Here is a 144,179-nt window from a genome sequence, read left to right as displayed (position 1 = left end):
CCAACACCGTTTTTTAGCTCACTGCACCATCCCAGTTTCAGAACCCGGCTGTATGCAAATTAGTCTGTTCCTGTCCCAGTGCATGATGGGAACAGGACAAACCAAACTACAGAAGCCAATTCTTACACTGGGAAGGAAACAAGCTCCCGGGGACCGGTTTCTGGCATTACAGCCGTCTTCGGCCCGGTTTGCTTGAATCCTGATGGTGCAATGAGCAAGGGTCTCACATCTGAGAATACCCTTCCACGCTTAGGGTGGACAAAAATATTTACAAAAAGGGGTGGTGAGGGACAGAGTCTCTGAATTAAGCAGAAAGCTCTCACCCAGTCAAAAGATCAGGGCTAGATCCAACACCGTTTTTTAGCTCACTGCACCATCCCAGTTTCAGAACCCGGCTGTATGCAAATTAGTCTGTTCCTGTCCCAGTGCATGATGGGAACAGGACAAACCAAACTACAGAAGCCAATTCTTACACTGGGAAGGAAACAAGCTCCCGGGGACCGGTTTCTGGCATTACAGCCGTCTTCGGCCCGGTTTGCTTGAATCCTGATGGTGCAATGAGCAAGGGTCTCACATCTGAGAATACCCTTCCACGCTTAGGGTGGACAAAAATATTTACAAAAAGGGGTGGTGAGGGACAGAGTCTCTGAATTAAGCAGAAAGCTCTCACCCAGTCAAAAGATCAGGGCTAGATCCAACACCGTTTTTTAGCTCACTGCACCATCCCAGTTTCAGAACCCGGCTGTATGCAAATTAGTCTGTTCCTGTCCCAGTGCATGATGGGAACAGGACAAACCAAACTACAGAAGCCAATTCTTACACTGGGAAGGAAACAAGCTCCCGGGGACCGGTTTCTGGCATTACAGCCGTCTTCGGCCCGGTTTGCTTGAATCCTGATGGTGCAATGAGCAAGGGTCTCACATCTGAGAATACCCTTCCACGCTTAGGGTGGACAAAAATATTTACAAAAAGGGGTGGTGAGGGACAGAGTCTCTGAATTAAGCAGAAAGCTCTCACCCAGTCAAAAGATCAGGGCTAGATCCAACACCGTTTTTTAGCTCACTGCACCATCCCAGTTTCAGAACCCGGCTGTATGCAAATTAGTCTGTTCCTGTCCCAGTGCATGATGGGAACAGGACAAACCAAACTACAGAAGCCAATTCTTACACTGGGAAGGAAACAAGCTCCCGGGGACCGGTTTCTGGCACAGTACTATCACACTGTTCTAACTTCTAATGCTCCTGTCAGGCCACTCAATGCCTCAATTCCTTTTTTTTCATATGCTGCTACTGCCAGTGTGTACCACTACTACGACCACCACAACAATGCCATTTCATCTGTCCAGGATTCCATAGCCAACCTTAATCACCATTTTCCATGCAGACAGTCCTGTGCCTAGCCCTATTCAAACACAAATCACAGGTAAGATAAGCAGTTTGGGGGAGGAAGAATAATGGAGTACGAGGAGAGGAGAGACTGACGGTAGTACTAGTAAAGTAGTAGGACAATTGAATTCACTAACTCTGTCAGTGTCAGTTTTGGACAAATTTGGGCGATTACTTGGACAATTTGAATCAAGCAGCCAGTTAAGTTTCAGGAAAACAAACGTACAGTTAACACCCCCTGCCTCCCCCACAAAACAGTAAAAATGCATATGCTATGTTTAAGTAGAAAATAAAAATTATTTCGACCCTATCAAAAATAAACTATCCCGCAAGACCCGACCCACCCCCCTCCCTAACCCTAACCAATGTCCATGAAATGTCCCCAAAAGTCCCAAAACCCCAACGCCCAATTCCCACCCCCCCAAAAGTCTTTAAAAAAGGGGCAACGGACAGTCTCTCTCTCTCTTCTTTCGCCGGTGGTGTCCTGTGGCCAGGTGGTCACGCAGCTCTCTCCGGAGATCCTTGAGCAGGGCTTTTTGCCTCGCCACCTCCTGCTCAAGGTAGGCCACTCGCAGGGTCAATCGGTGCACACAAGCCTTGCAGGTACTGTGGGGGGCAGCTGTTGTTTTTGCTGCTCGGCGGCGCGGGTAACTGCCGGATCACAGCACCGTACCGCTGGAGAATTGCGCTAGCTGTATGGCCCAGGGGCAGCCGAGGAGGATGCAGCTGTTGTGGATGTTGACTGCGAGTCATCCTCCTCCTCCTGAGCCACCAGCCGCCGATATTCGGTGACAATTGCCTCCAGCTTCCGTTGCCTGGCCCGAATAGCCAACTCCTTCCTTGATAGTTTAGAAGGAGTATCTATATGAATAAAGAAAAAAATACTGTAACCAATACTCTTTAATATTAACACAAAATAATTCAACAGAAAGTTGTGTCACAGTAGCACTAGCAACTTGCAAGTACAGTACATAACATTTGTGGCATGTATCTATCTAACCTCCCACTTCGTCTGCCTCTGCTCTAAAATTAGTGGGAGTTTCAGGAATTCTACTAGCACTATATGGACTCACTACATTAGACTCAGACAGTACACCAGTCTTCTTCTTTTCTCTTATTTAGCGAAAGTAGTATGTAAACTTGTGGAAGCCGGCATAATGCCAGCGCAGTCAGCTTGCACCCAAGAAAAACAGTCGAAAGCCATGATGTCGGGGACTTGCGTTACTGTTACCAGTCCAGTACATGCAGGTGGTGAAGCTCTTACTTTTATATTACGGGTGGCACTGGCTATACTCTGTTACAAGGGCTACTGCTCAATTAATTTAACTTTCACCCTGCCCTGCCCCTGACCACTACAAAAGGAAAATAAAGAAGATATATGATCATCTATACCTTCACAGGATATTTGCTTATATAAGGGATGACTTTAGGTGCTTTGTTTTTATTGATTGAGTGAACACCGATAGGCCACACATGAATGACAGAGTTGAAAAAAAAGTATTAACAGAGGTAGTGAGTGGTCCCTGTAATAGCCGGAGGAAGGCACTTGTGAGTTGTGACTTTACTTGATAATGTGAACCATACAATATAGATTCACAATATATGCTGTGCTTGCAAACTACTGTTAGTCAAGGGAATATTCTGAAAAATTACAACTTCTACTTTCCTCGGCTTTGCTACCTTGGCACGGACACGTGGTGCTACATGTTCTTCAAAGTAACACTCTTCATCCAGTGACCGTCTACTCTGTCTACATACACCTATGCTATCTATGAGGAAGATACCGTCCAGGCATCCATTCATTCAAAGTAAATGTCAATCCTTCTTCTTAATGTCTCAACTGGACATTAACCGCCAGCCATGCATCTGTGCTTGACTTGCATTTGAATTAGAACCAAAGTATATACTGCGCACACATACAGTTTCTGTTTCAACCACCCAGGCAGTCCTCTTTTCTTTCTCCTTCCACCCATCCTTGCTTCAGCCTTCAACCGGCCATGCATCAGATTCCCAGCCACCTGTGCCTGCATTCAAAAACACGTATCATTCTTTGCCAGTCATTAATTTTACTCGCTTGTCCTTCCTTACCCCCTTCTTTCCCTTTTCTTTCATCCCATCCATCAAGTTCATCTCTGATCTGACTTGGCTTCTCAATAAAACTTTCACCGCTGAGTTGAAGTCAAATTTAGAGTAGGCCATTGGTTACTCATCAACTCCCGCCGCTAATGCTATTGTGAAGTCAAAGGTGACTGTCTTCTACCTGGTTGACAAAAACTTAGTTCTAAATTTGTAAGTCTTCTTAACAGTAAAGTGTACTTGTACTGTACAACATATACACCCCTGCAGCGAGCCTACTCTGCAATCTCAATAAGTAAGGAATATAATAGCTTACCACTGCCCGCCACTACCGTGACATCCCCCACTGCAGTTCCTGCTGGCACCGCATCCACCCCTGGAGTGACCACCTCCGCGCTGGCCCCGGCACTGGTGGTGGGCTGTGCCGATGGTGGTACGCCTAGAAAATACATTTAATATTTTTACATGCCATATACACCCCTCCCTATTTTGTCGAGAAATGAAAAAATATGTTACTACATAAACAAATTGAATTATTTGTGAATCTCTAGTCTAAACTAAAAATTCCCCGTTCGTAAGGGGAGGGTGTTTTTTATTTATGCTTAGCGATAACATGCTACACTTTTTGGCACAACTGATGAATGCTTTCTTTTTAACACGCATCATTTTTCTCATAACAGACAGAAGCTTCCCTTCTACGAACAAGAGCAATATGTTACTCGGAGTCGTCATCATTACCACCAAGACTTTAACCCCTTCAATGCTCATGACGTAACGGTTCCGTCATGAGCATCGGTTGAGCTGTGCTCATGACGGAACCGTTCCGTCATGACCACACCCATTTCCATTAGGGGTCAGCACCGGGCGGGAAATCGTACCGCACCGATGTGGTTAAGTTCCAACTAGGTGAGGGCTCTCCCACAATTAATGTGTAAAAGCAGCCACTGTTAAGTTTCCAAGAGTTCACCATTTATCTTATATGAAGGTGGTTTTAATAAATGTTTTTATATAATGCACAATTGAAATTTAATATACCGAGTACACACAGAGCTAGTTGTTTTACTTTCTATAAAGCTTTAAAACTTACATAGACTCTGTGGTTTTTGGTCATGAGTGAGTGAGCGAAAGGGTTTGCAATTTGAAAGCATGAGTCCGTGACTCTGAGAGGTTGGGACTTTGACTCCGTAGTCTTATGTTTTGGGTTGTATAATCATTGGGGATCATCACTGCATTCGGGAGCTAGATAATGACTCTGACACACTATCTAGTCAGTAAGGAGATTGGGGGTTCAACTTCTGTTATGACTGAGGTAACTAACTGCGCCTATTATCACCAATGCCCTATTTCTTGTCCATAGTTCTGTATGTGCAGAATAGTCCCTGCAACAGTAGTAGTATGTCCTCCTATCCAATCAAAAAGTAAACTAGAATCTTATTCTTGGTGGCCATTGACATTTTATTGTTGGGAATTGTCAAAGCATAAACATTAAGAAAACTTCAATAGACATTATGGACAACCCAGAGGACTGCACTCAGTGCCTAGAGCTATTGCTGAAAAAGAGATTTGTTTAACACCTTTTGCCAACTGTGCAAGCTTAGCTAGCAACACAGGCAGACTAATAAAATAGTAGTAGCACAGAGAGTCATAGTAGAGGCAGGATAAGAATTTCGAAACAGTCTAACAGAAGATCAAAGAAGATTTAGGAAAAAATAGAATTATGATGAACGTTTGGATTAAATAGGTGCTGTAAAAGTTAGGGAAGTATAATTAATTATATTAACAGGAAAACTTACCGGGGCCAGCAGAAGAGCCCTCGGGGGACTAATCCTGGCCTTCCTGCTCCGCCGGAGCCGCCACTGCCACCTCTTTTCTCTGACCCCTGGGAGGAGCTGATGTACATGAAAGAAAGACACAAACATGGATGATTGTTGTCAATGAAATCAAACATTTAAAAAAAAACAATAGCAAATTATTTCGGAGAAATAAACAATTGCACTAAATTTATTGACCTACCTGATGTGGTCTACTAGGATGTTAGTATTGCTGGATTCGCAGGCCGTCTACTTGGAAAGTTATGTAACTCACTAAACCAACTACAAAAAGGTTCTACTAGGACTGGCAGCACTCAGCAGCACGCGAAGTGACAGACACAGTCTGTCATGATTACAGACAACTAAAAAATTTCCTACTAAATAACAAGTCATAATATACTCACTCTATCAATCCACCACCACTATCTCTTCTTAGAGGCAGAAGTACAAAGGAATGACTGGACTTTTGTCTCATGTCTCTCTAGCATTACGCAGTTCTGTAAAGTAAACTCATACATAATCACTCAAGCCAAATGAGCACACATTTGAAAACAAGTAAGCATAGTAGCACCGCCACTGACTGAGCAGGCGAGCACCTGCAATCGCGGAAGCTTTTGTAAACATAATTTACCTGCAATGTAATCGGCAGCATTCTTGCTCTTCGGCAAAAACTTATATTTGCAAAATAACACAGAGCAGAAGAAAACAAAGTAGTTATTTAGCTACTAGTACTCACCAAGCCCAGGTCTTGTTCCGGTCCAGGATGTCGGACCTCAGTCTCCCGATACATGGATCGGCACACCTTACCCCATAGCTGGCGACGCTCCCAGGGGCCATACCCGGTACCGGGCCTGCCGCCTGTCGCAAAGGTCTTGGGGAGGTGGTGCTGTACAAACAAGACCAGTGCGACCACCTCCACCACGCTAAAAATCTCCCTAGGACTTACTGACTCCCCCCTTAATCACCCGCAACGGAGCCGGTTACGGGGTGCGGGACTCTTCCCCTTCGACTTGCCGGCTCCCTTTGCCATGGTCCTGGGTCAAAGAAAGGAAAAAATAGGAAAGAATAAGAAAGACAAAAAGTAAATAATTGAAAAGAGAGAGCTAAAAAAAGTAGTTATTAAAGTAACAAAAAGTTGAAAAAAACACAAAATATAGATGTAGAAAAATAGAGATAGATAATGAGTAAAAAAGATTTTAAAAAAAGTTCAAACAAACATAGGATTACAAAGATTAAAGCTGGACAGAAAAAGCATGCCCAGAACCATAGCAATGAATGAAAAACAAGATGGCCGCGTCCATTGCAACCACGTGGGTAAGTTTGCGCGATATTTTCCCGCGAGCACGCAAAAATGGACGCGAACACCCAATCGCTCCCCGCAAGTAGGAAATGCACAACGCGAGCATGCAACTAGCGCCCTGAAACGGAAATACGCAACGCGAACACTGAAAACAAGATGGCCGCGCCCATGTACGACCACATGGGTAACTTCGCGGTAGCCGCGCCACGCAAAAATTAAAAAATCCGCAATCCGGCAAAAGTTTGCGGATTTTGTGGACCGCGAGTACGCTTTCTCACGAATTTGCGTACCACAAATTCGCAAAATTCGCCCATACTTACTTATAACCTAGCCTAACAAACCCCTTGACTTTTTCAGCTAATACGAGTCTTGACCACTTCAAAATAGCAATGTCAAGATTTTCACCACAATCCGTGTGACCTGCCTTTTGTATTTAGGGCATGCAATAACTTTGCTGTTCCAGAGTAGGTTCATTAAGAATTGATAATTCTAGTATGGAAATCACCAACAATTAAAAAGGGTTATACGACCAAGTTCAGATACTCCTTCTTTCGCTTGATGCAGAAAGATTTTACACAGTTAGATATAAATATCCAACAAAAATCCACACAAAGACTAATATTGAACTGTGTTTGAGAAATGTCATGTTGGCAACTTTGTCAACTGATCCCCTAGATCCAAAATTGAGAGGCCTCTTGCCCGACCTGATATCTCCGACAAGGGGGACACAATAGGTTTGCTTTAAGCATGGAACCTATTCTACAGAACGTTTCGACAAACACTTACATCTAAGTTATACCTATGGGAGACATACTACATAAGGAGGGATTCTGTGCTGGTGACACAATTTACTTTGTAGCTGATCCCTCTGACTTCAAAGTTGCCCTGAAGGAAGAGCTCAACACTTTACAGTTTGTTTAGGGATTACATTTTATTCTTAAAAATCAAAAGGTAGCTGGGTAGGACGAGCAAAAGATGAGACCTGTAACACAGTCATAAAAAGGGATTTCAACTGGGCCCCAGACAATATAGGCTAATTGGGAGTTGTTTTCTAATCTAACATCCAACATTGGTATGAGTTTAATATACAATGCTCTCTTAACATCCTCTATAAAGTCTTTGGGTAATTTATAGAGATTTTGTGAATGTGACATATTTATTTTGTAAAGATGAACGTTATGCTGTGTCTTCTTCTGAACATACCAACTCAGTACATTTCTGAAGCTGTGGATACTCTGCCAGGAAGAAAGACTGCTGTGCTGCTGAAGGACTACTACTGTGCTGGATTGCCTCTCTGGAAGAACTGCCTTTCTGCTGTGCAGACCTGCCTTCTGCTCTCTCTGTATGGGTGAGAAGGACTGGACCTGCACCACTTGAACCCAGAGTGACTCCAAGGGCTTGTCTGCTTTCCTCCTCTTCTGAAGTCTTAGGGACACCAAAGACTTCCTGCTACCCTGAAACAGCCCTGGACTCTGCCATCTGTGAGTCCTACCCTGGCAAGTGGTGTCACTCCAATCATGGGTCCTCAGAAGTGGGTTTTTGTTGCTGCATCTTCAAAATCCATGCATTGCCAACAATACGCAGGTCAGAACCAATGTATCTCCTTTGGCACCAATGCACACTTCATAGACATCGCATCACCAGCTGCTTGCTCAACAACGACCCATTACTTACATCCAGTACTGCTTGTCGATGACGCATCTCAGAATGTGTGGCTCGCCAATGATGCATCGCTTATGAATCCTAGCGATCAGAACTGATGCATTATCTCCCAGCTCCATTCTCCAACCAAGGTATTTTTTCAGCAGGACAAGGTTGGTCCCTGTATCTGACCCATGCTCTATCATGGTCGACCTGAACTTATGGACTTATCCCTGTCAAATGCAATCAGATAGCCCCGGTTGGTGCTTTATATTTGTAAGCACTATATTTGCAGATATGCTTAAAAAATGCATAACTCCAGTTTCACTTATTGGAATTTTGTCATTTTGGTCATGTTTTATTCATTAAATTAATACCTATTTCTCTAACCTGCTTTGGTTTATTTTGTGTGGTGTCTTAAGCCTGCCTGCTCTGTGCCGAGCTACCAGATGGTGAGCATAGGTTATTTTAGGGTGTGTAGCTGACTTACCCAGACTAGAGTTGTGGTCCCTTCTTGGACAGGGTGTATACCTCTGACAACTAGAGTACCCATTTATAACTGAACTGTTGATTACATCCTCTTGTGAAATCATTAAACACATACAGAATAAGCTTAGGGCATACATTTGGAACAGTAAGACATGATGACTCAAGATCACCGGTATAAAGATCTCTGTTCAATGACGGACTGAAAGCGAGTGATGTTAACAGATACATTATTGCAGCTTAAACTGCCCCAGCTGTGTCTTTGGTATCACTCACTGCTAAGCCCTGGGTGTTATAACACGTAAAGTCCAATTGGAATACCTCTTGTGGCTCCCACCCCTGTTCGATAGCCAACTAGTCTCTACATACCAGTCCTCCAAAACCATCTTACACCACTGTAAAAGAGCAGTCATAACAAAGACACTTACAGCATATCCGTCTTAATTTTACTTCCGGTTTTGGGAATCCAGATTTTCTACTGGACATGTTGAACAACAGATTCTCCAATGGAAGGATGCTCCTGACCTTACTCCTATTTGATCCAAGGCATGGTCAAATTGTGAGATCAATGTGCAAATGGCCTTCCGCTTGGCAGACATTATCTTTAGAATACCTCAACAGTTATATTGGCTTCTGCAGTTTGCGATGAATTTTAAAGTTTATAGAGGGGTTGAGGTTCTTTAATTTTGACTTCATCTTACATTTGTCATCAATTTGTGTTGCCTTAACACAGACTGCCCTATTCATGAAGTATTTCTGCCCTTTGGACTGCAACGTGTGGAAAACCCCCCTCTGTCCTTGCTTTGAAAGCAATCTTAGACACTAGCTGGCCTAACAGCATACAGACATGTTCTGCCATTACTGATTGACTTATAAGTGCTGTAATTGATTGATTTATGGGTTGGACAGAAACACGACGTAGGGGGACATTTTGGTTACATGATGTTTTTCTATTGGCTACTATTTTGCAGATCTTGTATGTCCATATTAGGTATTTTGTATGCTTGCAGAAGCTAGGACTGCCCCTTTCTTTAATGCTGAGCTTGTAACTCTAAAACATATAAAAGACCTCTGTGTTCTGTATTCTTTAGACTGCCTCATTCAATTGCTAAGGCAGTTGGGTGACGTGGCCTCACTTATTAAGTTTAATAAAGATGCCTTTTGATATTTCAGCTTCTGTGCCAAGTTCTTTTGTATTAGTGAGACCCCTGAAAATGAAGATTTCAGTTCTTCAGGATGACTACGATCAAAGACATAATTGGTGTCCCTACCACTACAGAACATGCACAACATATTGAAATGGAGCACACACTTAGGCTTAGGTATATTTGAAGGTCAATGCATCACAATTTCGCAAAGAGAAGCCGAGAAATCTATCTGCATGCAGTTGAAATAAAGTGCTTGTGAAGTGCTATTAAGTTGATACCTCACCCCAGATTGACTAGCCCATATCCATGTGGCATACTGGAGAGGCTGCAATGCTTGGGTTCTTACATACAGTTGTGGCAGAACTGCCAGAAATACGTCACTTCAGGGAAGCAGTGTTGGCACTAATTCAAGCTGTAAGAGGTTTCAGATTATGTCTGGAGCAGCTGATTGTATTGCTTGGCACGGCAGATGATGACGTCCTCTACTCCCTTAGGTCTATTATTGTTAATCCTATGTTCCAGCCGCTGCTTTCTTTAAAACTGACAACTGCCCAAAAGTGAAAAGGTCCAGAGCTGGCCCCATTGATTACCTGGTGTTAGATGGTGTGATTTGAAGAAACATGGAACATTTCTTAATGTTCATTAAATGACAATGGGGCATATGTAGGTAAATCCATTTTTGCGATTCGGAAAATGTGATTTTCGGCGAATTGTACATTCGGAATCTCAAAATCGGATGTAGGTAAAATATCGCTATTTTTTAGCGATTCTCAAAAAATCGCAGAATAATAGTGCGATTACCCAATTAGCGATTTCTTATTAGCGAATTTGCCAATAAGGAATCGCAAAAACGGGAAAGAGCAATTCAGGTGCAGAATGATGACATCACAACCAGGACGTGTGAGTCTCCATGCTGCACCTGATTGCCTGCACCTGTCCCAGAGTTAGTTGCTGGCTGAGAGACAGAGAGGAGGGAGTGTGGAATTGGCACTGACTTCAAACTGAGCAAAATGGAATCAAAGTGTGCTGAAAAGCAAGGTGGTGAGAAGCAGGCAGATGAACATAGCAGGAAAAGGAAGCAGAAATTTTCTGAGAGAGAGTTTGAGGTATTGACAGAGGAGGTGGTGAGGCAACATGACCTCCTGTTTGGAAAAGCCTCACTTCGTGTGCCTGAAGCCAGAAAAAGGAAAATATAGTCAGACATACAGGAAAAGGTAAACGCCATTGGCGTAACCCATCGTACCACCAAGGACCTAAGGAAGGGTTGGTACGATATGAGGCAAAGGTCAAAGGAGAGGGTGGCCACGAGATTGGCAGAAGCTAAAGCAACTGGAGGTGGTAGCTCCACTACACCTAAACCGACGCCCCAGGAGGAGTTGGCCGAGACAACCTTCATGCCTGAGGCAGTGACGGACGTGGCCGACCTGGACAGCTCTGAAACCAGAGACACCACAGAAGGTAAGAATCATGCCAAAATCACCGAATGCACTCCCATCCCACCCAGACCCCAAAAACCCCATGCATAAATAGGAATCCGGTCCATGTTTTGAGGATTACCCAGTGAGGCATAAGGGGAAATGTAGTCCTATGTAATGTTAATAGGGGCAGATACACATACAAAGGGTACATAGGGAATAGTTCCAATAGCAATGTGCAAAGTACACAAAATAGACAAGCAGGCATGTAAATAGTATTGTCAAAAACTTTATTTAAAAAAAATGATTAATTGACATACAACTCATGTGTGCTATTTTTTGGCAGATGGACCAACAACACAGGACACTGTTTCAGAAGTGGGGGAGACAGCTCCAGCAGAGGACCAGGCAGGGCAGGAGAGCCAGGGTGCCACACGTGACACACCTTCTGTGCAAAGCAAACAGCGCAAAATAGAACCTGCATTGATACAAATGCCATCCGGGTCCACAGATGCAGAAGATGAAACATAGGCTGATGCATTTCCAAGCACAGCTCAGGGCAGATCCCAAACACCCACATCCAACACAACTGGCAGTGGAGCCAGACAGAGGGCACGGGCAAACAGCTGCAGTGCCTCAACAGGTACTGATTCTGTATTTGCTGGGCTGGAGGGCCAAATGTTACGTGTGCAGCGCCTGCAAAGCAAAGGCATATCGTCAATACAGCGTCAGCTGGTTCAACACAATCGGCAGATGTCAGAGGTGATACTTGGGATCACAGCAATAGCAACAGCAACAGAAGCAAATCTAAATGAAGCAAGGATTGCTAGGCAGGCCCAGGGCAGGGACCAACGACGCTTAAACACATGGCTGGACCAATTTGAAAGGGCTGTGAGCCGCCAATCAACAGCCATATCTATGCTTGCTAGAAGAACTGTGAGCATGCAACATGAAATGGCACACTGCTGTCAAGACGTTGCCAAGAGTCTGGTGCAGGTAACCCATGCACTTGATCAACTGCAGGCTGCTGTTACTGGGGCGATTTTACGCCAGGTAGCATAGACACTGATAGGCAATCCAGCCGAAGCACACCTACTCCACCTATACCAGCAGAAAGGCGTAGGAGTGGCCGTCAGGGCAGAGGTGTGGACAACAACACTGAAACAATTGAACAGGCTGAAGGTGGTGCATCAGGGCGTTCATGCCATAGGTGAAGGGGCGGAATGGACAATGGTATGCTGTGAAGCAACACATGCCATGAGGAGTAAGCATGGGCGAGTTTTGCGAATATGGCGTTTGCGAATTTTGCGAATTTGCGAACTCGCAATCCGCAAAATCCGCGAATTCTCGCGAATTTGTGGATTTTTTTTTTGTGTTCGCAAGGGTTTCTGCCAGTTCGCGAGGGTTTGGTACTAGTTCGCAATTGCGAACTTACTTGTCGGCTCGCAACGGTCGCGACTATGTTGTTTCTACATCTGGTTCATCATCACAGCCTCCCAGCACCCTCTGTTTCACCACTGCCACCCTCTCTTTCACCCATGCCACCCTCTGTTACATCAATGCCACCCTCTGGTTCATCATCACTGTAGATGATGGGGGGGAAAAGCAAGCACACCTGCCCTGCTTCAACTGACATGAATTAATTTGGGGTTAGTTTATTAATGTGTCACTGTTTTAAAATTCCAGGTCTGGCACCTGCTTCCTTATCAGTAATTTGCTTTCTGTTGCAGTGCAATTTTTTTTTCCAGGACCTTTGTGGCCTACTTCTAGCTATTCTATGAGCCTGCTGTGAGGGTCAGAGCAGGGTCATAGAATTTTTGCAACTAGCAACTGAACTCTGGAGGGGCCCCAGTCAGGAAGCACTACAGTGAATTGTTACTAATGATGAGTTTGAACTCTTGCACCTGCCGATTGCTTTCGGTTTTGCAAAACTCGTTTTTCTGCAATTTCGCGGGATTCGCGGGGCGCGAACACGTGCGAGATCGGATTCGGAAGCCGCAAATTCGTGCGAATATGCAATTTCTTTTTTTGCGGCGTGTTAGTTCGCAAGGTTTTGTGCGTTTTCGCGAGCCGCTTGTAGCGCAAGGCGCGAAGATACCCTCGCGGTCGTTCAAGGGCACGGCCATCTTGTTTGCATGACGTATTTCCGTTTCCGGGCGCAAAGTGTAATCTCGCAAAGTGTGCGGCTCGCAAGTACAATTTCGCGAGTGTTCGCGAGGAACATCTCGCGCGAACTTACCCGCGCGGTCGTGAACGGGCGCGGCCTTCTTGTTTCTCATTCATTGCTATGGTTCTGGGCATGCTTCTTGTATCCTCTCTAAATCTGTGCCATCCTTTGCTTGTTTGAAGTTTATTTTGATCTATTTTACTTATTATCTACCCCTCTATTTTTCTAGCCCTATATTTTTGTGTTTACTGCTACGTTTTGTTAATTTTAAACTACTTTTTTAAACTCTTTTCTTTTCTTTTCTTCCCTATTCTATTTTCTTTATTCCTTTCCGCCCAGACCATGGTGAAGGGAGCCGGGAAGCATCCCGAGAAGGGGAAGGGTCCCGCACCCCGTGCCCGGCTCCCGTGCGGGCTTTTGAGGGGGGAGACAGTCGCACCCCGGGAGATTTTCAGCCCGGAGGAGGTGGGCGCACTACTGTTCTATGTACAGCGCCACCTCCCCAGGACCATAATGGCAGGCGGCAAGATCGAAGGCGGGTACGGGATGCGGGAGCGCCGGAAGCGGTGGGATAAGGTGTGCCGGGCCATGTACCACCACTCTCGGGTCTGGCGCACCTACAACCAGACCACCCACCGCTGGACGGATGTCCTGACCCGTGAATGAGATCTGCTCGACCTGCTTGGCCTCGAGATGCCCGGGCTTGGTGAGTAGTAGTAGTAGCTATTTCTTTACTACTCTGTTTTCTCCTGCTGTGTTATTATATTGCAATTTTTTTTTTTTACCAAGAGCAATAATGCTGCTCATTACATTGTAGGTATATTATATTTCAAAATCTTCTGTGCATTTCAGGTGCACTGCTCTCCTTCTCAGTAGTGTTGCTACTATGCTTATTTGTTTCCGATTTTGTGTTCATTTCATTGGCCTGTGAAATTATGTATGAGTGTAGTTTAAAGAACTGCGTAATGCTACAAACTAAGGTTCAGATGTTTAATTACCGGCGCATCCCTGGAAAGTAGCAGGGATGCGCCAGTAATTGTGCGCCACGCCACTATCACCCATGGTGCGCCGTATTTACAATGCGGCGCACCATGGGCCCAAAACGTCACCAAAGCGTTACGCATCTGTGCCGTAAGGGCGGCACATTGCTGGAGTTGCGTCGCAACGATGGCGCAGCTCCATCAATGCTCTGGGGTGCCCTATCTCCCCAAAGCTGCATCAAGCCGTACGTCTGCTTCAAGCAGGCGCAGGGTTTGAGTCACGCATCATTGTCGTTAAAGTGAGTGATTGAAATCTTGTAGATTTCCCTCAGCCACTTTTAGGATGCGTTCCTGCACAGGAACGCCCTCCCTTGCGCCGGAAGGCCCCCTGATGGCGCAGGGCTTTACAACGTGATGCATCTCCCATATGCGTCACGTTGTTAATATACGCCGCACCATTGCGCCTCTTTTGTGCTGCCGCTGCGTCACAAAAGTCACGCAACAATGCAACAAAAGAGCCGCAAGGGGCTTCTAAATCAGCCCCTACAGACTCAAGTCCAGTCCTTCCTTTGTACACATGGCGATAAGAAGAAATAGTGGTGGTGGATTGATAGTTTGAGTATTTTAATGACTGGTTAATGTAGTAGGAAACTTTAGTGTTGTCGCTGATCTGCAATCACGGTGGACTTTGGCTGTCACTTCGCGTGCTGCGGACTGCTGCCTGCCAATCCTAGGCAAACCTTTTTAGTACTTTGTGTAGTGAGTTACATAAGAAGTTTACAATTCGACGGTCCGCAAATCAAGCAATACTAATAACGTAGTAGACCACATGAGATTGGTCAATAATATATCCCGTTGAATAGTTGTCTATTTGCTATTTCGCCAAAATATTTTGTTAGTTCTTTTGAAATGTTTGATTTGGTTGACAAATATCATCCATGTTTTCTGTTTTTCTTTCTTTCATGTTGTACATCAGCTTCCCCCAGGGGCAAGAGGAGGACTCAGGAGGAGGAGGAGGAGGAGGAGGGTGCTGTTGAGGATGCAGGCCAGGATCGGGCAGGTGAGGGCTCCTTTGCTGGCCCCAGTAAGTTTTAATTTTAATATAGAGTACTTATTTTTTCCCAGCGTTCCTCATTCGATTTTTTCTAAATCGTCTTTGATATTCTTGTAGACTGGATCTAAATTCTTATCCTGCCTCGACTATGACTCTGTGTGGTATTACTAGATTATTCTTATTAGTCTGTCTGTGTAGCTAACTAAGATTGCACATTTGGCAATTCCATTGGACTCCCATTCTAGTCAGCAATAGCTCTATGCACAGAGTGCAGTCCTCTGGGATTGTCCATAATGTCTTTTCAAGTCTTCTAAATGTTTATGCTTTGACAATTGCCAACAATAAAAAGGTGAATGACCACCAAGAAAGAATAAGATACTACTTTACTTTTGGTTTGGATAGGAGGACAATCCATTCTACTACTGTTGCAGGGACAAATCTGCACAAACAGAACTAAGGACACTAAATAATGCATTGCTTAGCTTATCAATTATAATAGGTGCTGTTAGACTTTCCACATACCTCAGTGATAACAGACTTTGTAGTTGAACCCCCAATCTCCTTACTGACTTGATAGTGTGGCAGAGTCATTTAGCTCCCAAAGTCACCGATGATTATGATTATTCCCCAATGATGTCAGAGGCACGGACTCATGCTTGCAAAAATTGCAAAACCTTTAGCTCATCCACTCTAGTCTGGAGGACCAAAAATCACAGAGTCTATTTAAGTTTAAAAGCTTTATTAAAAGTAAACACATTTATTAAAATCAAGTTTGTCATAAAAGTAAACGTTTAACTGAAAATGGAAAAGTGCTTAGTGCTGACGATTAATTGGACACATTTCTTATGGTCGAGAAGAGCTCTCACCTGGTTTGAACTTGATCCTGCTCGCGTTCTTAGAAGTCAAGCTTCTGTCTGTTAGGAGAAAAAGTGATGCGTGTTAAAAATAAAAAGCAAGCATTCATCAGTTGTGCCAAAAAGTGCAGCAAGACAACAGCCTTCCCTGGAAAAAGGGAAATTTTTACTTTAGAGTAGACAGTCACAAATTATTACATTGTATACTGTTTTTTCACATTTCTTTCTTCCTCCTAGACCAAATATTATATAGTAGTGAGTGGTGTATTCTAACATTATTAAATGTACTTTGTAGGTGGAACATCTGGAGGCGGGGCCAGCGCGGAGGTGGTGGTGGCATTGGACGAGGACAACTCTGGGGAGGAGGCGGTGGAAGTGCCGGACCATTCTGTGGGGGATGACACGGTGGTGGCGGGCAGAGGTAAGCTATATATTCCTTACTTATTTAGATTGAAGACTGCAGAGTGTGCTTTTTGCACCGGATGTATTATAATTAAACCAGGTAGTAGCCTCCTCTAAATATACTTCGACTTAGCTGTGAAGTTTTTGGCAAGAAGAATCCCAATCAGATCTGAGATGAACTTGATGGATGGGTTGAACGAAAAGCGAAAGAAGGGTGTAAGTAAGTGTGGAAGGACGAGAAATGTAATGATGACTGGCAAAGAAGAATGATATGTGTTTGCTTGGTCCCCGAGGTGGCTGGGAAGGAAAGAATATGGTATGGTGCATGGCTGGGTGAATGATGAAGCAAGGATGGGTGGAAGGAGAACAGCCTGGGTGGGGGAAACAGAAACTGTATGTGTGCATATACTTTGAATGGATGGATGCCTGGATCATTCATGGTACTATCTGACTCTTAGATAGCATATGTGTATCTAGAGAGAGTAGACGGTCACTGGATGAACTAAGTGTTACTTTGAAGAGCATGTAACACCGCACCCGCACGTCCGTTCCAGTGTAGGAAAGGCAAGGAAAAGAAGTTGTAATTTTGTCCAAATACTACCATGAATAGTAGCAGTAGTTTGTATTGCAACTGCAAGCACAGCATATATCCCGTTATTACGGTGGACACTCCCTACCTCTCTTAATAACTTTAGTTTAGTAGTAGTACGTCATTCATGTGTGGGTGTATCACTGTTCACTGAATAATAAGCAAAGCACCTAAAGTCATCCCATATGTCATCAAATACATCCCATGTGAAGTGATAGATAATCAGATTATTTAGCTTCTTCATTTTCCTTTTCTAATACTCATTTGCACTGTAGGGTGAAAGCTAAATTAATTTACGCAGTAGCCCTTTTAACCGAGTATTCTCAGTGCCACCCGTAATAGAAAAGTAAGAGCTTCACCACCTGCATGTACTGGACCGGTACAGTAACGCAAGTCTGTCTCACTCACCATGGTGTGCGTTTTTCTCGGGTGCAAGTTCACTGCGCTGGCATTATGCCGGCTTGCATAAGATAACGTACCAATTTTCCTAAACAAGAGAGAAGAATAAGAATAAGATTGGTGTACTGTCATAGTCGACTGTAATGGAAGTCCATAGTGCTCGTAGAATTTGTTCCTTAAACTCCCACTAATGTTAGAGCAAGGATGAAGAAGTCGGAGGTTACATAGATACTGTCCTCAATAGTTATGTACTGTGCTTTCAATTTGCTACTTGTACTGTGACAACTTTCTGCTCAATCATTTTGTGTTAATCTTAAGGAGCATTGGTTACAGACTATGTTTTTCTTTCTTCATGTAGTTGCTCCTTCCAAATCCAAGAGACCATCAAGGAGGAAGGAGCTGGCTCGAATGGCCCGGCAACGGAGGCTGGATGCCACTGTCGCTGAATATCGGCAGCTGGTGGCCCTGGAGGAGGAGGAGACGCAGTCTGGTAATACAACAACGTCCACTGGGACAGCTGCATCCTCCTCTGTGCGGGCTGCCAGCCAGCGCAGTGCTCCAGCGGTACGGAGCCGGGCTACAGAAGCCAAACGCCACCGCCGAGCAGCAAAGACAGCAGCTGCCCCCCACAGGATTTGCAAGGCACGCCGGTGCCGCTTATCCCTCAGACTGTCCTACCTGGAGCAGGAGGTCCTGAACTATAAGTACTTGGTGAAGGGCCTCCGCTTCGAACATGCCACCCTCCGCAAGGAGCATGATGCCCTGGCTGCTAAAGTCAACAGCACCCTGCCATAGTGTCCCTTGCCCCTTTTTTAGAGACTTTTGGGGGGTGGGAATTGGGAGTTGGGTTTTTTGGGGACTTTTGAAGGACAATCGTTGGGGTTAGGGAGGGTCTTGTGGGAGATTATTTTGTTAGGGCTATAAAAATATACTTTTTGAAACTTTATCTGACCATACCTGTTTTTTACTGCTTTTGAGTCTGGTGGGTGGGGGTTTAACAGTAAGTTTGTTTTCCTGAATAGTCCTAGGACTTTAGTAGTACTACCGTCAATCTCTCGTCTCTCCTAATACTCCATTATACTACCTCCAACCAAACGCTTATCTTACCTGTAATTTCTGTTTGCAAGTAGGGCTAGGCACAGGGCTGGCTCCACGGGAAATGGCGATTAAGGTTGCAATCCAGGGCGGCTGAAATTTCCTCCTCATTGTGGTGGTACTAGTCGTGTGACACAGTGGCAGTTGCATGGCTATGGAAAAAAAGAAAATGAAACCTGGTTTGTCCTTAGTACTGTAGCATTACAACGGTACGATAGAGAATATAGCAGGTGACAGTACACTAGACTACAACAGTGCCACAATGTAGCCTAACAAATGGTAAAGTATTTATAGTATAACTTGTACTTGTTTCTTTGACATTGGCTAATACTACAAGAAATAGTACTGAAGCTGAGTAAGTCTAGAATATATCCTCGGATTCCTTCCCCAGCCTGTTGCTATGACCTTATCCTCCCCAGCAAGTGTGTGGAATTATTGATGTCATTTAGTCACACATCAAGCAAACCCACACAACCCGGGGGAAGAGGGTTAGGGTTTGTAAAATGGATAGGAATGGGGGTTTCTTTTTGGGTAGGTTTTGTTGAGAGAATAAAAAAAAGCACGCACAGCATGGACAAACAATAATTGAACATAAAGAAATTTTTGGGTACAAAGCTAACCATAAATCATGCACTACTGAATGCATTGTTACAGAAAAGTAAGTAGTACTTTCGACAACCGTGAATGACAGAATGCGACATTACAGGGCTACATCAAATTAGGTTTAAAAAATAGCCGAAGTAAAACCTATAGAATGGCTGTAGGGATCAATTTAGAAGCAGAGAGAGATCCAAGAAATGCAGTCACACACACTCATTGAATAAAATAATGGATACTGTATCTGTATTGTTGTAGTTGTCCTGTTGAATTTGGTAAGTAAGTTGCATGCAGCAAACAATTCCTCTTATTAGCGGCACTCCTCCATTCCAGCTGACGCTTCGTCCATCAATGTTGGTGACCAGAAGACACCCTTTCCACTGCCTGCCTGGCGGATGCTGAATTGCGGCTCGCTATTGTGAAGCCTGACTCCATCCTTTTTTCCCCATTGCAGACTGAAACCCGGCCTGTAATTATTGACTGAAAAACAGCACTGATAAATAAATATAAGGTATGTACGCTGTGTAGTGCAAAAAGTCACACTTTGATTTTCCTAATAGACAGTACAACATTTTTGAAAGTGCGTACCCTGTCTGAGTCACCTTTTCAAGGATAAATAAGTATGGGCAAATTAATTTAGCGGATCTTTCCCCTCAAGCTCGGTGTCCTGTAAACTGTGTTTTAGAACAAAATTAGACTTTCCCAGCAGTGCTTCCACCCAGACCCTTACTAAAGCCAGTTGCATAAATGTAGAAGACCCCCAATCAGATCTCAAAAAACGAGGCCTATCAGAAAACTGGTGACAAAACGTACTTCGAAAGTAAAAGTAGGCCCAAATACCCCCTTACCCACCGTGGATTGTATTCAAACCACTTGCAAGCAAGCAAAAGTATCCATAGCCAGCAACGCTCCAAGACTCAAAAACCCCCCCACCCAAACACATGCAATAGAAATACTGCTAACCCTAACGAGCCCTAAGTTAGGAATAGTGGCAGAGGCTTTCTTTAACTATGCCAAATCCCCCCTTTCCTACCATGGATTTTCTTCAAATGACTTGCAACCAAAATTACACATTCTCACGAGTGCTCTAAGACCCCAGAACTCAGTTGCAAAAATGTAGAACACCCCAAAACACATGCAATCCTGCTGCTAGGGCTAACCCTAACGAACCCTAAGTTACAAAAAGTGCCAAAAGGCTTTTCCTTATGGATTTTGTCCCAACCACTTCTATCCGGTATTAGACCTTCCCAGGAATGCCCCAAGACCCGCCAACCCACCTGCCAAAAAGCACATGACAACACCCCCAAACAGCCCAAAAGAAAAATCTCATACTTACAATATTTCTCGGCCTTCGGTCCAAACGCGCTGTGTAGCTAGGCCATAACTCCAGTTTACCACCACGGATTTCCTGAAAAGCAAATTCAATCAAGATTAGAGTGTCCCAGCAGTGCTCCCAGACCCCGAAACTCACCCCCAAACAGCCGGAACCCCCCCAAAGAGCTCCTCAAAGGCAAGCAAGTCATAAAAAACACAAAAAGAATTCCGCCTCCGATTTGCTCCAAACCACTTTTATCCGGTATTAGAGCTTCCCAGCAATGGCCCAAGAGCCATCAACCCAGGAGAAAACAAGTAGAAGACCCCCAAACAGCCAAAGAGCAAAAGTACAAAAATGGGGACTCAGTCATTTTTTTGCCAATTTCCCAAATCACTCCGCGCGCGCTCTGCAGCTAGGCCCTAACTCCCCTCTGCCACCATGGATTTGCTTCAAACCTCTTGCAAAGTGAAGTATCCATAGCCAGCAGTGCTCCCAGACCCAGAAACCCACCCACAATCACCAGGAAGCCCCCCAAACAGGCCCCCGAAAATGCTAGATTGAGCAAAATGTCAGAAATAGCACAAAAAAATCAGCGTGGATTTTGTCCCAACCACTTCTATCTGGTATTAGACCTTTCCAGGAATGCCCCAAGACCCGCCAACCCACCCGCCAAAAAGCACAACACCCCCAAACAGCCCAAAAGCAAAATCTCATACTTACAATATTTCTCGGCCTTCGGTCCAAACGTGCTGTGTAGCTAGGCCATAACTCCAGTTTACCACCACGGATTTCCTGAAAAGCAAATGCAATCAAGATTAGAGTGTCCCAGCAGTTCTCCCAGACCCTGAAACCCACCCACAAACACCCGGAAGCCCCCAAACATGCCCCCGAAAACGCTACATTGAGCAAAATGTCAGAAATAGCAACAACAAAAAATCAGCGTGGATTTTGTCACAACCACTTCTATCCGGTATTTGACCTTCCCAGGAATGCCCCAAGACCCGCCAACCCACCCGCCAAAAAGCACAACACCCCCAAACAGCCCAAAAGCAAAATCTCATACTTACAATATTTCTCGGCCTTCGGTCCAAACGCGCTGTGTAGCTAGGCCATAACTCCGGTTTACCACCACGGATTTCCTGAAAAGCAAATGCAATCAAGATTAGAGTGTCCCAGCAGTGCTCCCAGACCCCGCAACTCACCCACAAACAGCCGTAACCCCCCCAAAGAGCTCCTCAAAGGCAAGCAAGTCAGCAAAAACACAAAAAAAATTCCACCCCCGATTTGGTCCAAACCACTTTTATCCGGTATTAGAGCTTCCCAGTAATGGCCCCAGAGCCGTCAACCCAGGAGAAAACGAGTAGAAGACCAGCAAACAGCCAAAGAGCAAAAGTACAAAAATGGGGACTTAGTCATTTTTTTGCCAATTTCCCAAATCACTCCGCGCGCGCTCTGCAGCTAGGCCCTAACTCCCCTCTGCCACCATGGATTTGCTTCAAACCTCTTGCAAAGTGAAGTATCCATAGCCAGCAGTGCTCCCAGACCCAGAAACCCACCCACAAACACCAGGAAGCCCCCCAAACAGGCCCCCGAAAACGCTACATTGAGCAAAATGTCAGAAATAGCAACAACAAAAAATCAGCGTGGATTTTGTCCCAACCCCTTCTATCCGGTATTAGACCTTCCCAGGAATGCCCCAAGACCCGCCAACCCACCCGCCAAAAAGCACAACACCCCCAAACAGCCCAAAAGCAAAATCTCATACTTACAATATTTCTCGGCCTTCGGTCCAAACGAGCTGTGTAGCTAGGCCATAACTCCCGTTTACCACCACGGATTTCCTGAAAAGCAAATGCAATCAAGATTAGAGCTGTTTGTGCAGAGACCGTGTGTACTTTGTGGATTCCAGAAGCACTCTTCATGTCTTGGTGAACCTGTGTGCTGATACCTGCACGGTGTGACCGGGAGACATTGCAGAAGCAGAGCGCCCTGATTGCGAGTGGCGCTTTATTCCGGTTGAACTTTCTTTGTGGCCTGCCTATCTGTGGGGGACTACAAGTCCCAAGACTCCCTACGCCCAGGCACACCTAGCCCGGTCCATCACCACGCCTACAGCTCGAAGCGCATTCATAACGGCTTGCCGCACCTGCTATCGCTGGTGCCGCTGCTCTGAGCTGTTTGTGCAGAGACCGTGTGTACTTTGTGGATTCCAGAAGCACTCTTCATTTCTTGGTGAACCTGTGTGCTGATACCTGCACGGAGTGACCGGGAGACATTGCAGAAGCAGAGCGCCCTGATTGCGAGTGGCGCTTTATTCCGGTTGAACTTTCTTTGTGGCCTGCCTATCTGTGGGGGACTACAAGTCCCAAGACTCCCTACGCCCAGGCACACCTGGCCCGGTCCATCACCACGCCAACAGCTCGAAGCGCATTCTTAACGGCTTGCCGCACCCGCTATCGCGGGTGCCGCTGCGCTGAGCTGTTTGTGCAGACCCCGTGTGTACTTTGTGGATTCCAGAAGCACTCTTCATTTCTTGGTGAACCTGTGTGCTGATACCTGCACGGAGTGACCGGGAGACATTGCAGAAGCAGAGCGCCCTGATTGCGAGTGGCGCTTTATTACGGTTGAACTTTCTTTGTGGCCTGCCTATCTGTGGGGGACTACAAGTCCCAAGACTCCCTACGCCCAGGCACACCTGGCCCGGTCCATCACCACGCCGACAGTTTGAAGCGCATTCATAACGGCTTGCCGCACTCGCTATCGCGGGTGCCGCTGCGCTGAGCTGTTTGTGCAGAGACCGTGTGTACTTTGTGGATTCCAGAAGCACTCTTCATTTCTTGGTGAACCTGTGTGCTGATACCTGCACGGAGTGACCGGGAGACATTGCAGAAGCAGAGCGCCCTGATTGCGAGTGGCGCTTTATTCCGGTTGAACTTTCTTTGTGGCCTGCCTATCTGTGGGGGACTACAAGTCCCAAGACTCCCTACGCCCAGGCACACCTGGCCCGGACCATCACCACACCTACAACCCTAAGCGAGACTTAACTGACAACCATTTCCGCTTCGCGGGAGCGCCGGGCTAAGCCCGGGCAAAGGGCGGGCCCTCTGTGGCCCTCAGTGGCCGAGGTAGGCTGGGGTGGGCTCCGTTATTTTCATTTATTTTCATTTGTTCCTCAGTATACGCCTGGTGCTCAGATGAAGTAATTCCACGAGGAGTGATAAGTTGTTACGCCCCATTGACAGTGACTGAAAGCTGGTTTCAGTCGTACAACCAATAACTAGTTCATTTTATGGTGTTTATATAACTTTTACTTCACTCTCATCTGGAAATTATTATTTTATAAACGACGTAGTGTGGGAAGCTTTAGCAGAAGATGACCAAAAAACTCCGCTCTGGGAGATTAGTGGGGGGAAGAACTTGTGCCAAAACCAAATCTAATCCCCTGCGAAATAAATCAGTGAATAATCATCTATTAAAGGGACAATGTCAGCTTTTTGAGTTATGGGAAAAACCTGTGGATAAAATTTCAATTGCTGCTGGAAAGGATGTTTTAGCTTCTGTTATTCAGGAGGGTCATATTCAAGTTGTTGATACTACCACTCTCTCCTTGATGATAGAGCCACCCCAAGCGAAAATCATTGATAGTTCCTGCCTTGTGCATTCTGAGGAGGATGGGGCTATTAATCTTCTCGCACTTTCCATGGAAGGTCAACAAGCGAACAATCCTGGTCCCCCCCAATCTTCCTCCCCGAATGTTATGGAAGGTGAAGCCTTCTCACTGCTCTCCATTGACCTTGAACTTTGTGGCCGTTATGTGAAGGCAGTTAGCTCGGAGGCTCCAGAAATTAGTAAACCTCCTGGGGGTGCGACTCCATCAGGGCTATTGCTATATAGCAGTACTCCATCATTAAATAGGCAGGATATGTCCGACTTATTAAATACTTCCAGGAGTCCGGTTCTCAACCTTTCCGGCAGTTGTCCTCCTGTTGGGGCAGGCGACAAACCTTTATCGGAATCTTTGATTGCACTGGAACATTTGCTAGCCTCCATATTATTTCTTTTGGGGAAATTTGTAGGTAGTTCGGATTGTATCTTGGACTCTGTTACTCAAATCTTGAAAACTCTGTTACAAAAAGCACCTGAAACGAGGAATGCTCCCCTCCCCACGGACGTTACTAACTTGATAAAGGGGGAAACAGAGGTGCGCATAGAGAATTCCGATATAAAGGCACCAGTACCAGTACATGAAAACAACGTCATGGGTTTCCTGTAACAGCTGCGTCCAATTGCGTAATGAATTCTGATCTGGAGATAGAGGAAGAAATTATATCTAGCTCTGGCTGTAAAGTACCACAAGAACTATTTCCCATTTTCTGTTCAGAAAACAAAAAAGAGTACTCTGAGGACAAGCAAGAAGTAAAGGAAAAAAATGGAAAACATAAAAATAATAAAGGAAACAAAAGGAAACCGGTCCTTAAGTACAGGAAGAAAAGACAGAGGCGGATAATCTTCCAAAACTCTATAGTCCTTAATGATAAGGAAGATAAAGCCACTGAGCCAATCCCGATAACCGCAAAGGTGGCTAGTGAATCCAGCCCTCCTTGTAGTGCCTCAGAGATTACCTGTAATATTCTGCCCACGACTATGGAAGATCCACCACAAAAGGATGGTCTTGGTTTAAATACTTCCCCAGTGTTGGAAATAAGGAGCTCTAATCAAGATAAACTTGGGTCTCTTAACCCTTTGGCCCCTTCCTTTTCTCTTACAGCTGGGGCTCAACCATTTCCCTTACCGGAGCCAAAAGATTTAACGTCTTATGTGGACACTTGTCTTTTGGACTTTCTTCCTCTATTCAATGTGGATTTACCATTAAACAGAGCATGGTTACTTAAACGCTTTAGTGAGGTGGACAGTCTCCACCTTATCCAATCAAGTGACATTGAGTTAGTCTCTTTGTTAGGGGGAGATAGTGTCTCACGTATAAGGGTAAAATTTTATTCTAAAATTATTGTAAATCTGATTTTACAGCAAGCGGAGAATTTCCAATGTACAGGTATTGATGTCCTGCCGATATTTAGCTTTGGTTACATCCACTCTCCCCATAGGATGTCTCAAAAGGGTGATAGACAAAATGGGGTATCTTCACCATTCAAAGATCTAAAGATTTGGGTCTCAAAAGGGAAACGTTTGGTTTCCCAGGTAAAACCACTTCCACTGACTCAGAACTCTTCTCTAATAGAGGACACTAATCGGTGGAACTGGCTGCATAATGCCTTATCGTCTAAGACCTCAGATAACCCCAAACTGTTTCATCATCTTTAACAACCAATTGAAAATTATTTCTTGGAACGCAGCTGGGATACATAGTAGTCCAGAGAAACTTGAGTTTCTATTTACGCTGGGAGCAAACATGATTTGCATACAAGAAACTTGGTGTACCGCTAATATTGATGTTAGAAAGGACTACTATGTGTTGGAAGTGCCGGCCGGCCCATCCAAGAAAGGTCACGCTAAAGGGGGAATCGCTTGTTTATTATCTAATAAATTGCACTGGAAATTCTCCCACTATATTGACCCAAGTAACCTCTTTCAAGCTATAACAATAGCAAATCTCCCTACATATTTAAAGAAGCCCTCGGTCGTAATCATTAATGTGTATATTCCTCCAGAAGAGAGTTTTAACAGGTTATTGAAGCATGTCATCCAATATATTGGCCAGATCAAAAATACTTCACCTTCACCAGAAGTTATCCTAGTAGGAGATTTAAACTGTAAAATATCTAATACTAGTTTGAACCTCTTTAGAAATAAAGCCAAAGAAGAGGCGCATTTTATACCACAACCCCTCTTTCCAGATAAAATAGTAACTAATAAAAGAGGGAAGATCCTGCTAGAAGAATTATCGGCAGTTGAGGGGCTTATTTTAAATGGGAGATTCCCCTCAGACGTGCCTGCGGAATGCACTCATAAGTCCCATTTTAGGCCCTCTATTCTTGATTACGCGATCTCGGACTATGACATTTTCCCATGCATCCAGGATCTCGTGATAGTCCCCACAACGTTGAGTGATCATAATATAATACTTCTAACTATTTCTCTAAAACCTCCGATTACAGCATCATGGTCCCTTAATAGTAATGATGCTACTTTTCACGCATCCTCCGGAAGATGCTTTTGGAACCCATCCGCCATTTCTGGGGTGCATACCATTCTATGTAAAACCATACTAGAACTAAATGCTTGGCACGGTTTGGAAATTGTTAGTTTTGAAAGATTCATGCGGAACATTATCCTGGATGTGAAAAAGGTTAGCTGTCCCATGAAAAGGGTAGTTCTGCCTAGTGCCTTGTGCACCCTGAATAAAGAAATAAATAAACTAGTCCGAGAGCAATTCCTAGGTAGATCTGGTGAACAGGAAAAAGAAATATCTAGGTTAAAAAGAAAGAGACTTAGACTAAAAGCGAAAATAAAAAAGGAGAAGGAAGATACAGTTTGGATTAACCTGAGGGAAGCAGTAGCGCATGGCAAGATTCGTGAATTTTGGTCCATAATTGGGAAGGGATGTGGCAGTAGATTAAATCCTTGCCCAATTCCTATAGCTGAAGATGTATGGTCCTCCTATATTCGGGAGCTTTATGGAGGGAATGGCATTTCAGTGATGTTAGTGCCCCTGATTTAACATCTGAAGGAGTAATTAAGTATCCATCGGAGGAAACAATAGAAATGGCCATAAAGAATATGTGCTCCTCCGGCGCAATGGGTCCTGACGAACTCCCCATGACGGTTTTGAAGCAGGATCCCTCTCTCTGGAGTAAAATCCTTCACCCATTGTTTAAATCCTGTTTTGATTCGAAAATGGTTCCAGCATCCTGGAGGGGAAGTATCCTGGTCCCCATTTTTAAGAAGGGAGCGAGGGATAGCCCCAGTAATTACCGTTTGATTGCTCTCCTCGACTCAATCGGTAAGGTTTTTGCGAAATGTCTTCTAAATCTACTTTCCAACTGGGTTGAGGAGAACAATATTTTGCCTCTCGAACAAACTGGATTTCGTAGGGACCACGGCACCCTAGATAATTTAACCGCCCTACATGTGATATCGGAAAAATATACGCAAGTGAGAGGGGGGTGGTCTATGCTGCTTTTATCGATTTCTCCACGGCGTTCGATAAAGTGGATCGTAGATCGCTGTGGAGAAAATTAGCAGCCCTTGGGGTACCATCTTACATATTAGATCTTGTTCGTACACTTCATACGGAAACTTGGTGTAGGGTGCTTCAAGGGGGTGAAAGGGGTCTCTCCGACCGAATTCCCTCTTTAAACGGCCTTAAAAAAGGCTGTCTTTTGGCGCCTCTTTTGTTCTCCCTATACACGCAGGACCTGCCTGCCGCCTTGTCTGTCTGTGAGGGTATTGCTCCAGTGATAGGGGGGGCTCCTATCTCTTGTCTGATGTATGCCGATGACATTCTTGTTTTAGATTTAACGCCAAAAGGTCTTGCAAATAGGTTGCAAGCTCTTTATGCTTTTGCTGTTTCCCACTCTATGAAGATTAACATATCTAAAAGTAAAATTATGTGCATAGTTGAAAAAAAGAAGTGCCGCTCTGAAAACTTTGGATGGTATATTGGCGGCCAAAAGCTAGATGTTGTTCAATCTTACACTTTTTTGGGGAAAATCATCGCGGCTAATCTGAGTGAGAGGCCTCATATTGAACAAAGCTCTCGGAAAGCCCTCGCCCATGGTAAAGGTTTAAATTCCCTTTACCTAGCGACCGGAAAAAGGCATTTTGCCTGCATGCTAGAGGTCTATAGGGCTAAGATCCCCGCTACGCTACTTTATGGTATCGAACTTGTAGAGTTGAAACATTGGGATTTCTGTCATAAAATTGAAGGGAAACTCCTAAGATCCTTATCTTCCCTAAACACTACTTGCTCTCTGGCTGCTTGTAGACTCGATTTTGGTCTTAGGAGCAGCTGGGTGCAGGGATTATGTGCCTTAGTAAGATGGATGGTTTCCCTAGCTAGAGCGGAACCGGGGACGATGAGAGCCCTACTCAAAAATGAATTACTGGGCAACTTTAAAGAGTTCTCACAACTTGTAAGGAACTTTAGAAGAGCCGTGACTCTTTTAAAGTTAGATGAAAGTGTTTTTTTCCTGCACTCACCATCTCAACTAAAATTCCTGTTAAAACAGGCATCGTGGGAACTATGCTTTCTGACAGATAAGAATACAATACAAGGAAAAGGGGGTTGTGATCTTCTCCTTAACTCATATGTCGTCAAGAGGGCCCAACCCTATGCTATATGGAATTTGCCCCATGGCATTAGAAGATTATGGTTCCTTTTACGCTATGACTTACTACCCTTAAACGTACTTCTATCCAAATGGTATGGATCGTCTCAAATGTGTAATCTCTGTAATCTGAGTATACAGGATCGTATGCATGTCTTGCTGATTTGCCCTGCACTCCGTACATTGCGCCTCAAATGGTTAAAACCTATATGCCTCCGTTTAGGTATTTCTAATGTGAATATTTTTGTTCAATCCTTATATTGGCCTCCGAATGAAATGTTCTGCTTCTACAATTTTTAATTTTTTTAAAGGTTTTTTAGCTATTTATTAATATGTTATTGGAGTGGTCTGACCCGGCTTTTTGTTGTATTTCTGTCAATGGATGGTATTTGATTTAAATATGTTTATTGAATATTATGCTTTTACTTGTATTTGTTTTTGAATCCGTAGTATGTATTTTATGTGGCCCTCGTTGAGAGCCAAAACATAATAAAATAAAATTGAAAAATTGAGTGTCCCGGCAGTGCTCCCTGACCCCGAAACTCACCCACAAACAGCCGTAACCCCCCCAAAGAGCTACTCAAAGGCAAGCAAGTCAGCAAAAACACACAAAAAATTCCGCCTCCGATTTGGTCCAAACCACTTTTATCCGGTATTGGAGCTTCCCAGCAATGGCCCCAGAGCCGTCAACTCACCTGCAAAGAAGTAGAACACCCCCACAAGTGCTGAGTCTTTCTTCATTGGGCGTATTCCAGCCCTCTGCTTTGATGGAAATAGGAGTCTGGAGGAGGAGGATAGAGGAGCATGTTCTTCTGAACTTGTGAACCTGAGGAATGCAGACTGCGGCACCTTCAAATCAATAAGCAAACAAGTGAAGACAGTTCTGCTGATGGGCTTGTTTTTGTGATTAGGTGATTAGGTGATTAAAGTTTGAATTATATTAACTGTGCACAACAAAGAAAGACAGACACACAGGAATGAAAGTGAATAGGGACGAAAAAGAAAGTTGATTCATTGTCTCATTTTCAGGGCTCGGTGTTAAGGTCCAGGAATAAGAATAAGGCTTCGTCTTCATACTCTGCGAATTCAGGCAGGGTGAGCTCAGTGTCACCTGACAGAGTAGAAATTCCCTCATCTACGTTGCTGTCCACCTCGTCTTCATCCGGCGCGCTTTCTCGTACTCTGTAATCTGGTGGTATGAGGTGCTGATTCATCTTGATCATTGTTAACCTCTCCACATTTTTGGGCGAGAGGCGGCTCCGTTTGGGAGTTACAATGGCACCAGCAGCACTGAAAACACGTTCAGAAGACACACTTGCGAGTGGGCAAGACAAGTAGTTTAAAGCCAGGTTGGAGAGCTGTGGCCACAATTCTTTTTTCCCATGCCAATATGCCAATGGGTCAGCATTAACATAGACCTCTGTTGAGTCATTCAGATAGTCCTTCACCATAGACTCAAGGTCCTCCTCCACTTTGCTTAGCTGTTGCTGTGCCTGTGACCTTTTGAGAACCAAACCCAAGCCGAGCTAGCCAATCCTCTTCAGCCTCCAATGTTTTTGTTGTGTCTGGTGCAGATGATCCGGTTGCCGGTGTCTTTAACGGCTGAGAGGTCACTTGTGCCACAGCCACAGGTGCAGAAGTGGATTGTTTTGACTGGGGATGGCCTGCTGATGCTGATGTACTGCCTTTTCCTTCAAATTTCTGCCGTTCTCTTTCAAACCTCTTAGCTGACAAGGCTAGCCAACGTTTGTACTTTGGAACATGTTCATCATCAAAAGGAAAGAATGCTTGGCCTGCCAGGGCATTTTTGTAGCGTGGATCCAGAATAGTAGCACAAATGTAATGCTGGTTTGAGTGGATCATTTTAAGACATTCATCACCTTGTAGGCGCTCTAATAATTTCTCCGCCAAAACAAAAGGGTCTTTGTTTTTTTCATCTTTTTGAAACACAGAACACACCTCCTTCAGTTGGTGCTCCAGCATGTACAACAATAGCTTTTCCCAAATTACAGTCCTCCTTGCTGACTGCACGCGTGAAGACCTCAAAAGGACGAAGCATGCGTGTCAGGCTTTTAACTATGTGCCATTGCTCCGCACCCATCCTCAGGTCCTTCTGAGCTGTACCCTGTGTTAAGAAATATTGATTGAGTACCGTATACTGCTCATACAGACGCTCAAGCATGTAGAAGGTTGAGTTCCAACGTGTTGCTACCTCCTGGATGAGTGCTTTCACTGGCACTCGACGTTCATGTAGCAGGCTCCTCAGATGCTTCCGGGCCTTAAAAGAATGGCTGAAATGGTTGCACATTTTTCGGCAGGTCTCCACTACCTCGTACGCTGGACTCTCTTTATCACTCAAGAATTTTTTGACAACCAGGTTTATACAGTGCGCCAAACACGGCACTCTGAAATACTGACCCAGCTCCATGGCCTTAACTACATTGGCACCATTATCCGTGGAAACATAACCAATCTCGTGTTTTTTTGGGGACAGCCAGTCAAGGACCTTTATGTTAAACTCATCCAAAATGTTTTGTGCTGTGTGACGTTTCTCCAAACCAAACATGGCTAGTGTTGCATGTTTCCGAGCAGCTTTAAAAACTTGGTCCGGGTCAACACCTGCGTTTAGCTTTGCTTTAACCCCTGAAAAAGAGACCCAGTGTGCAGTGATGCACATGTAATCAGCGCCTGCGCCACTGGTCCAGATGTCTGTTGTCAGATGTATAGTGTGAACAGCACTCTTCTGCAAAGCTGCCCCAATCACCTCCAGAACATCTTCATGTAGTGCTGGAACCGCAACTCGGGCAAAATAGAACCGGCTTGGAACCTTCCATTTAGGGCAGAGCGCTGCCACTAATTCTAGAAAACCAACCCCTTCTACAAAAGAAAAAGGGGGAAGGTCCAGAGCTAGCATTTTAGCCAGCTTAGTGTTATACAGATGCGTCAGTGGGTGGTTGCGTTCATATTGCGCTTCTGTAAACAACATCTTTTTAATGTTGCCCTGGACCAAGCATTTACGGGATAATGATGATGATGATATCTTCGACCCAGTTACGCTCGCGGATGAACTTTTTCGCATTGGTGTCTCACTCTCTCCCACACTCTTAGTGTGGCTCACATGGGGTGTGCTGCTGACAGGGGTACTGGGTGTAAGTGAAGTGTATGACACGTCTTCTTCCTCCTCGTCATCATCAGATAAAAAATCAACGTTTTCATTACGTACAATTAGGGCTTCCTTGATCCCCTGTAGGTGCGCAAACCATTGGACAGGGTGCTGTCTCTTAAGATGACCTCTCTGGCCTCCGGTACCATAGTTGGTACCAAACTTACCACGACTAACTGCAACCTTACAAATGCTACAAATGGCGAAGTTTTCCCTTTTTGGGCAAACACTAAAGAAGTCCCAAGCTGGGGACTTGAATTGTCTGTGGGGGCCGGAGGAGGAGGCGATACTGGTGGTGGTGGTCTTGCTGCTAATGCCAGATGAAATGGAGGATGTAGATTGCCGAACTTTAGTACGTTGTGCACTTTCACCACCACTAATTGAGGTCGAGGTGGATGGAGGTCCCTTCTTGCGAGGAAGAAATATGGAAGCGGTAGGTGTTGGTGTACTAGTTAACTCAAATGATTGTTGTGTTTCCATTGCCTCCTCGTCGACATCATCATCACGCTCAGCAGCTTCTCGGGCTAGGGTCAAAATGTCTCTTTGCTGCATGCCCGCTGGGGCTGCAGTGACCTTTATGATGACTGGTTCGTCGTCTTGAGAGGCTTCATCAGCAGCAGTATCCGCCACTTCTTGTTGAGCCTCATCACACTCCATAACTATGAGTTTTTCGACGACCTTCCTTTTACGCTTAAGTACCTTTGTCAGATCATGGTGTGCCTCACTCTCAGACGGCCGTGATGGTTCCCAATCTTCATCCAGATCATCAGAAGGAGGTGGGCTTGAAGAACATGTAGAAACCCCCCTTGATCTTTTCCTTGCTAGGGATGTGGAAGACAATGAATGATCATCAGGAGGAGTGGCTTCCTCAAATGATACCTCAGCTTGATTGTCGATTTCCTGATGTGCCCCTACTTTGGGAGGAACAACTATTGTGGGCACTTGTGACCCTCCATGCACCTCTGCTTGCGCATCTCCTTGCGCTGCCTCTCCTTCCACATGTACTTGGGCTTGTACTTGCACATGTGGTTGTTGTTGCGGCTGTGGTTGTTCAACACTTGTCAGATGAGTTACAACAACCTGTGTTGATTCAGGGACATTGCTGCTACTTTCTTGCGATGAGCCAACATCACTGGTCGATGGTGATTGAAGAAGTACACTGACTGCCTCTGCAGCACTCAAGGGCTTGGACTTAAGTTGGCGTGGTGGTGGTGGTGGAGGCACTGAGCCCAATGGAGCGGGGGTGCTGCTCCCAGCTTGGTCCCCAGCAGATCCCGCTGCTGCAGGCGTACTTTTTTTTTTACTCCCAAAAAACGCGGCGGCCGGCACACCAGCCTCCTTGGTAACTTGTTTCTTCTGCTCCTTACTGGCAACTTTCTTGCTAGAGGAGCTACGGAGAACTTTTTTTGGGGCCATCTTCTTCAGAGCAGGTCAGAACAGCAGGCCGCAGTTGCACGAGTTGCAGAGTTGTCTGTGGCCAGACGTGACGTCGCGTGACGTTATGCTGCACACACACACCGCTGCAGGACTTCTTCCTGGCACTGGTGGTTCTATTGAGTCTTGTGCACCTAAAAGCAATGGAAGACAGAGGAACATCAGTTCAGTTATACACCCCAAAAAAATTGAAAAAGAAACTGAAAAATCAGCACAATCCCATGCCCTCCATGATGTTTAAATTCAAGACACCCCACAGAAAGACTAGGCCCATGCACCACTCACTACCCCTGGGCATAATGGATGAAAGCTAGGCAAAATGGGTGCAGGCCTGAGAACAATGCCTGCATTCAAAATTGCCCCTCCCTCCGAGCACATGGCCAGGGCCTGTAGCAGCATTCAAAATGGCCCCCACCCACATGGCCTGTCCCCATGAACACCCCAAAAAATCAAAAAACACAGAAAAATCAGCATAATCCCAAGCCATCCAGCCCCTCCATGATGTTTAAATTCAAGACAACCCACAGAAAGACTAGGCCCATGCACCACTCACTACCCCTGGTGAAAAGGCCACAACAAGCCAAAAAAACAAAAATTACAGAAACATCAGCACAATCCCAAGCCATCCAGCCCCTCCATGATGTTTAAATTCAAGACAACCCACAGAAAGACTAGGCCCATGCACCACTCACTACCCCTGGGCATAATGGATGAAAGCTAGGCAAAATGGGTGCAGGCCTGAGAACACTGCCTGCATTCAAAATGGCCCCCTCCCTCCCAGCACATGGCCAGGGCCTGTAGCAGCACTCAAAAAGGCCCCCCACCCACATGGCCTGTCCCCATGAACACCCCAAAAAATCGAGAAAAACTGAAAAATCAGCAAAATCCCAAGCCATCCAGCACCTCCATGATGTTTAAATTCAAGACAACCCACAGAAAGACTAGGCCCATGCAACACTCACTACCCCTGGTGAAAAGGCCACAACAGGCCAAAAAAACGAAAATCACAGAAAAATCAGCACAATCCAAAGACATCCAGCCCCTCCATGATGTTTAAATTCAAGACAACCCACAAAAAGACTAGGCCCATGCACCAATCACTACACCTGGTGAAAAGGCCACAACAGGCCAAAAAAACGAAAATCACAGAAAAATCAGCACAATCCCAAGCCATCCAGCCCCTCCATGATGTTTAAATTCAAGACAACCCACAGAAAGACTAGGCCCATGCACCACTCACTACCCCTGGTGAAAAGGCCACAACAGGCCAAAAAACAAAAATCACAGAAAAATCAGCACAATCCCAAGCCATCCAGCCCCCCTCCATGATGTATAAATTCAAGACAACCCACAGAAAGACTAGGCCCATGCACCACTCACTACCCCTGGGCATAATGGATGAAAGCTAGGCAAAATGGGTGCAGGCCTGAGAACACTGCCTGCATTCAAAATTGCCCCTCCCTCCCAGCACATGGCCAGGGCCTGTAGCAGCATTCAAAATGGCCCCCACCCACATGGCCTGTCCCCATGAACACCCCAAAAAATCAAAAAACACAGAAAAATCAGCATAATCCCAAGCCATCCAGCCCCTCCATGATGTTTAAATTCAAGACAACCCACAGAAAGACTAGGCCCATGCACCACTCACTACCCCTGGTGAAAAGGCCACAACAAGCCAAAAAAACAAAAATTACAGAAAAATCAGCACAATCCCAAGCCATCCAGCCCCTCCATGATGTTTAAATTCAAGACAACCCACAGAAAGACTAGGCCCATGCACCACTCACTACCCCTGGGCATAATGGATGAAAGCTAGGCAAAATGGGTGCAGGCCTGAGAACACTGCCTGCATTCAAAATGGCCCCCTCCCTCCCAGCACATGGCCAGGGCCTGTAGCAGCACTCAAAAAGGCCCCCCACCCACATGGCCTGTCCCCATGAACACCCCAAAAAATCGAGAAAAACTGAAAAATCAGCACAATCCCAAGCCATCAAGCACCTCCATGATGTTTAAATTCAAGACAACCCACAGAAAGACTAGGCCCATGCAACACTCACTACCCCTGGTGAAAAGGCCACAACAGGCCAAAAAAACGAAAATCACAGAAAAATCAGCACAATCCAAAGCCATCCAGCCCCTCCATGATGTTTAAATTCAAGACAACCCACAAAAAGACTAGGCCCATGCACCAATCACTACCCCTGGTGAAAAGGCCACAACAGGCCAAAAAAACGAAAATCACAGAAAAATCAGCACAATCCCAAGCCATCCAGCCCCTCCATGATGTTTAAATTCAAGACAACCCACAGAAAGACTAGGCCCATGCACCACTCACTACCCCTGGTGAAAAGGCCACAACAGGCCAAAAAACAAAAATCACAGAAAAATCAGCACAATCCCAAGCCATCCAGCCCCTCCATGATGTATAAATTCAAGACAACTCACAGAAAGACTAGGCCCATGCACCACTCACTACCCCTGGGCATAATGGATGAAAGCTAGGCAAAATGGGTGCAGGCCTGAGAACACTGCCTGCATTCAAAATGGCCCCTCCCTCCCAGCACATGGCCAGGGCCTGTAGCCGCATTCAAAATGGCCCCCACCCACATGGCCTGTCCCCATGAACACTCCAAAAAATCGAAAAACACAGAAAAATCAGCACAATCCCAAGCCATCCAGCCCCTCCATGATGTTTAAATTCAAGACAACCCACAGAAAGACTAGGCCCATGCACCACTCACTACCCCTGGTGAAAAGGCCACAACAGGCCAAAAAAACGAAAATCACAGAAAAATCAGCACAATCCCAAGCCATCCAGCCCCTCTATGATGTTTAAATTCAAGACAACCCACAGAAAGACTAGGCCCATGCACCACTCACTACCCCTGGGCATAATGGATGAAAGCTAGGCAAAATGGGTGCAGGCCTGAGAACACTGCCTGCATTCAAAATGGCCCCCTCCCTCCCAGCACATGGCCAGGGCCTGTAGCAGCACTCAAAATGGCCCCCACCCACATGGCCTGTCCGCATGAACACCCCAACAAATCGAAAAACACAGACAAATCAGCACAATCCCAAGCCATCCAGCCCCTCCATGATGTTTAAATTCAAGACAACCCACAGAAAGACTAGGCCCATGCACCACTCACTACCCCTGGGCATAATGGATGAAAGCTAGGCAAAATGGGTGCAGGCCTGAGAACACTGCCTGCATTCAAAATTGCCCCTCCCTCCCAGCACATGGCCAGGGCCTGTAGCAGCATTCAAAATGGCCACCACCCACATGGCCTGTCCCCATGAACACCCCAAAAAATCGAAAAACACAGAAAAATCAGCACAATCCCAAGCCATCCAGCCCCTCCATGATGTTTAAATTCAAGACAACCCACAGAAAGACTAGGCCCATGCACCACTCACTACCCCTGGTGAAAAGGCCACAACAGGCCAAAAAAACAAAAATTACAGAAAAATCAGCACAATCCCAAGCCATCCAGCCCCTCCATGATCTTTAAATTCAAGACAACCCACAGAAAGACTAGGCCCATGCACCACTCACTACCCCTGGGCATAATGGATGAAAGCTAGGCAAAATGGGTGCAGGCCTGAGAACACTGCCTGCATTCAAAATGCCCCCCTCCCTCCCAGCACATGGCCAGGGCCTGTAGCAGCACTCAAAAAGGCCCCCCACCCACATGGCCTGTCCCCATGAACACTCCAAAAAATCGAGAAAAACTGAAAAATCAGCACAATCCCAAGCCATCCAGCACCTCCATGATGTTTAAATTCAAGACAACCCACAGAAAGACTAGGCCCATGCGCCACTCACTACCCCTGGTGAAAAGGCCACAACAGGCCAAAAAAACGAAAATCACAGAAAAATCAGCACAATCCAAAGCCATCCAGCCCCTCCATGATGTTTAAATTCAAGACAACCCACAAAAAGACTAGGCCCATGCACCAATCACTACCCCTGGTGAAAAGGCCACAACAGGCCAAAAAAACGAAAATCACAGAAAAATCAGCACAATCCCAAGCCATCCAGCCCCTCCATGATGTTTAAATTCAAGACAACCCACAGAAAGACTAGGCCCATGCACCACTCACTACCCCTGGTGAAAAGGCCACAACAGGCCAAAAAACAAAAATCACAGAAAAATCAGCACAATCCCAAGCCATCCAGCCCCTCCATGATGTATAAATTCAAGACAACCCACAGAAAGACTAGGCCCATGCACCACTCACTACCCCTGGGCATAATGGATGAAAGCTAGGCAAAATGGGTGCAGGCCTGAGAACACTGCCTGCATTCAAAATGGCCCCTCCCTCCCAGCACATGGCCAGGGCCTGTAGCCGCATTCAAAATGGCCCCCACCCACATGGCCTGTCCCCATGAACACTCCAAAAAATCGAAAAACACAGAAAAATCAGCACAATCCCAAGCCATCCAGCCCCTCCATGATGTTTAAATTCAAGACAACCCACAGAAAGACTAGGCCCATGCACCACTCACTACCCCTGGTGAAAAGGCCACAACAGGCCAAAAAAACGAAAATCACAGAAAAATCAGCACAATCCCAAGCCATCCAGCCCCTCTATGATGTTTAAATTCAAGACAACCCACAGAAAGACTAGGCCCATGCACCACTCACTACCCCTGGGCATAATGGATGAAAGCTAGGCAAAATGGGTGCAGGCCTGAGAACACTGCCTGCATTCAAAATGGCCCCTCCCTCCCAGCACATGGCCAGGGCCTGTAGCAGCATTCAAAATGGCCCCCACCCACATGGCCTGTCCCCATGAACACCCCAAAAAATCGAAAAACACAGAAAAATCAGCACAATCCCAAGCCATCCAGCCCCTCCATGATGTTTAAATTCAAGAAAACCCACAGAAAGACTAGGCCCGTGCAACACTCCCTACCCCTGGTGAAAAGGCCACAACAGGCCAAAAAAACGAAAATCACAGAAAAATCAGCACAATCCCAAGCCATCCAGCCCCTCCATGATGTTTAAATTCAAGAAAGCCCACAGAAAGACTCAGTGCACCCACCACTGAGTACCCCTGGGCAAAAGGCCCCAAAACAGCCCAAAAATCGAAAATTCCAAAATTGTAGTTGCCCCAAACAAACTTATTTGTGAAATTTCTAATCCAAAAGTGATCCAAAGAAAGTCAAAAAGGCCTCAAATCCAAATATCCTGCAGCATCCACAAAAAGTAATCCTTCCAGCTCCAGATCCAAATGAAAAGTGACCAGGAGATGGACAAAGCACTGGGAGGAGCCTGCTGGACAGGAACAGGAAGTTGAAAACTGTGGGGCACTTCCTTCCTCCCACCCCCCCTCCCCAAAATGGACTCCTCGCAAAAAAAGTGCAGGCAAATGTCAACCTGAGGAGTTATTCAGATAAAAATCATCATTTCCAGAAGGTTTATGCTGCTTGCTGGTGGATTTCTTGTGCAGAATTGCAAATTTTGTATTTTCGGGAGTGCGAGATTGTTGCTGCTCGCCGCATCTACAAGCTCGCAATTGCGAAGTACCGCGATACGTGATCACGGCGTACTCGCGTTGACAAAGTCTCGCTGTGCAAGTTGGCAAGCCGCGATTACGTAATCGCGCTCACCAAATTCCCGCGGGATCCCGAAGCAAGATCCAAATGGCACAGCACTCGCAAAATATCAAGAAAAACAACTCGGCAAACGCTGAATGACGGTAAGTAAACGCCGCGCGCCGCAAAATTGTATCACCAAGAAAAAAAAATCTGCTGCGTGCGAATTTGTGGATTTTTGGTAAATTCGCGAGCGTTCGCGGATTGCGAATTTACGGAAAATCCGCAAAATCCGCGAGCATAACGGATTTTCCGCCCATTCTTAATGAGGACTACGTACGTTAATGATATTTGGGCGCTGTGAGGATATTAACATGTGCACATTTCAGACTTAGAGTCGCGCTGTGTGACTTTGCATATCCTGCATTTAAGGAAGTAAACTTTTTTTTTGAACAACAACATTGGTCATTGTGGTTTTTTGTCTTACCTGGACGTAGTTCTGTGTAATGTCATCACGTCTCATGCGCCCAGCAGCTGCCCCAGCTCCTCCTGCATGTCTTTGTTGGGGGGCTGGTTCCTCCTCATCGGATGTGTCGGAGTCAGTCAGATCCACTGGGGTGCCCTTCTTGATAACAATATTATGTAGCATAGCGCAATCCACCACTATCTTGCAACACGTCTCAGGGCTGTACTGTAGAGTACCTCCACACTTGTGGAGGCAGCGGAAATGGCTTTTGAGGATTCCAAAGCTTCTCTCGATGGTGGCTCTTGTGGCTCTGTGTGCAGTGTTGCATCTACGCTCAGCAGCTGTGGTTGGATTTAGGTAGGGTGTGAGGATGTAGTCACCAACAGCATATGCACAGGCTCCTGCATGGAAGACGAATGTTGATGTTTAGTGAGATGCTGCAAGTTGAAACATGTCATACTACTGTTTGTGTGTGCCATGAAGTTACCTAGCAGGTATCCCTCTCCAAAATCGCCATTTGTAAGTCTGCGATGTAAAGCACAGTGTCTAAAAATGAAGGAATCATGAGTGCTTCCTGGAAATTTTGATACGAAATCGGTGATGAGATTTTTGGCATTGCAGACTACCTGGATGTTTATTGAATGGTATGATTTTCTGTTTCTAAAAACATACTCATTGTGTGATGGGGGGACAGTGCGACATGTGTACCGTCTACACAGCCAATCACGTGGGGCCATTGGGCAATTTGATAAAAATCCTGTTTGGTTTGGTGCAGTTCCTGCTGGTGTCTGAAAATTTGATGTTGTTATGCATCCTCTGCATTATAGCATTGAGGAAAGCATGGAAGAAACGCGAAAGTGCGCTCTGGGACACCCTTCCCACTGTGGCAATTACCCCCTGAAAACTCCCTGACGATAGGAGGTGCAGTGAGCACAACACCTGAATATGTGTGGGAATTGTGTGGGCCCTGTATGTTGGGTGCTCAAGCATGGGTGTCAGCTCCTCTGTCAGCTCCAGAATACTATCTGGATGCAGCCTCTAGTGCACATGGATGTCCTCCTCAGTGCTTTGGAAGAGGGTGATGCGTGTCCTGTAAATCCTCTCCTGGCATCTCCTTCTCTCTTCAGCCTCTCGGATACGCAGCCTCCTGGCTATAACATAGAGCCCAGCCATTGTGAGAAGCCACTGATGCATCATGGGCCACTTTAAATAGGTTGCACCTGGTTACCACCAATTTTGTGATTACCAATTTTGCATAGAACATTACTTACCTACATAGAATCACACACGCTTGAGTTCGCAAACACCAGTAATTCTGCGAATTACGGCGTTTGCAAATCGCAAAAGCCTACCTACATATGCCCCAATATTCTTTGCATTGAAGGGATCAGGACCCGGCGCTTTTATTGTTGGACCATCTGTCCATCTCCCCCAACTAGATACCGAATAATCCACAGTTGAAATATATTATATTGAGGGATGTTGGGAAATGTGGGTATTCAGCTCTTTTTTTTCAATCGGATGTTTGAATGGACTCTCAGCTGTCTTGACGAGGGGAGATCAAGCGAGGTGTGATGAACCGAAATATGGAGTGACAAATGTTAAAAGTAACATGCTTGCATTTATTTTGTCTTTCTTACTCCGATGCTAATGTGTATTATAGCCATAGAAAGTGGGGGAACAACTGTAGGAAGTCAAGTAAAAAATGAGGAACAATCAATTAACAAAATGTATTAATACTTTACTGCAGCCATAGCCACCATAAATTTACCGCCCTATTCACAAGCTGGTGATAACAGCCGATATCACCAGTTTCCCGGCAAAAGCAGCCTCAAAAAACATTGCCAAAGGTGACCTGGGCAACTATCACTAATGAGATGCAGAGTAGGCGTTCCTGTGCAAAAATCAGTGTCAACACCACACCTCAACAGTCACAACCACCAGCCTGATCTGCGATAAGATCACAAAACATGCAATAAGGTGCATTAGCACCAGGAAACTAACACCTGCTCCAACCTGGTGCAAAGTCGGACTACAACCAGCACCACAAAAGGCACCCCAGCCCAGAGCAACACCTGAAGAATAACTGATGCCATGGAGCCACTGAATATGCGTGCCGGACACTCAAGAGGGCCACAACACTAACCGCCACCACCCCCAGGACCACACTTCCCCGGGCCCCACCACCGGGCACCCCTTCACCTCCCCCGGACCAAGACACTGCACATCAATTGCATGAAAATATGAACAAAAGAACCTGCCTAATATTGCACAATTGCAACAATCAACATACATGTGAGGACTGAAATCCTGATTCATACATTCACCATTGAAAGACCAAACAAAATTTCACATCCTAATTTGTCACCAAACAATTATTTGGAAGAGTCATGGTGGGACATCCCTCGACAATCTGTGATTCAAAGCCTGCAAGACAATATCCAAGATAAGAAGGTGTGTCAGTCACTCATCAAAGGACAGGGAGAGAGAGAAAGAGAGAGAGAGAAAGAGAAAGTGTTGCAGGGATCCTGCTCCTACACAGAACTGTGCATCCAGGACCTCAATGAATGGTGGTGTACCAAAAAACTCACCTTAGTGCCTAGACACCTAACCAGCTAGCATCATTGTCTCAGTAGCTCTTCATCCTACAGCAAAGGAACCAATGATTAGACTTAGGTTATACTCAGGAATGGTGGGAAGCAAGAACACTCTTTCGTTATACTCTCATACCAGTCCTCAACAGGAGTAGAAAAGAGACACAGAAAGGTTTAAGGCGCATCTCTGCATATCAGCAGAGATGCGCCAGAACAAATGCGTCACGCAAAACTACCCTTGCGTCACAGCAGATGCACTTCATTTACAACGTAGCGTGCCGTGGTGCAAGGGTAGGCAGATGCGTGAGGCATCTCGTGACGTAAGGGTGGCGCATCGCTTGAGTCGCGTCGCAAGCGTGACGCAACTCCAGCAATGCTTAGGGCCGCCCAATACTTAACATGCTGCATCAGTCCTTACGCCTGCTTCAAGCAGGCATAAGGAATTGACGTAGCATCGTCGCGGAAGTGCCTGTGTGAAATCTTGTAGATTTCACGCAGGCACTTTTGCGAGGCGCACAGGTGTCGGAACGCCCACCCTGCTTGGGAACGCCCCCATTGTGGCACTGGGCTTTATAACGTGACGCATCTCCCTAGATGCGTCACATTGTAAATGCCTCGCAGGGATGCACCACGTTTACGCCACTGTTGCATCACGCAAGGAAGCGTAAACGTAGCACAAGGGGCTTGTAAATCTGCCCCTAAATATTTATTTTAACAACGCGCTCTATTATGCAGTATTTTTGCTAACATAAGCCGACATGTGATTAGAAATAATATGATCAGCATTGTTACAATTCCATAAAACACAAAAGGAGAAATCATATTACAGTGATGGTGAAAATAGGTACTATAGCCCCTAGTAACTCATCCTCCCTAGTTAGGAACTAGGGGGTATATTATCAAGACAGGCGAAAAAATTATTGACGCTTTAGCGGCAGAAAACTGCCGCTAAAACGGCAATAATGGGCTTGATAATATGCTCTATGGAATTTCAATTGAAGCCTATGTTTGATATGAAGGACATCTAACATGGGCTTCAATTGGAATTCCATAGAGCATATCATCAAGCTCATTATCGCTGTTTTAGCTGCAGTTTTCTGCCGCTAAAGCGACGATAATTTTAACGCCTGTCTTGATAATATGCTCCTATTTTTTATAAAATATAGAAGGTCTCTGAGGCTTATTTGGGGGACCCCATACCTCCAAGATCAGCAGATGTTAATCACAGCAGGATCTGCAAAATCTCTCTGTCTGTCTGGAAAAACAGACTTCTCCAAGTGCCTGAAATCATGTTTACAGTGAGATAATAAAGGCGCCAGAATCATGTTGGCTTGCAGCTGCATATATGTTATGGTTAGAATGTGAGCGATCAGCTCGAACAACAGCTACCTTGTTATGATAACCTTGGAGGCTTTAGCACTCCGTGTACAGACTAGAGTCACAATGTCAGTCTAGGGATGCTGAAAACAAGCCAGTCTCATGTGAAGCATTTCACACAGCCTAACTTACAACAACAGTTATATGCAGTGTCATGTGCAGAAGCAGCAAAGAGGAAAAATGTTGTTTAAACTTCTAAGAAGCCCACTCTAACGTAGCAGTGTGAATAACAAGGCCCAGCCCACACTACAAAAGAGAGAGACTGAACAAGGAGCGCAAGGCCAATCGGGCCTTTGGCCCATGCACACAGCCCAACAGCTGCGTGTGTCTCGAAATCTGTGCCCCCAAAATCACAGGACTGGCATCAAACTCAGCGCGAAGTCCACATCACATTCAAGAAATGCAAGCAGTAGTCAGACTGATATCAGGAATGACAGCCCCTTTGTCTCAACACACAAGTCTGAAGGCCAACCGAACCCCCGTTCTTGGTCCTGAATGCAGCTGGCACACCCTGTGTGAGATACCATACCAGCCTCCGATGACTCCCACACCGCGAACTGCGCTAATGAAACACCAACTTGCCCACACCCCACACACACTTACCCATGCACGACCGACCCCTGTTAGGGGTGCCCTTGACATATAAGTTAAAAACTACCCATATGTCCAAATGTCGCACACTCATATGAGTCATGTCATTCATTGTCCAGAACTGTGGCTTATTATCCACAGAACTACTGCCGGTCTGAGGATTACCGGTGCCACAAGCCAAACAAAATGCAGTGACAGGCATTCCTGGGCACATTCACAACCCCTGTCATGTGGAACTGTACCTTGCATGAATGCTGCATCTGTTGAGATCCCTGCTAATGGCAGTGTTGTGCATCAGTTACCACCTGAGTTTTCATCTTGCCTCGTCACCCGCGTCCAGCCCTGGTTCCACTGTCGATCATGCATATTCGAGTTTCCCATGGAGTACTGCCTATCCAAAGTGGCGGTAGCTGAATTGGATTATGACCTGACAGTGAACCTCCTATGGGCCCACGAACAGGAGTGTCACGGGATACCCATTCATGGGATGCACTGATCTTTGGCGTATATGCTGACAGTTGCGCATGGGAGATTGCACAACTCCTCGTTTGCATTGACCACATCGAGGCACTCCCCTATTGGGCTATGCTGTGGATTGGGGAAACGGCATGGCCTGAGCATATCTGCCCAGACCAGTTAATGGATTGGCTCACCCTTGTGTTCCTTGAACTCGAGGCTGTTCCTTGAACTCGACAATGATGTACTATTGGAAGTCTTCCTTGAACTCGACAATGAAGTACTATTGGAACACATTGCACATGAGGCTGCGCTGGCATTCATGGATGAATAACTATGTTCCTGCAGCCACATCGGATTGTCACCCAGAGCACAGGTCCCAACACCCTGTTGCATCATGGGGAATTCTCACATATTCCAGCACAACAGAGGACATGTCTGCCTTTGTCTGAAATTTGAATGTATGTGCGTGGAACTACGCGTGTGTACACACACCTGTGCAAGGTGATAACGTTCCATGTTCGGAGCAGCACAGCATGGTTTGGCAATGTTACCAATTTGGGCACACTGCTGGGGGGGAGCACACATGGCAATGTAGTACGACATGTGACTTTGTCGGACCCTTTCACCTGATCACTGTCAGCGGAGCAGACAGTCGGCGCAGTCGGGTGGCAGAGCACTATGCAGACCCCATGGGCTATAAGTTGTGTCCACTGACATGGGGCACTGAGCATAACCCAAACAGCACATGACTCATCCAGCAAGGCAAGGTGGGCTGAGACCATTGCCATCCATAATGATTGGTGTTCAGCTCTGCCTCCCCATTTCCTGCACCTCAAAAGGTTCCCATGCTGCGTGAAAGTGTCTAAAGCATATCCCTGCCTATTGTTGCCCTTGCCTTATCCGTACTGACATGCACATGCCAATAAAGTCTACGCCACTTCACTGGTGTCTAACTGTGATGAGTGTTTATTAGATTGACCTCTCGTGTGCCACAATGAGCATCCTCCCTACACAGGGAGGGTCTGACTGACCCATGTACAATGGGGGTGGGTCCCTTTAGACAGCTTTACCTCTATGAGCCAGACATTGTTTTGGGATAGTTGCTGGCAGACCAGTGCACTTACGTGTCTTCAGTAATGTGAGCATGGTGTCAAACCTCTGCCCCTGTGGAGCAATGTCATGAATCAGAACAGAATGTGTCCACACTGATGTGTGTGAGTAGGTATGTGACGTGAAGTTCTGTTGTCACATGTGATGTGGGTTACCACACCTGGCCTGCTACTTATTTGGTCATTCCTACACACAGCCCTATTCAATACATGGCCATGTGCCGATGTTGGGGGGTCGTGAGATTGCTGTTAATGTGCAATGGGTACACAGCTAAGACTCACCTTCACAGTCATCCAATTGGCCATGTGTCTCAGGGATAAACATGCACATTGATGTCATTCACCAGGGTGTACCTTCTTGTGCTATCATTGTCCCTACATCCAGCCATACTTTCATACATGAGTGAACATATTCATGACACATCAGTGTAATTTTGAATGTTTTATTCACATTCTGGTTAATGACGGAGCTGGAGCTGTACATGGTCATCCAAGCCCACATAACATGGAATCCCAGTGGTGGGCCAACCAGAGTCCTTTGGGGATTGAAAAGTGATTGGGAAGAGGGAGAGTGCAGTCTGCAGCAGGATTGCTGTATAATTGTCAAGCAGTGAAGATGTGGCAGTCCCTGTTGGGGTCCGGGTCAGGGACATGTTTCACAATCATTGTGGGTGTGCGGTGTGCTACACATAATTGTGCATGTATGCCATTGTGCCCATCTCCCCCCGTCCCCCAGTCCCTGGTGTTTACTCACCCCGTTGATGTTGTGTCAGGTCATTTTGAGCTGTGTCCAGGCCCCCAACTCCTGCCACCGTCTCCTCACTGATGACTGTGGCCACCATTTGCTCCAGCTCATCCAGCTCCTCCTGTGGCACAGGACTCCCACATCCTGTTGCAGCCTTCCTGTTAGCGGCGAGTTTCTGTCTGGCACTTCGTGCCAGCGCCTCTTGACCTCCTCTATTGACCTCCTGGACACTACGACTGCATTGACGTTAGTGACGATGGACTGCCATATTTCCGTTTGGGTTGCCAGTGCTGCAGTGGAAGTGATGAACAGTTGTTGATGGTGTTCTATCACCTCCATGACGATGATCCGGTCATCCTGCGGACTGAACCCCGTCTTCCTCTTCCTCTTCTCCTTACCCTTTCCAAAACACGGGGTAACTGACTGGTCCTGGAGTTGTGGAGTTCAAGTTTTCATCTGCACTCGGTCCTGGTGCATCCATGGTGCTATGCAGTTTGAATAGGTTTTTGTGTTTTTTTTTGCTTTTATAGTGCATTTCCCGCATGATGCGTGGGATTTGCAGGTCTTTCGTTGGTTTCCGCTGATTTTGGTAATGCGCTTGGTGGCATTGCAACTTTTGGGGGCGTTTGTGTTATGCATTTTTTGTTTGTCGCATTAGTTTTTACACAGTCATTTGGCGCGTTGTCATGGTGCTATCACATGGTGCAGCCGGGTTTGGAATTGGATGTTAAGACGGTGTTATTTTCTCGCATTGTACTGCGAAATGCAAAGTTGCGTTAAGCTAAATTTGCAATGGTTATCACACGATCTTGAGAATATGCCCCACAGTGTTCTGTGGTAAACCATCTTGCTATTTCTAAATGTATGGATGTGAACTGCCCACCGGTCACTGTTTAGGCTGTGATAATTTAAATAAAGTTAAAAAAACAAAAAATGACAACAAGACCTATTCCTCTCTGCAAAACATGACACACCATTGCCACTTACTAAGAGTCATGTCCCTTTTTTTTAATAAAAGGATATTGCTTAAAGTAGAAGAGGAAAATGGAAATCTGTACTACTGTAAATTATTTCTAAATAATATTTTAAATATAATCATTACTATTTTAAAACATGCCATGCAAATTAAGTTAACTATGTGAAATGATGCACATATGTATACCTTGTCTTTAGCTATAGCCTCTGTTCTTGCTATGGACTTGGCTGTGATTTCTGTTGTCCCTCTGACTTACCATCCTCAACAGTGAGGACACCTGATGCTTTGTAGTGGACAGTGGGAGACATTTGCTGGTCCAGCTTCCACATGTGCATGATGTCGCTGCTCTCTTTTTCAGACAAGGTTGCAGACTTCATTTGTCCTGCTGCAAGGGCAAGGCTTCACACATACACAAGGTTTTTTACAGTGCACCTCAGCATCACAAAGCAGTTCGAATACTTTTTATACAGATTCATAATCCCCCTTTTTTTATTATTGTCCCATCTCTTTTTTTCCTGGCATCAGCCTGGATTTTCGGATTCATTGCTTCTGGGGTATACCCCAGGAGCAATGAAGCATTTCCAATGGATTCTCATCTTTTCAAGTGTTTTTTATGCAGTAAGGCCTTTTCCTTCTATTGATTTGACTCTTCTCTGTGGACGCGTATTTCTAACACATGTGTTCTATAGTGTGAGTGTTATGTGGCTTCAGGAAGGCGTCACCCTATCCTCGTGCAAGCATGAAAGAGGCGTCAGAAGAGTTTGTTGTGCCCAGCCATTGACAATGTAATCTTTCACCAACTTATGGAAATAACCAATGTTTCAGTAGTGGAAGGATTAGCAAACTCAATGTGTCCCTATTAGAAACTGTTAGAAATAGGGGTCCCCAGTTGGCAATGGTTTGCACCTTTGTCTAAATAGGGACCCTTGCTTCTAGTGAGAGTAAGGGGCTACACTTCTAAAACAACCCCTGCTCACCCCCTTGGTAGCTTGGCACAAGCATGCAGGCTTATCTCAGAGGCAGTGCGTAAAGCACTTGTGAACACATACAGTAATACAGTAAAAACGCTACAAATGGACAGAACACCAGTTTAGAAAAATAAGTAATCTTTACTAGACTTACCACAAGACCAAACAACACAAATCCACAATACAGTAATGAAAAATAAGACTATAAAATGGTAGAAAATAGCTTAGCTCAATGTAGATGGTAAATGCAACACTTTACTCTAAAAGTACCTTGGATGCGTCACGCAAAACAAACAAAAGGTTGCAGGGAACGTGATGCGTTGGTTCTTTCCTTTGGGGGAGGTGATGTGTCGGTTTCTTACTGCATCGCATGGGAGGTAATGCGTCAGTTCCTTCCCGGAGAGGAGGTGATGCGTCGTTTTCTTACTGTATTGCAGTTACAAGATGGTACCTCGATGCGATGTGACGATCCGGTGCGATGCAACAAAATGGCGTCTTGGATGTGAATCTACAACGTGGACGCGATGCGCGCACGCCCAACGGCAAAATTGATTACAGGCACTGCAACATGATTCTCCGGTGATGCGACGCTGACCTCTGCGGCAGTGGCACACTTCTCCGGTGATGCGACACTCTTTGTCTGCGATGCAACAGTGAACAGCTGTGGCATGCTTCTTTTGCGATGCGACACGCAGTCTATCAGAAGGCCCAAACAACAGCAGGCACTTCACTGCAGGTAAAATTACCAGCAAGGGAATTCAGGGGGAGCTGGTGGTGAAATCTTTGTGTCCCTGAGACTTCAGAACCGGAGGCAAGCTCAGTCACAAGCCCTTGGAGATCTTTATCAAGATAGTAAAAGTTCACACAAAGTTCCTTTTCTCCTTTCCTTTGCAATAAAGTAACCACTGCAGGCCAACCCCAAACAGCAACAGCACAGGGGCAGTAATGTTCCTTCAGCATCTCCGGTTCTTCTCCTCTGCAAAGTTTTCGTCTTGATTCCCAGAAGTGATATAAGGTCTGGGGTCTGTGCTCTAATATTTATACTGCAAAGTCCTTTGTCCTCTGAAGGCAGAGGGTGCCTGTGCCCAGACAAAACCAGTTCTGTCCTCCTGGGGGCAGCATCCTGGCAGGAGGTGGAGACAGCATTGTTTGAGAGCAGACCTGGCCCAGGTAGCTAAAAGGAAATCTCCTCCCCCTACTCTCTAGTTTGGGGTGTGGCCCTGGTCAAGCAATATCCACAATCTGTGGCAGAGTTAACCCAAAAGAAATCCCTAAATTAACCTAAGCTTAACCCAGAGTAACTTAACACAAAAAGCAGTCAGGTTTAACTGAGAGACAACATGTGAAGAAACTATTAAAGCACACAAACAGTAATAGAATGAAAACTTTCAACACAAGGAAAATCCCACACCAATTTAATTTTAAAATTATTTGACACCCAGAGGACAAACATCCATTCAGGATAACCAGATTTATGAATTTTTAAATGTATTAGTAAAACCTATCACCTTAATGATTAAAGCAGCTCTTTTGGAATCTAAGTCATGTGAGACCTGGTCAAAACCGAAAAATATGGCCGACTGGAATGAAGTGTGGGTCGGACACAAGAAGTGGATTTGGCACTTACCTTTGGACTTAAATGAATTGTCAAGAAAAATTTTCTCAGAAGCTAAAGATAAATGGGATAAGGACTCAGGTGGTGTCCGAGGATTAGGTTTTGTTGTCAGGGAGCCTTGGGTCAAAGCTGCAGTGAAGATTTCTGCATGCAGACTTAGTCTCTTTTTGGAAGTCAAAAAATCTCTAGTGGGACAAGGCAGGAGGCTGTGTTCAAGGACAATTCCAGGGACTCAGATATCTATTTTGTGGAGGATTGGTGAACAGGATTGGATGCTTCAGAGAAAAATGCAGTAAAAGCAGCAGTAAGTCAGGCCGACTGCCAATGCATCTTGGGCAGATAGACAAGTAGGTTGGTTTGGGTCTTCCCCTTGGTTCTCAGAGCAGTTTTAGCCAAATATTTTCTAAATCCTTAGTGTAGGAACCTAGTTCCCTACATGGTATGTCAGAAAGAGGTATACTGTGCAAAGAGTCCAGGTATTCCCTTACTAGTGGACAGAAGCGTGCTCTAGGAATCCCAAGGTGATCTAGTAAGGGAATACCTGGACTCTTTGCATGGTATACCTCTTTTTGGCATACATTATAAAGATACAGCTTCCTACATTGGTGGCAGGAGTTGGATCTGGGGACCACAGTAGGACCATTGGCCCACTTCAGCTCAGGCTATGCGGCTTGGGTGCAGTGGACCTTTCTGGTGTTGAGTTTTTGTAGTCTTGAAGCCTCACAGCTCAGTCTTTAGTAACTGCAAGATGCAGAGGAACAGCTTTGATGTTCCATGGGACTTCTTGAGTCTTTGGAGGGTCAGAAGCTTGCAGTGTGAGACGACCTGGTGCAATTGTCGAGAATAAACAAATAGGCAGGCAGAGCTTGTGCTAAGTCAGTTGTTTCTCGTGCAGTTCTTGCTTTCCCAGCTCTCCCGCCCTTCTTCTTCTATTGGTCAGCAGGAGTTTGGGACCACGTGGGCACCCTTGGCCCACTTCAGCTCAGGCTAGGTGGGTTGGATGTAATTGTGCTTTCCTGCGTCAATTGTTCACGGTTTTGGAGCTTCACAGCTCAATCTTTGGTACCTACAAGAAGCTGAGTAACAGCAGCGCTGTTCTACAGGAGTTCCTGATACTTTGAAGAGGTGCTGGCAGTCCTCACAGGCTTTGGAGGATCAGCATACTGCAGGGCAAGATGGCTTTTTTGTGGTGTAATTGTCTAGAACAAGCAAACAGGCTGTCAAGGCTCGAGTCAAGTCAGCTGCTTCTCCTACAGTTCTTGCTATTGCATCTCTTTGGCCTTTCTTCTTCTGTTGGTTGGCAGGATTTTGGGACCACATTGGCACCCTTCAGCTCCCTTCAGCACAGGCTAGGTGGGTTGGGTGTAGTGGTGCTTTCCTGTGTCAGGATTTTACAGTTTTGGAGCCTTACATCTCAGTCTTTGGTACCTACAAGAAGCTGGAGAACAGCTCTGCAGTGCCACTGGAGTTTCTGGGACTTTGAATAAGTGCTGTCAGTCCTCACAGGCTTTTGAAGATCACCAGTTTGCAGGACAAGGTGGCTTTGGTACAATTGTCGAGAATAGGTAAACAGGCCGGCAGGGCTATTGCCAAGTTAGTTGTCTATACTGCTGTTCTTGCTTTCACAGCTCTTCTGCCCTTCATTTTCTTTTGTTTAGCAGATCTTATTTCCTGTTGCCAGGGCTCTCTCAAATACTGAATTTAGGAGCACTAAGGAAATGTTGAATAGGAGCCAATGGGCTACCTACCCCTGGAGTCACTTTGACTTCATATGACCACTTCCGGTGGTAGTGGACATAATCATGTCCCAGAGTTCCTAAATTTGTCATCACTAAGATGATCCATTCTGAAAAGTCGCATCCACTTCGGGTAGACCGGTTCAGGTGCGGAGCTTGCCTTAGGGTGGACATGCCTGACTTGCCTAGGTAGTTTTCCCTCCTGTCCAGGTGTCAAAGGCTCTGGACAAAAGGGGGTCTGTTTCCACTCCTGTGATAGGAGCCAGATTCACATACAAAAAGGCGGTGGGCCTCTTTGAAGCTCCCTGGACCTGAAATGTGAATCTGCAAGTCATCCTGTGGGGGGCGCAAAGCAACCTCTGCTTGAGCAGGCTTAGTTCATGGCCCCGGGAGAGGAAAGACTCTCACCCTTGGGGGTCAGATACCCATTTCTGGTGGAAGGCTGGCAATTACCAGTCAGTCAGCACACCAGTAACTGGTCAGTTTTCAGGGAGCACCTCTAAGGTGCCCTCCGGGTGTATGTGTTACTAAATATAATACAGGCATCAGTGTGGATTTAATAACACAAGATGTTTGATAGCAAACATCCCTATTTTCAATGAAACCATCATTTAGTGGAGAACTCCTTTTCGCCAATCTCCAACACATGATTTTATAATGGCTTCCCTGATCACATGTACTGGCAGTAATGGAAATGACCAGTACAGGGGCATATCTGCTCATGCAGTTATTTCCTCATATGTAGTATAGTGCACCCTGCCTTAGGGAAGTGTGACCTGCTGAAGGGGTGACTTACTTATACTGCTGGTGGTGTTGGCAGGCAGGGCAAACAGGCTGAGTGCAATGTTGTACTTTCACTTGTGTCTGTACCATGGCTCGCATCCTGCAGTGGCAGTTTGCATGGGCTTAGTGAGGGGTCCCTTAGGGTGACACACTTCATGCTGCAGCCCTTGGGGACCTTCTCTGGTACTTAAGGCCCAAGGCACTAGTGGCACCATTCAATTGGGTCTTACAAAAGTACTAATAGGTATCGCCAATTGGGAGAAACAGTTGAACAGTTCTGAGAATGAGATGTGACGCTGGGGACCTGGTTATCAAAAACCCAATGCATTTCTAGTCAAAATCACATCAAATGCTAGGCAAAAAGTGGGGGTGATCCTGTCAAACAAACTGCACTTTCTAACACTCAGTTTTGTATTTGTGTTTATCTGGGCACCACAACCACCACAACCAAGGGTCCAGGACAGGTGGGACAGACCTTAGGTATTTAGGACTGTTTCAGGTTGGATCCAAGTGCAGGTTCAATATGATAGGAGCCTTTTTTGTCCCGGTGGCTAAGAACAGGAAGCCAGCAAATTAGCCCTTGGAGCCAGTCTGGTAGTCCTGGGTTCAGGTGAAGTTGCAGGTTTCAAGCAGAAGGGCTGGCATCTGACGGTTCAAAAGAGTCCTTCCAGGTACAGCAAAACAGTGTTGTAGAGTGCGCAGCAGGTCACAGCATCAGGCAGTCCTCTGAGAGCCCTTACGCAGGTCCAGAAAGTGACCTGAGGAGTGGATCTGAGGGTCCTATCTTTTATAGCCAGTGCCTCCTTTGGAGTTGGGAGAAGTTTCTAGAGACTTCTTCTTTTAAGTGCTTGAAATTTCCTAACTTGCATATCCTGGCTCCAAGCTGGCTGCAGTGATAATGTGGAGATGTTGAGTCATTTGTGTGAAGGCAGAGCAACCATCTCCAATTGCCCCCCCCTCATCCTGCCCATTCAGGCACACCGAATCCCTCTATTGTGTGTCGGCTAGGCCAAATTCACAGAGTGGGTCAGTTTTCACTCACGTCATGTGACCCCTGAGAGGCTATAGGCACCACATGGCTAAGAGCAAGAAGACACCAATTATTTTAACGTTTTTCAAATTTGTAATTTAAAATCTGACTTTACCATTAGAGAAGTTTTTCCATTTCAATGATATAGATGCCAAACATGAAGTCCTTACCTGGTCCCAATTAAAAATTAGTACTTGTGTAATAAGGCAACTGTTGTTATCCAATGGGACAGGTAGACAGCACAGTAGTGAATAAAACAATGTATCTGTTTTTCACTACCTGGACATGTAAACCTAAAAAGTACATGTCAAATACTTTAATTACAGTGCACCCTGCCCTATGGGCTACCTAGTGCCTATCTTAGGGCTGATTTATATATGGGATAAAAGGAGAGTTTAAGGCTTGACAACAGGGTTATATTGGCAAGTCAAATTGGCACTTTAAAACTGTATTCAACCTGCAATAGCAGGCCTCGGACATAATTAAATTGCTACTTAAGTGGGTGGCAAATTAAATGCTGCAGGCACACAATTACCATTTGATTTACAGGTCTGGTGTATATGTATACCACTCTAGAAGGTACAAATAACTACATCAATTATGCCAATCAGGTGTAAACCAATTATACCAAGTTTAGGTGAGAGACCACAAGCACTTCAGCAATGGTTAACAGTGGTAAAATTTCCTAAGGCCAATAAAAACAAATTCTGCAAAAATGCAGGGTACAATGCAAAATGTTTGAGGGTCGCCCTGCACAGAGGGCCAGGTCCAACAGCTACACACATTCTTTATTCCACGTGTGCCTCTCACTGGTCCATTTCTGTAACTGGAAATAAAAATGATAACTTGGAGCAGCCACAATGAAACCAGTTCCATCATTTACCAAGCGGTCATATGAAAGAACCCACCTGTCCCAACTGCCAAGAAATACATGACACTGAAAGAACCACAACTATAGGGATCAAAAAACCTTACAGCCTGAGTAGTTAACCGACAATCTCAGTTACAAAAGTCAACCTCTGGTTGACATTAGTTCTCAGCACCCATACACCCATTAAGATCTCTATAAGATTGAGCATCTGTGCACTTGATCTCAGTCAAAAAACAGTACAGAGGACAGGAAAGATGCTGGAAGAATTGGTTCAAAGAGCCATAAACTATGCCTCTAGTATCCCTGAAAAATGTACAAAACGTCAATTCAAATACAAAGAGCTACTACTCCAACTTCCATATCAATTACATTTGTTTCCCCTTTAGAGAGAACATACCATAACCCAGGAAGCACTTTAAGTGAAGTGAGACACTCCTAAATTGTCTGTTACATATGGATGCATTCGGAGGCCTTGCTCTGAGTTAATGGCTCCTCACAATGACCCAGTCCTCCTCACCTTCAGTTTCTCTCACAACATTGAAAAAAAATACTCCCCAGTTCAACCATTTTTTTCATTTTGCCCCATGACATTATAAAACTTTCGCTTTTGTCATCTTCAAGGACATTCCTCTGGGTACATGGCAACCACCCAAAACAGGCCGATCTTGGATTATTTCTATTTTGCACCTCCTTCCCTAACTACTCCAAGACACCCTACATCAAACTAATGAGAAAGAAACTATTTTTTTTCTTAAAAAAGGAAGGGGCATATTCTCAAGGATTCATCGCCGAGTTAACGGCACCTTACCGCAGCCAAAGTGTCAATAAAACTATCGCCCCATCCACAAGCTGGTGCTAACAGCCGATATCACCAGTTTACCTGCGATAGCAGCCACAGATGACCATGGCTTCAATCAATAAGGCGCGTTAGTAGCAAGAAATTAACACCTGCTCTGACCTGGTGTAAATTCGGACGACAGCCTGCACCAGGAAAAAGAGCACAGCCCACAGCCACACCTGAAGACAAACAGAAGCCATGGATCTACTGATCATGCAGCTTGAAGCCCCAACAGGGCCACAACACCCTCCGCCACCAACAGGCCCACCATCCCCTGGACCCTTCCACCCTGGACCACCACATAGGCAGTGCAGGCACATACAGCGAACCTTCAGAAAACGCACCAACCTTACAAGAATTAACACCATAGTATGTCATTGCCCACTACAGGCTCAAAAGGACAACCATCCTCCGCATCCTGAACATCATTGCCCACACAGCGGACAACCAACATCCCTCTGCAGACAAAGCTGCTGGCTGTGCTGTACCAGTTGGCCTCCGGTACATTCCAACAAACCAACTACCGCCAGAGTCGGAGGAGTCTCACAGCCAGCCCTATCAAAGTTCCTCAAACCTTTCCTGGATGCCATCATCAGCTTGGTACCCCAGTACCTATACTTCTCCCACACTGCACACAAACAGCTTGAGACCAAGCTAGACTTCTACACCATAGCTGGCTTCCTGCATGTGTTGGGGGCTATTGACTGCACACATGTCCTATTTGTTCCCCCTGCCGACACTTCACACAATTACCGCAACATCACGCACACACATTCTATCAATGTGCAGGCAATAGTGGACCACCAGGTACTGTTCACCAACGTCGTTGCGTTGCCAACTACCCAGGCAGTGTGCATGATTATTACATCTTCCGACAGTTCATCATCAACCAGTGCTTCCAGGCTGGCACCTATGGAAATGCACTGCTCGTTGGTAACTACCAAATGAACACACCACACACCTCAACTCCACAATCATGCAACTCACAACTCTGGGAATGCACAAAGTCACATAAAACATGCCAAACAACATGCCCACCCACCAGACATGACAGCGCAACATACTGTGGTAACCTGGTCGAGCCAGGTACATATGCCAACAATGGCATAGCACCTCACCCACACATTGGCAGAATGTGGGGAGAGGTGGAAACCAAGCATGTGCGAAGGAGGCAAGTGACCCATGAATGAAAATATACACAATGCCAAGTGTGGCGTGAATGTGCTGGACAGACTGCAGTATGCCAACCACACACATATCCATGTCGACATACACTGCTGGTGTTTAGAGTGTAGTGTCCAGTGGACACAACCATGTCACCCCAGCCAGTGTGGGAGATCACGGAAATGTACCTTGTGACGTCCCCACCTGTAAGTGTCTGTGGAGTGGGTAGGCTGGTGTACATCAGGCCAGCATAGGGGTGTGAATAAAAAGCATGCAACTCTGGGCGTGGTTCTCTTCCGGAATGCCCATGTTTCTGCCAGGGTGGCGCTTCTCACCCCACCACTAAGGCCGACGCCGTTAGCAGTGGTGCCTGTGATCCTGTGTGCCTGCTGCACCCCAGGTCGTTGGTCCCCAGACCGCTTCTTGCCCGCCCCTGCGCACACAGGCCTCACTACTCACCTGCAGACACCGGCGTGTGTCAAAGAGCGTCCACCACGTGCCGGTGCAATCTCCAAGCCTGAGGCCCGCATCCCTGGCAGCCTGCTACGACCATCGAGGCCTCCGCAAGCAAGGACCGCAGTACTCCTTTCTCATTGAAGTACTCCACTGGCTGATACAGCGGATCTGTAGTTCACACATTTGGAACTGAGTCTTGATTACACTATGCCAGAGGACATTTTATTATGGCTGTGTTTAAATCACTATACTCCCTTTGATATGGTGCCACCAACGCCATGCATAGCATTCCAACCAAACGTGTCTGTGGATCCTTGCTGTCTTCGGCCTTCTGGCCTACACTGCGGTCCTGCAGGCCTCACACCAATCCAATGCAGTCCTTATCAGGCAGGACACAGCAACGTCACTGGCTAAATACTCACTCAGCTCTGGTGCCACTACCTCCGTCAGCCACAAATCTTCTCCACATGCTATTTCAACATTGTGTGTAAGAGATCCAGGAGGAGATGGCTGGACAGCGGTTGACCCACGCTGACCGCTGCCTCTGGCCTACACTGCAGTCTATTAGGTTGCCCATTTGGAACTGAGTCTTGATTTCTCTATGACAGGGTTCATGTCACAGTATGCAAGGAGAGGAGTAAGGGGAAGACACACTTCAGTCAGGAGGAGCAAAGGGTCTCTGTTACGGAGGTGATGGGACACTCCCAACAACTGCATTGGTGCCACTAACTCTGTGCAATGCAGGCCTACGACACATGGCTGTGGGCCACAGCTGACCACCGCCTCCGGCACACACTGCAGTGGAGTAGGTCATACAATTGGAACTGAGTCCTGCTCTCTTCATGGCAGAGCTCATGTCATTGTACAGACCTCATCGCAGAGTGCATACCCTTCCAGCTCAGGTGCCACTAAGTATATGTCCCGAAAATTCATGGTCACTCTCTGGTTGGACTTTGGTGGAGTCTGAGTCCATGGGCTGGGGATTGTCTTCATCATCATATAGCTGATACTGACATGGTGGTAAAAAGGAGTCTGTAGCATTCAACTCCCCCATTTGCCTGCTTCTGCTTGCTTCTGCCCTCTGCATTATGCCCTTCGAAGGACACCTTCCACTGTCCCCTGCAACTCTCTGCGACATCCAACTAGGACACTGACGAGGACCCGCTCAGCTTGCGTGGCCCCACTTCAGTGCAGTGCAAGTCAACATCCTGTGGCAGCTGCAGTGCATCCGGGGCCACTAACTTTGTGCAGCTCAAGTCATGGACCCTTGCTGTTTGAAGTTTGTACTGCTGATTGTCTGATCACTGTTGAGGTTGTTGCCAGCACCAACCTACCCCTGAGGGGTGGCTTCCACCACCCAACACCCATCCAGCACAGGCATCACTGGACAGGTAACCCTGGCAATAAAAGTGGCCGGGCGCACATGCCCGTAGTCAGTTCCAATAACTCACTCAATGTCTCAGTGTGGTCATTATGTATGCATGAGGGCCACGGGCCATACCACATTACATTGTGCTGTATACAGTGGGCGCAACCATGTCAACGCAGGCAGTGGCGTAGACCTGGGACATGTAGCCGTGTCGTACCTCCCTGTGAGCGTAAGTGGAGTGGAAAGGCATATGACAGTATACTGTAGGGGTGTGGCTCTTCCACATGTGGATCTGGGTGTGGTTAAGTTCAGGCCTTGCCAAGGAAGTGACTAATGCATGTGTCGCTGTTGTAGTGTCTTCGCCACCCATTCACAATGGACAATCTTGCTATGTTGCATGCCCCCGGAGTGTGGGCTCGGCCAAAGGGGTACATGAGGGAGGGCATGACCGCTCAGGGATGACCCATGCCAACTGTTGTGTGTGTCGCTGTTAGCACAGCATGCACCAAATGTCCACCCACAACCGCATGGCATCATCAGCAAGGCAGGTACTCTACATCTGTGTCATCCCTGTTCTTACATACACATGGCCGGCCACCTTCAGCGCACATCATCACTGCGTCGTAGTCTGGCTTGTAGACATGAGCAGACAGGCATGACAATGGTGTGCTCTAGGGGTGTAACTGATGCAACCGCGCTGTGCACACTAGTGATTTTGCTCGTGGGATGCGAGGAGCAGCAGTGAGGCTACGTAATACACATTGAAGGCGCTCATTTGCAACAGGCAGTTCTTGTCATACAGGAATCACTAAATCACACATATCACACACCAATGTACCAGTGAGTCGGCCATCACATCATGCAGTGCGTAGTCCTGATTCATGTCTCACAGTACTGTCACAGGTGACCAAGGATATGCACTCTTCGCTTGGATGATGACACCCCTCCAGGCCCCAAACACACAGGCCCAGAGGCAGTACAATTTGGCCCACAAACGCACCAGGGGCATCATGGAGGGCACATTTGGCGTGTTGATGTTATGCGTCAGGTGCCTGGATGTCACAGGTGGAAGGCTCCTGTACAGCCCAGACATCATGTGCAAGATGATCGTTACATGTTGTATGTCGCATAACATATGTGTATTCAGCAATGCCTCATGGATACGAGTGCCAGATGCACCGGACGATGATGATGAAGATGAGGCAGGTGTACCACACCCCACTGCAGCCGCAGCAGGAATTGCCTGTAGGAACACCATCATTGACAATTTCTTCTCATGTTGGCGTCACATTGTGACGGTCCTTGGCAATTAGGGGACGATACGATGAATGACCACAGGCACGGCGTGTGCAAATAAATGAATTCCCAAAAACATTCCCGGCGAGCATGTCACTCATCTGTACAAGCACATAACTCAGACAAGTGTGGATGCGACATGTAGTGCCAGCAATTTTGGAAATTGGTAATGGATGGTGGGTGGATCACCTCAGTGCAGTTAGGCTGCTTAGGGTGTCACGTATTCGAACTGCCAGTTCTGTGTGTCACAGTTGGAACGGTATACCACTCTTTGGCGTTTCACATGTGTCCCAATTCATTCCATGTTGGCTGTCATTTGTGACATCCAAGTGACAACAGAGCTCCTTTTGGGCTCTTTTATGTGCCGCATGATGCAGGGATGTACCCTGTGATTCAAGTCCCACGACATGGGCAACATGTACGTAAGGGGGAGTCACTGCCCCTACATTAGTCCATGCTTTCATTTTTGTTTGGCCATGGACATGGCATGTCTGTGTGCAGGGGGTGTCATTTGTCACTCTGCAATGTGAAGAGAAGATGTGGTTTCACAGTGTGTCCCATGTATGTTTCCACATTGGAGCACGCTACATACAGAATGCATGCCAGTGTACATTGTGACTGTTTGCGAGGAGATGCCTATCTGATATGGGACAATGGTTATTTGTTCTACGTCACAGCTGTGGACTTGTGCTCATACGTTGTCATCTCATCGTTTTTTTTCACTCTGCTTTTATGGAGCATTTTCACGCATGACGCGTGGGAATAGCATGCCTGTCGCTGGTTCTTGCTGATGTTTGCATCGCAATTGGCCTCATCGCTACTATTTTTGCTTTCGTGTTAAGCATTTTTGCGGCGTCCCATTGATTTTAACGCAGACATTTGGCATGTTGTCGTGGGCTTAGCGCATGGTTCCTCCGTGTTGTGAATATCTAGTTAATACAGCATTACTTTACAGCCATGGACTGCGATATGAAGAGTTGCATTAGGTAATTTTGCAGTAATTAACACACGTTCTATGGAATATCCCCTGAAGGGTTTATTCTATTTCAGAGTAGCCATTTATTCTCATTATAAAATGAGACTACATTTCTTTTCCCCTTGCTTTGTTTCGGCAATATAAATCTGTAAGTGTGAATAAATGCAACACTGTAATACACAGTAAAAACTGATATGGTTTTTATAAATTCTTTAAGATATATTAAAAATGGATACTATGCCATTTTTAATCAAGCATGGGTAAAAATATTATTGGACAATGTGTACATGAGTTTGATTGAAATACAGATACCTTCATGGGATGACTTGCTTTGGGGTATCATTCGAAATAAAGGGATACATTTAATAAAGCATACAATCGCTACGTTTCATGCCGGCCATTCTCTGCAGTAATAAAGTACACCAAAAACCCCTGTGGTTGATCGATTATACATGTCAGCTAAATCGAAATAATAACCTAAACTGTTATATTGTTGATTTTTTTTTTTTTTTACAAAACCAAATAAACATTTTTTTTAAATCTGAAGCTTTCAATTTGCTCTTGCAAATTGAGTTTGGTTGATGTCACCTTTAATCTGTAGCTAGAAAAGCAATTTAACAAAAGGCCTCACAACCTCAACATGAAATGTGTCACCTATTCTGTAAAGCGTCCTAATGAAATTTCTATTAAAACAGTGGGATCTCAAAAGAGATCTTTCACAACAAATGGCATATATTTCCCAAGTCTCTGTGTGGAAATATTACCTTGTATCACCTGGTCAGCCTTTCACCTTTGCGAAATAAACGCAGCCAGCCAACAAGGTCACACAGAAATAACAGTTTTTATAAGACACTTCGCCTGATGAAAAGATCAGCCAGTGGGTGGCTTCAAATTTCAGTGGGGAATTGCTACTGCTAAGTGTGCACTAAAAAACATTGCACACTTAATGGTCTGTTTCTGTTGAGGTGAACAAATAATGTACTCTAAAATTAAAGATGGTGTTTATGTGAACTCGAATTAGCTGGGAAAATACAGGTTTAATGAACTGTATGCTTTAGGAGAATTAGCTTACATAAGGGAGAACCTGGTTTTCCCCTTCACTCTCAATTTTGCAAAACTGTTTAAAAATAACTATAAGCAATCTCTTCAGTAATGAATTGCGATGCCACCCTATCTTCTAGCAAATGCGTGCGTTATTGGCTTAATTAAAAAAAAACAGCAACAATGAGAATTCGCCTAGGAACATAAGAATGCTTAAATATACTTGTAAACAATTTCCCAATCTGAAGTTCAAAACGCATGCAATTTCGAACAATCACCACTTTAACTTAGTACGTCATTTTTCTTTGCAGTGAAGGGTGTATATATGCATTTATGAAACCCTAAGAACTTTACAATTATAAACATCACACAAAATGTACATACCAAATAATAACAATAACGAAAATAGAACATGTTTACAACATGAATGAGAAAAACTTAAAAATCTCTCTTTAACAGTACTGTACAATACACAGCCACGATGATCTGGCTAGATTAAAAAAGTTTTTTAAAAATTGCAGTACAGTCAAATCTATAACACACGTTTGAAAAAGTTTTGAATACCAAATTCCACGAATGCGTCAACAATCCCAACTCAAGCCAGAAGAAGAGCAGTAATTGCCCATGTCTCAAACACTAAGTCATACTGTCTAAAATGATAAGGTGAACAGAATACACATCTCAGCCTCACATGAGTAAACGTTTTGCTTCTAGATCTATTTTTTACCATACATCGCCGACTCTCAAAAATGTACATCTAAGTCCCTAATGCCATAAAAAAAGTATTGTTTCAAGAGGTTCACAGTTATGTTGAAATATCGGAGAAACGACATTTGTGTTCCCTATATTTACTCATTTAAGGTTTGCATTTTTAATCAAACATTAACCTGTATGTACTGCATTAATCAAACTGCTATTGTGTGTAGCTGTATTATTTATAGAGGAAGCCACATTTATATAGTTGACCTATGACCTATGTATTTGCTCATGTTAAGTATATTCATTTGGTCACCATTTTCCTTTTATTGTTATCTGAGCTATTTGAACTTATTATTATTACCTACACTGTGAGATTCCTGTTTTACTTTCCTCTGCAGGTTTCTGTCAATAAGCGCTTGTTATAGGATTTTTCCTTATTGCTGGGCATGGTTAGATATTTTTTTAGACCATGGCCATGGATGTGCAGTGCGTGGGGATGGAAGATACACTTTTGAACCAGGCAGACTAGACTGCTTCCAGCTTGAAGGCTGTGCAGCTGCATGCTTCTGTGATGAATGCTGGGAACCGTGGGAGTTAACCTGCTCCCAGACATCAATGGCCCCTAATTGAACCATCCAGAGGGAGTTGGTGGGACAAAGCTTCCAGAATATTCTACTTTGTATTAATGTGCGCTCAGAGATTAGTTTAGCAGATCCTATCCTAACTTCACTGAGGGAAGTCCTGTCCCTCATTCGATTTCCCCTGACGGAAGCGATGAGCTTTATCCTTGGGTATCCATGGCTATGCCCCTGACCTTTCACTAGGTTCGTTTGATGCTGACACCTTCCTTCTAATTTCCTCTGGTAACTTTAAGCACTATATTTAGCTTAGGGAGGTTCCTTTATGCACACAATGCATTGATTTATCCCCACAGATTGCCAGGGAGACACGACTGGGTTGAAAAGGATCCTTGTGAACTTCAGGGAGTTGATTTGAAGCCCCCCCCCTAAATCAAAGGCACTTTTGGGGATGCCCACTGGGTCTTTGAGCCCCTGAAATCAGACACTTATGGATCTTGAACTGAACCTCTGTCAGATGGACTGTTGTTCTGCTTAAAGGAATCAACTGGACCGCTTTTTTGGAAGGTCTGCTTTTCTATTTGTTACCCTGCTGTTTGCTGCTCTCTGACTTTGCCAGATGAGGACTTTGCCTTTCCTCCAAGTGATCTCCAAGCACTTACTTGCTTGCCTCCTGTGTTCTGAAGCCTCGGGGACACAAAAGACTTCCTGCAATTCTGTTGGTGCTGATGGACTCTGCCTTCTCTGAGTCATACCCTTGCTTGAAGTGCACCCTCCAAGTTCTAAGTCTCAGAAGTGGATTCTGCAGCTGTTTTCTACAAAAGCCAATGCATTACATTGACCGCATGTGAAATTTCACAGAGGCTGCTGGTCAAAGCGGATCCACAGCCTGTGCATCTCAACAAAGCATTGCATGTACTTCCATGGACCTCGATAACAATGTGGAACCCCTTTGCATGACTCAACAATGACGCAATTGGGTCTTGATGTCAGCACTTGCTACAGCTAAGGTATATCTTCAGAGGGACCTCTCTAGATCCTGTAACTGCCATGCCGTTGATCGCGGTTGGCCTGAATTTTAAATTTGCACCCGTCCCTCGCCAACCTCAAGTAACCTTTTGACCGCTAGTGATGTCTAAGCACTATTTTTGCATTTAATATTTAGAAAATCATATTTTCACTTCTACTGATTGGATTTCTGTTGTTTTGGTCTTATTTTGTACAGATAAATATCTCAGTTTTTCAAAACCTGTGTGCAGTCCTTTTGTGGTGTATTCATTGTGTTACTATATGAGTGTGTTGCAAAAATACTCTACACATTGCTCCTTTAGATAAGCCTGACTGCTCTGTGCGAAGCTACCAGAAGATGAGCCGAGGTTATCTTTTAGTGTGTATCTAGCTTAATCTGGATGGAGTGGTGGTTCCTACCTGGCCTGGGTGCATACCTCAGCTAACCAGTAATCCCCATTCTAACAGTATCTCAGACAAGTTCAAAGTTATCATTTTCACTGATAGTCAGTATGGCTATGGTGTCATTCATGACTTTGGATAGCTGTGGGCTTCTGATATCTTCTGGGTCACCCATTTGAGGCAACAATTATGTGATGAATTTACTAAAGGTGCTGATGAGGCCTCTAGAAATTTTTGTGGTTAAATGTGCAGCACATAAGAGTCGAAGTGATTATGTCAGAACTGGAAATCGATAGGGGGATGAAGTTACTCAGTATTTTGTTTATGGATCCTGTACATTTAATGGGGAATATTCAAATGAAACAGAAAAATGAGATCAATGTTAATTTATTACTGACAGTTGATGATACATGGGAGGAATTCAAGAGATTGCAAGAAGAAGCACCGGAGATTAAACAACACGGTAGGATTAGAGAAGGTTGTGTGAAGACTGTATATGAAATTTGGGGTTCAGCAGATGGAAGACCTGTGTAGATAGCAAATGTGTTGTCCAAATTGTTTAGACATTTCCATGGTCCTGAAACACTTGGAAGATATTCCAAGTTGTGGCTGTTCAGGCAGAACTAATGTAATCCCCAGTTTAGAGTCATGGCTGAGAACCTTTGCCATTGTTGTGTTGTATGCCAGCAAATTAATGTAGAAAAGAGGATGTCATTAACATTGAGTCACAAAGGAAGATCAGGTGGTCCCTTTAATTGAATACAAGTGGATTTTATTGCAATATCTATGCGCAACAGGTTGCAATATGTCCTAGTTGTTTATCTGCTCCCACTGGGTAGAAGCTTACCCGCCTAGAAGGATTGACAGGCCACTTAATTGCTGTGAGAAATGAGACTTCATTTCGGATTTCCAGTTTCTCTTAAGTCAGATCAAAAAGCGCATTCGAGTAATGAAGTTCTGAGAATGCTGTATATAGCCTTGCAGGTTGAACAACATTTACTCTGTAGTTACTGACTTGAAACATCTGTCACCGTCGAACACGTAAATGGGACTCTGAAGTCCTGCCTGGCTAAAGTGTATGCTTCTACCTCTTTGAAATGGCTGTATGCTTTGCCTTTGGAGTTGTCGAATCTCTGAAGTACCCTTGATCAGCAAAAACTATTGTCGCCCCATGAGATCCTAATGGGGAGAGCTTGAGGATGTCTGTTAATGCACAAATGAGCATTTCAGAATATATGGTTCTCGTCCACTGCAAAGGATTGGCTGATTTGGTGCCCTTTACCTCTCACCAGGTCAAAGCTGTGACTGACTAATGAATTAGGATCAGTGCCATGGGCTTGGCCCAGGTGACTGGGTCCTGGTGAAGAAGCAGATCAGGAAGTCATACTTGGAGTCTAATTGGAATGCCCCCTTCTAGGTGATGCTGTTCACCAACACAGCCATCAAATGTGGTGGACTTCTTAACTGGGTGCATGCCTTCCATGTACTGCAAGTAAAGAGTCCTGAGTAAGAAGTGGTGACATCGACCACTGAGTCACAAAGCCAAATTCCTGATTGTCCGGAAGAAGCAGAGGGAGGTGAAGAAGACATGCAGGCACCTCAGAGTCAACCAGTGATTCGAATTCCCAAAGTGACACAAGGTCAAATTGTGGCAAGTCCTGAGCCTGTGGTGAATGAGCCAGCTGAATGAACAAATAAATGCTGACTGAGACCCTGGCAATGTGACCAGGGTTGACTGCAGTAGAGAAGAGTATCCAAGAAGATGTGGGAGACTGAGACTGAGTTTATCTGTGGAACGCATCCCACAATCTATCACAGAAGATATTGAATCAATCACATTTTGTGAAAGTGAAAATAAACAGGCAGTTGTCCGGAAATCCAAAAAATTAGGGCACCAATTCAAAGGTACTCAGCCCCTGAGTGGACATGGTACACAGACAGTAAACCTGGTCTGATCTATGATTTGGCTTGTCAAGAAGCAATGCCAATAGAACCTACTTGAATGAAGGTTGTTGCAGAGCAATTTGTATTTTCTTTAGGTTGATGACTGATGCTCTTCATTGCAGGGTTGGGTTATCATTTTAGAATAAGATAGAGTAGGTCTTGGGATGACTCACTTTGACTAAGGCACTTAAATCAATGGATGACAATATGAACAGTTTTGATCATTTGCACAAGCAGGAATAATTTGAATTAGTCATTCTTTTAATTGCAGCTGTTTTCTGTTAAGGTTTGATGGTAGAGAAACCATGGTTATCCTTTCAAAGACCCAACATAGACCATTGGTGGCTGTAGTGTTGATTGTTAATATAGGTTTCCCTTAAGACACAATTCCCACAAAGCCTAGTCTCAAGCCCAAACTTCCCATTACCCATGTGACAGAGCAGCATAGTTTTGACTGGAAGACATTGCACAGAGATGTTTCAGAAGAAACTTCACTTCAAATGTATTCTACAGTTTATTGATGAAGATACTATTATAATGAAGGGCAAGGATTGTTATGTGTGCTTCAGTAGCTGAGGCATGACCTATCACCATAGTCCCCTCACATATGTTTTTTCTTGTAGTAAAATCCTTAATTTCCTTTATCATCAGCATCGATTTGCATAATATTTTTAAAATTACTATGTGGTTCTTAAAGTATGCCTCTGTACATACATTTAAATCCCCATGATATTGCAAGATACATGGACACTGCAAGTAAATTTTTCAGAATCTGAGTTAAGCTTGATACTGCCATGCCCATAGACAAAACTTAAAAAGACAGACAATTGATGTACGGGATGAAGAACACATTAAAACATTCCTCCCCAGTCAAGAGATCCTGGGTTAAATCCATCATTCTTTTGCTCACCATGCCCCCCCCCCCAGTTTAGACCTTGCCATATGCAAATCAGTCTTGACCCTGTGCCTCATGGGAACAGTCCAGCCTAAAGTGCCAAGCCAGGTCCTCCCTGGACCGGAAGCAAGCATCCTAGGGCTGGATTTAACCCAGATATCTTGACTGGGGGTTAATGTTTTGATTTGTTCTGCTGTCCGTCCATCAATTGTGTGTCTTTTGCATTGACTACATTTGAAACGGATTTTATTGATGATTTGGATCCCTGCAGGGTGGAGATTGCCTTGAGGACAAAAGTTAGTCAAGATGGGGGAAAGGATGAGTGGGGAAAAGGGGGAGGAAAAGTATAAAAAACTTGTAATACAGACTGAAATTGAGATTAGAAAACAGGAAGGGAAGTTGTGTTTTATACCCCATTGCACAGTAGTTTCCCTACCGCCATTGGTGTGGGTAAGAAAACTACGAATGCCACCGCTGAATGGGAGCAGAGTTTCTTGTCCCTGACCTGGCTCCTGTGGGCAGGGAAACACAAATTGCTCCATCAATACACCAATGGAGAGTTAAAGGTATCAACCTAGCATAACCTCCTTTACACTTTATATGTCACCACAAATAATAGGGAAATATAACAACCCCTACTGTTCAGCCCTTTCAAAAGGTTTGCAGGTATCCAAGATATTTGGATAGGTCACCTCCCTACTTATGCTGTGGCATGGTTTTTCATAGGTGACCTATTTTATTATTTATTTATTTCAAGTATTTGTAAAGCGCAGCTGATACCTTGCAGGCTTCCTGGCACTGGAGAATACTCTGCTGACGGACAGCCGGAGTAACTAGCGGACGGGCAGATTTTAGGGGAAAAGCCAGGTCTTGATGCGTTTCCTAAATGGAAGAAGTTGTGAGATCTGGCGTATGTCAATGGGCAGGCTGTTCCATAACTTGGCCGCTGCGACCCTGAAGGATCTGCCCCCGGTTCTGGCTTTATTGAATCTGGGCACCTTTACCAGACAGGCCGAAGATGAGCGTAAGTCTCTGGTGGGAGTGTACCACAGAAACAAGGCTTGCAGAGGTCTGGGCCCGAGTCCGTGCAGAGCCTTAAAGACAATGCAGAGGGACTTGAATGCCACACGCTGCTTTAAGGGCAGCCAATGTAGCTCGGCCAGAGCTGCTGTGGCCGAGGACCTCCTCGTCCAGCCAAGAGCCAGCTTGGCGGCGGCAGATTGAATTCGTTGTAGTCGGTCCATCAGCGTGACTGGAGACTCAAGGAGCAGGGCGTTACAATAGTCGAGGCGACTGAGTATCGTACACCTGACTATCGACGCCCGGGCTTGTGCAGGGAGAAGTGGCATGATTTTACGCAGGGAGCGTAGCAGGGCTGTACAGATCCCCACTGTTTTTGCTACCTGGGTTTCCATACTCAGCTTGTTATCGAGCATGGCTCCTAAGTTGCGGACCGAGGAGACTGGCAGAGGTTTGTCTCTAGTCTCTGGAGGCCAGAATTCACTCGGAAACTGGCGGGATATGTTAGTGCCAGCACAAAACAGAACCTCTGTTTTAGAGGAATTAAATTGGAGGGAGTTTCTGTGGAGCGACCCAGCCGTCTCTCTTAAGCAATCGTGGAAGGTGGATAAAGGAATGGAATCTTCTCCTTCCCAAGAGAGAGTGAGCTGCGTGTCATCAGCGTAATTTATTGTTTTTATCCCAAAGGACTTGATTAACTTGATTAGCGGGATAAGGTACACGTTAAAAAGAATGGGGCTGATGGAGGAGCCCTGGGGAACTCCCTGGGGCACCGGTGCAAAGGTGGATTGGAATGGGGGGGGGAGACAGCCTGTCTTCTGTCCCGCAGATAGGAGTGAAACCAGAGCAGCGCTGTGCCATCCACACCTACTTCACCGAGTCTCTGCAGCAGCGTACTGTGGTTGACCGTGTCGAATGCGGCAGACAGGTCCAGCAGTATCAAAGCCACTGGCTGGCCCCTGTCTGCACGCATGCGAAGGTCCTCCATGGCTGTCAAGACCGCTGTTTCGGTGCCGTGGGCGGGACGGAATCCGAACTGATGATCGTCTAGAAGGTTGTTCTGTTCTAGGTGGCAGGAAAGGCAAGAACTGACCCATCGTTCAGCGACTTTCGCTGGAAATGGCAATAGGGAGATGGGTCGATAGTTAGATAGACAGTCTGGGCTCAGGGAGGGTTTTTTTAGGAGTGGAGTGACCAACGCCTGTTTCCACGGGGTTGGGACGTAACCACTGTGCAAGGACTGGTTACATATTTGGCGCATGGTGCCAAAAAGTTCAGTTCCAAAATTTTTCCAAATTTTAGGAGGCAAGGGGTCAAGAGGAGAACCCGAGGTAATACCATGCGCCAGTCTTTCAAACTCGGAGGCCGGGATAAGAGGAAATTCCCGTAATCTGGCCGTAAGGCCAGAGCCTAGAGACGTCAGGTTTTGAGAGCTGGTGCTGGGTCCCTGCATGTTGGGGGCTCCCAAAGAAGGAGGTGTTTTCAGGTTTTGAATGATGGTGTTTATTTTGTTGATGAAAAACGCTGCGAGATTATCACAGAGGGCTTGGGTGGGGGGCTGTGTGGAAATGACACAGTCTGGATGGGTTAGGTTTTTAAGTATCTGAAAAATACTTTTTGAACTATTGGTGGCATTGGTAATGATGGAACAGTAATATTTGGCCTTATTTTGGGCGATGGCAGTTTTGTACGCCCAGAGGTTTTCTTTCCAAAGAGTTTTGTTAGTGTCAGAATAGCCTTGCCTCCATCTTCTCTCTGCTTGTCTGCAGGCTAGTTTGAGTGCTCTTAATGAGTCGTCGAACCATGGGGCAGGTACTCGTCTCTTTGGTTTGCCCTTTTTCTGAGGGACGAGGCGTTCCGAGATGTTGGAAATCCTTGTGCAAAGGGACATATAGTTAACCTCTACCGATTGAGTGATGGAAAAACTGTCTTCCACCTCAAATACTGGGCCAGTCAGTCTAAGTTTATCCAGAGCCTTCCAGTCTCTGTACGAAGAGTCGAGGCCGGGGCGGAGTGCCGGTCTGCAAGACCTGCTGCCGGCTATGTGAAATTTAATAAGTGCATGGTCGGTCCAGCACATTGGCAGAATATCGCTCAGGAATACTAGCTGGGGAGAGGACAAGATTAGATCGAGCTGGTGCCCTGCTGAGTGTGTGGGTTTATTAACCAGCTGGGAAAGTCCCATACCTTCACAGGAAAGTAGAAGATTGTTAAGGGCGGAGTCTAGGCTGCCGTTAGGCCATAGGTTGAAATCGCCCAAAACGATCAATTTATTATGAGAGGTAGCCATATTGGTAAGAGTGGTGAGAAGCGACTGCTGCTGAGTGGAGTTGAAAGCTCCCGGCGGGCGATAACAAATCACAGCCGTGAAAGTTGTTCCGGAGTGGCAGTCGATTGAGAGGCCAAGTATTTCGGTACCAGCCACTGGGTCCATAACAAGGGTTTTTATGGACCAGGAAGCTCTATAAATTATACCGACTCCACCACCCCGACCCTTAGGTCTTGGGAGATGCAGAATTTTAAAGTCTTGTGGACAAGCCCAATCCAGTTCTATATTGCAATCTGAGTGGGTCCAAGTCTCCGTCAGGAATAAAGCGTCAAGATGGTGATTGTCAATGAGCTGAGAGATTTCGTTAGCGTGTTTGGGCAGGGACCTATCCACATGGTGGTAGGACTAGTACCACCACAGTGGACTCAAGCATATTCCGGGAATTCCTAATAAATTTGTACTATATAAAGACAAGGATCCAGATCAAAAAATACCTTCCATAAGTAGTTGCTGGGGTTTGTAGAACACTGAAACAATTGTAGCCATACAGTCATATATTTGTGAATATGAAAATACATATCTTGGAGGTCGGCTTACAAATAGAGATGACAATTCTGAAAAGGATAAAAAGTTCCCATATAATATATCTGGTCCATGTGCTTTAAGTTCCAGTTAAGCAAGGAGGGATCCTAAGGGATCACAACCACATCAGAAAACAGCAGGTTATCAAATAAAAGGAAGTAAACATGAAATCACTCGATCCTTTGTCGCCTGAAGATATTTTGCCCAAACATGAAATAAAATCAATTGGCCTTGGAAATTAGCATGCCTGAGCTTGCATTTACATATCAAAAGAGAAAAAAGGAGGTGCGAGTTAAAATAAGTGTCTGTATCAGAGGGTCCATCAGAAATATATTGTAACTGTTTAGAAAATAGCTTCCCTAGTGCTCCCCAGTGGTAAAAAGGGAAATCAGTGAATACCCACCCCCTCTAGAAAAGCGCAACTAAAGGAAATGTATTGACTATCTTGCTTTTTTGGCTCATGTTAGAAATTGGGTGGTAAGTTGACTGGGGTACGAGCCTTAGTTAAGCAGCAACATAAATCATAGTCAGGGTAAGACGCAGGCTAACCCTAAATCAACCTTTGCTCACCATACGGTGGCTTGGCACATAGCTGTCAGGTTTAACTTAGAGGCAAGGCGTAGAGCATTTGTGCAACACTTCAAACAGTAAAAACAGTGAAGAAACCTCACAAAAATATCCCACACCAGTTTAGAAACATAGATCATATTGTAATAAATAAAAAAGACCCAAAATACATAATGCCAATAAATAGAACATGAGATATGAATTTTTAAAAGAATAAGTGAATTGGCTCCAGAAAGCACTAAACACCAACAAGCGAAATCTGGTCATGATGTACCGGGACAAAGTCAAAAGTTCAGGTTGACCACTATAGAGTGCAGGCCGGCCATACAGATCAGACTGGTTCTGCTGAGCAAAAGTAACTTGCTCTGAGCTGTATCGCGGGGACACGCTTTTAGCGTAACCATGCGCTCTACAAACTTCCCTTAATAATAATTAATAATAATCTACTTCGAAGATCCGGTCAACAGAGAGAATGCTGAGCATAGATGGCGATGCGTTGATATTGATCCATGCTTTCAGTGGCGATGCGCTGGCCCTTGTTCAACAACAGTGGTCATGCGTCGGCTCAGCTACAATGTGGAGTATGAGCTTTTATGTTGTCATTGACGGAGATGCAAGGACTTCGCATAAAGTGTGCAGTGCCTTGGTGGTTCCAAAGGTGGAGCAAAGTCTCCAATCCATGTAAAAGTAGAAATACACTTATACACACAAGGGTTGAGGCAAGAAGACCTGCACCTGTTATAGTCTGTGACTCTGAAATATTACGATGGAGCTCAAGAAACCAAGGAACACAACCCTGTCTGTTCCTTTAAGGACAAAGTCCAAATACAAAACACAGAATGTGGAATCAGCACCCATCAAGAAGTATCTTCCATAATATTTAGTGTCCTTCAATCAATAAGATTTATGTTTATAAAGTTGAATATAAAGACAAAACGTTGTCCTACTATGATTGTAAAAAACTAGTTTGGCGGCCATTTTTTAAGAGTTGAATATAAGAGCAAGACGCTGTCCTGCTATTAGTTGTGGACAAACTAGTCGGGCGGCCATCTTTTAATGTCTAATAATGGATCCGCCGAATGAGTATTATTGTTGGAATGACTAGTTTAACAGCTTTCATACATGACTTTATAATATAAAAATTTCTTTAAAAGGTTAGATTGTTTTTCTCCCTTTGTGTGTCTTGTATATTTTCTTTTTTCGTAATTTAAAAATGTCATCTTCAAGGTCATGTGCAAATCTAGTGATTATTTTCAAATGTCTGGCTTATTTTCTGAACCATATATAATAGAATAACTTTTGAATTTTGTTCCAAACTGATACATTGATTTTGCGACTGTAAAAAGTGTGGTAGGATCATCTCCTTAATGCAATTCCTGTATAGTTTCAGATCATCTATAATATGCTTGAACTAAGGAAACTTTCCTGCTTGTATTAACTTCACAAAGACAGGTTTTTGAGGTATGGCAATTATCATGCGGTTGATCTGTATTATTTACAGGAATAATCTGCGACTGAGTATATTCTTTATCATTCTCTATAACATTCTCTTCTCTGATGTTTATTATAAATTTGACAAGGAATTTAGTGTAGAAACTTCATTATGTCTCAGCAATGGAATTTTAACATATGAATATAGGTTCTGTTTTTAATGAAACTAATACAATCCACTTTGTATCTTGGAGCAACTCGGACTGATCCAATTTGTTTTAAGATTTGTAAACATATAAAAAAATGTCTCTATGTAAATAGTTTATATCTGTAAATATTTGTAAATTCTTTGTATTTTGTATGTTTTATCTTTAGCCCTGAAGAAGTCTCATTCTTGAGACGAAACGCGTTGGCTAAAAAAAGGGGCTAAAAAGAAAAATCTGCTGTGATATTGGATCATTTTTCTACTGTTGAATACCTCAATAAAGAATTGCAAGCATACTACTAGCAAGTTCGGACCTGTTCATTTGAAACGAATTCTAATTATTGATTGAAGGACACTAAATACTATGGAAGATACTTCTTGATGGGTGCTGATTCCACATTCTATGCCATGTAAAAGTAGCAATGCATTGGTTCTAGTCCTCACAACAGGGGCGATGCACTGGTTCCCATCCATGCAGGGTCGAAGATCCCTAGAGTGTTTAAAAAAAAACTTTTGCTCTCCACCCTGTATGTTAGCCTGCAGCAGGGTGCATTAACTACCCAAGTGGCCTTTGGTGTGTTTGAATCCGGAAGTGAGTCCTAAAGAGGTATGGTCTCAGCTTCTTATGAAGAATAGTAAAGTATAAATGTGCTGCTTTTTGTGTGCTTCTGCTAGGTGATTTTACTAATGGGATAATGTTAGAAATATAAGTTAGGTAAAAGAATAACTTTCTTTTCTTGTATTAATTATTCTTTTGTGTTTGTTTAAATACTAGCACGAGAGAAAGGCTTGAGGCCTAGTTTTGAAAAATGATGGTTAGCCTGACTGAAAGCAGAGCCAAGCACAGCCATGATGAAGTTTTTCCACGAAAATTATTCTCTGAAATAAACTGAAGTCTAAACAAAGGCAATTCTGTGCGAACTGTGCTCTGTATGACTTTAATCAAGGCCAAGGAAGTGACAAGGGATGGTTTGGCCGAGCTATGGAGAAAGCAGTGAAAGAATTTTGGATACTGTAACAAACCTTCGGAAGCCGGTGTCGCTTCATGTCAATGGCAGACAACAACCAATCAGGGTGCTAGAAATTATTAAAATATATCATTTAGCTACATTAGTGAGTTAAAAAGTGTATAAAAACTTAGCCCATTGAGGGGAGCGGGGCTGACTGTTCCTGAGCGCGAAGTGCTGTCCGATTTCCTTTTGACACGTAAGAACTTTAAAAGCATTATTAAATGTCTTTTCTTTTTCAGGTCAGAAAGCTTAACATAGGGAATTAGGATTGATGTTTATTTTAGTTCATTAATTCTGTGCAAATTTGAAGTGCCAGATTTTTGTGCCAATAAACTAATAAAATATACTAACTTAATAAAAATGATTGATATGAGCAAATAAAGATTTTGAAATTTAACTTTGAACTTTAAAAATAAAAGACTTAAAACGTCAAGCTGGTCTTGATTATTTGGGTCATTACCATTAGCTGATTCATTGACCATAATGGTCTAATTAAATGTATATTGGAATTTATGAATAAAATGTTATACTGCAGTTGTATATAATGTAAATAGATGTTTAAATGGTGTGTTTAATTAGGCCATAAGATTCAGTTGGTCACTTTTTTGTCTCACTTGTATGAGCCTTGGTTTTGATTAGTATGGTGAGTATTATGTAGAGATTGTTACTTATAGAGAGACAGAATTTCTACAGTGACGCTGGATCAAATCTCTGGTAGCAGAGTTCGGTTGCTATGGTAACTGACATGTTACATGTTAATTACATAGGATACATGTCTAAAACATGTTGTTAAGTTTGTTCTGTTGTTGAATGTAGTCGAAAGGATTTTTCCAGCAGTGTGAAAAATTCCTGGTTATTTGCCGGCAAAGAGTAGTGTGACTAGAAGAGTTACACAGTGCATTTGTTCTGTTTCAAAATTGTGGTATAGAATATATCGCAAAGTGTTGTGGACGTACAGCACAAGTTTAGGGACCTTAGTTGTGACTGGTTGAATGTAATAGTGAGGATTGACTATGAAATTGTAGCACTAAGCATAGGGATTTGGTGAGCCCGTTTTAAAACTTTTTGTGAAAAGAGTAATAGGATTTATTCAAGGTTTTTCTTTTCTTTTTTTTTTTTTTTTTACAACAAGAGTTTGTATTCCTTACAACAAAATAACACAAGTATGTTTCACTTGTGTTTGTTCTCTTTTTTCATATTAATTGGTATTCATCTGGGTTAATATTATGCCATGGGGACTTTGAGATAAAATAGCACATATGATTTTATGTAGTTTTTATTTTTCAAGCAAATTCTGTTTTTTGTAAAGAACTATTTGTTTTTCGTTGTTCACATCACATAATCAGGGTATATGTCTCTAGTGAGACTTATTAACCCCTTCGATGCTAATGACGGAACAGTTCCGTCATGAGCATCGGTTGGCCTGTGATCATGACGGAACCGTTCCGTCATGAGCCCGTTGGCTCATTAGAACGTTCAGCACAGTGCAGGAATCTGCGCCGCGTTGAAGGTGCTAACATTACAGTCCATATGTTGTCCACACATATTTTGTGACCCATTGACTATCTTTTCACCATTTTTTACTATTTTGCACTATATTTATACTGCACATATTCTTCCAAGATGGCGTACCTTTTTTAACTAGGTAATACTTTTTTTGCAAAATGGTTCGATTTTGTTTGGCACCACGGTCGTATTTAGCTTTGATTTCTAGACCGAAGTCCGTAATCGTTTAAAATGCATGAGAACTAGGTAAAGTAATATGTGGCATTTGTGTTGACATGTATCTCTATGCTCATTTCTCATTTCTTTTTTTTTTTAAATTATTTTTATTGAGAGTTCAAATATAGCAATACAATACAATTGAAATCCAATTAATACAGTACGAGGAAGGAAAATACTGGAAAACATTCATACAAATGTGTAAGAGCAGACAATTAGTAAACTAGTTTGAATAACCAAAAGATTTTGTTTAGAATTGAAAGAGTACATAGCATACATATGTAATAAACGTTTTCACATTTGATATTCCAAAGCTAAGTTCTAAAGTGCAGCGTGCGGAGGTAGAACCGTCGTAATAGACTAATAAATATTTTCAATAAAGCATAAATCAGGTTAAGTAATAACAAGAGAAATCTAAACATCGAACACACTCCAATATTTATCATATTTTTTGAGAGCCCCTGATCTAAGGGCATATTTTTTCTCCCTACCCTGGATTCGCTGTAATTTTGCCTTCCATGCCTGGAAGGATGGGACAGAATCTGTTCTCCAGGACTGTAATATAAGGGATTTAGCTATTAGAGAAGCTATAAAAAGGGGCTCATCATATTGGGTGTGGAAAGGAGAGGAGCCTAGGAGGGGAATTAGGTCGTTGAATATAATATTTGTTTTAAGGACGATTGAAAGATATTTTTCTATTTCCTTCCATAAAACCTGGATTTTTGAACACTCCCAGATAATGTGTTTCCAAGTGCCTTTTTCTTCACATCGAAAGCATTTTTATCGGCTACGAGGGGGAAGATATTATGTAAAAAGGACGGGGTTCTATATATTAACCATTTATTGTAGAATTGCATACATTTAAAGTTTGCTCCTCGAAAGATGGCTTTATTGAATTTGTTTATTTTGTCCCATACCTGTTGATTAATTATAATATCTTCCCTTTTTTTCCATCGTTCAATTATCTTGCTGTAAAAGTCCTGGTCCTTACTTTCTATTAATATTTTAATCCAGATACTCATTTTCTTTTGTGTTTTATTATTAAGGGTAGTGGAAATATTTTCTTTGTGGGATAAATTTCCTATATTGAGTTCCCTGAGTTTTGGACTTATCGTAATAAATGACCAGTTCAGAATTGTGTGCGAGTGAATTAACTGGCTGTAAATTTCATCCCAGGATTTCCACCTATTTCCCAGTAGGAAGTCTTCAATTTTTTCAAAACCATTTTGCTTCCAAAGAGTTATTATATTTTTGTCCATACAACCTGCTTCTCCCAGGCTAAAATTCAATAAATTTGTCTTATTACTTACATTGGGTAAATCATAAAACTAAAAAAACTGAGTTTTGACCTTAAAAATCCACTGCAAAGTTTTATATCGTACTTTTTTTGGGTCTTTCGTGGTTCTAACCGGATCATAGATTTTCAATTCCAACAACATCCTTTTCATTAAAATGTCTGTCTCATGACAATCTAGAGAAAAAAAAACCTATGGTTGTAATGTGCAAAAGACGCAAAATAATATTCTTTGATATTTGGGAGGGACAGCCCTCCTTGTGTGGAAGATAAATATAAAGTGCTCAGTGCAAGTCTAGGGGATTTTTTTTGCCCATAGGAAAGAGGAAATCAGAGCTTATATTTTTTTAAAATATGAGGCCTGGATTGCGCAGGGAATCGCACTGAAAAGGAAATTAAAAAGGGGTAATACCCGACATTCGAATTAGCGATCCCTGCCTTATAAGAGACAGAGGTAGTAGATTCCAATGATCTAAAAGTGAACACACCTTTTTTAATAAAGGTAGAAAATTTAATAAGTAAAGGTCGTCTAGGCTATCCGATATAAATATACCAATATATCTCTTTGGATCCGTGTTGTATATCTGCCTGAATTCAGGAGCTAAAGTGTCTGTAGTGCAGTTAAGTAGGATAATTTTGTGTTTTGTTTACATTAATTTTATAACACCCTAGCTTTTGAAAGTCAGAGAAGATTTTTAGAATCTTCAATTGACTTGAGGGTTTAGAGTCTAAAAAAAGGGCAATATCATCCGCATATAGTTTTATATTTGTCATTCCTAAGATTGGGGCGGTGTCAGCTTTGATATTCCTAATGGCGATCGCTGCAGGTTCAAAAAAAAGTGCAAATAAAATTGGGGACAAGGGGCAGCCTTGTCGTGTGCCTCTAGTGACCTCACAGGACCCAATGTTGGTACTATTGATGATAATTTGTGCCCTAGAATTCGTGTACAAGTGTCGTAAAAGAGAGATAAAAGCATTCGGGAAATTAAAACTATGTAAAACTGCAAACAGACAATTCCAGGAGACTAGATGGAAGGCTTTCTCTGCATCTAAAAAACAAATTTGAGCCTTCACCTTGTTAGTTTTAAAATAGTCTAGCGCCTCCAGTAAAAATGTAGTATTGGATTGGAGACGCCTGCCTGCAATAGAACCGCACTGATCATAAGCTATTAGTAATCCTATTAGTTTATTTAATCGGTTTGCTAAAAGTTTAGTAAAAATTTTATAATCTGTGTTCAGAAGGCTAATCGGTCGGTAAGAATTTATATTTTCCTTGTCCTTTCCCTTTTTTAAAATACTGACCACCACCGCTGTGTGAAAAGAGTCCGGTGGGGGACCACCTTGAATTAAATTATTAATTAATTTCAAGAATTCTTTACGCAATATTCCCCCAAATTTTTTAAAGAATTCAATGGGAAGGCCATCCTCACCTTTGGCTTTGCCATTGGGGAAAGACTCTATCACTTCATCTAGTTCTGATAATGTGAAATCCTGTGTGAGGTAGTTCTTGCCCTCAGCATCCATTTTAGGTATTTCTAATGGCTGAAGAAAATCTGTGATAGATTCAGGTGTGGTCACCGCAGATGCTTGATATATCCCCTCGTAGTGTTTTAAAAACAGCTCACCAATGGCAGTGGTGGTCTTAACTTGATTTTTAGTGATGGGGTCAGTTAACTGATCTATTCTGTTTCAAGCCTGCTTTTCTTTAGATTGCCAGGCCAGAAGCTTTCCTGTGTACTCACTCTCCTCATAGATTTTTGTGCCTGAAAATTACTATTTGTCTCACCTAGTTCATAATAAAATTCCTTCATCTTACGCTTCGCCTCATGGAGATTGTGGCTGTAAATCTGGGATCTAACCCTATAATGCTCTTGGGTAGCCTGTGACAGATCAGTTTGAAGTTTGATTTTCTCCTCCCGTTTTGCCTTAAGCTTGGGGATCTCTTTAGATGTGATTATTCCACGTAAAGTAGCTTTAAATGCATCCCAGATTATGTTTAAAGGAGCTGTACCTCTATTCTGTGAAAAAAATAGCTCGATCTTTTCATTAATATCAGTGCACCATTGTTGGTCAAGGAGGTTGAGTTTGTTAAAAAACCATCTATTTATAGATCTTGCTTCATAATTCCCCAGTTTGACCTCCATGCAAAGAGCTGCATGATCCGAGAAGGCATTGGGTAGGTAAGCGTAATTATATAATTCTAGATCGTGGGAGGACGAGAAAAAATCCAGCCTTGACGCAGAATTATATTTTGCTGAATGGCATGTGTACTCACGCTTGGTGGTATTCAAATTACGCCAATGGTCAATAACGTCAAGATCTATCTTGCAGCTTTGAACAGCTAAGGAGACTTGGGGTTTATTCTGTCGACGGTCTTTCTTGGAAGAGTCCAATCGAGGGTTTTGTAATAGGTTAAAATTACCCCCCCAAGTTATTGGTCCAGAAAGGCCGGTTAATGCCTGCTTAACCTTTAAAATAGGTTGTGGTCGTCCAAAATAGGTGCGTAAATTGTGGCAAGGATAACGTTGACATTATTTAATTTACCGTGTGCGACTGCCCATCTGCCTCTAGGATCTATGCACGATCCTTCAAGGTTAAAACCTACATGTCTTCCTATTAGAATGGAAACTCCTCTCTGGACCATCCCTGCAGGAGCAGATATGTGTAGCCCGTCCAGTTTTTAAAGAGTTTAGCTGACTCTGCTTGATCTTTGTGATGGGTTTCCTGCAAATAGATGACATCAGGTATTAGATTTTTTAACCAGCATTCAATAGCATTCCTTTTACGAACGTTATTCAGCCCATTAACATTTAATGAAACAAATTTCACCATGTCATTGATGTTCAAGATATTGAACGTAGCCCTCAATTAAAGTGCACGAGTGCAGAATGAGCAAATATGCAAACAGCAGCAACCACATGAAAAACTGATAAATAATACAAATATATAACAATGAAGAACAAAAGTAGCAGATATTCATGGAAAAAATCATGAAAAATCTAAAGTTCAATGTGCAAATATGCAAGCGAGCAGCAAAAATGTAAAGTGCTATCTGAGGAGACCCGTCATTCATTACACAAGACATAAAGATAGAAGAAATAGCAGCTCAGTTTTGAAAATTTAGATATTCAAGACATTGGACGTAGCCCCTAGCTGACGTGCAAGTGTGCTGAATGAGCAAACGTATAAACAGCAGCAGCAGGATAGATAAATGATAACTAATAAAAATATTTACCAATAAAGAGCGATAGCTGCAAAAGTTCATAGAGATTTTCATAAAAATCTGAGTTTCCATGTGTAAATATGCAAGCTAGCGACAAAAGTGTAGAGTGATGTATGAGGAGACATGCCATTCATTGAACTGGACATGGAGATAGATATACAAAAGAGTACCCGTGTCTGTGCAAGATATGCAAATAAGCAGCCAAACAATTCACACAAAAAAGAATTAGCAATAAGTTTGAGACACCTCCCAGTGCAAAATGGGCAACTATATTTATAGGATCTTGTCAATTTATCGTTATCCAAGAATGAGCCAAAGTGACATGTGCTAGAGATCGATGAATAACCTTCATAACGTAGTCATAAAAGTGTGGAAAAACATATTGCATTTGAACTCTCTTTTTTTCCCCATGCAGCACCCCCCTTCACCCCCCTTCCCTACCCCCCTGAGTGGACGGAGACCCCAGAGTCCCACTTCCGTCCTACTCTCTTGTCTCTTCCTTTTGGATGCCGTCTCTTTGCATCCTTGTGTGCTTCCTGTTTCCAACAAGCATCCGCCGTGCATTAGTGATTAGTGATAGATTCAGCAGAGTACATCAACTTGATTTATTATCCTCCAAGGCCGTCAAGTAGTGTCTGGGCTTCATGTAGGGCCGTGAATATAAAGAATTTTCCTTTAGCCAAAACTTTAAGTTTTGATTGCTGCACTATCATGGCCTGGGCTCCCTTGCTCTCAAAGGGGTCTATGAGCTTCACAAAGTCTCTGCGTCTGTGAGCAGATGCAGCCGACATATCGCCCAAAATCCTGAAATTATTCATCCCCTCTGCATTAAAAGTTCTTTTAGAAAATGCGATATTTAGGATTTTTTCTTTTACCCTAAAGTCTGCAAAGTTGAGGAGGATTGTACGGGGGAATTTTTAATTAATGGGTTTATGTGCAGGAACTCTGTGCGCCCTTGTTATAGTCAAGTCACCTTGTAGCTCAGGGATAGCTTTTTTTAATAATGAATCTGACCAGCTAACTACATCCTTGTCTTCAAGGCCCTCTGGTATGCCTACTAATCGTAGATTCGATCTCCTATTGTAATTCTCAAGGTCCTGGAGCTTTTCCTCTAGATGGGTTTTCTCTCTGTTGGCCTCCGTAAGATTTTTCTGAATTGTAGACAATGAGTCCTCTAGAGATGATATTCGAACTTCGGTTTCAGAGACCCTCAGAGGAATGTTCCCAAGGCACTCTTCCATCTTCGTAAGCCTGCTGTGCAGAAGTGAGATTTCCTGAGCCTGAGATAATTTGAAATCTCTTAGTTCCTGGAGAATCGTAACTAAGATATCTTCCATCTTATTTGCTTTTGTAGCACTCGGGAGAGCGAGCAAGACATCATCCTGGGAGGTCAAGGAATTCTCTAAACTTAGGGCTTGGTTCGGAGCTGTCGTAGTTTGCTTATTGCCTGGGGCTAGACTAGAGTTTGCACTTGTGGTCAGCGACGACAGGGGGTGCAAGAGAGGGACCGCATCCAAGGCGGAAACCGTTGGTGTCGGCAACGCTGCTACTCCTTCCAGCCTTGCTGCCCCTGCGATGTTTAGCACCGGAGTCTTCTGTGGGGACTTTTGCGTTGTGGGGCTGCCTGCTCTCCCTGCTGTGTTGGAGGACACCCATTCTGAAGTGACTATTGTACCTCCTTGTTCTCTCTCCCCTCGTGAAGGAGTGCTTGAAAGTTGACCCTGCTGCAAAAGGGGTTTTGACAAGAGAGGGTATTGTTTGGGGGTAGATCGACTCTCCGGGCGCATAGAAGGGGACGTATTAGCGGCCTTAACCAGTTGGTCCACGTTGACAACGTTCCCCCCCCCCCTGGTCCGTTTTTGTACCCTTATCTCTGCCATCCTCCTCCCCCTTGTCCCCCTTGTCGCCGGCAGTGTGCAAGCTCAATTTTGCTGACAGTTCCGACAGAGTCAGGCTCTCTGCCTCTTCATCCTCTTTGCCCTCTTCTTGTTCATTATCCTCGTTGATATCATTATCTTACTCCATCTGTTTCCTTAATACATTATACTTATTTTTTCTATTTTGATCATTAAGTTCCATTACTTTCTGTTTTAGAGCTTCTTTTTGTTGCTTTTTCCTTCTGTTTTTTCTCTCCCCCCTTATAGTTGATGGAGAGCTAATCGGAGTAGGGAGTTTCACTTCCTTTCCCAGCTCTGGCTTGAGCTGTTTGCCCCTCGCTCTTGCCGCCATCAGGATTCGTAGTTCGCAAATGTGTATTTTTTTTAAGGCGCACCTGACTTTGCTCTGGGGAATTAGAACATTTTGAACAAGAGGATTTTTCTTAGCAGTGAGTCAGTGATTAGCTCCCCTCAAAGTAGATGTAAAGGTGTAACGAAATCACAATGATACAGAAGCCAGCCTATCTCCTTTACTCTCCTTACGCCATCAAAAGTTCAAAAGACAGCAGCGTGCAGGTTGATGAAAGATTGCAGGGGGGTGTGGTACAAACAGAGCGAGTGCGAGCTCGAAATAGCCCTGCCCAGCGCGCCTTACCTCGCAGGACAGATCAGACCAACGATCTCCCCCGACTCCCGGTACCTCACCGTTCACTTACGGAACCCCAGCGTTCTTTTGCTGCTCTGGCTCACTTCCAATTGCTTCCAAGTGCTGAGCAAGTTATGTTATGTTGGGTCAGGTCACTGGGCGGCGCTCTTTCCTGCCATAGCGCTTGGAAGCTCTTGCTGCAACCACCGCAGCCCTCTCCTCAGGGGCTCAGGGGCTGGGGATGGTATTCTCGACCTGCGTACTCCACCCTCCGTGGATTCCAGTCCAATTAGCAACTAATTTGCAGCTCCCCTGCAGCTGCAGAGAAAGCAGGGGAAGGCCTTGCACCTCTCTGTGCGATGAAGAAATCAACGCTGTTGTTGTTGCAGCGCTGTAACAGCCCGGTGTGCCTCGCGGGACCCCCGGCAGCTCCAACAAATGAGAGACAGATAGCTAGCAAGGCAGCTAACTAGCGAGGACATCAGGAGATCGGGGAGCATCGGGAGCGGCAGCGTTGCGGCGGGCATGGGCGTATCTGAGGGAACAGGAAACAGGAAGCACAGCGGCGGCACGGGTGGGGCCGCGTCAGCCGTTCAGGATTTATTCAAGCTTTAATGAAGGGTAAGATAGCGTCGTCTATTCTTATTAACGTTTGACGATTTCTGTGGTTGGTTTAAGTCCTGCCAAGATTTTGTGTGTGCTTGATCAGGGTTTTCCGTTTGAATGTGTGAATGATCGTATAAAAATTAGCGCAGTCTATTTTATGCGAAAAAGGATTCTGAATGTTTGCAAAACTATCACTTTATTTAGCGAAACAGACAAGTGGTTTGTGTATTTGTAGTTACTAATTGAAATACATTGGAAAAGTATTGTTTAAAATGGCGCTGTGAAAAGTTTTTGTGAAGGAGGGGTGAGTTTACGGAGTAACACACAGTGAAGCTGCAGGGGCAGTGTACGTCATTTCGTCCGCGCTGTGATTGGCTAACATACGTCACAACAAGCGCACTGATTGGTTCATGTGACAGTGACGAGTTGATACCAGATTGGTCAATTCTGAATACTACATTTCTATTGGTTGAGCAAGGTAGTGACGTAGCTTGACCTGATTGGCTTGTTGGTGTCTTTCGCGCACGGATTGGTTGAAGTAACGGAACACCGAGTAAACATTTTGAACGTTTCGGAATAAGCTAATTTGATTTAAAACATGAGTTATTGGTATGATAATGAGAAAAAGAAGCCTTCATGGTTTCAGAAAATGAAAAATGTATTTAAACCTGACAAGAAAATTGAAACGCGCGGTGGTAAATTACTTCATAAGTACAAAATACCCGCAGCCTATATGGAAGGCGAATATGGTTATTATACTGTAATTTGGTTAGAAAATTGGATGCATTATACACAAAAAGATGGTGTATTAGCATGGCTGGAGGATGGGTCATTTAATATGAAAGTTTTAAGGAACCTGAGAGAAAGGATGATGGAACTAGTGCCGAAGCCTAGACCTACACAATTTGTGTCTTTAGTTGAATGGGAGGTTGAGATGATGGAACTTGAACGTGAAAGCAAATGTTCAGTACCTAGAAATTCGAAACAGATTCTAAACAGAGAAACACATGAGGACAAGGTGAGACGCTGGAGAAAAGCAGACATGCACCCAGTGAGAATAATGATTACTAAAGATCCAGGTCAAAAGGAAGTTCAACAGAAAAGTAGACTTGACGATGAATTAGATGATGCAATTTTAGAAGACATTTATTCTGCTAAACGCAAACCGCCACCTTATCAAATAGATTCACAATCTACCCCGAGAGTTTCCACAGGAACTTCTCCAAGTGCACCTCCTCCTAGGGAAGTTAATGAAGGTTCGCCCAGATTTTTAAAATTACCTGAAAGAGTAGGGTCAATAAATAATTCTAGTACACCCAGAGAAAATAGATTTCCAGAACAGAGAAATATTTTTCAAAGTAATCAGGAAAGAACTTTTACTGATATGCCAGAAATTTCAAGTTATAATAAATCAAAGGAAGATTTAATTCAGCAATTAACAAAAAGCATGGAAGCAGTGACAGTACCAGTAACAATTGGTCCTGTTGTACCAGTTTTTGATCAGGGAGAAAATAGACATTCTGCTTTGACAGTTCCAATGAATGCAGAAATTCAAAAAGTGGCTGAAAAATTTTATTCGGAACTTTCAGAAATTCACAGAGAAAAATCTATGATGCCAAATTTAACTTTAAATCAAAGTTTAACAGGTTCTCAGACTCCGTCTGTTGCAGAATCAGATCCTGGTCCTTCAGAAAGAAGCTTAAATAGAATAAATTTACCACAAAATGCATTATCTCCAGAAGCTCCTGAATTTAAAAAGCTTGATGTTGCTAAATTAAAAGCTGATTTGGAGGAATTAATAAGTGGCACAATTGGTACTGACAATTTAAGATTGTACCAGGATGATGAACTTCTTTTTATTTGTAAGAGTATCCAGTAGAAAACGAAAAACAGGTATGAGCAACTGGAAGAAATGGCTGCTGAATTAGAAATTGATCTGAGTAAACAGAAACATTTGCAGAAACATTATAGAGTGGATTTTTCTGAAAAGGATATTGATAATCTCAATACTGCTGGAAGAATGACACACATTAGAGAACTGATAGCTTTTCTTAAATGATTAGGTGAATTAGGAAAATGGAGAATGAAATGGTCAAAGAACAAAGAACAAGAAAAAAGGGCTAGAAATGAAACTGTTTCGGAATTTCCAATGAGGGAAATAGCAGGTGGAGGTTATGTGCATGTTCCTTGGTCCAGACAGGATATTCTGTTGTTTACCAATGATTTTCCTCAGCTGAGAGAAAAGCCGGTGGAATGGTATCGACAAGTAGACAGTTTTATTAAAGTGTCAAAAGTTCTGTGGATTGATCTAGATGGTTTCTTTGACATAGTTGTCCCATCAGATCTTTGGACAGAATGCAACATTTCTGTGAGTTGGCCAAAAGAAGAACCTGCTCAAGATACAATTACAGGTGCCCCATCCAAAGATGTTATGGATATGTATAATAAAGTAATTTATTGGCTGAAAGGAAAAATTCCCCCGAAAGAAGTAGATTGGGTTAAAATTGACAGAACAAATCAAGAGCCAAAAGAATCAGTACATTCTTTCTATGAAAGGTTACTGTTAGTATTTAAACAGTACAGTGGCTACGAAAAATTAAGTGAAAAGGACATGAGTCACTTTATTTACAGATTTGTCTATGGCCTGAGACCTGAAATTGGTGAGATGATTAAAAATGGAATTGTGTGCTGGCAATCACTTTCGGTTGATGACATCCTGAGAAAGGCAAAATATTGCAGTGATGAGATAGATGCCAGGCAGAAAAATCTTAAAGAAAAAGCAATGTGGGCACAAGTGAAAGTAGCTGAACAACAGCAAATGGCTTTTGAAAACAAAAATGTGCAACAGAATCAAGGCAAATTTAAGAATAATTTTAATAACAAACCTAAATTTAATGTAAATATTGAAGAACTAAAACAGAAGCTCCCATGTTTTAATTGCGGCGAAATTGGACACTGGAAGCGCAAGTGTAAAAACCCGCCCCAAAATTTTAAAAATACCTCAATAAATTCACAGATGCAGAGTGAGTTAAATCAGCAGCAACAGCAACAGCTACATCAGCAGTTAAACGAGTTAAGTCAGCAGCGACAGCTACTGCGACAGGTAGCGAATCAGCAGAGTCAGATTCAACAGAGCCAAATTCAACAGATCCAGATTCCACAAGCACCATTTCCAAACAGTGTGAATGCTCAAAGGTTTACACCAGAAACAGGTTTCTGTGGAGGAAATCAGGTAAATAATGGGTCAAAAATGAATATGTCAAATGCTTCTCAGCAGTTTTGGATGAAAAATAAGGAAGAGAGTGACTCATCGGAAGATTACTCATGACGGTGCCTGAGAGAGGAAGAAGAGTGTGTGCTTGGACCCACTCTTGAGGTAGATCAGTCTGGTCCATTTGTTAATGGAAAAGTAAATGATGTAGATATTACTTTTCTTGTGGACACAGGTGCTACCCGTTCTACTGTTAGATCAAAGAAATAGAAAACCTTCCTCTCTCTGGTGAGTCCATCCAAGTTGTAGGTGTAGCAAATCAGCAAATTAAAGCAAGTCTAACTGAACCTGTAAAAGTTGAAATTGGGAATTACAAAGATAAACACAGGTTTCTGGTTTGTGACAGTAGTCCAGTAAATCTGTTGGGTCGTGATATATTGTGCAAGATGAATTGTAAAATATATTGCTCACCAGATGGCATTGAGTTACAAACATCGGAAGTAGATGGTCTTTACAAATTAGCGATGTTGATGGTGGAAGAAGAAAGGAAATTATTATTTCCTGTCATTGACAAAAATGATTTGCCAGAAGAACTCAAAGAGCCAGTCAAACCAGAAATTTGGGACCTAACTGGAAATTATATGGGTCTTATGAAAAATGTGGATCCAGTAAAAATTACTGTAAAACAAGGAATAGATTTTCCGAATGTTCCTCAATACAAAATGAAGGCTAGACAATTGAAGGTGTCATTCCAGTGATTGAAAAATTCATAAGCCAAGGTGTACTAAAAGAGATTGAAAGCAGCCCATGTAATTCACCGATTATGGGTATCAAAAAGCCAAATGGAACATATAGAATAGTTCAGGATTTAAGGAAAATTAATCAAATTGTTGTCACATGTTGCCCAGTTGTTCCAAACCCTGCGGTAATTCTTTATCAGATTCTGCATGACGCAGAATGGTACACGGTCATTGACCTGTGTAATGCCTTCTTTACAGTTCTACTGCATCCAGAGAGCCAGCAAATTTTTGCATTTAGGTTCCAGAATCGCATTTCAGCATGGTGTTGTATCCCACAGGGGTATACTGAAAGTCCATCTATTTTAATCAGTTATTATAGAAATCCCTGGAAGATCTGATTTTACCTGGAAACTCAACGTTGGTCCTGTACATTGATGACTTACTCGTGGCAACAAAGACACGAGAAAATTGTGTAACTGACACCATTACTCTTTTAAATCGATTGGCAGATGAGGGACATAAAGTGTCACCTGCGAAATTATAATTTTGCAAACAAGAAGTAAAGTATCTTGGTCACAGAATTGCAAAGGGAATCAGACAAGTGACTATTGAAAGAATTAAAATGATTCAAGCAATACAGCCCCCGACAACATAAAGACAGGTCAGAATGTTTCTAGGAATGGTTGGATATTGTCGTCAATGGATTAGTGGATTTTCGGTAATTGCAAAACCATTACAAAGACTGACAAAAGCAGACATAAAAGATCCAATCATATTGTCAAAAATTAAATTAGAAGCCTTTGAACAGTTATAAAGAAGCTTATGTGAAGCTCCAGCTTTGGGTATGCCAGACTATGAAAAAGAATTTGAATTGTACTGCAGTGAAAGGGAAGGTTGTGCACTGTCAGTCCTGATCCATAGACATGTAAAACTGAGAAAACCAATTGCCTATTTCTCAGCTGTTTTGGACCCTGTTGCAAAGGCTTTGCCAGGTTGCTTAAAAGCAGTGGGTGCAACAAGTGTAAATCTTGAACAAAGTGAGGGTATTATTATGGGATTTCCAGTAAAAGTATATGTACCTCATTCAGTTGAAATTCTTCTTACCAGAAGCAAAACTCAGCATTTAACCAGTAACAGATTGACAAAATATTAAAAAACAGTTCTGGAATCAGATAACGTTTCTATTGCAAGATGTGTGAATTTAAATCCTTCCACATTATTGCCGGATGGTGTCGTTACTGAGGTTAACTATGAAATTACATTGATCATGAGTGCCTGGATGTTGTAGATTATTGTACCAAACCTCGTCAGGACATAAAAGATGTTCCTTTACCTGAATCTGATGTGGTCTATTTTGTTGATGGTTCCTGTCTAAGAACAGAGGAAGGAATTCTGAGAGCAGCACACTCAGTATGTACAGTGTCAGATGTTGTAGAAGGTTCACCTCTTGATGGAATTCGTTCAGCGCAAATTGCAGAATTAATTGGTCTAATTCGAGCTTGTGAAAGAGCAGCTGGTAAAAAGGTGACCATAGTGACTGATAATCAATATGGGTATGGCGTAGTTCATGACTATGGTCAGCTCTGGTCTCAAAGGGGTTATTTGACCTCTGCGGGAACGCCAATCAGAATTGCAAAATTGATCAAAAGACTGATCGATGGCATTCAATTACCAGAACAAATTGCTGTCGTAAAATGTGCAGCTCATAAAAAAGGTGAGGATTACATTACCAAAAGTAACGCTTTTGCAGATGAAATCGCAAGGTACTGTGCGAGGAATAATTACTCAATCAATCGGTAAAAAGACAAAAGTCACATGTTGAATTCTCTCATGCTAATATCTGTAGTTGAAACATGGCAGGGAGTAAAAGAATTACAAGATGAGGCAGATCATGAAGAGAAAAACACATGGTTAAAGGCAGAGTGCAGACATTGAGAGGAAGATGGAGTTTGGGTCTACAAAGATGGCAGCCCTGTAATGCCAAACTGTATGAACGCTGACATGGCACGGATGTACCATGGTCCAGGGCATTTAGGGAGAGATTCCATGATCAGACTATTTAGAGAAACATGGTTCAGTCCAAAATTCAGAATCATAGCAGAGTCACTTTGCCAAAGATGTTTGACCTGTCAACAAATGAATCAAAACAGGAAAACTGTTGTAAGTTTGGGAACCATAGGACGGGAGGGTGGTCCTTTTACCAGATTACAGATGGATTTCATTGACATGCCAAAGCACAACAAGCTGAAATATGTGCTTGTATTTGTTTGTCTGTTTTCAAGATGGGTAGAAGCTTTCCCAACATGTCATAATGACTCAGTCACTGTGGCAAAATTGCTTTTGAGGGAGATCATACCTAGATATGGCTTTCCGGTAACTATTGAAAGTGATCGCAGAACGCATTTTGAAAACAGATTGCTAAAATTGGTTTGTGAAGCTTTGAACATTGAACAGAAGATACATTGTGCATACAGACCAGAAGCATCAGGTATTGTAGAGCAGATAAATGGAACAATTAAGAACAGGATTTCAAAAATGTGTCTAGCTACAGGAATGAAATGGACAGATGCTCTTCCACTTGTTTTAATGTCTTTGAGAAGTACTCCAGAGAAAAAGACAGGCCTTAGTCCCCATGATATCGTGATGGGCAGAGTAATGAGGCAAGCATTTGTTCCAGTTGGCAAACATTTGAGTATTAATGATTGTGCAATCATTGAATACTGTCAGAACCTGTCTGATGTAGTTAATTCTGTATTTCATCAGGTGGGAACAGATGTAATAACTAAGGAAAAAGAACAAGCTCATGATCTGTTGCCCGGAGACTGGTTGAGAACCAAAGTTCATCGAAGGAGAAACTGCTTGGTACCCAGGTGGCAAAGGGCAAGACAAGTAATTCTTGTCACAACAAATGCAGTTAAATGTAGAGGTCTGAAAAGGTGGGTGCATGCAAGCCATACTATTCGTGTACCACCTCCTGATAATTTTGATGAAGAAAGTGAGACAACAACTGATTCTGATTCAGAAGGGGATCCCGAAGATCAAGAATCTGATGATCAGCAAGAAGATCAACATCTGGAGAATCTAGATGCAGATCAGGACTTGAGTGAAAAAGATCTGGAAATTGTATCAGGAGATCTAGATGTTGATGAGGATCTGATAGAAAAAGAATCTCAAAAAGAAAAGGAAGATTCAGAAGAAAAAGACTCTGAGCAAGATAAAAATCTGAACAAGGAGAGTATTGAAAGGCAAAGGAGTAACTCTGTGTGCAGGAGCAAGAATTCTGAAACTGGGAAGTTGAAGGTGATCCCTGAAGAAGAGCAAGAATTGCCAAGTACCAGCTGTAAGATGATGTTCCTAATGGAGTGAAGCTGCTGAGTAAAGAAGTTCCTAAATACAGATTTGAAGTCTCGGAAACAGACACAGATGAAAGTGATGAAGAATCTGAAATAAGAAAATTCAGAAAAAGAGCTTGGAAAGCTGAAAGTAACAAAAATGTACCAAAAATGATAATTTTGAGAAAAGGAGATATTTGGCCAGAAGATAACCTGAAATTCAAACTGGTGAAGAAATCAAAAGAGCAGATCAACGAAATTTCTAATCAGGGAGGTGACTCTGATAAGAAAGACGAAAAGAATAAGAAGATTGAAGTAATCACTCGTAAGACAAAAAGAGTAATAAAACCAAATCAAAAGTATAAGTCCCCAGAGTGGACATACATCATAATCCCGCCAATTGTTGTGGTAGGAAGCAGTAGTCAAGAAGACTTGGAAGAAGCTAGTGACAATGATTGAGGTTGTTTAGTTTTGAATAAGGGTTTTGATTCCTAGCATAAGGCTGAAGAAAATGTGTTAGGTGACTTTAGGTCGAAGAAATTGTGTTTAGCTGAAAATCACATGCTCATGTGACGTAAGGTCGAAGAAAAGCTGTTTTAGGGTTCTTTAAAAAAAAAAAAAATTAAAAGGGGGAATATTTAGTTTTTAGTTTTATAGTTCATTACTTATTTTACATTTTTGTTTTGTTTAAAATGCCTAGTTCAGATACTTCAAGATGTTCCATTTTGAAAAGATGTTGTAAGATGTCTTCAATTTGTGTGGTTCTTTTAATACTGGTTTGGTTAATTCTAGCTGTAGTATATCCTTTTGGTATTGATAAACAGAAGCTTAAGACTAATATAACAAGTAAAGTAGAGACTAAACATGAAAAACATGCTGGCAAGTCTAGCAGAGTTATTGAGCATAATCCAGAGATCCATCAAAATAGATATGTTGGAGATTTTTCTAGCAATTCATTTTCTAGGCTATTATTTCTGAATATGTTAAAGTAATGAATGTAAAGGATTGCAATGTCTGTGTGAAGCTGCCTGCTTCTGTCTCAGAGGGGGTTACTTATAACATGTTACCTCTCACTTATGGCATCACCTGTAGTGTAATTGCTAGCCTGTTTTATCAAACTGGTTGTCTGGAGTATTATTACTCGGACTTTGATGAGGTTTTTGCAAATCTCAAAGTTGTAAATAGCTTAAATAAAGTTAAGCCTGCGAAACAGATGAGGGAATTCTTTTTTAGTAACTAATGAACTTAATTATGAATATGCTTATAGAAACAATTTAACATGCAAGATGAGAGCTGAGGAAAAGACTTTCCTGAATATGGTTGAGGAGAGAAGGGCTATTTACAAAAGAAATGAGGTGCTAAAACATGCCAAGTCCAAGTTTTGGCAGATGGAGGATGCTAAGCTCAATGGTGTTAACAAAAAAAAAGGTATACATATAGATGAACCAGTTAGTGGTAAATTTTGTATTAGAAGAGATAACACACTTTATGATAACTTTTTTGTTGGTGCTAGTCAATGTGAGGATACTTATCGTATCATAGGGGGATGGGGATTTAAGGGTGGTAAAGATCCAATTTTTCCCGAAATTTATTTTATTTGTGGTAATAAGGCATATTTTAGCCTCCCAGACCATTGGTATGGGACTTGCTATCTTGGATTAGTTTTTCCCAAAATTTTCCATGTTGACAGAAATGAAAAGGTTACCTTTGAATTTGGAGAACACCTGAACAGGTACAAAAGAGAAAGCTTTACAGAAGTCTTGGAAGACATTTTTTTGTGCAGTCATTCCCATGGTAGGAATTACCATGAATTCAATCAAAATTAGAAAGGTTTCCACAATTGTAGATAGATTATCTACAGACACAGCAAGTGGTTTTCAATTAGTCAATACAGAACTTGTTGCTACTAGAAGCATGGTTATGCAGAATCGTCTTGCATTAGACATCCTGCTTGCAAAAGAGGGAGGAGTCTGTGGGGTCTTACATGTCCAGCATTGTTGTACATATATTCCTGACAAGAGTCGGAATATAGAGTCGCTTATTAAAAACATAACAGAGTTTCATGAGGAAATAGAACCCCTGGAGGAAGAAAATTTCACTGAACGATTAGGCAAAAAGATTGAGGCAATAAAAGAATGGTTTTCAGAGATTGGTAGCTCAATCATTGGCAAAGTGCTCTGTCCAGTAATTGTCATCATTATGGTGATATTGCTGCTAAAAATTAGTTGCATGATTCACAAGAGAAAGAAGCAACAGAAGGAAAAGAGGAGGATTTATAAACTCAGAAAGGAACAAGAAAAGGAATATGAGTTAGAGGAAATGCGAAGGGCTCAGTTTGAAAGTGTTGAGCAAACAGCAGAAACAGGGGTTTAGGGAGACTAATACTGAAATAACTCAAAATGTGACGTCTCTAAATTGGGTTCAATTTTTTTTTCTAAATTTTGGGTGTTGTTTGGCGATTATGAAATCACCAGATGAGGGAGTTGATGGAGCGAGTTTCAGAATTAATTTTATTCTGGCTCGCAAAGTTAATCCCTTGTAACATGAACTAACTTATTAATGTGTTATTGCATGTTTGTTGTACTAAGATAATCTAGATTAAAAGTTCATCATTGCATTACATGCAGGTTTATTGATAAATGTGCTCTTGTTGCATTTGCAAGTACGTTTTATAATTCACAACTAATATTGTTTTGTTCGTCCTATTGTCTTTGTCAACACTAATGTGACTGATTTATTGATGGCATGTGCTTGATTTATATGTGCTATTGTCTATGTTACGTTGTTGTCTATGTTGTGTTTGTATTTCTTTTTATCGTTTCAGATTTATAAAGAAAACCTGCTGCTCATTATGAAGAATGGTAAAGTATGAATGTGCTGCTTTTTGTGTGCTTCTGCTAGGTGATTTTACTAATGGGATAATGTTAGAAATATAAGTTAGGTAAAAGAATGACTTTCTTTTCTTGTATTAATTATTCTTTTGTGTTTGTTTAAATACTAGCCCGAGAGAAAGGCTTGAGGCCTAGTTTTGAAAAATGATGGTTAGCCTGACTGAAAGCAGAGCCAAGCACAGCCATGATGAAGTTTTTCCCCGAAAATTATTCTCTGAAATAAACTGAAGTCTAAACAAAGGCAATTCTGTGCGAACTGTGCTCTGTATGACTTTAATCAAGGCCAAGGAAGTGACAAGGGATGGTTTGGCCGAGCTATGGAGGAAGCAGTGAAAGAATTTTGCATACTGTAACAAACCTTCGGAAGCCGGTGTCGCTTCATGTCAATGGACAATGACGTGGGTCATTTTCAATATTTGGAAGCGGTGGCCTCATGGTGGTCTGACAGACAACAACCAATCAGGGAGCTAGAAATTATTAAAATATATCATTTAGCTAGATTAGTGAGTTAAAAAGTATATAAAAACTTAGCCCATTGAGGGGAGCGGGGCTGACTGTTCCTGAGGGCGAAGTGCTGTCCGATTTCCTTTTGACACGTAAGAACTTTAAAAGCATTATTAAATGTCTTTTCTTTTTCAGGTCAGAAAGCTTAACATAGGGAATTAGAGTTGATGTTTATTTTAGTTCATTAATTCTGTGCAAATTTGAAGTGCCAGACTTTTGTGCCAATAAACTAATGAATTATACTAACTTAATAAAAATGATTGATATGAGCAAATAAAGATTTTGAAATTTAACTTTGAACTTTAAAAATAAAAGTCTTAAAACGTCAAGCTGGTCTTGATTATTTGGGTCGTTACCATTAGCTGATTCATTGACCCTAATGGTCTAATTAAATGTATATTGGAATTTATGAATAAAATGTTATACTGCAGTTGTATATAATGTAAATAGATGTTTAAATGGTGTGTTTAATTAGGCCATAAGATTCAGTTGGTCACTTTTCTGTCTCAGTTGTATGGGCCTTGGTTTTGATTAGCATGGTGAGTATTAGGTAGAGATTGTTACTTATAGAGAGACAGAATTTCTATATAGTGACGCTGGATCAGTACTAGTCTTGAGAGTTATCACTTCGGTCGTAGATCTCAGTTAGATGACAAAACAGTTGAAAATGATGTGACATCTCTCAGACAATTGGCGTCATCATGTAAATTTGGTTCTACTCGTGATGAAAGGATTAGAGGCAAAATTATTTTGGGTTGTAGCATCAATGGGGTCAGGGAAGAGCTATGGCAGAAGAATGGACCAACCTTAGATCATGTAGTTGTCATTGCAAAAAGGATTGAACATTGTTTAAAAAGTGTTGAGGTTATTAAGAAAGATTTTGAAAGGAAAGAAAACATTTTGTACAACTTATTAAACAAAACCCAAAGGAAATTAATGGGCAGAAAGACCTTAATAAGAAAGGTACGCTTTCTGAAGGTAATGGTAAATTTAATTTATCTCAAGCAAAATGCTTCCGCTGTGGAAAGGTTGGTCATCTAGCAAATGACAAACAATGTCCAGGTTGGAAAGCCACCTGCAGTAAGTGTAAAAGAAAAGGTAATTTTTCTGTTGCGTGTAAAGGTAGAACCTACAAAGGGAAGGTTAGTGAAATATATTGTGATGTAAATGATACTTATGAATCTTTTGATGAGGTGGATTGTGGTCAAATTCAAGTACAAGTTGTCCAAAATTGGGAAAGCAAGAATTGTCCAACTGATGACATTTTGATGGAAGGGAAACCCACAAATGTCCTCTTTGATTCAGGTGCCAAGATCACCTTAATATCCAAGGAATTCTATCTCAAAGAAATTAAGGAAAAAACTAAGGATTATTTCCCTGACATTTCGCATACGGAGGGGAACCAATTAAACTCTTTGGTTATTTCTAGGGTTTGCTTGATTACAAAAACAGATTGACCAATGCTAAAATGTATATTTCACAGAGAGGTAACAGCGTATTGAGTTGGTTTCACCAGAGGGATCTTGAGGTAATTCTAGACCCAAATGATTCACCACCCATTATACTGAAAGAGAATTTTAACCCAAAGTCTGTTGCTGTCATAGATAGTGAGCCAAACAAGACTTTTACACAAATGTTAACAAAAAAATTCCAAGTATTTTGTGAAACTCTAGGGTGTCTAAAAAACTACATTCATGACATTTGCTTGATAGATGGTGCCAAAGCTATTAGATGTAAGGTACGTAATGTCCCAGTAGCATTCAGAGAACAAGTACAAATAGAATTAGAATGTTTAAAAAAGGATGGCATCATTGAAGAACTTGAGGCAACCCAATGGCTTGCTCCAGTTGTAGCCGGGAAAAAAGCTGATAGCTCTCTTCAGCTTTATGTGGAACGTAGGGAGTTAAATAAAAATGTGGAGGTGGACCGGTACCCTCTACCAAAAATAGCAGATATATTAATGCTGTTAAAAGGGGCAAGGGTTTATAGCACAATAAATCTGGAATCTGCATACCACCAGATTAGATTGGAGGAGGACTCAAATGATTTGACAGCATTTGTTACTCCTTTTGGAAGGTATCACTTTGTAAGACTACCTTTTGGGATGGTCTAAGCGGCCTTGGTTTTCTAGATGGTGTTGGAGAATGTTATGAAAGGACTTCCTGGTGTTAGAGTATATCAGGATGATATTTTGGTTTTTTGGGTGGATAACAAGGAGCATGATATGAGACTAATGAGTGTGTTAAGCAGGCTTGACGAATTTAGATTAACCGTCAAAATTGAGAAATGCAAGTTCAGAAGAGAATCTATTGATTATCTGGGTCATACAATCTCAGAGGGTGGCGTTTTGCTGAAAGACAATTTGGTGATTGCAATACAGAGAATGCCTTCACCTACTAACAAAGAAGAGCTAATGAGTTTTTTTAGGAATGGCACAATAATATAGTAAATTTACTCAAGGATTTGCCTCCTTATGTCTTTACATGAGGGCTTTGTTGTGTAAAAGGGGTGAGTTTGTTTCGGACCAAAAGTGTGAAAGAGAATTTCGCATCCTTAAGGAAAAGTTAAGCTTGGCACCTAAATTGAGTAGTTCTGACCCAGAGAAGAAGTCTATCTTGATAACTGATGCTAGCCTGAAAGGTCTAGGAGCTGTTCTTCTGTAAAGGGACAATAGACATGATGAAGTTATAGTCTCTTTGTCTAGGAGTTTGAGGGGAGCTGAGATGCGATATTCAGTGGTGGAGAGAGAAGCTCTTGCCGTTTACTGGTAAGTAAAAAATTGAAAGAATCTCTTGTGGGGAGGTGTGTTTGAGGTTAGAACCGACCACAAACCATTGTGTGAAATTTTGATAAAAAGGTTAATTGATGCTGTCTCCAGTAGAATAACCAAAAACCCTACAAGATTATAACTTTGACATAAATGATTTACCTGGTGTAGAGAACAAAGTGGCGGATGCTTTATCTCGCCTTGCTGTTAAAGACAATGTTTGTCCTGATGATGAGTGTGAACAGGATGGAGAAATGGTATGCGCTATTGAGGGAACCATCATTGAGAGAGAGAGATGGGAAAAAGCTGTAGATGATGACAATATTTTATTAAAAGTTCTAGAGTGTATCAAAACAGGCTGGACAGTTAAACTTAAAGGTGATGAGAATGTGGAAAAGTTTTGGCATGTGAGGGACCAATTATCAGAGCAAAAGGGTTTACTTGTCAGGGGTGTGAGGCTTATTCCTCCAAGTTCTCTTAGGGAAGAGATTATTTCATTAGCACATGTTGGTCATCAGGGAATTTCTAAGACTAAAGAAAGATTAAGATTGTCTTTTTGGTGGCCAGGCATGGATTTACAGGTAGAACGGAATATTAGGGATTGTATACAGTGTGCTTTGAGTGAGAGAGTGGTCAAACCTAAGATGCAACCCATGGTCATAATGGAAAGAGGTTGGACTAGACATAGTTGGCTCCATCCGTTCTTCTGGCACAGAGTGGTATATACTTGTTCTTGTTGATTTCTTTTCAAGGTGCCAGAAATAGCTATAACGAGAAATTGAAACAAAACGTATTTAAAAATGTTTGGAAAAGCTCTTTGCTGGAGAGGGCATACTCAACGCCATTCTTACAGATAATGGCGTGAAATTGGTTTCCAGGGAGATGGAAGAGTTCTTATCTGGACATGGTATTAAGCATAAGAAGTCTTCATTATATCACCCAGAGACCAATGGATTGGTTGAGCGGTTTAATAGGATGCTCAAAGAATCTATTGAAAGGGCCAAGTCTGCAAGTTTGGATTAGCGTACAGAAGTTTTATAAAAAGTTGAGGTCTATAGGTTGTCTCCCCATGCTGTCACCAAAAGAACCCCGTTTGAGTTGCTTAGGGGTAGGTGTGCAAACACTTTAGTTACACAGACTTTGGTGAATGGAATGCAACCAGATCGAAATATTGAGAATGAAAAGGGGGACTGGAGGTTAGCGTAGTCCAAGAGAACTGAATCTAGAAAAAAGCTTCATGATGTTAAGAAATGTGTAAAGAAAACCGTTGTGAACATTGGAGATTGCGTATTCCTAAAAAATCCCTACAAGAGTAAGTCATCTGAAGCATTCTTGAAACCTATTCAGGTCATTAAGATTTTCAAAAATGCCAGCAAGACTGCTGACCACCGCATTTGGAATTTGAACAGGGTGGTGGTGGTTAGTAAGGATTTTATTTGCGGCTCAAAGGATTCTTTTGAAGAGTTGGATCACACCTCTAGTGATCCACGTGTCATCCGGAAGTCTTCGAGAGTATCATCTCCTCCAAGCTACTTAAAGGATATTGTTAAGTAGATTTATGCATCCTATTCTACATGTTTCTTTGTTTACTCTTATTTTTCTTTTTATCTTATTGGAATTTTATCTGAGAATGTTTTATTTTTAAATTGTAAAGAAAGGAGATGTGTTGCATCCTGAGGTTTTGCACTTGTTGCCAGGTGCTAGAGAATGTTCTGATGTAAGCCTGCTTAGAGGTCAGTTAGCGCCTGGCTTGGATCTTTGTAACAGCCTGTTTTTGGATGGGATCCTTTTCCTAGTATAAACCTAACTTTTACTTCAATACTGTGTTCTTGGATTCTTACAGGTGGTTTTTGAGTCAGGTATTGACTACAAGCTGGAAAAGCTAAAGAGCCTGATGATGCAAGTCCATGCCAGTAAGGATAATGACTTCATCCCATGTACCTGCAAGGAGGTGGTCAACAAGTTAATGCAGCTCTCGACAATTCTAGAAGACATAATAGGGGAAGTAAATGGTAGCATCATTTCAAAGTGAATCCGAAGTACCCTGTGCGGTACTTCGGATTTACCTATAGACCATTGGAGTCAAGCACTACTGGAGTACAGGGCTAAGGGAGACCCACATAGGGAGCATGTTGAACTCAAGGACAATGAGGTTGGCCCCCTACAGTCCAACAATGATTGGACTCCAAAGACAAAACACATATGTCCTACACAGAGTCACTTTTGGTGTTCAACCAGTATTGACAAAGAGAAAGCAGAAACGGACCAGGAAGGGCAGAAACAAAGTAGTCTTCAGGTCCGTTTTTACCATTATACCCTTTTTGGTCCATTCCTCTGGACCCATATCTGACCGGCGGGAGACCAGAGCTTGGCAGCGATAAGGAAAGACCTTGGCCCAAAAGTGGCCTTGATCTTAGACAAAGCAAGAAAGGAGGAGCAGGATACTCCATTAGCACCACTCGGGGTGCATCCTCAGGTAATACTTGCCAGCTACAGGGGGGAGGGCACATTATCACATAACAGAGAGGCTCCCTTCTGCGACTGTGGGAAGGGGAACGGGAAGCAGTTGGAGCCTGCAGTCCAGCATCAAATAGCGAAGTCGCGCCAATGGCAAGCCCGTCTGCGCCCGTCCGAGCCCGAACGCCGCCAGCCGCCAGGACCCTTGCTTTTTTTCTGGTAACCTGTTTTCTGCCTTCAATGTCTCTTGATATTTTTAACACGTCCATCCTCAGGTATTCCAGTAATGAGCTAAATGAAATAAATACTCGTCAAATCAAACTTTCCGATGCCCTAGCAGCTGAAATAGGCAGGTTTGCTGACCGAGATCGTGTTTCCTGCACCTTTCTGTCCAAATCTGTCCAGTAGTAAACTCTCCAAGGAATTTAAGCCCATTTATTTTAATGTGCGTTCCATTTCTAAACATGCATTGGAAATATGGAGCCTTCACGATTTCGAAACTCCAGACATCTGCTTTGTGTCTGAGATCTGGCTACACGAGAACGCTACCCCCCATGTTTACACTGCTTTTCCTACCGAGTATAAAATAATACGATTTGATAGGAACGACTCCAGAGGGGGCAGCCTACTAATTGCAGTCACCCACAACATAAACATTGTTAGTGTGGAAAACCTGGTCTTCAACCGTGCAGAAATTATTGTGTTCAAGATTATTGGACCCGCAAATAGTGTCTGGAAGGGAGCTTTACTCTATCAACCTCCTGGCACTAGGGGAGAGTTTGCTAACAATTTGTTGGAGATTATTGCCCCTCATGTTGTGATTTCTGATAAATTCCTTCTGATAGGCGATTTTAATTATCATGCAGAAGTACAGCTGAGCATGGATACTGGGAAGTTAATCTACAATATAAATACCCTTGGTTTGGTTCAGAAGGTTATAGGCCCTACCCATCAGGCCGGCCACACTCTTGATCTTCTTTTCTCAAACTCTCCTGATATTACGGTTGACCCCCTCATTCCACTGCTCTGGACGGATCATTACCTACTGAAATTTACCATTCCCATCATTGCAGTTGAAGCTGCTTCAGAAAAGGAATCCATACACCGTAGGTCTTTGAAAAAAATTACGCTTTCTTCATTTTCTAAACATTTCTACATGGATTGGATATCCCCTATTATGAGTGCCAGAACAGTAGCACATCATTTTGACAAAGCTATTGAGATAGCATTAGATAAAATCGCCCCGTTGTAATGTCAAACGTAAGATTAGAAACTCTCCATGGTTCACTGAATAACTAAAAATGACCAAAGCTCGAACCAGAGCAGTGGAGAAAAAATAGCATAATAGTAAAGATCTGGCCGACCGCAAAGCCTACAAAGAACTACACACTGGCTATGCGTGATATGAGGACGTCAAAGCGAGCATTTCTTACGGAGCGAATAAACAAAGCGAAAAATACCTCCAAAGAACTGTTTCAGATTTTAAGAGAGTTTACCACTTTGAGTAACCCCACATCAACTCCTAATACCCAAAAATGGACGGACTCTCTCTCAGTATTCTTTGAGAAAAAAATAAATGCTATTCACGTTTCATTCCCTCCCCATCAAACTATAATGCAGCCTGAAGCGCTGGCACATCTGCCATGCGATCCTCCTCATATCCTGAATGAATTTGAAAAATTCGACAGTGATACAACCATGTCAGTTGGGCTGAAAATAAAGTCAGAGTCCCCTTCCAACCAGGTCTCTCCTAATCTATTTTCCATACTTGCCCCGGCCTTGGTTGAAGGTTTGACCGGTCTCCTCAATAAATCTCTTTCGGAGGCTAACTTCCCCATAATATGGAAAGCAGCAAGAATTAGGCCAGTACTGAAGAAACCTTCGGCCGATCCTATAACCCTTTTAAACTATCGATCGATCTCATTGCTCCGTACTTTGGGAAAATACTTGAATTTTTTGTCAACAAACAGCTTGTGAGCGATTTGGAAAACTAAGAGCTTTTAGACCCTTCTCAATCGGGTTTTCGCGCATCTCACAGCACAGAGACAGCGTTGGTTGAGGTTGTGGACAATATCAGGCTGGCCTCAGACAAACACCAACCAACTAGTCTTGTCCTGCTTGATTTGTCGGCGGCATTTGACACCATCTCCCATCGCATTCTAATCCAACGGCTGTGGAAGATTGGTGTCAGAACAACTGCCCTAAAATGGTTCACAAACTATCTATCTGATCGTACAACAGCTGTCCAAATTGGCAAAAATATAGCAAGTGAAAGGCCTGCTAAGATGGGTGTTCCGTAGGGCTCCATTTTAACCCCTACGCTTTTTAATGTCTATATGACACCTCTTGCCAGAGTGATTAAAACCTTCGGCTTCGAAGTTCTTTCCTACGCCGATGATACCCAGATTCTGATTACTCTGGGCCCTGATCCAAATGAGACAAGACAGCGTTTTAGAAATTGCATGACTGAGATTGAGAAATGGATGAGCACTAACCATCTGCTGCTCAACAGCAGCAAATCAGAAATCATGCTCTTTGGTAAAGCTGCAGAACATCGGGTTCAGGATTGGTGGCCAACTAATCTGGGCAGCTGTCCAACTCCCAAGGAATCAGTGCGGAATTTGGGCTTTCCCATGGACAATAAATTGTCCATGATGAACCAAATAAATCATATTGTAGGCACTGGCTTTGGACTTATGCGCAGCGTTAGGAAAGTTTTCAAGTGGATTCCCGCTAAGGCCCGGAAAACCCTAGTCCAGGGTCTAATCATAAATAGAATGGACTATGGGAATGCGCTCTTACTAGCCATAAATGAACATCACCTAAATAGACTACAGGTTCTTCAGAACACCGCAGCTCGGTTGGTTTTAAACTTACCACAAAGGTCTCCATCGGCCCCATGTTTGAAGAGCCTTCATTGGCTCCCAGTAAAAAAACAAATCCGTTTTAAAACGCTATGAATAGTCCACAAATACATATATAGAAAGGGTTCAAAATAATGGTCTCAAAAGCTAACATGGTATGTGCCCGAAGAGAACTCAGATCTAGCGCTGAGTCTCTGCTCACTCCCTCAGAATACAAACCTCCAGAAATGGTGGTCGTTCGTTCTCTTTCCTCGCCCCTGCCCTCTGGAATAAAATGCCCATCAATCTCCGCGCTATCTCTGTACACAGCTGCTTCCGTAAGAAGACCTGGCTTTTTGCAAACTAAGCCTCTCCCTTTCTCGTCAGAGCCGTCTGCAAGCGCCATGAGACTCTTTGGATGTGATATGTGCGCGATACAAATGTTTTTGACTTGACTTGACTTGAAATGCCAGGAGAAGGTAACGCCCACAGAGCTGGCTCCTGGGAGGGGTCCAGAGATGTGCGGTACCCGTTACAAACCCAAGTGGAGCACAGAGCTCAGTTTTGTCCAGAGCTGGATGATGTCAGCATTGGCAGGGTGGGCATTAGAGAGAACACTAGAGACTCATCAGTCTTAGACTGCCAGCGACGATCCCCAACCTGAGATTGGTGATGGGAGGGTTTGGCTATTATGGATACTTGAATTCATATTCATGGTGCCACAGGATACACTAAAGCTCTCAAATGTATTAATAATAATTATGGCACTCCTAGGTTTAAATAGTGTTGAATCAAAAGACATTGAATTGATTATATTCCTGCCAGCAAGTAGCAGGCAGAGCTCTGATCTAATACTAATCACATTTGTCAGCTAGTAGATCCCAGCAAGATCTTGGAGAACAGGAAACAACGAAAGTCTTGGGGATTAGAAGTGTTCCCCTATCAGAAGGATTGCTACCCCCCACCATTGAGGAAACAGGAGCAGATGTACAAGCATGAAGTCCTATTTACTTCCATACTACGAGGCGCTGCATGAGGAAATTCCTCGCCCTCTCAATCCCCATCCCATAGGAATACACCTAACATTAGCAGAGAGGGAGCATTTGTTGAGTGATGCCAAAAAGTAAGGATCCAGGCTTCTCAGGAAGATTGAGGTTGATTGCCTTCAATTCTCTCCGGGACAGGTTCGAAGGATTGAATAAAGCCTCACCATGGCACCATAGTGTGGGGTGATCTTAGCATTTTCTCATAGAAATTAGGAGAATTACAGCTAAAATGTGAGGATCCGGTCACAGTGGAATTCCTGTGCTCATTTGACATTATAACGCTGCTGTAGACATGTGCCCAATCTAGTGTCCCCTTAATTAGACTTGTGGAGTTTATCAGGGCAGCACAGAAAAGAGCCCTTGTTAACTCCAACTTACCCATAAAAGTCACAAGACTGCCTACAAGTTATCCCTGGCTTTTTCACAGTGCCTGGATAATTGGACACCTCAATCAGATAGTTTACTGTTGGTAGTAAAAGCGTATATCCACCCGAAGAAGAAAGCCAAAAACAGCAGACAAGTTCATCAAAAATATCATGTGTTTTAAAAACCCTTGTCAGCAAGTACATTGGCTTGTTTCCGGAAAAAAGCAATGTGAACCTGTTCCATCAGTCAAGCAAGGAACATGTTGACACCACTGGTCCACTTCCAGCACAGTCTTCACCAATTTCAAACAAAATGACAAGGTGGTGGAAAAACAGGTCAAAGCATGTGAGCTGGCCGGAATGATTGTGCTAAATGGTTATCTGCCAGGCGATACCCCACCAACATGGTCAAGGGCTACCAATAAATGTTCTCCTATTTAGAATACACAGTGTGTAATTATCGACTTATATACTAGCATAATGAACTTTAGCATCACTCATAGGTTAGACAGAGATCACACACAATCAATCATTATTGAAGCTGGGAAATAAAAATTAGAGACTGCAAGGGCCCTGCAAGAAGATGCCTATGCCGAAAACATAAAGCACCCAAAGTGGGGCCCAAAGGCCATACAAGCCCTAGTAGAAGGGGTAGCAACTCTCAAGCTCTTCGCTCAAAAAGAATTGAACCCGAGAAAAACAAAGTAACATTTTACCAATTACCTGACCTCCAAATATTTGGATAAATGTACAGGCAAGGCCGCTTGTATTGAACCGTGTAGGAATACAGTCATACCAAAATATATTTGATCAAGGAGGGCTAACATCTGTAGATTATACAGCCAATTATGATGATGCACCTCGAATGATCAGAATCTTTTAGACACTCTGCGAAAAGAGAGAAATAAGCTTAAAAGATAGGGGCCCACAATAAAGAAGCAGGAAGTCCTTTGGGCCAAGTTCCGTTATGCTACAAAACAGGAAACCTCAAAGGAGTTTAAGGAGTTGAATAATGATATTTATAAAGGCCTCAAATCAGCCTTTAATGCAAGCATGATGATTGGGCTGCACACCTCAAGTTACATTTAAGAGGATCAGATGAAATGGCGGTTTGCCCAGAAGGATACTTGAGGAATCAAAGGGCAGCTACTGGAAGAGAGCCATTAGAGTACACGGTTCAGGCCATGATCAAAATCATTGAAAAATCCCATTCTGATTGTGCCTCAGGCACAAAACATATTCCCTAGATCATCTTCAAACAAAAGACCTCACAGTGGACAAGCTTTCCAACGGTGTTGTATAAAATTATCCTCAAGACAGAGTCCACTCCGGGAAGCTGTAAAGGCTCAATAATACATCCAATCTTTAAAGAGGGGTCGCTGGCCCCGCTCTAAGTAACTACCACTTAATAGCCTCTCTTGATGTAGACCTTAACTTATTTTCTACACTACTGCTCCAAGATCTAGACGCATGGGCACAAGATATAAATTGGCTGCCCCTAAATCAAACTGGGTTTTCAAAAACACAAGAAACGTGAAACAACCTCATGGCATTGGGTCTAATACTCTGTAGAGCGAAAACATCCCGCGCATTGCTGCATATGTGTTTTGTAGATTGTATAGCAGTGTTTAACCATGTCCCGCACGGTAAAATATGGACAAAGCTTTTCCAGTTAAGAATGGTGGATAACCTGTTAAAAGCGATTGAGATGCTCTATACAGATATATAGGAGAAAATTAAAGTTGTGGATGGCTTAGGCCTATCAAGAGAAGTAAAATCCTTGACTCACTTAAAGCAGGGGTGCGTTATAGCCCCCCTTTCTATTCAATTTATATATTTCAGATCTCTCACATGCCCCCAGTCTGAGTGGTACCCCGCTGTCGAACATCCTGTACACAGTTGACCTGCTCCTCCTCAGCAACACCAGAATAGGTCTGCAAAGGCGGATTTATCATCTGCTGACATAGGCAGAGGCTAATAGGCTTGAAATCAACCAAAAGACAAAGGTGGTCTCGCTAAATCGTCGGATTCTCAAACAGCATGAACGCTGCCTTAATTTAGCATTTATTGAGGAAAGTTGGGGTACCTTTACATGGGGGCCAAGATTTACTCCAGTGCCACATTTGGCCTCCAAACTGAAGCAATTAAGGAAAAGGCCCTAGTGCTTAATTCCACATTTCTGAAACTAGAAATAACAATCCAAGGCAATACCTTTCGACCATTGGTTGAAATAATGAAGGCAAAGTTTGATATGATTTGATTCCAAATCTCTCTTATGGAGATGAAGAGACCAAACGATGAGAGGGACCAATGCTACTCTATTGGATAAAATGGTGGTAAAAGCAGACAAGCAAATCTTTCGGATACCAAAGTCTGCATCACCAGCTCAAGTCAGGATGGAGTTCTGTTGAAAGAACCGCCTCTCCCTAGGCCTGGAGCATTTATAAAATGCTCCCATAAACTGAGGTATGCCAGCCAGCCTGGTCTGGACCAAAATTAACTTCCAAAGAGGAAAAAGTTTATACAAACAGTACTTGGTAGAGATTATAAAGAAGATGGGGTCGGGCGATCTGTGGAGCCAGGACACAACATTACAAGAGTTTAAAGGGCTGTAAAATAAAAGTATCAGGTTGCAAAGTTGGATAGGAGACAAAGAAGCAGTAGCCAGGTGCGCCCATGGGTGGCTAGTGCTGAACTCCCATGACACTCAAACGACCCAGCCACTTTTGGAAGCTGCATACTCGCTGAAGGTCAATCAAAAGTTTCTAAGATTGAGAATTGGAGACCTTCCCACTTTAGAGTTTGTTCTGAAATGGCAAGTAAGCAATCCTAGTATGGATACGCAATTGTGTTACCAGTTCAATGAGACATTTTTGCATGTTCTTTATATTTGCTCAGCCATTGGTGAACAGCGAACATCCTTGTTGAGGAACACATTTAGAGTGTTGGGGATAAGAAATGCAGATCGGCAGCACTTCAATCACTGGACCCTCGGAATATGATGCTCAATATCCGGCTAGTGCAATTTAAAGAACTTCATAACAAGAAATACGTGCCTCATACTGGGCATGCGAAGTCAGTCATTTTGGATTCCACGAGGAGAACAGTGTCTCTGCATTCTATATTAGGGTTATAGAAGCCAATGTTAACGTGCCTTGGGTGGGTATACTCTGGCAATATCTCGGTGCATCTAATATGTGAGGGCACCATGGGGGGGAGTCTCCCACCTAGAGAGTCTAAGTGGGAAATCCCAAGTGGAATGCTGGTGTTGTCATGGCATTCTGCTAGTGGTAAAAAGTTTATTGGTCACCTATCCCATTAAACCAAGAGTGTGATGGATGTATTTTTGCACAAGATACTTTACTTTCTCATGCACTTTAAGGTTACGACGAACCACAGAGGGATAATTAACCTGCCATATTAAGGATCTTTGCACTCAATATCTTAGGCACAGCAGCACTTTCTGGTTGTAATGATGTTTGGTATCAGAATATGTTATTGGTGCATGTTTTATTCGTTTTAATATGTGATGTGCATTATGGAGATCTGCCGAGCACAGGTTTATGGCTTTTATTAACTAAAAAACATATTTCTACTTTACTCCTGGGTCTCAGATTATAGACTTATTATACATATTGCAGGGGGAGAGTAACTTACCAGGAGTGTACTTTTGTTTTAGTTGCGCTTTTCCAGGGCAACGTTGTCCCAATGAACAGAAGATGGGCGTGCTGTAGGATCAGCTCAGATGCACAGAGCTGCCAAAGGAACAGAGTCCTGTTTTCCCACCTTACCATCTATTTAAAAATTAGGTCTCAAGGCAGTATGTGTTATATTACTGGGTAGATGGAGGCCCAGAATAAGAGCCTATACTGTGAACCTCCAGTCACATAGGGGCAGATTTACAAGGAACTGACGCATCTGCATTTCCTTGCGTCACCTCAAAATGTCCTTGCGCCACCATGGAAGTGCTGTATTTACAATGCGGTGTACCATGGCGCAAGGAATTACGGATGCGTCAGAAATTGTTACACTCTGTTGGAGGAAATGTGATGCATTTTTGGAGTTTGTCACAAAAGTGACGCAACTCCAGCAATGCGCCAGAAAATATAGCTAGGTCCCATGTAAAATGCCCTGCGTCAATCCTTTCGCCTGGTCTGTGCAGGCATAGGTATTTTGACGCAGTGAAGGCGTAGAGTGATGCAGTGAAATCTTGTAAATGCCTACCCTGCATACATTATACCTGGTGCAGGTATAATGTGACGCAGGGCTTTACAACGTGACCCATCTCCCTAGATGTGTCTGGTTGTAAATGGGCATCAACTTTTAAGCTGCCTCTGCGTCACAAAAGTGACGCAACGGTGGCACAAAAGTGGCGCAAGGGGCTTGTGAATCTGCCCCATTGTGCTTAGAGGAGAAGTGCAATCAGAACTATCACTGGTCCGATCTGGGAACATTAGTGCAGCGAGCACATAGGATCTAAAAATGCCCAAGGCCATATTGTTGCTTATTGAGGAATTATCAAAACCACACCTGTTTGGAGTCAGGATAGTTGGGGGCGCGAACTACAAAATAGGCACTCATTTCAGAGGAACTTTGCAGGAACGTGTAGATAGTGGAGAAGTGTGGCTCACTGGTTAGAGGAGGCAGACCTGGAAGCAGAGGTCAGCCCGGGACCAGGGTTCAATTCCTGGTCTTGAGTCCTAAAATGTCCATGGACTCGACAATTCTCGCTCCGGTGCCTACTCGATTCACGGGTTCACACTCTGCGACTCTGGGCAATAGCTTGCTTAATCTCCACAACGGCCCCTCGCGGCGGGATGCCTGGCTTTCACCTTCCGGATACCCTGTCGGGGTATCTCACAGGGGAATACCAGGACGGGTTCCCTAAGCAAGCGCCTTGATGCCTTCAGGTGATACGTGCGCTATATAAATCGCAATACATACAATTGCATGTGACCACAGCAACAAAGCATGACTGATACAGCATGCAAAGAATTACAAACCAATGTAAAGGTTACAACCAAAACATTGCCAGGTGCAGTTAGCAACCTGTTTGCACAGTAGAATTAAAGAAAATAATGTGTCCCAATACAATACTGCAGTTTTATTTTTACATATCAGTGTAACATGTCCATGATGGCAAGTTGAGTATCTGTTAATGCATTTGCATAACGCATCTGTGATGGCTGGTTGTGTAACAGTTAGTCAATTGGCACAACAGGTGGTCACTGAATACTGGATAGTGCAGTAAAGTCACGTCATAGCTCCATTTCTTTCAATCTTTTCTCAATGGAGTTGAACTTGTCAATCATTTTGCATTCAAGTCATAGAATCGCTGTACACTAATATTCCACAATTGGAAAAAGCTTAGGAAAAGAGATAATGTATTTAGACAAATGCCCCTCACTCAGTTAAGAGCATACTCAATTATTTATCAATTCTCTTAAGAATGCTCTCACAATGAAGTATTTATGTTTAACAGCAAATACTACCAACAATGCAAGGGAATTTGAATTGGAGTGATTTTAGCATGGAATCTAGCATATCTATGCATTAGCACATATTAAAAGTAATTTATTTTCTCTGAAAGTAATTCCTACTTTTTGTCTATTAAATGCTTTAAGTGTTATAGTGACAATATATGTATTGTCCCTGAACTAATATGAGAAAGAAACAGATTAAATTGATAGAATCAGTTAACACCACACAAACACATCTCACGTTTACCAGCAATATGGACAATTATGAAAGAATCTTTCTTTAACTTCTAATCAAACATGAGGAAAGCAAGCTTACTATGTAACTCTATAGGAAACCTACAGAGAGAAACACTCTGTTCAAACACCAAAGCTTCCACGCACTGGGATTAAAAGATGGCCACCCCTATGAACAGGCGTCCCCCGCGCCGAGGGGAGGGGCACCCTTAGTTTTGCCACGTGACTGAGCCTCTTCTCGGCCTGGTTAGAAAGGGGCGGGGTGAATAATGAGGAGGCTGTGATGTCATCAGGATGCTCTTCGGCCTCTTTGTCCCCTTGTCAGAAAAAGGGGAGGAGTGAATGTCACGTTGTGCGCATACTATGGTCAGTTACTAAGTCTCTTCAGAAATTGCACATGCCAAATAGACTACTTTTTAAAAGCAAACAAGCTGATGACCCAATTGACAGAGAGAGGCAAGCTATGGAGGCTGGTCAAGCTAGCCATGACATGAGTATGGTTCTCTTCAAGAGAACAACTACCACAATCTAAGAATAAAAAAACTGTGGGAGATTGCTTTGCATAGCCACAAAATACATACTCACAAATAAGATAGCCAAGAGCATAAACAACATTGGATTCTGTATCAAACTGTAGACTCCTTCCTTTGAACATCCAGTGTTCATATACAAGAGAGGCAAGAACAAGAAGGACCATATATTCCATTCAGCAGGAATACAGCCTTAATGTATCAACACCCTGCACTCTGTCTGCATCCTGCACCTTGTCATTGGCCACTGCAATCTTAATAACTGTGTAGCCTGTTGATTTACAGTGAATGCTAACCACTTTGTTTATGAACATATCGAATAGGATCAAATCAGTCACAAACAATATCACCACCATTGTGGTATATAGTCCATGGTGTCCCTTTAGCCTGGAATGCATAGGGCAGACAACACAAGTGAAACAGAGAATTGCTCAGAACCGCAGTAGAATATGATGTCAGACACCCAATGCCCCTTTGTTTGCCACCATAGTGAGAAGAATCACTCAGCATATGACATCAAGTGGCAAGTTATCAAGGTGGCATATCTACCTGCCAGAGAATGTACCCTCTCCACGTTACTGCAGATACTTGAGAGTAAATGGATTGACAAGTGCAACTCAATTGATAAATCATTAAATACAATGGAAGAATCCTGTGACTTTATTGGAGCATTCAGCATGGAGCATTCAGCATGCAATGACTGCCTAGCATGCCAATTGGCTTTCAGTTACACAACCTGCCATCACAAACTTATATGTAAATAAATAAAATCTCTGGCTTTGTATTTTGACCTTCCACCTTTGAACTCATGCACTGTTAGAACTATTTGGTATTTTATGCTCAGCCAGGATGCTTTCACATGTAACATGAATGTGATCTGCTCTGACGCTCATGAATTGTACAATACCTGTGTTGAAATACGTATGAGTTGCGTCTGACAGATGATCTGTGTGGCCATAAAAACAGGCGATTATCTCCAATTTTACTGTGTACATGGGTTCATAAATTCACCCGCAAATATTTTGAATGTTTCAGATGTAGCATGTCCATTATTTTGTAAATTTTTTATATGCTTTGATATTATTGTATTGTTGCTGTAGTCACATAAAATCTACATACATTCCTGACCCACCCTTCATATAAGGGCACCCATTATCTAGTTTTTGCCCCGAATACCCTAGGTCCAACCAGGTGTGGCTCTGCTTTATTGACTGAACCCCCTCAGTCAGTAAAGGAAGTTCTGGAGAACATCTCTGAAGTGGCTCTGAAGGTGCCTATGTTAGCGCTTGTGCAATTGCGCATCAAGATTTTCACTAGAACCCCTTGTGTTTCAGGGCACATGTAGCCTCAATCCAGGATGCCCATACAAATTATGATCAAGGGCAAGACTACTTAACCTTTTGACTTCTTTTTATCCTGAATTAATCATTACTGGAATCCCGGGACCCCCACTGAATCATTATAGGAATCCTGGGAACCCCACTAAGTCAATACTGGAATCGGGGGAGTCCAGCCTAAGTCATTTCAATGATTTGAACAACAAAACAATACCCAAAAAAATGAAAGGATGCTTTCATCAAACAAATATATAAATGATGACATTTTAATGGGAAAGTCTGAGCTTTTCTTATTTCCATAGAGGCAACACATTGTCCATACGATATTCAAGTTGATGCACTTGCACTGCTTGAATCAATCTGAGGATACAAAGTAAAGGTTTTGTCTCCAATTTCAATTGCTTCACATTTACATAATGTTTTAAATTTTACACTTTTACAATTTTCTCCTTTATTCATATATACTGTATTGATCTGTTGATGTTCTTTGCTTTTATAGGCAGTTGCGGCCCCTCAAGGGTCCCCAGACTACTATTTAGACACCACTGCTTTAGAGAAATTGCTGGAGAAGATTACTTTGCTCAGATAAATCTTAGTAGGTAAACCTGGTCAATACGTCTGAAAACAGTAACTCACTTGCTTGGCTGGGCCTATCATTTGAGACAAAAGCCCAAAACTCAAAAAGGAAACATCAAGTTTTCAGTTTCAAATTGATCCATTGTGGTGAAATAGATAGTTGTGGTATTTGGCCATGGGCTCAGCTAGCAGCCAGGGAAACTTACTAAACCTAGGAAATTCTAAAAACTAAGCACCCAGGGACATCAACTATTGCCCAGGTTGTTTGGATTCCTCTATGTTTTCTTATCCAGAATGCCTTAGGCTATAATCAAGCTTTTTCCTAGTCTTTCTATTCCAGAATCTGCGGGCTTCCACAAAATTCAATCAACCAGCATTCCTTAGTTTACCAATTAATGCACTTGTGTGGCTGGGCCTTTCGCCCGTTACATAAAAGGGCCCAAAATGCAAAAAGTAAACCTTAATATGTTGCCTTTCAAATTGATCTATTTGGTGTGGGTATATATGGTATTTGGGTACAGGCTCAGATGTTATCCAGAGAAACCTGCCAAAACAAGACATGTCTGAAAACTAGACACCCAGAGCAATCCAGGGTGGTGTGACTTGCATGTTTCATATATACCATCTCATCTGGTATGTCTTGAAAGTAAAACCTTTGGCTATAACAGAATTACCTCATATTTCTGTAATGGAAATAGAAATGTTGGTATTTGTGTCACCGCCACTGATGACATCCGAGCCCTCCTCGACCAAAGCCACACAGCAGCCATCATCCTCCTAAACCTCTCAGCAGCTTTCAACACCGTCTCCCACCGCACACTAGCTACCGCAATCCACAACGCTGGCATCCAAGGAAGATTGTTAGAATGGATACAATCCTTCATCTCATGTGGAGTCCCACAAGTACAGTCCCTCAGCCCCCTGCTCTTCAATGTCTACATGGCCTCCCTCGCAAGCATCATCTGAAACCACAGGCTCAGCATAGTATCATACGCCAATGACACCCATCATATTCTCCCTTACCATGGAACCCGATAATTGTGCCGGTGGTTTCCGGTGCTCAGCTTATGATTGTTTGCCACATTGTAGTTGTGTCTGCCAAATTTGGATACGTGTACAACAACATCTGTTGATTAATTCTTTTCACATTTTTAATGATTAGTATTTGCCTCCCTCCTAAGCCATTCTTAAAGCGTTGGAGCCCTGTAACAGTATGAATTGTAACACTTTTAAGAGTGTGATGATTAGTAGTGTGTTGGTGCTTTCATTTACAGTGCAGCCAGGGGCAACAGATGGTGCAAGCTCTACTGGCCTCTAATCAAGGGCCCCAGCACTAAATATTTTTCAAATTAAGCACTGAGGCACAACTTCCAAGAAAGAATGGAGGCCGCCGCAACCCGAATGAGCAACAGCTGGCTGAAGCTCAGCTCACAGAAAATAGAAGTTCTCATCCTCAGCTCCATCCCCTCCACTTGCCATCAGAAACCCACTTACTCCACCGGACCACGTACGCAACCTCATTATTAGGCACCAGGCAGGTCACTCCCCCTCACCGCCACACAGCCCCTCTTGCGTGCCCTGAGCCCGCTGCTGTTGCTGCTCGCATCTTCGCTCGTGCCCCGCTTGGTATTGCCTGCATTCTTCTCTGCCATTGTTGGACTGTGGTATTTGTGCTATTTTACTGTCTTGCTCGTGTCCTTGTTTTTTACCAGCATGGTTGTCCTTTGTGCCCCTATTTTTCATTCTGCAACCCCCGCCCGTTCCCGCCTTTGATTTTTTCCGCTGCTGCATCCCCTGTGGCCCACCCCCCTGCTTTCCCATTTGCCGCCCCGCTCCCGCCTCCCAGCTGCTCCTCCCTCCCACATCCCCTCATATGGAGGCCATGCAGCGGTGAAGAGAGCGACCCTTGACCCTGACACCAGGCAGGTCGATCCCCCTTACTCCCACACAGTTCCTCTTGCGTGCCCTGAGCCTGCTGCTGCTACTGCTCGCATCTTGGTTCGTGCCCCGCTTGGTATTGCCTGCATTCTTCTCTGCCATTGTTGGACTGTGTTATTTCTGCTATTTTTACTGTCTTGCCCGTGTCCTTGCTTTTTACCAGCACTGTTGTCCTTCGTGCCCCTATTTTTCATTCTGTAACCACCACCTGCTCCCCCCTTAGTTTTTTCCTACCGCTGCATCCCTGTGGCCCCACCCCCTGCTTTCCCAATTGCCACCTTGCCTCCCAGCTGCTACTCCCTCCCACATCCCCTCATATGGAGGCTGCGCAGCAGCCGTGCTGCTGGCGCGTCAAAGGGGCACCTAAGGCAAGCCTGTCTGTGCCCGTCCACGCCTGGACCGCTCCCAGCACCAGAACCCCTGGCCCCTGCGAACACCACGACACCTGACTCCGCTACAAATCCAGCACCCTCCACGCACTCAATGCCGGACAATCACGCACCTGCAGCCTGGCCGCCCCGAAGCGCACCCAAAGACCCTTCTCCCACCAGAACTGCAGCTTCACCAGCATCCGGCCCACCAACCCACCTACCAAGGAACCCAACTTCCTCAGATGCATCCTGCTCAACACCCGCTCCGCCAGCAAACACGCCGTCAAACTCTGGGACCTACTCGACACCAACACCCCAGACGTTGCCTTCCAGTCTCAAAATCTCAACACACACCGACGACACCCTCTGCACCGCCGAACACCCTCACTTCGAGATCCACACCATGCCCAACACCACCCTCATAGGCACCGTCATCTACAGACCCCCTGGACCCCGACCACAGTTTAGCGACTCCATCGCAGACTTCATCAGCACACACGCCCTCTCCTCCATGGACTACATCCTGCTCTGGGACTAAAACTTCCACCACAAGAACAAAAACGACTCAAACTCTTCCACCCTGATTGACACCCTCGCCAACCTCGGACTCAGACAGCTCGTAACATCACCCACCCACTCTGCCGGCCACAAGCTTAACTCCATCCTCTCAGCAAGCTCCCACATCTTCTTCAACCACACCACTGAATTCCACTGGACCAACCACCGTTGCATCCACTTCACCTTCCGGAAACCCACCACACACCACCGCACCCAGCAGATGCCTTGCCACTGCGGAACAAAGTCACCGAAGACCAGCTAACCACCACCCTCGCCCAGAGCCCACCCGCAGACCCGACCGACCCTGATGCCGCAGCCCGTAACCTCAGACAGTGGATCAATGACTGCGCCAACACCCTCGCCCCACTCAAGAAGCCCTCCAACACTACATCTTCAAGAAAGACAGCTGGTTCACCGAAGACCTCCTGGCTTCCAAGCGAGCCTGCCGAAAACTCGAAAAAAACTGGATCCGTGAATGAGTAACGGGAAAGCTACACAGCCCACAAGAACGCCTCCCACAGACACCATCACCTCATCAGACCACCTAGACAACAACGCACACACCAGCAAAGAGCTCTTCAACATCGTAAAGGAACACTCCAACCCCAGCACAAACACCAACGACATCCCACCTTCACAAGACCTGTGTGACTCGCTGGCCACCTTCTTCCATCGCAAGTTCGCAGACATCCATGACAGCTTCGACACCGCAACCACTCCGGCAACCACTGAGACCCCCGCTCCCCAGACCACCACCCACACCAACCGCCTGCTCTCCTGGACCAACATCAACAACAACTACACCATCAAGATCATTAACACTATCCACTCTGGATCCCCGGAAGACCCCTGCCCACAGCACATCTTCAACAAAGCCAGCAGCACCATTGCACCCCATCTCCGGAAAACCATCAACATCTCCTTCGAGACAGCGACCTTCCTGGAGAGCTGGAAAAATGCAGAGATCAACGCCCCACTCAAGAAACCCAAGGCGGACCCCTAGGACCTCAAGCAAACTTCACAAACTACGCGAGCGTAGCGTAGTGCTTCACCCAGGGTTAATCAGGACCCTGCTTGACAATGCAGAAACCGCGGCCCTCATCCTCTTAGACCTGTCAGCATCCTTCGTCAAAGTCTACCACTGCACACTACGAACAAGCCTCAACGACCCCGGAATCCAAGAGAAGGCCCTGGACTGGACCATCTCCTCTGTCTCCAGTAGAACACAGAGAGTCCGCCTCCCGCCTTCCGCTTCAAAGCCACTGGGCTCATCTGCAGCATACCCCAAGGCACATCCCTCAGCTCAACGTTGTTCAATGTCTACATGGCACTGCTTGCCCACGTCGCACGATGGCACAACCTCAACATTATCTCCTACACCAACGACACCCAGCTGATCCTCTCCCTCACCAAAGACCCCCACACTGACAAAACAAACCTCCATGAAGGAATAAAAGCCATCACCGACTGGATGAGGAACAGCCGCCTGAAGCTGAACTCGGAAAAGACAGATTTCCTCATCTTCGGATCCACCCCCTCGGCCTGGGATGACTCCTGGTGGCTGACTTCACTAGGAGCACCCCACTCACCCACCGAACACGCACGCAAACTAGGGGTCATCCTCGACTCTACCCTTTCCATGATGAAGCAGGTCAACGCCATCTCCTCCTCCTGCTTCAACACCCTCTGGATGCTTCGCAGGATCTTCAAGTGGAACCCCCCGAAACAAAAAGGACGGGAACCCAGGCCCTCGTCAGCAGTAGACTGGACTACAGAAATGCACTCTATGCAGGAGCCCAGGCCAAACTCCTGATTCAGCTCCAACACATCCAGAACGCCTCTGCACGCCCCTGCACGCCTGATCCTCGACATCCCCCACCGCAGCCACATCACCCTCACCTGAGAGACCTACATGTGGCTCCCTGTCAACAAGAGGATAACCTTCAAACTCCTCACCCACGCACACAAGGCCCTCCACAACACCGGACCAAGGTACCTCAACAGCAGAGTCAGCCTCTACAGCCCCAACCGCCAGCTCTGCTCCTCAGACTTCACCCTCACCACCGTCCCGTGCTTCCGAAGAGAGACCGCAGGCGGCAGATCATTCTCCCACCTCGCCGCCAAGACATGGAACACCCTCAGTAGCACAGACCATTACTGTGTCCTCCTTGGTATGTGTGAACTATCATTATCTTCCAGCTGTATGTGATGGGCCTCACTGAGGAACATACCATGCTTCTCCTACTGAAATTGCCATGGGGTGCATCCAAATCCATGAAATTGATATCGCAACACAGTGGAGGTCCATTCCTACAAAACCTCTTGGATGGCCCCTCTATCCATAGCATTTAAGACTGTGTCCCACCTATGCACCTGACGCCCCCACTGGATAAACTGGATGTGATACTCCAGGAAATTCTCGACTTTAGATCTGGGATCCTTAGAGATGATCACCACAAACTCCCTGAAAAGGTGGAAACAGCTGTAACTGGTCTATCTACATTAACCCTGGTGCAGGTTTCGAATTCCACAGCAATCTCTTAACTTATAAAGCAGCTCTCCATCCTCGAGAGGGCCGAAGATGCTGAAGGCCACGCCAACGCAATAATGTGCGCATTATAGGAATGCCAGAGGGAGTGGAGAGCTCTAACCTGATGCAATCTGTTGAACACTGACTGCTCTGTTTGCAGTGAAACATGCTCATACGGGGCCGGCCAGGTTGCCTCCCCCAGTATCACTGCTGTGTCCCAAGAGTGCGCAAATTCTCAATTTTAAGGAATGGGATACTCTCCCTCAGAAGGCCAGGGAGAGCTCCCCTATAATGATAGACAATGCCATAGTGTCTTTATTCCAAGATTATACCTTGGAAGGACAGACAAAAGACAATTGGGCACTGAGGGCCTCACCTATACCCTGATTTACCTGGCACATTTGATAGTACTGCATGGCCAAAAGTCTAGATTCTTTGATTCCCCAAATGTGCATGGGACTGGCTGGAGCAGAACTATCTGAACATGAAATTTCCTCCTCCCATGAAGTGCCCCACAAGTGTGCCCTCTCCCTGAGTTAGACGGGTCCCGACTCGTAATGTGGCTTCTGCAGCGGCACCATCTCCACTGCTGGCAGGTAGGACTGGAAGGTAGGCAGCTGGAAGGTAGGACTACTGACCTTGTGACGATGTCCTTGTTGGGAGTCGCAGTGTCGATGTCCATCTTCCAGCTCCTTGGACAACGTCAACTCAAACTCAGACTCGAATGCAAGAATGGCACTCCACCCCACTGTGAGATCACAAACTGCCAATGTATACAACTGAAATCTATTGCACATTGAACCTACCTTGTTTTCCCAATGGCCACATCTGGTGGATGGTTCAGATAAGTTTATTGCTATTGTGCTCCCCCTTCTATCTTCCCCCACTAGTTTTTTGTTACACCCTACCCATCCAACCCTGCTTTCTCTTATTTTTCCTGCAGGTGACAAGTGGGAAATAATGGATCAGTATCTTGATGGCCATTTTTTCCTGTTTATGTCTTATAACTGTTATGCATTGTGGGTTGTACTTTGGCCAAGCCCTTACATGCATATCCTGTATTTTTCCTACCCACATAGTTGGGGATGGGGGCTCCTTAATTTAAGAAAGTTTATTTGAAGGGCTTTGATGTCTATCTAATACTTCGATTCGTGGGGTGGCTGCACGTGGGGTGAACCTTGAGACACAACCAACTCCTCCTTAGTTGTGTTGGTCTCTCCTCTGCAAGCAATTGCCCAATGTTTTATTTCATATGAACATATGTGTATTCGTTTGTTGTTTGGTCGAACGTGCGGTTCCTGGTATTTGTGACATAACGCTTCTGTAATTGTGTTTGTTTTACTGCCTATCACGCGTATCGATCTGATTTGAGAGTCCCTACCATAGTGACTGGCATTCATATACTCTCATGTTGACTGCACCACCACTTTGTAAGATAGTCACTTTCAATATGCGAGGTTTAGGATTGATCCACACAAGGCATAAAGGTCTGGGGCAACGGCATTGCTGAAAGGCGGACGTTGTTTATTTACAAGAGTCTCTTCTCACTGCTCCATAAGCCAACTAATTGTGCAATAAATAGAGGGGTAACTTTTTTGCCACCACTTATTCTGGATTCGCCCATGGGGTGGCTGTCTGGTTGACGGCAGGGGTCTCATTTGAAGCACAGGACATTAAAACTGACGTTAATGGGCGCTACGTCTTTGTCCGTGGATCATTGGATGTGGAAATGTTGCTTCTAGGCAGTCTTTACATGCCAAATGCTAACCAACGACTCTTCCTCCATTGGTTGTTTCAGTTTTAGCGGAGCAGTCTCATATCCCTTTGCTGATAAGAGGAGAGTTTAATTCAGTATTGGATATTGTGCTTGACTGCTGTCACCCTCCTCTGCCACACACAGGAGCCACCAAACAAGCTAAGGCCTTAGGGAGATGAGTGTCCAATTGTTCCCTGCTTTCTATTTGGAGAGAACATAGCAAAGGAATCCCAGAATACTTCTTCCTTCACCCCCCACACGGCCTCAATACTCAGTTACAGCATATCTTATACACATCACACATGGTTGGGAACTTTACAGGGGCAACCTGGGAAAGACCTTCTCAGACCATGATCCACTAGAGATTGTCCTGACCTGGGGTTGGGTCCTGAAACCTATTCTGACATTGCAAATGCAACCTACACTGCTTAAGGATGCATTATTTCGCGAAACCGTCGTAACTGCCATGGACTCCTATTTTGCAGATAACGAAGGAATGGCTTCCATGCCACTTTTTGAGTGGGAGGCGTTCAAGGTAATGGGGGATTGTCCTTAGCGACAACCACAGGCACTGGACATACTATGCTCAAGGAATTACAAGGCACAGAAACACAGTTGGGGCACTTAGAACACAGGGCAGCATATGTCCCAACATGGCTAGGAGACATCTAGGACACTAGAAAAGCACATGTGGAGCTGCAAGCGGTGTTGCGACTCTGTGATCATAAATCATATCAACAAAAGATACACTCAGAAGGTGATAGAGCAGGAACATTGCTGGCCCACATGATATGTCTATCAATGTCTCCCACCTCAATCCTTAAAGTCACATTGCCTGTAAGGATACCCTGCACCACTCAGGTAGACATCAATGCAGCTTTCTTCTCTTACAACACTGAGTTCAGTAGTGCCTGCCCGCCTCACCAGTCTCAGACGGTGTTGCTTTCCTGAATAACCTGAGACTTTCCCAGATCACACCAGACGTGTGTGAGATGTTGCAAACTCCCCTAACTAAAGGGGATTTATGTGGCACCATAAATGAGATGGCACATACTAAAATGCTGGGCACAGACAGCCTACCCATCGAATTTGTCTCTACTTTTGCATCTCGGTTTATTGCAAAATTGAAAAATTATACAACACATCTTTAGAGATGGGAACATTACCTCAGACCACTAAACAAGCCCTGGTTACCTCATTGCTTAATGCTGGCTGGCCCCTGTGGATCTGTCATTGTACAGGCCACTCTCTCTCCTTATCACTGAATTTAAAATTCTTAGCAAAGTATTGGCCAGCAGACTACCCCCCCTCCTATTTTTGAATTTTATACTTATAGATCAATGTGCTTTAGTTCCACATCGCAGAACATCACTTAGAATTTGACATCTATATCAGGTAATGGAACCAGTGAATGATTTCTTCCCAGATACCAACAGGCTGTCCCTGGACCTCCAGTAGGCCTTTGATTCTTTATATTGGGATTATATTTTTACGATTCACATTTTTTTAATATAGCCACCACCTTTATTTATTGGGTTAAATTACTATACACTGTTCCCACAGCGAGGGCCAAAACGGTAGCACATATTTCAACTGACTGTACCATAGGTAGAACTACCAGACAGGGGTGCCCATTGTCACTAATTTTGTTTGTGATGGCGATAGAGCCTCTAGCACAAAAACGTTGTCAGCAGGCAGCAGGTTGAGGCATCTGGAGTGTCCCTCAGTCACATGCAATTTCCATATGTGCAGAAAACATGCTAGATTATATCTGAAATATTTGGTTGGATACCATGCCGGTTGCTGCCCTCCTGCAGTCATTCCAAGCCCTGTCCAGCCTCCAGGTCAATGATGCCAAGCCCTATGCATTTTCATTTTAAGATACCATCCCACAAGGCATTATCACTATGGGTGAGCAGACCATGCTGGTTACGCAACACACATTCCATAGTTTATGGATCCAGGTCTATAGGTCTTCTGTGGACCTATTAGACCATAACCTTCTAATGGCTGTTTCATCGCTCCTAGCACGGGTAAAGTTCTGGATCACCCTACCCCTCTCAGTAACAGGTCGAATAGCTCTTTAAAAAATGGAAAGTCTACCCACATTACTCTATTAATTTGTTGATCTTCCAGTAATTGGCCTACGGTGGTTTAAAACCCCAGACTTTCATAGTTTGCCTTATCTGAGGTCCAAGTTGGAGGCCTCCAAAAATTACGACTACCACCGTACTCTGGTAGGTTGGGAGCCCCCGATTTTCTATCCTATTGCTTTACAGCCCAAATACAGTGGCTCTTACATTTGCTGGTTGGAATACACCTACAGGAGATAGATTATATACACTTGATGTTGCGTGCTGGCCGATTGTATACCCTACTGCTTCCAGGGGGCATAAGCCCCCCTACTCTTCCCCTACTGCTACTCAACACACCACTGCATTGGGGAGCTGCGCTCCTCACCACACACCATGTCACATCTTACATGCTGAGCGCACCTTTGTCTGGTATGCCTACGCCCCTAGGCAGGCTCACATCAGTGAGATTGGCACTATGTGATGAGGTGGGGGTTACCACAGTTGGTGATCTCTTTGAAGATGGCATACTATTATCTTATCAGTACTTTATACAAATCCATGGGCAGCCGGGACTCTTTTCATTATATTATATGTTATATTTGTACACAATGGCCACAAACAGGTTCTGAACCAACCACACCTGCGTTTGTTCAGTCAGTACACAACATCTGAACTGGTAGGCATGCAGTTAAATGTCTCTATAGGGACCTACACTCCCACTTACATGATTCACTAACACTGCTGAGGGCCATGTGGGAATCCGATGTTATCAGTGTACTCCATGACAAGAAATAGAAATTCTTTTTGGAATATCCAAGCTTAATACCCCGAAACACGAGGTTCGAATTAAATGAGTTCTTGTTTCTGCACATGGCATACTTAACACCTTCGAAATTGCACAGGATAGTCCCTGCTTTAAGCTCCTCATGCCCCTGCTGTCACACAGATGGCGCAGACCAACTAAACATGTTGTGGTCCTGTCCCATGCTGATCCCTTATTGGGGGAAAATAGGGAATCCCTTGTGTCCTTTTCAGGGCGTCCATGTTTGGTCACTGTGGAACACTGCGTGTTGGGACTTTACCTAAAACCCAAAACATTAAAAACTGAAACACGATTTGTCCAACTAGCACTTCCTCTGGCCAAGCGGCAGATGACACGCAATCGGAAGTCCTCCACTGGACCCCTATAGGCTGGATGGTGGGAGGAAGTCTGGAACTGAGGGTCTGCTGACAGTTCCTTGCTATGAAGAGATGAGCACCGGGGGCTCCCTAAGCAGCCCATAGCAGTGGTTGGTTCTCCCACTCTGGGGCTCCCCAACTCTCCTGCATAGTTTACACAATGTCAATAAGTAATATTTATTTTTCAGACAGTTCGACAATGGGACCCTCTATTCTTTTTTACAAGTGATTTTTAAGGGTGGTGTGTTGAATAGTATGGCAGATATGTTTTCTTTTGTTCTTGTTTGGGGGGTTGGTATATATACATGCACTACCTCATGTTGCATTGAAACCTGCATCGTCATATTGTACATCTGTGAATATTAGATACCTGCCTGGTGGTGTAATGGATTAACTACATATATGTCAACTGCACTTATGACGTGGATAATGCCTGAGGTTATCTTGCTGAAACTTATATGGCAGTCTGCTACAGGTCTTGTCCATGTTTTTGATAACCCAATACAATAGGTAAAATATTTTTGGGGATCGCTGGGTGGTAGAAATGATATTGATCCCCAAAGATTCTGGAACTTTTTCCTATAGACATTGAGAACAATTTGTTATTTGAGTTAAAGTTGTATGTATGCAATGTAATCTGGGTAAGAAAACCTCGCAGGATCCTTTCAAATTACACTAATCTGATTTCCCCTGCGAGTCCACCCTTCAGAAACATTTGGGATTGGTAGGTATCCTTTTGAGTCAGCCTACCTTTGGCCCAAAAACTCCAGTCACTCGCTCCATGAAGTGACCATTGACTGCATTTGGGTGCAGTGCCAAACCTTTCCTCTCCCATAGAGAAAACATATGCACACCTGCCAAAATTACTGTATGTACACAGAGGAGTGAGAATGATAATTGGTGTTATATTCATTATTGGAAACAAACATGCACGTTTTTGATACCAAAGTCCCATTAGTGATGTAAGCATGACATTTCAACACTTAATTGTAATATATTACCTTAACATCTTTACTGAGAGTTAATGATTATGTATAAGGATAGTGTGGCATGATTCATTGGAGCTGTCCATCTAGATTTGAGTATTCTCCTTTTGAGTTATCTGGAGTGGAACTGCTTACTTGAGCAGTGTATAGCACGAACAATATTTCAACTCCCCGAGTAAAGTAGACGTCCACAGGTGTACCCTATAATGAGGCCCCAGAGTGCCTCCATACTCCCTGAAAATGTGTTCAGCATTCACATTCATTTACTCCACAATGTCCTCCAGGAACACATCTTCCACCGAAAAGTAGAGTGAGCACACATTAGAGGTATTAACTTTACCTCCAACATCTCCAGTGAATATCAGACGTTTGTTGGTGTAATCTATTAAGGGATGTCAAGTGAGCACTCTTGCTGTGGTCCAAGCAGTACCTGTTTGTCCTCTGGGTTGGGCCTCAATGCCACTGTCCCTTGGTTTTGCACTTGCAAAGGGATATCGTAACTGCCTTGCTGTGCTGAATGACAATGCTCTCCAGAAGCACTGGAAGGGGGCCAACATTAAATGCATCTCCATCAACTGTAAAATCAATCCCAAATTATGATCCATGATTCTCTCCTCATTGCAGTTGCTCTGCCAGAAACAACTCAATAGCCCTCTTCCATTATTTGAGTTAAGCCCTGGGCAGTATTGATCTAATGAGATGCCATGTCTGTTTCCTATCTAAAAACAATATCCTTGTATTTTGTGTGTTGGGTAGAGTGCAAAGATGCTGCACAGAGAATTATTTGTGCGTGATATGAGAAGAAAGTGAGAATGTAATACTGTGCAAGTGAGAGGGAGTAAAACTAGAAGCAAGCAATTAATTTTAATCTTTTCTGCTAGGGTGGCAGACATCAAACCCTCAGAATACAGGGAAAGTGCAACCTCCAACAGATGATAAAGAAAGAATTGCTTCAACTTGCAACACCCACATCATGGCAAACTTAATCTTATAAAAACATACATTGGAAAACAATTATGACACAGACTCCCATATGCTTTCGAAGTAGGATTTCAAACCCTATGAAAAATTATCCTGATGGACGTACAGGCATACACTTTTTTTTGCGGAGGAGGAGGGGCAAGACTCCGAGGCACAGAAAAGGCAAATGTAAAATTCTTGTATTTTTCCATTACCAGTGTGGGCCTGCTGGGAGGAGGGAGTCAGCCCCTATGCCCCAAAAAATATTTATCGGGGACAAGTGGGTATTCCAGCTCATGGATCATTGCCATGATGCATTCCCAAGCAAGAGTACATGTAGGAAAGGCACCCTTGGATTCTCCCCTTTCCAACAATGCCTCTTTTGACTCTCTGACTGCCAATAGACAGGAGAACAAGTATTGGACCATTGGCAGCTGTAGTTCAGTGCATCAATGGCGTCAACCCAACCCCTCCACGCTGACATCATAGATAGCGATGGGAGGGGGCACTGCTGATACAGAAGGACTTTCATGTCGGCCCCTAAAGAAACCCCAGTGTGAGTAAGCCACTGGTGCAAGCATAAAAGGTTTCCTCAGCTGCCACCCCAAATGACAAGATATTCACAACTGACAGAAAGATTGATATGTTTCAACACTTTGCCAAACCCACAGCCAACTCCACATCATTATTGCAGAGTTATAAAGTAGGCCGGGAAAAGGGAAAGTAGATGCACTAGAGTAACATACACTGGATATCATCTCACACATGGCTCTGCTGGCATTAATCTGCACTACCACAGTTTTGATATTTAAAATAAAGAGACCTTTAATATAAGTATAGTTGTATAACTGATGAACTTGAAGTGCTGATACTCTCTATATTTCAACTCTCTATTAGAGTTTGAAACTCTGCCTTTCTTCTGAGCTGAAATATTTTTTTTTTGCTATAGTAACTGAATAACCAAGTTTAAAGTAGGCTTGTTTAGAAATGATATGTACCTACAAAATTAGGAAATAACCTTTTGTGCTTGCTTTGCCTTCACTGTGACAAGTGGTTAAATGCAACTTTAAAACATTCATTCGTTGTGCATGCCTTATCATGTAGATATTCACTATCAGCATATCATACAATATGTCTGTGCTAATATCCTTCTACTGAAGCTTCAATTGTAGAGTCTATAATCTTCTAGATGACTTTTATATAAAAAAAAAATGATAGAAATGCGTTCATAATCCCCATGGATTACTCCTTGGGAAGAAACTAGCACTATATAGTTGTTAAACTCTATGGATATCGATGTGTCAAGCAAACAAGAACAGGTGCACGTATTTTCAGTTCCATATACATCTATGGTGCCTAGATGTTTTTGTAGACTTCACAGAAGAAGAGATAACAATAATCCAGGAAATCTCAGCTGTGGCAACTATGTATCACCACTGACTATCAAGGATGCTTCAGACTTCGAGGAAGGTATATTCTGTGCTTCAAGAAAGCCCCCGCATTCAGTATGTTTTGTAAGAGTCTCACAGATTCATGGAATATGTAGTTCTCTTGTGTATATTAAAAAATACCTATTAAAAGATGTCCTTTTAAGATGAAAGATGTCCTTTAAGGATGCAAGACTTCTGTGTAGACAGAGCACAGACCCTGAACATCCTTCCAGATGTCATGGCTACTGAAGGATTCATGCTCACGATCCTCACGTGGAACCACATGCAATGCTAAGTATGTCCTACGGTGCATCCTGGCACTCCAGATGGGGTTGGAGAATAAAGAACCATGGAGGACTCCATTTTTAAATTTGATTAGTAGGTAAATTCTATACTCTTTCTTTTTTCTCTTTATTCTTTTTATGTTTATGACTGTGTGGTAGCAAACATCACCTGGGAATTTATCTGAGTATTTTTGGGTCTCAGTCTAAGGAATCTTCTCCAACATTGGAGAATTCGAAATTACTACAAATATATTTGGGTGTCCTTGGTAGCTTTTTGGGAGGGTTAGGCCTTAATTCCATATTATTGAGACAAACGATTTACATAAGAGATTAATTCACTTTAGGTATTCAAAATATTAGTCTGAAAGGTAAAGCTTACAATATGAGATCAGAGGGACAACTCGTTGGGCTGTTAATAGATGATATACTGTATTTCTTTTGAAACTTTCATGGTCTCCCATTTTACAAAGTAAAACAAGGTCAGTACATTTGGCAATTTTGCCTACGGCTTTTTTGAAGCTTCAATGCAGAGAGTATCATGACAGTCCTAAGTTACTAACGATGTATGATCTTGCCATGAGCTGAAGGGAGTCCCCTTGCAGTCTCTGTCTCCTGTGATCAGTCACATTGTGGTCCTAATATTCAGTCTTTGTGCAAAGTGTGTTTAAGATGGTGTGCAAAGCTATAGCTCATGTAAAAGACACCCTAGTGGTCTCTTGAAATGGGCATACACTTGCAGTAAGCTTTGTAATACTGCTGAAATCTCACTCTAGTAACGATTGATGCCATACTCCCATGAAACATCTTAGGATATGGGTCATATTGACTCTTCCAACTATTCAAAGAGTCTGCGTGTACAGGAGACTTTTATAATCTTACTCTTGACCACATTGGACGTTTAACATGGTGTTGTTAGCATGTACCAATTCCAGATCCTCACCTTTCTTTGGATGACTGGCCAAGTAGATGTTTGCCACCCTCTATTTACAGTGGCTCACACTCGATCACCATTAGTACAGCACTCTCACCCCAATGGTCTTGAGACATTCTTAACAAGGGAAAATAAAATGTGAGATTATTGTGCACTATATCTGAACTGGTTCTGGACATATTTGAATTTACAGACACATTAGCACATACATGTCCCACATATAAGGCCTTTTCACGCCAAAAGACTCACAAAAGCCCTGAAGGGCCATTTATGAAGAGCAATTTAAGATTTTCTCCCTGCTAAAACTTGGAAAGCCTTCTGGTGAGGCTTTCGTTTACACCTTCGTTTGTTGTGGTCACACATTAAATCTTAATATGTGTAATAGTCCCTAGGGTTGTAGTTCAGAGGCTGAGGATGTATTGGGCAAGCCATTAAAAACTACATTAGCTTCTTTGTTTATATAAGTACAAATAAATATGAAGCATACTAAGGGAAAATGCAATTATATGGACTTCTCCTTCTGGAGTACCGTTCATCAATTCAGGTATAGTTACTACGATCTGCATGATTTTATTTTACACTGTTAAGTCCTGTGCGAGACATTTATCAAGGTTATTTAATCTGTTCAGCATCTTCTTATGTTAGTTAAATGCTTTGAATTTTGTTTTATTAATGGGGATCCTGAAGTGAACCGGATTGGTTTCCAAGATCAGCTAATGGCTCGCTGAAATTACCCGCATTAGCTTTTCAGAACGGATGCTAAATGCTAATAACAGTGTTTCATCTGCATATTTTTGGGATATTTCTTATTTCAGTGAAGGCATCAACTCTCAATGTTAGCTCCTCAGCACATTTCAAATGCTCTTTCTTTTCATCCGGAAAATAGATGCGATTTGCTCATAAGCTTGACAAGTGTGTCTATTAATTGTAAGCTAGTCGTTCACTACCCTATTTAGGATGTCTCCTATAATGAGATAATCATGTCACTTATGTTTGTTTACAATACAATCTCAAACCTACATTTCAAACGGCATAAAGATATGGGATGTCAAACAATGCCATACATAGTGTAGGTATCCGAAAAAAGCATTTGGACGACTTAATGGACAGATTATAAGTGGAATATCACACTACAGAGAAATAAATACTGAGCCTTAAAACATGAAATCAAAACCCTTTAATTAAAGCATCTATTCACTGCAACCATTCTTTTGTCACAGTTTCTCGGAAATGGACATGGTGAAACTGACCGTCCCCTCAGCCTTTGTTTCCTGAATACAGACGTATAATGAACGAAATTCGCATGACATCTAAATAAAACGACTCATAACGTTAGTTTCATTGTTCGTATGTATTAAAGAAGTTTTAAATTGAAGGTGAAACTTTACACTTTCCCAAAGTATATAACCAAATATATCGAGCCTTCAAAGTATTTTTTTAATCACAGCATTTCACAGCATAAGATGCTATTCCGTGTTGATGGGAATTAACACGTTGAAATGCTTCCGTCCTTTTAACTACGAAAAATGTTTGCACTTTGAGTTCTTAGTTTTTAAAATGACGGATCCAAATTATTGCTTTCACTGCGGAGAGCCAGGTCAAATAACATGTTTTGTATAATTGCTTCTGATCATTAAGTGTCAATGAAACCGCACAACATCTTCTTCAAGAACCTTATTTTGGAAAATCAATCAAAGGATCACTGAATTTTTGCAGAATTAAATAGCATTTTAGCACGCCCGATGAGATTGTTTTGAAATTATGTTACACATGAAGTTTTAGCTAAAACAGCCTGGGCATTTAATCCTGAGTGAAATCTTTAACTGGCTTTGCCATTGCGCCTGATCACGGTAGACTTAGCACAAAGGTTGTATTTTTCTATTTTTCCGGGCATGCCAAACATGATATTCATTGTAATTTCTTGCCTTCAAAGAAACCAAGGTTGGCACGTAAATGAAAGTGCTTCTTCGTTGATTGTGTGTGAGGTTTTGTGGATGAGCAGGTGGATGAACACGATACTGGTTCAAAGTGTGATGAAACGATAGATGACTGAAGACCACTGTTGGAAGATGAGAATGGAGCAGATCTGGGAGCATTATGGTTAAAGGGGAGGTGAAGGGGGTATGGAGAGTGATTAAGTGTGTAGAAGACTAACCTCAATATTCTAATGCACCCCAATTGTTAACTAACCCCCAAATGTTCCTCACTCCAGTACACTTGATTTTGTAATGGGCCACCACCCTCCTCTACATTTGAACCAACATAAATTCACTTATTGAGTTCTACATCAGAGAAAGGGTTTTATTGCAAAATTCAAAAATCAAGCAATACAGAATAGTTAATAAATGCCACAAATACATCAATGCGGAGTACATAATGCGGATAGGAATAATTGTAAATCTCAAATGAAGAGCAAAATCATTAAGGAACCAGGAAAGTCACTTAAGTTATAATGGTCAGTATCACAAACAATCCCAACAGCATCTCTGATACCAAGGCAAAGTGTCCGGCTCACCAGATAAACCATGGTTTTTTAGTCACATTTCTAGCATTAATCAGGAGGAAGAAACTGCAAACTCACAGTGGTATGAATAGTTATAATATATTTTAGACAAAACGGCGAAAGCACGTAACTATAAGGTATCAAGAACAAACCCACTTTGACAGAAGTCTCTAATCTGCTCCTACGCTGTTGCTGTCCAGAGGTACACAACATTATGTTACATTAGTCAAATACTACCCCATAGACTGTGCTTTTCACACTGCCCAACATCAGGAACCTACAGGGAAAGTACCTTGGAACTGTAACATTCAGCACATGAAGAAAAGTTCATTCACAATACATTGCACTCAACGGTAAATAACTAGTTACATCACAATACCCTATGCTCTGAAAAGACAGCAGAAACAGAGGGGAGAAATGACCCTCAAGGAGACAGTGATGGGGGGGGGGGCGGTATTTGTGTTTGTGACTCATTCCAGCTTGATATTTGGGAGGGGTGCGTTTTGGGCGTTCCTTCCAAATTCAGAATCGCAGTGGTATGTATTATTGCTTTGTGATCGAATTCCCGTCATGAAACATACATTTTTCACCGAATCCTCTAAAATATTTTTAAGAGCATGCAGCGATCCTACTGGCATCACACTGCTGTTCTTAAAAAATATAAGTTAGTTATTTAGGGAAATGGGTTGCATTTACATAAAAATTATTTATTTTAAAAGTAAACAAAAAAGAAGGGGTGGGAAAACCCAATCAACCCTTGCGGGCTTGGTCGTCTGTGAGAGATAGGTAGTAGTGCCAGCAAGGGATTTATTTTTGATAATTGCTTTCCAGTTCAGGAAAAGAAAAAATAATTCTTAATAATCCTGGCTGATTAATCAGAAACTGCACTAATAAATGAATATCAAACAAGAAGTTCGAATTAATCAACTAACTTGCATCGATTAGTCATTGAAAATAGAAGGAGAAACAGAGAAGAAAAACTTTTTGATAAAAAAATGATACAGAAAAGATGAGTATTATCACAAAATCATAAATACATCATCTGATTGAATTAAATCGCAATCACAGGAATAGGACTCGGTAGTCGACGTTTCGGTCTCCTGTAGAACAAATCAATGAGACCTTCCTCAGGACATAACAGTAGATCAGCAGTTGTGACCCCTGCTTCTCAAGTATGCCAATCTTAAATGACCTCAACCGTATGGTCTCACAAGATAGAATCGTAACACGGTGCAAAAGACTCAGCGTATCTATTCAAAATTGCGACAGTTTCAGTTACTCGCTTCCCGGTGTTCGCAAACACCGGGAAGCGAGTAATTGAAACTGATTGCGATTTAATTCAATCAGATGATGTATTTATGATTTTGCGATGATACTCATCTTTTCTGTATCACATTTGGACTGGACTCCTTTCATGAATGAAATATAGGCTGATTTTACAATTCTTTATTTCATTTATTTTGATCTGTGTCTATGACCTGAAATTGTTGATCTGTACCCTGTTTTTCTGAATTGAATAATCAAATATATAAATCAACTACTTTTTATCAAAAAGTTTTTCTTCTCTGTGTCTCCTTCTATTTTCAATGACTAATCGATGCAAGTTAGTTGATTAATTCGAACTTCTTGTTTGATATTCATTTATTAGTGCAGTTTCTGATTAATCAGCCAGGATTATTAAGAATATTGTTTTCTTTTCCTGAACTGGAAAGAAATTATCAAAAATAAATCCCTAGCTGGCACTACTACCTATCTCTTATTTTAAAAGTAGTCACAGGGACGGTGGTCTGCTGACCCCAGAGAGCCTTCCTCCCTGTGATGGCTATCATTCCTAATAGGTCGCAAACTGTGGATACCTCATTAATATTCATGAGGTAGGTTGTTTTTTGACTCATTAGGAGTCGCTATTTTAAAATAAAAAGTTTTATACATTAGGAATAATAGTTTCCTAACTGCGATTTGGAGATAATCACAATTAGGCATTCTCAGTTCCTAATGTTAGTGCATCTGGCCCCAATACCAATTCGATATTTGAACTGGGTGTCCCCTCTGAAAACCAAATTGGAGTGATATGTATTAATGATTTCTGACCAAATTCTGATTGTAAAACAATCTTCTACTAACCGCAAACCTAAAGTGGTAAACCATTCTCAAGTTTGAAGAGGTCCTGGTCACTTCCCCTTTGTGGAAGTTAAACAAAAAAGTTTGTTTAAGAGGAGGCAGTGGCAGCACTACGTCTTTTTAAACAAAGAAACACAAATAAGAAATAATCTTTTCTATATGAACACAGCCCCTTTTCCTCTACGGGAAATTGGCTACTTAAAAAAAAACACTGTTTCAGTAAAAAGCAATTGCACTCATCGTTGTCTGCTGACCAAAACAGGCCAAAATATCTGTGATGCTGGTGATTCTAATGGTTGCAAACTGCGACCTACCTCATTACTATTCAATCAGTAGGTCGGTCTGTGAACCACTAGGAATCGCTATTTAAAAAAACAAAGTTTGATACTGTAGTGTTGGCGTTATAGTGGTTGCACGTCGCGTCATGAAGGATGCGCGCGCAGCAAGCGAGGCAAACAGCACGAACCCTGGAGCACGGTTGCACAGGCTCGGCGCTCTCTAGAAAAAGAAGTTAAATAAACACGGCGTATAACTGCATACTGCGTCCTGTCTTTATTGGAGGTACAGCAACATTACAGATACAATTCTATTCAGAGTCAAACACATTTAGGACATTGCTATTACTAATATTAGTACATCTGTCACCAAGTGCAGTGTAAACATGGTGTAAAAAACGGTAACGCTGAGCGTACTCACTTTTTACCTTATCATATTGTGCTGGCTGAGAACTTGGAGGATGGACTCCTGCAGAGTCTAGACCACTGTTGCAATTGCTGAAATTACAGCTTTTACACCTAATGCTGCAGTTGCAACAAAACATGTATTTGGCGAATATAGTAAATTACGAGGTATGTATTTGTACGTTCTGTTAACAGGCCTCTGCCTTCCAATTTACGCAAATAAGAGGACCTTGACACATTGTACCAGAAATCTAAGTGACAGCACGCCCTCCTGATAATTATTTCTGTTACAAGTGTTACAAGCAGAAAGCTCTATGTACTTTTGTGCGGGTCTCTTTTAGCACTTGCTGGTATCTGTGTCACATGTGCTGTACAAAAGCACCAAAAACAAGTAACAGCTTATTTATAAGACAGCAGAAAAAGAATTAGGGTGTTACAAAACGGATAGATACAAAGCTAGTACAAACCTTCACTTAAACACTGAAAAGGCAAATGTAAGCATCTGCCATTCTAATCCACCCCCCCCCCCCCCAAAAAAAAAAAAATAAGCCCACACTGAAAACTCTTAGTGGTATCATTGAGAAATGATATAAGACATTAACATATTATGAAATTCTCAGTATTTTGATGGGACTGTAGACTTAGCCATAACAATAGTGGAGTGTTGTACTGTAAAAGAGTAAAGATGAGCGACCTATCAACAGACAAACTGTATCAGCAAAGATGTCAATTTATTGGAAGGCAAATTTACAAGCTCAAACATGCAACACAACACAACACAACACATCTTGGTCTCATATTTACTGGTGGGAGATGCCTTGAACAATGTAAACAGAGCGCAAAATGGGAAGTCAAAAGACTCCTTAAAGAAAACACATGCTTAGTTCTGTCATGATTACCACTACTTCTTCATACTGAATATACATGCATGCGGTGACCTAAGAGTGCTGTTTAAGAAGATAGAAAAGTAGCTCCCAACTGTGCAGGAGTCCCTTTAAGTTCTTCACCTATATGGTGACACACATTAGAGAGAGACCTATGCTACCCATGAACTATTAGTACTGGCTGATACTCCTCCTGCTGGCTCACCTACTGTAATGATGGGGTCTAATGTTTGCAGAAGATGGTGATGAGGGGAATTTAACATCCATGTGTCAGTGGACATGCTTACTTAGACTGAAAGCCTTTTTTGAAAACCAACCTCCAGTAAAAACACAAAACGAGGACATAGGCGACACCACCCTGAAACTAATATCTACCTTCATTGTCCTGATGCGGTTTTTCTTGTTCTCATGTATCAAGACAGCGCGCAGCTGTAGGAGTCAATTCTCTCTTCAAATTAACTTTTGCTAATCCAGTGTATACGTGACCTCTAACACCCCTTTGAAAACATGGCTGAGAATGCAGGACTCACTTTTACTGAGGAGGATGTCAGCAACATCTTAGCAGCATCACCACGTTTGGGAGATTTCAATGTGGTACAAACCATCTCACAGACTACCGATTGGGAAAAACTTTCTGAAAAAAAGAAAAACCGCATCAGGACAATTTTACACGGTGTAATATTGACAGAATATCTAAGATATAACACAGCCCCAAAAGGATTGATCGTGACTAATGCCCCCGCATATTCCTAGAGGATGCAGCTTTCTGACGCGATTGGGCCCAGATCACCTGGCACTGCACCAGAGACTGGATCATTTTAATAATCCAAACAGCCAAAAGACTATCTGACGCAATTTTGATAGAAATCCAAGCAACAGAAAATAATTTCAAGACCACCCTAACTTCCTATAAAAAGAGACTAGATGAGGTAAATAAAGAAATAGCAGAATATAAAGATGAACTAACCCAATCCAAGATCCACCAATTCCAGAAGGATTTGAAAATAATTTATTTTGTGAAAACTTATCCCTATTCGGACACAGACTACAAAGCACCGACTAGATCAGCACAATCAGTCTCCACAGACGACTGCTCCTCTATCAGCAGCGGTTGGAGCAATGAAAGCTATGGATCAAACAAGGGGAGCTACAAGAAGAGACAAAGAGACAAAGAGGAAGAGGGAAGAACAACTACTGGCAACAACCATGGCCTAACATGTACCAAGGAGGACCAATGAACTTTCCCACCTATACCACAACCAATGCCTCAGATGATGTATGGCTTGAACCCTCATTTCACACGACTACCACCACAATTTGGGAACCCAAACCAATGGTTTCCTTTTTTAGGTTCAGGCCAGAGAGGAGGTGGGAGACGACCCAGGAGAGGACAAGTACACTGGGAAGAAGACATGAACCCGAGGGCAAACACACGCAGCAAGACAAAGGAGCCACAAGCAGGGCCGAGTGGAACCAGACTCTAGTCACAAACTTATCAGACCACACCCTCTCGGACGTAGAGGAAGAAGTACTTAACAAGGAATTGGCTTCTCAGCCACTGAAAAACTCGACAAGTTTAAACTGCATTGTGAACCGTCAGAATTTTTTCGGAAACTTAGACTGAAAGCCTTTTTTGAAAACCAACCTCCAGTAGAAACACAAAACAAGGAAATAGGCGACACCACCCTGAAACTTAAATCTACCTTCATCCCACCACTGCATACAACACCCGTGGAACTATTGACCTTTGAACAAGCCATCTACAAAGGAATTGAAAACACCACAAAAGACCACGTTTTCAAAAACACAAATGCGAAACAATTTGCTGCCATCAAAGGGCTGAAAAGCAATGATGCTATTATCATAAAACCAACGGACAATGGAGTCGGCATTGTTATACAAAACCAAAGCACATACCACACCGAATGCTTACGCCTCTTGGATGACAAAAAGAACTGCAGAAGACTGAATGAAGACCCAAGCGACGCCCTCAAAACCAAAATACAAATACTAGTACATGAGGCAGAATGAGGCAGAATCAAATGGAGACATCAGTAAGCAAGAAGCAACATTCCTGACTTCTGGCGGCGCAAAAATACTGTACTTTTACACAATCCCGAAGATTCATAAAAACAAAATACCACCACTTGTCCAGTATAGGCTCTCTTCTAGAACCTCTGTACCACTTTTGGGATTTCTTCTTGCAACCTGTGGAGCAGACAACCCCGGCATATCTCAAAGACACAAAAGACCTACTGAGCCACCTAAGCAACCTTCAATTCAAACCCTCTTCATCCATTCTAGTAAGTATGGATGTTGAAAGCTTGTGTACCAGTCTGCCCCAAGATGACTCACTAGAAGTTCTCCGCACATCCCTTGATAACACAGAATGGTACTACAGAACTTCCAAATCATTTGTCCTAGAGTGTGCCGAACTGGCATTAAAAGACAACTTTTTTGAATATGAGGGCACCCTCTTTCTACAACAATACGGTACTTCAATGGGCAGTACATTCACGCTGAGCGTGGCAGGACTGTATGTATCCAATTTTGAAGAACTACACATCCTGAATCCCCAATCTCCATTCTGTAAAGATATCACATTCTATAAGAGATATATAGATGGTGTGTTCCTCATATGGTCAAACAGCGAAATGAGATTACAAGACTTTCTGGCTTGGATCAACACCCTTGACCCCAACTTGAAATTCACACATACTACAAGCACAGAAAGCATCACCTTTCTAGATCTCGAGATAGAGGCACGAAATGGCGGTCTGACAACCAAGACCCATTTCAAACCCACGGCAAAGAATTCCCTCTTGCGCTTAGAGAGTTTTCATCCGGGGCCATTGAGGGAAAATTGACCCTATGGTCAATACTTGAGATTGAGACGAAACTGCAGTGAAGTCAATTACTTTAAATCACAGGCAGAATTACTAACAAAAAAACTACAGCACAGAGGCTATCCCAATAAAATCATCAAAAAAGCCCAGAAGCGAGCAAGAAATCAAAACCGTGAAAGTCTTCTGGAAAATAATGAGCTCAAAGACTCCACCATCCCCTTAACCTGTGTGACAACATATCATTCAATTTCAAACAAAGTTTCCAAATTGATCCAGAACAACTGGAAAATTGTGACTTCAGGCAACCTACAATGGGAGAAACCGCTTTTCTCTCATAAAAGATCACAAAACTTAAGAGACAGCTTGGTGTCAACACGCCCCAGAAAAATGACAACAACCAATAACACTGTGCTTAATGCATGTGGCTTACCAAATGTCACCGGCCATTTCCCATGTGGAAACTGCAGTGTTTGCCACTTAACCAATTGGACAAAAACCTTACACCTGGAAACAAGACAAAATATGGCATATTCGCAGACACACAAACTGCAATTCTGCCAACGTAATTTATCTGATCACATGTCCGTGGAAGCTGAGGTATATTGGCATGACTAGCCGTAAAATCAAAACCAGAATATATCGAACACCGGAGCAACATCCGATGTAAACAAAATATTACCAAACTAACTGACGATTACCTCAGGGCTGGACATACGCCAAAAGACATGAACTGGGTAGTCATTGAACAACTAGACTCTCAGAGAGGTAACTTAGAAAACCAATTTCTAGAGAAGGAACAACTCTGGGTGTACAGACTGGGCACTCACTTAAACGGACTCAATGATAATGTGCCATGAAATTCTTTACACAGAAAACAGTAACACCAACACATCCAATTGCTACAATGCATATGATAACACAGGCTGACAACCCAGATACTTTTTATCCTAACTCTAGTACACTTAAAGAACATACCATCTTCAAACAATCATAGCCTCAAAAGACAGACATCTAGTCTTTTATCTGGTACACCCAACATGTAAATGTAAATGTAAATTGATACTTGTATAGCGCACTACTCACCCGCAAGGGTCTCAAGGCGCTTGTACGAATACCGCTGTGGAACCCATCCTGGCTTTCCCTGTGAGGTGTCCACTCCTGGGCACCCCCAAGGTGTAGGCCAGGCAGCCTTAGCGTTGTGGGGGCCGTTGTGGAGATTAAGCAAGCTAGTGCCCAGAGTTGCAGAGTGGGTCTCCATGATTGGAATAGGCACCGAGGCGAGAATTGTCAGGTCCGTGGAATTTTGAACCCAAGACCCATGTCTGAGTATACCCTGCCACACCTATAGTGGCCAAGAACGATTCAGAAAAGGGGGGTGGTGATGAACAGAGTGTTTGAATTAAGCAGACCAGTCCAAAGATCAGGGCTTGATCCATCACCGTTATTTATCTCACTGCACCATCCCAGTTCAGAACCTGGCTATATGCAAATCAGTCTGTCCCTGGCCCAGTGCATCATGGGAATAGGGCAGACTAAACTACCAAGCCAATTCTTCACCAGAAAGGAGACAAGCTACCGGGGACCGGTTTCTGGCATTTCAGCCTTCATCGGCCCGGCTTGCTTGAATCCTGATGGTGCAGTGAGAAAGGGACTCATGTCTGAGTATACCCTGCCACACCTATAGTGGCCAAAAACGATTCAGAAAAGGGGGGTGGTGATGAACAGAGTGTCTGAATTAAGCAGACCACTCTTACCCAGTCCAAAGATCAGGGCTTGATCCATCACCGTTATTTATCTCACTGCACCATCCCAGTTCAGAACCTGGCTATATGCAAATCAGTCTGTCCCTGGCCCAGTGCATCATGGGAACATGGCAAACTAAACTACCAAGCCAATTCTTCACCAGAAAGGAGACAAGCTACCGGGAACCGGTTTCTGGCATTTCAGCTGTCGTCGGCCCGGCTTGCTTGAATCCTGATGGTGCAGTGAGAAAGGGACTCATGTCTGAGTATACCCTGCCACACCTATACTGGCCAAATACGATTCAGAAAAGGGGGGTGGTGATGAACAGAGTGTCTGAATTAAGCAGACCACTCTTACCCAGTCCAAAGATCAGGGCTTGATCCATCACCGTTATTTATCTCACTGCACCATCCCAGTTCAGAACCTGGCTATATGCAAATCAGTCTGTCCCTGGCCCAGTGCATCATGGGAACAGGGCAGACTAAACTACCAAGCCAATTCTTCACCAGAAAGGAGACAAGCTACCGGGGACCGGTTTCTGGCATTTCAGCCGTTGTCGGCCCGGCTTGCTTGAATCCTGATGGTGCAGTGAGAAAGGGACTCATGTATGAGTATACCCTGCCACACCCCCTTTTCTGAATCGCTCTAACCATTGAGCCACACTTCTCCACATGGATCATTAACCCACGTACTAGCAATACCACGTACTAGCAATACCACTTTACTAGAAACACTATATATCCTGCAGGTTAACATATATCTCTTATGGAGCTGCAGCGGCTTATTGAGAGCCATCAATCCCAGTTTTCTGCCCTAACTACAATGCACAACATTGAGTTACCCTCTCAACCATTATGCTCCCACCGCAGGCACACAATGAGTTATGAATTCTAACCCATTTGTAATTTCTATTTATTTTCTGACACGTCGTTAACTACGCGTTGTTTCAAGTGCACATAATAATTGTCTCGAAACACTACCTCTAATGCACTTTAAGGAGCGACTGTCATCGCTTATGTTCATCAACATTAGACTAAAAACGCTGCTACACGCATGCACGTCAAATCGATGAGATGTTAGCATTCTAGATGCACAGGTGCACCATCGCTGCACAAGCATACTCTGGGAGGAAGGTAGATTGCTACCAGCCCTATACACATTAGCGGTGGATGCTACAACGCACATGTGCCGCTAGCCACTTCCAAGTTTGCATTCTATTGGCACAATGCACACTTTCGACCATGTGATGGTAATGGCACATCCGACCCTGCCCTACTTGTAACAGACCCAGTCACGTCTCACAGCTACCGGCAGGACCCTTTGAAGAGCGTAGGTCGTACTGACTCTTTTTTCCATGATAAATGTGAGTACGGGGGCTTTCCAAATGAGCAACGTTGCTTTGTTTTGTCTTTAACTTTAATGCCACAATGCAATCCGTACCATTTCATCCAAACGCTACCATTACCCATAGCCACAATACTTTACATCTAACTCTACTGCTACGATGACATTTCAATTGCCACAACCACTGCCTTCCCCCCCGCTTGTTTTCCCATAGGGTCGGTATAGAAAAAAGCTCACCGTAGGGATCCATGAGGCAATGCCCTCACAGAGTCAAAGTGAGGCTGCTTCTATATTATTTGTTGTCAGTCTTTGTGTTGTTTCAGTCCAAGTCACCTGTGTTCCTGCCTGTTTAACATCACGCGCTATCACTGGATACAAAAACTTTTTAAACTGATTTTTAATCTTCCTTTTGACAAAAAAACTCACACAATGTGCCACAACGCGCCATACCTAGTCCAACAGCATCTCTGAGTTCCTACAATCTTCTGGACTTTATTATGAGTAACCAACACTGGGGCACATTGTAGCCACGCAGGGCTATGGGCTATTTTAGCGATAGCCATCATGCATGCCTTCACACAGTCACATGAATGATGCCATCATTCTGAGCATACTGGAGCACTAGCTATTAAGAAATATAAGACATGCATGATAATTTATCTTGTCGCTTTGTGCCTGCATCTAACAAACTTTTTCCTTTACAGGTACTCCACTCTAAGGATCTGTAAGTTAAAAGGTCCCACCACACTCACAGCACACTTTAGGGTGTGTGCTGATACATGCACCACTATGGCCGTTCTTCTTTTTATGCCACACACACACAAGTTGGTCCTGATGAAAGTCTCTTTACCAAACCTGAAGGCTGAAACCAGTAGACCTAAACCCAAAAAGGGATACAGAGGTAGATTTTAAACACCAGGTTGATGTTTATTACCCATGTCCTAGGACCCATCCATTAAAACTTTTATAAGGGTAATTCCTAGAGACATTTTTAACACATAATTGCACTTCACATAGCACTTCACTCTTGCCACACCAACAGCCTTCTCCGCTGAAACACAGGTGTTAAAGCACAGCTGGATTACATTAGGTGGTCCAGCTCGGCCCCGAGGATGAAGCATGCCACCTACTGGGTAGGTGGGTGAGGGATTTCCTAATAACAGCGTGGGCTGTTTGTGCTCTTTTTTCAAGTGTTTGGGTTAAGAACAACAAAACTAAACCTCCTATAAAGACTTGTCCCCTTTGTTCATTTGCATATTATCCAGGAAAAAGGACAATTAACTATTTCCTTACTCTCTAGTTGTTCTCATGCAACGATTAATAGACAGAAGCAGATAAAAATCATTAGCAATACAAGAACAGTGAAAAGGATGAACAATTCCACCATTGCGCTGAAGCAGTATATATATATATATATGCTGGCATATCAGTACGGTGTATAATGTACTCCTACTATGCGTTCCCTAACCTAGTTGCCTAGGTTGGGGGATCGGCCCAAATTCTTTATGGATGATTGAACTCCCCATTACCTCTGGCTTAATGTGCTCAAATTCCTGTCTCGGTCATAGTTGGACATCCTCCTCACAGAAGAAATACAGGAATCAGCTGGGCTGGGACTTCGACAAGCAGCGACCTTGCTCCTCTGCTATGAACATGGAAATGTGTGTGTATATATATAATAGTACCATCATTTCTTCCACGCCAAGGCCTCAGCCAGACTGTCATTGTTTATCCTCTTCTGATAGCCGTGTTGCCTTATGAATGAACAAAAAACAACAACATTTGCACAATGGATGTTTATACCTTGTACTAAAAATCCAAGGTTTGTGAAAGGGTGGCAACGAAATGGAAATGTACGCAATGTGGTTTAAAAGAAACTAATCCTGCACAGCCATGCAGGCAAACTGTGTCGAAAGTCACAGTGCAGAAAATAAGGCAACTTAAGGAACATTTTCATGTGAAATGGCAGTGTTTCTTCCTGGGCCTAACCCAGCTGTGTGACATACAGAGTGCAAGCCAACATCCTGCTCCCAGTAGTTGGATACCTCACACACACCAAGGACATACGGCAACATGCATCATTGCACCCGTTTGCGATTACTAAATTGCGAAAATTAAGGAATCGCAATTTAGAAATCGCAAACTGCAATGCATGAAAAATTCACATTTTTTTAGCGATTCAGTATTTTTCCTTAATTGCGATTCACAATTTGCGAATCGCAATTAAGGAAAACCCTTCCCATTGATTCCTATGGGCCAAAAGGCCCATAGGAATGAATGGGAAGGCATTCACATTTTGCGAATTTCAAATTGCGATTCGCAAAATGTGAATGCAATTGCAGGGGGGGTCCAAAGAACCCCTCCCTGCACCCCGGAAATGTAACTTCAAATGCAATTTACACACACCCATGCCCCATGGGCATGTGTGTGTGTAAATTAAAACTTTCAAAAATGCAATTTGTGCATATTTGAACGTTTTCGGTAAATTAGCATGAAGTTCACCTTCAAGCTATTTTACCACTTCCAAATTGCGAATTCGCAATTAAAAAAGGATCATGCATTGCATTTAAGAAATCTGAAATTCCGATTTCTTAAATGCAATTGCAATTTTAGAAATCAAAACATGGTTGCGATTCCTAAAATTGCGAAATGCATGATGCATTCAAAATTAGTCAATTGCATTGGCAAACGGCCGAAACTTGCGATTCGCACCGTTTGCGAATGCAATTGACGTTGATGCATGTGGGTGTAGGTGAATTGCTGTCAGCACAGACATGCGTGAGAGGAGACACATAATGCTTGCTGCAGAACTGGGAGGATCAGAGTGCTGGAAAGGAATCAAGAACAAGCAAATTGATTGTAAAATATAAAAACCATCATCATCATTTGTTACTCCTAACTCCAAAATAATGCTTGTCTAAAGATTGTTTTCCAGCTAGGATTGCACTCGATAATATTGAAATCCTGGTGAATGCAGGTCTATGTCCACCATCCTCAATTGCTGTGAGGTCAATACCCCCCAGAAGACCCTAAGGTGCAAGCTATAGCTCTGATTTACGTATGTACATATTTTGTATTTTGGAATTGCGACAAGAACAGCAAAAGCAGAGAGCAAGCATGGCAATATACAAGCATCTTGTTAAGGAATGTGTGAGCTCCAATAAGAAAAACTTAAGCATAGCTCCCTGACAATTTTAGAATTAAGAATGTAACTGAACTGGGCATGTTTAAGCTGCATAATAATACTGTTGTTGTTACAAACAGTACATTTAAGGAAATAAAGACTAGGGGGCAGGACCTGCACTGTTGTACCAAGAAAAGGTTGGATAGAAGGAGAAAATAAGAAATAGGAAGAATAGGAGGAATATGCACCAAACAACCCTTCACCCCCAAGAAGGACTTATGGAAAGCACTTTTCACCAAGAGGCACCTTGGTGCGTCTGTCTGCAGACTAAAAGGGGCAACTTACGATAATTCATGTACATCCAATTAACCCATGCGTGCCCAATGTGCTAATTTCACATACTGCTAACACTAATAATGCACAGCCACAAGAACATTTTTACATTAACACCATACAGGGTGCATTGTAAAACATGCGGTCCCAGGTTACGCTTGTCTCATATTCAAACACACCCTTTTTTAATCCGAAGACCTCTTTGAAATGGTTTACAACATGCTGTGTTTTTAATGTTGAGCAAGCCCACGCTTCTGATTAAAAAGGGCGTAACCATATACGTGAGTTTAGCTTAATTTTATTGTTAGTTGAGACATTCTGTCTCGTCTTTTTCACAGGGTTTTCATGTTCTTCTTTCTTTGTTTTCTTTAGTGATATGTTTATCACACTTTACACCTCTTGACAGCTTTCTTACTGGACACAAATTTCTTTTCTATATGAGAAAGTCACTAATGATGATAAAAATGAGTGCAAGGTGGTGAGAACCTGCCAGTAGCTCCTCTGGTGGTGCGCACATGAGGTGCTTTCTCATGTCTCCACAAATGTTCTTAGTGGTACACATACACCTAATTGCTGAGGGTATGTTGCTTTACGACTGATCTGATCTCCATTCTTCCCCCTTTTTTATAAAATCATTAGAAAGTTGGGCACAGAGGACTGGATTAGACTGTATAACTGAGTAGCAGCGATTGGGTTGAGGTAGAAACCCCCTATACCAGTCTTATTTAGAATACATGGGTGTTGCCTGGCGTTGACAGATCTTTTGTGTTTGAATATTTGATGATTGGAGGGTGGTCTGGCGTACATTTTCTCTCTTTAGCTCCTTGTTGTTAAAAAATACGCTTGTCTCATGACAGGATTACAGCAGTGTTCAGCCATACAACATGTGCATACAGCCATAGTTTTTTACAGGATAAACACTTTCAAATGAATGTTATCCTTTTGTAACCTCATAAATTTAGAGTGTCAACAAGCAGTCCTACTTGTAAATCTACCTTGATGTGCATTAAGTACTGCCTTTCATAATGGATTCTTGCAAGGAATCGAGGTTTTGGTTAAGAGAGGTGGAAGCGCCACTCAGGCAACAACAACAATCTGTCTTTTTGAACCACAAAAGTCACTAAATTAACCTGTTCTTAACCCTGCGGAAGCTTCCCTCACCAAAATGGAAGATCTTCAAATAGTGTGATTCAGGTGGTTACTGCGGTATTCATTTACTATTAAAATGTAGTATTCATTTAGTAAGCACGAAGGCTAAGTAGTATGCCCACGAGCCGAAATATGCTAATGAGGGAATACTAGTTCTACTCAACTACCCTTCAAATACATGATGAACACTTCAATTGATTGCTAAAAGAAGACTAGTAGTATTTTAGAAGAATAGTATCTGAAGCTCAGTAGTATTCTGTTAGGGTTTATTTGCAGCTCTTGTGCTATTTCAAGAGCAAAATGAAGGCTAGTCTCATTGCTTGTGAGCACTGTTTGAAGACTAGTGGTATTCTTTGTGAATACTAACTGAATACTAACTGAATACTAACTGAATACTAACTGAATACTAACTGAATACTAACTGAATACTAACTGAATACTAACTGAATACTAACGATTGCTGGGGAAATGGGGGGGGTCGCGGGGAGAAATGGGGGGGGTCGCGGGGAGATATGGGGGGTCGCGGGGAGATATGGGGGGTCGCGGGGAGATATGGGGGGTC

Source organism: Lissotriton vulgaris, chromosome 8, assembly GCF_964263255.1.
Source record: "Lissotriton vulgaris chromosome 8, aLisVul1.2, whole genome shotgun sequence".
NCBI lineage: Eukaryota > Metazoa > Chordata > Amphibia > Caudata > Salamandridae > Lissotriton > Lissotriton vulgaris.
This window is presented reverse-complemented; position numbering follows the sequence as displayed.